The sequence below is a fragment of the Nestor notabilis genome, unplaced genomic scaffold (assembly GCF_000696875.1).
Source record: "Nestor notabilis isolate BGI_N333 unplaced genomic scaffold, ASM69687v1 scaffold786, whole genome shotgun sequence".
Taxonomy (NCBI): Eukaryota; Metazoa; Chordata; class Aves; order Psittaciformes; family Psittacidae; genus Nestor; species Nestor notabilis.
Window position 1 is genome coordinate 1 of NW_009934011.1, and position 142879 is coordinate 142879.

At 41.2% G+C, this 142879-nt stretch overlaps 2 protein-coding genes across 2 annotated transcripts; one reads left to right on the forward strand and one right to left on the reverse strand.

Moving 5' to 3' along the window:
• The first annotated feature begins 5738 nt into the window (after positions 1–5738).
• Positions 5739–55840, forward strand: NRAP (nebulin-related anchoring protein). Its single transcript, XM_010017118.1, has 42 exons — positions 5739–5810; positions 6080–6174; positions 6887–6974; positions 10087–10188; positions 10735–10839; positions 11484–11591; positions 12415–12519; positions 13067–13174; positions 14666–14770; positions 17355–17459; positions 19227–19343; positions 21090–21194; positions 22087–22194; positions 22898–23002; positions 23903–24001; positions 24508–24612; positions 26158–26265; positions 27095–27196; positions 27655–27852; positions 28072–28176; positions 30459–30557; positions 32571–32675; positions 33147–33254; positions 33885–34196; positions 35243–35347; positions 37483–37581; positions 39247–39351; positions 39724–39831; positions 40622–40735; positions 42166–42363; positions 44179–44283; positions 45132–45230; positions 46010–46114; positions 46478–46585; positions 48237–48548; positions 50059–50163; positions 50850–50948; positions 51065–51169; positions 52667–52774; positions 53420–53731; positions 53974–54126; positions 55406–55840. Exons 1-42 carry the CDS (start codon positions 5739–5741, stop codon positions 55505–55507), a joined length of 5211 nt encoding a protein of 1736 aa, XP_010015420.1. The 3' UTR covers positions 55508–55840.
• Positions 55841–56995: 1155 nt separating this feature from the next.
• On the reverse strand, positions 56996–73896 carry HABP2 (hyaluronan binding protein 2). Its single transcript, XM_010017119.1, has 14 exons — positions 73822–73896; positions 71418–71454; positions 70366–70422; positions 66096–66224; positions 64834–64944; positions 64166–64282; positions 63678–63797; positions 62581–62752; positions 61601–61695; positions 61234–61471; positions 60212–60354; positions 59736–59870; positions 58065–58210; positions 56996–57172 (listed from the first exon to the last, which is right to left on the reverse strand). The coding sequence occupies exons 1-14, from the start codon at positions 73894–73896 to the stop codon at positions 56996–56998; spliced, it is 1752 nt and encodes a 583-aa protein (XP_010015421.1).
• Between the last annotated feature and the right edge of the window lie 68983 nt (positions 73897–142879).

Consider the following 142879-nt stretch of genomic DNA (forward strand, 5'->3'; position numbering starts at 1 on the left):
CCCCGGCCCTCCTCGCTCTGCTGGTAATGACGGCTTCATCACAGCAGAAAAGAAATTACCCCTCTGTAACGGCTGTGCTCTGTCACACCTCCGTGAAAGAAGAGCCTTAAGTTCCATGGTGACACGAGATTGTCTAAATCTAAGGAAATTTTTTCCTTTCTATAAACTTCTGTGGCATTTCGTTATCTTTCCAATTATTCAGTGTGTTGCATCTCTGCTAATTATGATCTCCTACTGCGTAGCCGTTGCATCAGGCCCAGCAGTCCAGTCCATGGACTGAAGATTGGCACAGTCTTGCTAATTACTTCTGGATGTGGGCTCCAATCCTGCAAAATCATACACCTACCCAGCAGTGTGTGGTGTTTAACATTCACTACCTGAAGAGATTTACATCAAAGCGACATTTTCCAGTGTAACTGCCTCATAATTGGCACAAAACACAGGCATGGTAACAAACAGCCTTTTGCTTCACGACAGGTCACGGCTCCGATGCGATGGAGGAGCTTCTGAGCGGCGCGGTGGCTCTTACTGTGTGTCTGCATGCTGGGGATGGTCTCTGCTTCATGGGGTTATGCCTGTAGCTCCTGGTTGGAGATGCAGCCAAAGTTTTTGTCTGAAAATCAAACTGACAAAAAAATCCCATGGTTCCTCTCATGCCGTCTGTTAGCTGCTGCTTTTCAAGAAGACGAATTCCAAATCCATAATGGATCATTATGGGCGACAGAGACACTAGAAATATATAGATCTTCAAGTAAATGCATGGAGAGGAGAGGAGAGGAGGGAGACTGCCATCATGAACTCCAGAACATCCAAATGTGCTTTCCTGATGACGTGTATGGGGGGTTACCTAAGAAATCCAGAAGCTATTTGCCAGCTGTGACCTTCTATGTCTGGATGAAAATGTTTATCCATTGCCATCTGGCCCCCACAGCTGAATTATCTGGCCTAGAAATGGCTTTTTTCTAGAAGTCATTGTATTCCTATTGAAAAAGTGGTATTGTATCTGCTAATGCTAGCCAATTTTTGAGAGTTTACTAGTCGAATTGTGCATGGGGGATTTCTTACTCAAACAGTTGATGAGCCCCTGTTTCTGTTTGCTTTTCACGTTGGTTGCTGGCATTCAGAAAGAAAGGTTGATACCTCAGTGTGCTGCAAAAGCTTCTTACCTACATGCTACATTAAACAACTTTAATGCAGTATAAGGTGCTAGATCTTTCAGAAAACCTTGCTTGTTTTCAGTGATGAGAAAGGCAGAAATTAAAAGGATAGTAGGAGGAAGTATCTTGCTTCAGGGCTTAGAGTGATTGCTACCTAGGGAAGGGTCAGGAAGGAAAAAATTTCTCATGTATAATACTGAACAGCTGGCTGTATGCATTACTGGGCAGGGGGAAGAACCAGCAATGTGATACCTGTAGCATCAGCATTCCTTTTCTTACCCCTGGAGACTCGCTCTACTCCCTAAAAACATTAATAATGAAGCCTTTGACTGGATATTTGCATTGTAGAAAATAAGTGTTTAACTACCACCTAAGCAGCTGCAGGATGACAATGGAGCATGCCTTTGGGAAACTGGAAGGTAGAAGGCAGGTACAAACTAGAAGGCTTGAGGCAACTAAATAGTACCTGTCTGGAATAATAACTGTGTGCTGTGTTCTGCACAACGTCTGTGAAAACAAGGATGGGGCTTTGCTGAGACCTGGAAGTCAAGTGTGGGGATACTTTCAGGATGGAGGACTCCTAAATGGCAGTTTTTGGAATCTGTATATTTTGCAAGAAAGAATGAATGGTTTTGGTATGCTGTGGGAATATGGAGGCTGTGGGGTGTGATTTGGCACACCACAACTGTATGAAATTCAGTAGAATAGTGCATCTCAGCTTGGTGTATGTGTTTGGGCAGGATCTCTCTCTAGTCAGGCTTAGATGATCTGTTGCGCGTGCTGTGTTTTATGAGTTTTAAGCCCAGGCCTTTTTCAGCTTGTGATACATGATAAATGGGCATATTTGGACACCGGAGGTCTCACAGTATGCACGTGGACTCTGCTGTGCATGCTTTGCACACATTTCTTCAAGCTTTCAGCTGAAATTGTAGCACATCCTCCCTAGTTCTTTCTCTGCTCAGTAACAGTGATGCCTTCTTGGCCTGTTGTTTCTTTTTTCCATTTCTCTCTATTCGCTCTCGCACTTTCTCTTGCTCTATTAGAAGCATTTGCAAACCCCACACTCTCAAGTTTTCCTGACCCTGGCGACCAAGGGGAAGTGTAAGCACAAATCCTTTTATTCGTGAAATGTAAACAGTTGTTGGTTTGTTTCCAAAAGAGCAAAAATGTGAAAAGCTGCGGTACAAGATTGGAAGGCAGTCCCTTAGAGGTTTTTCTTTAAGCCTTGGGAGATCCTGGTGTTGATAAATCTTTTCCTGCTTGCTTTCTGTATTTTTGCAGGCTGGATTTGCTGCTTTGCTGATTTGATTAGCATGGAGAAGCTGAGAGAGACAAAAGGCCTTAGTCCAGATAAGTAATTAACCAAGTGGTTCAGAGAAGGTTGTGATGAGGCTGGTCTAGTGTTTGAACTCTCGCAGGCAGCTTTTAACAGTGGGTAACACCCCCAGTTTGTGTAGTGAAGCAGCACCTTTTTGTCTGCAAACAGAGGGAAGATAGGGTTGCCGTAATTTGTGATGTCTGGTTCCCGCTATTCAGGGCCTGGAAGGGCACCGCCGCTATTCAGGAATGACAGAGAAGGTGGCCCTGACTTGAATGTCTCTTAAGAGGTTACTTTGTGTAACTAATGTGTGCTTTTTATATTCAGATTCAGGATGCAGACATGCTTCTATGCAGTTAATTCAATGAATATGAGGAGGTTGGAGAGGTAACAATGTTTCTTTCTACTAATTTGCACTTTCAAGGTGCTGTCTCCTTGTACTTTGCCCGTAACTGCAGTACTTTTAAACCACATTGATTAAGGTTCTACTGTTAAGTAAAGCCTTTTAAGATTTTCACTGATATCAAAAAGCCTTTATGGGGCCTTACTAAAGGAGGAAAAAAGACACAGTGAGCTTTTAACTGAAGAGAAAATGTCTTGCTAAGATTTGTCAAGATAACAAACTTGTGCTGGTTTTGTGATTTAATTCCTTGCATGATCAAAATGCAGTGCATATTTTGTAATGAGACCATACAATGCTTGTTTTTCAATAAACTCTCTTTTCTGTTAGCAACTCAGTTTCAATCCAGGGCAGTGAAGAGCAGATCATACAACAGGACAGTTTTGAGGAGCTCAGAAATGGGGAAATCTTCAATAGACTCCAGCAGAACCAGTGCACAATGGATGTGAGGGAAGTAGCATGGTTGGGAAAGGCAGTAACTGTACAGGCCATTGTGGCTTACTGAGCTTCTCTTCTTGAACGTGGTTTAACTTAGGAGAAGCAGGAGAACTTGGAAAATGTGTTTGCTGACTTCCAGCCAAGCTGGTAATATGTGTTGCTGTGAAAAGAAACAAACAGGCTTTGTATATCTTGAAAAGAAGCAAGTTTTTTCTGTGAAATAAAGGGCTTTTAGCTGTCTGACAGGCCTCTTCTCACGGACCTCTAGTATGCTCTGTGCTGCACAGTGCATATGGGCTGTATATACTGATGCTCTGGGCTGGAGTCCTGTCCAGATAATTGGTGACTTCTGAATGAATGTTTTGTTCTCTAGTTGCAAAGTCTTTGGTTTTTTGTGTGATTCGGGGATGTCCTGCATTCAGCACATCTCAGAACTCATTTCAGGAGGGACTCAAGCAATGTAATGTCTGTGCTGGAACAGGAGCAAGTCGTGCATCCTTTTTTTTTTTGCCAAAGTTTGAGACAAGGGCTCAGCTAGACATGGATTCAGATAGTATGAAGATGACTAGGACTCTCTAGCAAATAAACAATATGTTGACTCTTGGAGTAGATGAACGCAAGGAAGCAGGAGCTGGTAGTGTGCCCACTGCTAAATAAGGAGGAGATAGCCTGGCCACTGTGACCTTAATATAGGTCACTTGCAGAAACAGAATGGCAATCTGGGACAACATGGAAAGCTGTGTGAGAAAGGAACTAGAAGACTTCCAAACTATTTTGGTTCACATGTATGAGCAGGGTAAATATTGTTGTGATGTAACTTGGTCAACATAAAATTGTTCCTGATCTCAAAAGGAATAACATGAGGCAACTCAGCAGTTAATACAAGAAATTGTGACCTGTTGACATTTTTTATTTAATGAAAATACTTCTGTTTACATACTGATATTAATTACTTACTTTGAAAGGACTCCAGTGTTTTCAGGACTTTGTGCCATACCCATTGCTCTTCAGATTAGAGACTCTATTTTCAGCACACCAGTTGCTGACAGTGCGTTGTGCCAGTACATTGTCAGCATTCACTAAAAGTAGTAATAATAAGTTAAACGGCATATCTCTGTGGAGAGATGAATAGGAGGCTCTCTAAGCATACCCAGAAGGTTTAGACAAATTAATTTCATAGAATTGTTTGTAATTTATAGGAAAGGTAAGTGCTTAGCAATATCCCAGGACTGCTGCAGGCACAGGAAATTATTCAGATGCTTGGATGACTAAGAAGACTTTAGCTTGGATTGAGATCACTCTTAGCTGTGTCCCAGGGTTATGGAGCCCTGCAGGTGTTGTGATGAGGTAAAATAGAAATCTCAAATCCTGACCAAATAGCTGGTAGAATTAACAGCTTTTTTTTTGTTGTTCAGAGCAGACTTCGCAAACCTAAAAACTTGCTTGAATCCTACTATCAGGCATAACAATTCCTTATCATTATTTGGCTAAGGAAGTTTTATATTCCTATCTATGCCAGCCTACTCTTTGTGAACAATGTTAAACAGCTGCTTTGTTCATTCTATTCAAAAGTAAATGGTTCTTTTCTGAAGTTTTTCCTGTAGGAGATAGGCGTTTGGATTTGTACCCATCATGTTTAGAACTCTCTGTGGTAAGAGGCCCTGCCCAGTTCACTGTGCATCCTCTTACACCTGGAGATGAAGTGACAGGTTGATGAGACAGAAAGACATGAGAAATGAGTGTATTCTGTTCTGCTGCCCAAAACATACAAGGTGAAACTGAGCTGGCACCAAGGGAAAGAAAATAATGAGTTGGCTGGGACAATATCTGTGTACTACTTCTAGATCCAGCAAAGGGCCAGGAAGTTCCAAACCCATCTCTGGCCTGTGTCTCTGGTGTTACCTCCTCCTAATATGTGGCTGTTCCTAAACTCAGGTAGTCCTCCGTGAGGTCACTCATTGTGTATCAGGGTGAGGAGAGGCTATCATAAATTGCTGCTACTGCTGTATATACCTTTCTCTTCATCCGGGGCTTATGACAATGGGCTTTACAGCAAAACTGAAATACTAAATGATCAGACTCTAACGTTCACATGGACGTGATTCGTTTCTGTGAGTTCATTCTTCTATTTAGAGAAAGATCCTGCTACCCTCCCTTACGCACTGACACAGTTGCCAAAATAACCGCTCTTACTCGCTTTTACTAACGGGCAGCTTTAAAAGCCAGCCTGCAGCTGACTTTGAAACAGAAGGTCAGCAAACGGAGCAACAGACTTCAATTCAGAGCTTTAATGGGAGCCATTGACCACAGCAAAAGGCCCTGACTGGAGTGTCTAGAGTGTGCTTTGCACAGGCCAAAAAGTCACTTTCATACTCTTTGAACCTTTTGTATAAACCTATATATTTTTCACTCTGTGGATTTCAAGATGAATGTGCAGCCGTGTGCTAGATGTGGCTATGGGGTTTACCCTGCTGAGAAGATTAACTGTATAGATCAGGTCAGTTCTCTTTCTTTATTATTTTGGACTATAATAAATGCACAGATTGGCACTTTTAACACAGTGCAAATCTCTTGGTTTTAAAAGTTCTTTACTCATAACTGGGTTCAGAACTGAGTTAATAATAGGCATGTATTTGAAGAAGAGTTCTTCAAATTCATTAAATGAATGTTAAGGATCAATACTGAGATTTAAAACTCATAATAATAATAATAATAATGAAATACAAATCATGTCTGTTTGACGTTTCTGTTTTGTGGTATTTCCAGACATGGCACAAAGCCTGTTTTCACTGCGAAATATGCAAGATGATGTTAACAGTAAACAACTTTGTTAGCCATGAGAAAAAGCCTTACTGTCAAGCGTAAGTGTGTTTTCTTTTCCCTTTTTTTAAAGCAAAGGTTTTAAATGCCAACCTTCTATTACATTTTAATGTAATAGAAGATTGCCATTTGGACTCAGCTTGGTCCCATGTGTGATGTGAAATTATGTCTTCTTAGTGCCTTTGTGCATATCTTTGGATTTATGTGAATCACAAATGATGGGAAGCTCTTGTTACTGGATAGAAAGCTTTTTTGTTTGTCCAGTGTGTTAAAAGATACTAAATTAAATTCCATGTCAGTATTGTGGGAAGAAAATATACCCAACCATAACATTCAGTGCTTTCCAAAGCAGCGGTTAAGAGTTAACAGGGTTGAGCTCTCATCAGGAAAATGTATAAAAAAATGCAGATTTTGGAGTTGGTTTGTTCTAGGAAGTTTTTATTTTATAATGATCAATTCCTGTCAAATTTGTCAGCAGAAAAAAGGAGAGGTGACAGTTGTTTTTTATTCTATTATTCTCTTTTGTTATTAGAATCACAGCATTGGTATGACGATCATTAAAATTAATTTTGCTCTAGGCACCTACTCCATACAGTAATAACTTGGCTGTAATCTGAGATGTATGTGTGAGTGAGGGGAAAGTTATGTATAGAGGGGTGGAGGCTGGTATTGTGTTCTTGAGTGCTCAAAGAGAACCTTTCCGGTGGGCTGTCTGGTACATTCCTGAGCTCTTTTTCCACTTTCCTTCTTTAGGCACAATCCAAAAAACAATGCGTTCACGAGTGTATTTGAATCACCAATAAATATGAATGCCAAGAAACTGTCGGAAGTGGTAAGAGAGGTAAGAAGCTTGAGGGCCAAGTGTATTTAGCTTTGTTTTACATTTTGGTATCACATTTCTGTCTTGTTTCAGACATAGAAACATGTATTCTTTACTTACCCTCCTGTGTTCTTTTAGAGCAGTAAGATCTCAACCCGGGTTTGAATCATGTTTATACATGCATTCACTCATAAGAAAGAAAGGTTAGGTCTGAATTTGCTTCTACTTTCAGAAAGGAAAATGGATAGCAGTTTCTCACCTGCCATATCTGATAATCTGCACGGAAGCATTGTTCACATAAACTGCCCAGAGCTATGTAAACCAATTAACTAAATGTAAACTCAGTAACTAAATCAGGGGGGTTTACACTGCCATTGGAAACAAGAATGACCCACTTGCTTTAGGATCTCTTCTGAAACTGATTATCAGGGCATGAAACAAAAAATAAATCCTCTCTCAGTGGGACGTAAGCAGAAGTTCTCCTAAATAGTTTGTCAAGTGTTTCTGGCAAACTTGAGACAAGAAAACACACAAGTCCAGGGAGCTTTGCATGGTTCTACTGAAAATGTTTTGTTAAGGAGTTCAGGATGGAGCAGCTTTCCCAGTACTTTCAACCGCATGTGTCCTCTCAAAGGCTGCTGTGGCCCGGCAGACCTCTAGGGGTGCTCAAAGTCTTCTTTCTGTTCAGATGCCATTCTTTTCTGCCTTGCATGGTTTTCCTCCGGTTAAATTTGTTTCAAACTTGCATTTCTAAGAATCCCATGGAATGAGAAATACAGAAACAGCCAATAATCGATCGCTATCTCATTTCTATATGTAATATTAGTTTCTTGAATGTCAGTCTTTTTATACTTTAATAGTACTATTAATTGCATCACTATATTTAGTAAGCAAACCAATGTGTTTTGATATGATTAGCCATCATTAAAACAAAAGAGGAAAGTTACATTTCTTAGATTACAGCATACTGAATTCATTCTGATGTTCTCTATTAGCTGCACAAACTTGAGGTACACTAATAGCCTTTATCAGACTCCACCTTCTTTTGTTCTTGTATTCTTATGCATCATATTTTGCAATATCATGGGCAGCAACTATTTCAGCAGTGACTATCACACTTACTTTAAACCATGTGTGACAGATCTGGTCAGGAATGAGTCTGAGATTACTTCAGGTTCTATTTCTGGTTTTAGGCGGTGATATGAGACTCTGATACTTCCAGTGCATGTGAATATACACGCCAGACAAATTATAGCTCAAAGATCACTTTCCCTTGTTTTTTACACCTAAAGCACCTTCTGTCCTTTTCAATCACATAATGAGGTTCTGCTCCAGAGATAGAATTGCTAAGGGTAGTAAAGAAGCTGATTCTGCAGTACTTACTTAAAGGAATTATTTCTGTAGAAATTCTGAGTGCAGGAAAACTTTTTCATTGGCAAATGTGTAAAATTATCCTAACTTGGGAAAAGGTTTCAATTGCTACTGTAGTTTTGGTGGGTTTTGTTTTGGTTGTATTATTCCTTATGCAGAAAATGTAACATGTTTCTTCAATCCTAACATGATGTTCTCACCTAAGCCTTATGTGGAGTCACTGACTTGAATGCAGAGATAAAAATTCAGCTCACTCCCTCTACACAGAATTTCTATGTGAGCAGACAAATGTGAGCAGATTCATCTCTCTGTACCTCTGTACTTCATTTAAAAATGGGAATAATGTTACACATGCTCAATGATTTTTCTGTCCAGTCAGTTTAGATTTTGCACTCTTCAAGACAGGGACTGCTATTATTTGCATCTGTAGAGTGAGTTGTATAACAGAGATGTAATTTCAGTTGGATTTCTGTATGCTGTCATGATAAAAGTAGCAGTAGGAAAACGATGACCCAGGACTAAATATAGTAGTCATTTACATTTACACAGTCATGATACTTTGTGGACACTGTGCAGGGAAATAAGAGAGTAGAATATTGCCCACTGGGTAATAGTTCTTTCATGTAATGCTGCATTGATATATTCTGCTTAAAATTTCTTAGGGATTTCAATCCTCATAGATAATTTCCCCCAGAAGTATTATCTAAAGACCGAAGTATTCTTTCAGAATTTCATGCCAGATTTCAAGTGTAATATACTGCTCTTTTACAGATGTGCAGCTCCAATAATGGTAGGAATCGTAGTTAGAAGCTGGGTGTGGATTAGAGTTTTGACTTTAGGGCTAAATGCCGTCTTCTCTTCTGTGAAAACTCATTTCCCAAGAATGGGTGGCATGGAGGAAGTGCTTATGTAGTCTTTGTATGACACAGAGCTACAGGCTATGTGGCCTTTTTGTATATAAGCAGGATGTAAGTGGTGTTGATCTAAAGAGGGAGAAGCTGGAAAAGATGGAGAATTTTTCACGCTCTCAGAAGATGGTTCGTATTTTCTTGTGGGCTGTGGAAGTTTGGTTGATCAGGTGTGCTTGTCATAGTCCCTTGGTTTCTGCATTAATGTTGTATATTAATGTGTCTTCAGGGTGAAATTAGTAGTTGGCACAGAGGCTGCTCTGCAGCAGCTGGAGATTGAACACACAGACATAGGTAAACATTGTGACTGGAGTAAATGATCTTAAACTGAGCTGGTGTTGATACTGCCACCCAGCAAATTAGTTCTGTGCAGTCACATTGTTCCTTTGCTTCTCTTCTGCTGGTGTTGGAGGTTCTTGCAGTGAGGCAAATGAAGGAACTGACATTGCTGAAAGGTAACACAGCAAAAGCCTATTTACTAATTCCCTGAGCTGATTTGCCCCACAGCTGCCTGTTTGATGGTGTCAGTGTGTGATAGACAAGAAGGGTTATGGAGTAGGGTCTGAGGTGTTTTGGAAGTAACCTTCCTTTAGACTGTTTAAAGGTGCAGTAAAAACTAGGAGGTAGTGAAGTAAATTTGTTATGGTGGGAATTGCACTGGTTTTGTTGTTTTGTCTTGCGTTCATTTCCTTTTGTTGCTGCATTTCATGCAGACTCCATATCACTGTGGACTAAGAGACTGTTAACCTTGTTTGTCTCCCTTCTTCTTGTTCTCCTAGGAGGGGTGTATGGTAGTCACTACTAACAAACTACTAATACCAAGTCTTTTTTTTTTTTTTTTTTTTTCTTTTTAGACAAAATATCGAGAAGGGGAAGAATTCAAATCAGTCTTTCAATGGGATGTAAGATCCAGAGAAATTGAAGCTGTCTATAAAGCCCAACAACTGGCCACCCAGGTAAGAAATATCCCTCAAGTCTCCAAGCCACTAGCCTGCAGGAGACCAAGGATCAGCCCTGGCAGTCTTGATTTTTGAGTTTCACTCATAGGATTTCAATGCTAAAAAAGCCAGTGCTTCTGATTTGTCTAAACTTTTCAAGGCAGTATAGCTCAGTTATAGCTTAGGGTGAAAGAATCAGAAGATGAGGAAGGAATAGTGTATCTATATAGTTAGCAATTTGGACTACTGCATGTACAGCCATACTCGGTGTGTCTTTCTACTGCCACTGAGACTTCCCTAACAAGCAATAAGATTCCCAGGGGGAGCTGTTTGAGTCTTAACTCCAGGATCCTAGATCCTGATATCTTGATGGCAGTTCTTGTTATACAATTTCTACCCTGGCATTTTGAAGGTATGTGGAGTGTAGGTCTTGCACTGTATGTCTGCACAGAGTAAATGTCACTTCCACAGCACTGTGTGTGGTTTGTTTTATTCTGTCAGATTAGCTGTTTGTGTATGAAAACAAAGGTAAAGATTGAGAGTTATTTAATTTTTGTTTTGTAGAATGCTTACTATGCTGCCTATGAGGAAGGAAAATCATGGTACTCGGGAACCATCCCAGATCCTGACATGGTCCAAATAACACAGACACAGAAGAATCTGAGTGATGTAAGCGGGGTGATGTTTGGAAAAGCTTTGTTTTCATGGTCTGTCGTATTCTGAAGACCTACCAGTGCACCAAAGCCAATCTTTTGTAAGATGTTACCAAAGGAGAGGCTGACATTTTCACTTTTGTCAATATTTAGCCATGTAAGTGATTAAAGTCACATAATGGCACTATTGCCCATCCTGGAAATCATTCATTTAAATATTTGTGTAAGTGAGAAGCAGTTCAACTACTAACAATAATATCTGAGGTGACCTGATCTAGCAGGCAGTGCTGTTCCATCAGTAGAGCAGAACTCATGATGGAAACATATTATTTTCCATAGAGTAGACCTTTCATTGACTGTATTTCTATGAATGATGAAAATAACTTCTGAATTATGACTGATCGTCTATGCCCATACAGTGGGTTAGTAATTCAGTCAACAGAGCCAATTAGCAGTAGATAATTGTTATGACTGGGGAATGTTTTCTGTTGTATGTAGGAAATATTTCTACCTAACAAACTTACAAGGCAGAAGTTCTCTAATTTGTTTACTTTTAAATAAAGTGATACCTATTTTTAGAAAGCAGGCGTTAAAAGAGGAATCATACTGAACTACAGTGGGTTTTCTGTAACAGCTAAACAAAAAATGTTCATTTTCTAGTTTCAATATACAGAGGAATATGAGCCACGGAGAGGCAAAGGCAGCTTTCCCGCTATGATCACTCCAGGTTATCAGGTTGCTAAGAGAGCCACCCAACTAAGCAGTAATGTAAGTCACAGGTGTTTTAATCCTATTTTAGACTTCCAAATTTGGAGAATCCTCGGTTTAGGCCATTAACTTCAGACAGTAGATTCTATGATGAGTATTTGTTGCACTGTTAATTCTACAAAGTGAGAAAACTTTAACATTGATGCAAGAAACAGGGTTAACAAGCTACTTGGCTTTGGGCAGACAATCATGTAACACCAATGACATATATTATACGTACTTCCCGAAAGATGTAGCAACTTTTGCTGTGCTTGTGATTGTGAATCACTCTAAAATGTTTATTTAATTCATTACCTCCTTTATTTTCACTTTATGGCTTTATTAATCTCGTTATTTTCCTCTGACTTTTTTCACTTTAATATTTGAAGTTCAGTACCTGTAATACTGAATTGAATTCATGCACAAGCTACTTCAAATATATGCGCAGAAAATTGCTTATTTAGAAAAGTAACAATTCAACTGAAAAAGATCAAGTAAAAATAAATCCCGTAGAAGTGATTTTAAAGTATTGCATTGTTTTCTTCAAACACTGTCTGCATTGTCATTGCAGTATCATCTTAGATGGTGCATTAATGACTATTCTCATGATATTTTAATCAAATGTATGGCTCACATAAATCTAGTATCACTTGAAAATTTTATTATCTGGTTCCATTTTTGTCTGCTTCTGGCATTCACTTCAAGAAAATAGAGCCTTAAATATAGCGATAGCTTGACTGTACAGTGTGAAGTGTCAGATTGTTGTTGCTCGTTTTCTCTTGAAGCCTTCTGATAGAAAATACTTATTGTTTGTAATATGTATTCTATATGTTTGCTCCCTCAGGTAGAATATAAGCGGGGACATGAAGAGAGAGTTTCGAAGTTCACCTCTGTTGTAGACACTCCAGATATACTACATGCCAAGGTTGCAGGACAGCTTTCAAGTGATGTAAGTGAAACAAAATAGATTGACCTGGGTTTGACTCTCAAGTGTCTCTTGGGACGTTTATAAATCACTTAAAAATATACCCCTAAAGAAAAGTAAAATATAAATATTTTAAAGGCAAACTCATTTTACCTTTAAGTATTTAATACTTCCAATTTAAAAGCTGTTATTCAATTCTAGGGACTCGCTGGCTGTCAGAACTGAAGGCAGAGAACTAGCCTGTTCTATACCCAGCAACTGGGTGCTATGCAAAGTAATGGAAGCTGCCTGACTCTAATATAAATAAAGCAGGCATCTTGCAGGCAGCTTCAGATTTTCTTTAAACAGCTGTGATCCATCCTATAGTCTGAATGAGACACAGAGATCCTGCAGAAGATACACAGTCATATCGTTAAAGACTACATTGTAAAGATTCAGACTTCATGGTTCATCTTCCTTTTGGCAGATGACAGCCATCAAATGCTTGACTTTGCAACTTTAAGAATTGATTATGTGTGCAATCAAGATACATTTGATCTAACAGCTCCTGAACTGTCTTGAATTTTTACAGTTGAAATACACAGAAGACTTTGAAGAACGTAAAGGAAAAGGCAGCTTTCCTGCTATGATCACTCCAGCTTATCAAATAGCCAAGAGAGCAAATGAATTAGCCAGTGATGTAAGTGTCCAAAGCAAAGTCTCTTTCGGGGAAGAAAAGAATAAATTGTCACACAAATTTTGTATTAAAATACTTATCAGCAGAAAGAAATTCCATGAGCATTGTGGAGTTATGCTAACAGGGAACTTCATGCATAGATTTTCAAGTGATTATCTTTTCAGGGACAAATTTGAGTTTTGAGCACAAAGAAGCATTTTATTTGTGAATCAACACTGGATTTTTGTGGGTAAAAGTGTCCCCTTTACCCTGCCTCCTATTGCATACAACTGAGAAGAAAGGCAGTGTTAGATGGAGGTCTTTGATTTCATTCTGCCCAACTCAGTATGAGTTAGAGGGGCTAAAGTGCAGCTCTGATTTACACAGCCACAATATTTCTGGGCTATCTTGTATCAGGGGAGAGTTGTGTTTGCAGAGCTCTGCTTTGCCATGACTTTCCATGCTCCCAGTGGATCCTTGCGGTTCATTCTTCTATTCCTTCTTTTGTGCTGTTGCTGGATTAGGCTTTTATGAATGCAAGAAACTAGCTTTTTGAATATATATATACACACACACATGCATACATGTGACATAGGTATAGATTTATAAAACATAGCTTTCTATTCCACTCATTTTCTCTCCTTACTGCTTGTGGGGATTTTTAACTCCTTGCTGTTCTGATCTTTATTGGCTTTCTGTTCCTCTCCAAACATAGCAAAACTACAACATCCCTATATGCTTTAAAAAGCATTGTAAAAGGTCGTCAAATGTACAGTTAATTGTATTTTGTCATTGGAGACTGAAAGGAAAGCTCTTTTTACTGTAGAAGATAACATATTGTGCTAACTCAATAGAGGTGAATTTAAAACATTATGAAGAGTCATTGAGGAAAATAAGAGGAGATCTGTAATTTTGAAGGCAAATGCAACTGACTCTAAAATACTTAAATGTTTTTGTTTGCCTTTGATCTGTGGAAAACCCCTCATTTGTGTCAGCAAACACACATGGTGATTAAAGGGCAGCATCAGGTTACAGGCATTATTTTGACTTCAGCAGAGGTAGTACAAATCTTGGTCTAAATTTGAAGGTTGATTGCCTAAAATTCTCATGATCACGGGGGAGATCAGAATCTTTCAAAAACAAGCCCAGTTATTAATGGCATTCAGATGACCCTTCGGTAAAAAAAAGTGCTCTGTGGTAACTGTGATTTACATTACAATCAGTTCTATTTTATTTCAACCTGCTGGAGCATCAGGGATTAGCTACAAGCAGGTGATACTGAACACACTGAGCTAATGGTTTGGGTTGAAATGGCAAGTCCCATGTTCCTAGTCTATTACTGAAAAGTACACCACTATTTTTGGTTTTATGTCTTCAAGTGGCATATTTGACTTCTGAAGATTGGTGGCAATGGGAATTTTGATGATCCTTTACTGCACATGTGGTTGATTATTATTTATTATGCAGCATTTGTGTACGAGAGTAAACTCATTTCCTTTTCTTTTTTCCTTTTAGGTAAAGTATCATCAAAGATATGAAAAAGAGATCAAAGGAAAAGCCACCCATACAGCTGGAACAGATGCTACTGTTGCAAGAGAACACGTAGATCAATATGGTCAGGTATGCAACATCTGAGAGATACCCATGCTGATGTTGATCATTACTATGGCCAATTGCTGAAGACTTGAGAAACTACAGTGAGACCTATTTTCACTTTGCTTTTCTGTATAAGAATGTACGGTCTCAAAGGAAAACATGGTGTGCAACAGTACCATTCTGTGAATGTGTAATGTATTTGACATTGGGTTTTACAAGATGAGACTGCAGGGTGCATACACTGTCACTGCATGATCCTTATGGCAGGGTCATTCCAAAAGGTAAGCCTTACCCATTCCATGACAAAGAAAATGTAAATGCAGTTAGGAATAAAAATGAAAGGTCTATGAAATGGTAGCAAGTTAGTAGATAGATGAGCATCTTTTCCCTGCAAGGGTTTTAGAAATCTTAGAAACTTTGCAGCAATAAATATATGAGAGTAGCACTGAAGGTCATGGACATCCTCTTAGTTTTCAGATCATCTACACAAATAGTCTTGTATGCTTGACAAGTTGTAGTTCTGTATATGTGGAACCAATTAGGCTTTAGTTCTGTTTTGGTCTGTGGCATTTGTTTTGCTTTTGTTTCATTTTTAAGGGAATTACATTATTTTTGTGGTCTCCCAAAATGCATTCAATTAAATTAGGGAAATAGCACAGCTAAATAGAACTGAATACAGCTGAAGGGATTTTGAAAGGAATTGAATAGTGGTTTTGTAGAAACAAAACTGTATGGTTAGTCTTAAGTTTTCCATCATAGCTCCTCATGAGACCCACGTACTTCGGAGAAATGAAGGAAAAGGGACTATATTTTCCTAAGACATTTGGCATTTTACATTTCTCCACTTCTGTCCAAACCTATATCTTCTAATCTGTGAAAATCAAACCGTCATTGAGGAATGTGAGTTTGGAATATGTAGCAATGAAGTCTTCAATTAGTCTCTGTCTTTTGAACTACTATAAGTTGTAGTAAGAATAAACAAATAAAAAGAATTTGAAAAAGCACTAATTGCATTTTCCAGCGTTAGAATGCTTCTATCTTTAGAATTAATTTAAGGGTTCTTTTTCTTTGAAAGTATCTTTGAAACTTCAGTCGCAGACTTCAAATTTAATTTGAGTTTTAATCTGCATAGATTGAATTTCGGTATTTTTATTCAAATAAAATAGAGCCACTGAAATTAATGGATCTTTCTGAGTGAAGCATGACTTAACATGGGTAAAGGGATTAGACTTCTAACTGTCAAGATCATGGGGGTACATCATATCGATATACGTATAACATGAGACAATTTAAGGAACTGTACCATAAAATTCCTGTGTGCTGAGCACCTGTTTTGTTCATGTTTTAAAATCTTAGAAGTGGCTAAAATTAATTATTTAGAACTTTGAAAATACTGTTTTGTGATATGAGCAATATTAGAAATGGTGTATGAAAATGTATCTGAGAAAGAAGAAAAATGCAAGCTGCTCTGAAGAATTCAGACTCATGAATGGCATTTTAGGAAACTAACTCAGCTGATTAGTGACAGCTATTCTTTTATTTTCTCTGCCTGTTTATGGAATAATTTAGATGTGATAACTGTAGTTACATTATATTGTTCACAATACATGACTTGTCTTACTGTGTAACATTAATGGTACGTAAAATGACCTACAGTGGGTTTTCTTGCATTTAAAAAGTCATGAGAGAGATAGCCCAAATATCTATAGTCCTTCCTATCTTTAGTGCTCTCCATTACATTCTTGGTATGCCACACATTCTTTTTTTCATTTAAACTGGCTCTTTACTAGAAAGGATTTACAAAATACTTCAGAGAAGACACATTACACTCTAACTTAATTCTTTGTATACTTGCCATATTCTCCCCAGATCTTGCCATAGAAAGCTTTGGGGTGGTCATTGGGTATTACCATTTTTAAAAAAGCTCCAATATTTTGTTATTAAATTATCTAAAGGCTTTTCAAATTGTCAATCTTAAAATTATCTATAGATGGATTTAAGAATATTAATTCTGCAACAATTGGTTTTTTTTTAATTAAGCAAATGGAATTTTGTGATTTTGTTCCCTAAGGTGTTTTGCTCCCACTTTAATATCTAGATATTTCTGCTTCATTAATGAATCCTTCTTCAAAATATATCACCACACTAGAGGAATAGTGGTTTTGATCAGTTATGATGTGAGATATGGCAATGGAGAGATCAAGAGACTTCTGTCACATCACAACGAAAGGCTGACCCTATGCTAAACTTGGAAAGTTTAAGCAAATTTCCTGGCTGTTCAAACCCCCAGATACATTTATAGTTTTATAAGAAAACATGTATTGATAAAGAGAAGGGCTAGCAGATATCATCTCTGTAAGAACTGAGGTGAGATTAGAAGGATGTGTATTACTGTATACGTGAATGCTATCTTAACCACAGCTAATTGCTACAAGTAATTTTGCAGGCCCAGTTAATCTAATGGGTGATCTATTTTTCTTTTTAATAAAAAAGAATAAGAAAAATGAAGCAATGAACTTTCCTGCTAACAATGACTATGGGGTTTGTGATATCACCCATGATCCCACCTGCTCATGAATGATCAGTAAACACTCTGAATTTTCTTCAGGATTATATGGATGAGTTTGAAGAGCGCAGAGGGAAAGGCAGCTTTCCTGCTATGATCACTCCAGCTTATCAAAATGCCAAGAAAGCAAATGAATTGGCAAGTGATGTAAGTATGAAACCTGAATCAATACAATTCATAAACAATTAAAACCAGCAGTTTGTCAGAGCAGTGCCTGGAAGGAGAATGCTAAAATTACACTTGAGAAGTAAACAACAATGACATTTCACTGCATTGCTGGGAGCAGGGTGGCTCAAGGGATTAATAATATCCATTAATACAAGAGGACACAGCTCCAACTTGCATGAGGCAGGAGATGGATGTAGCAACTAATGGGGATTCCTACTGTTAGGTTAACCCTCCTGGCAAATCTGCACCTGTATTATTAATGAAACCTTCAACTGCCTTAATCATCCTGTGGACTACTGTGGTATTCCCAGTAGTGAATAAATGGAGGATGAATGAGCTGAACTGGTTTTGATATTTTGATGTATCATGCCTCTAGCACAAAACAAGTCATATGGAGGAAAAGAAACCATAGAATATGTCACTGTCACTTCACAAGACTGAGCCTATTTCTGGGCTGGGGATTTTCAGGTTTAGGTGGTAAGCTAAAGAATTGGCAAGGAAGGTGGTGGTGTGTGATTCTTGCATGCAGGCCATTGATTAAAGATCCTCAGTCCTATTTGGAGAGGCTGTTTCCTGTGGCTGCTGTGAAGGGTTCCTGCTAGTTACAACCTTTATAGTGTGGACACCAATCCCCCATGGGGCTATCTGAGCTGATGGGCTCAGGCTGTTTTCTGTTGAGTCTTTCAGCTTCTACTAGCTTGGACTAGGCACTAGCAGTAAATAGAGTGAAAGGATCAGTCATATTCTTGTTACATGAGCTTATGACTGAGAATGTGAAAAACCTGAAACCTTCTGTGAGCGATCCTGATAACAAACTCAGTGATCCCCTGTTTAAACATGAAATATTTAACCTCTCCACATTCAGGTGGAAGTTTCATAGGTTTTCAAAATGCTAATGGTCAGTACTTCCCTTATTAATTTGCAGTAACATTTGCACACTAGAGTAATTATCAAGCTTCTTCCTATCTTTAAAGCCTGTGAAACTGTGTGCAGACTTGTGAAATAAAAAACCCAAACACTTTGCACTTCAGCACATTTAAAATGACTTGTTTTGTACATTGTGAATCTGTTTTTTGAAGCTGTAACATAAGATGAAAAACATAAGCATCTCATTGTACGCAGGAAATACTGAAATATATTCCCAATGGGGGTTTAGCTGGACAAAGTTTGGCAAAAGTCTGATATTAGTATCACCTCTCTTCACCCATCTGAGCCCAATTTAAGTCAATAATCTGATGTCTATATGAAATTAACAGATCCCTTATTTCAATCTTGGTTTGGCAGAGAACTATCATTCCCTTAAAAATACTATACAAGCAAAAAGATACAGCTTTTAAAAAAGTTAATTAACTTGATGACTGTCTGGAATTCTCTGACTAGAAGCCTAAAAATAAAGTGCTGAGAATGAACTGCAGTAATAGAAGAGCACACAAACTCCAGACAGTCACTGGCGAAGAATCTGCTAGTTATCTGTTCAAGCTATGAACACTAGAGCTGTTCAATCTATGTAAAAAGTGGATTTTAAGAATTGCTGTCTAGTGAAGTGTCTTGACAGGAATTGTTGGGGCTGGGACTTTGTATGTGATTTATTTCAGGAACAGCTTGCAGTGTTTCAACTTAGCAATTTCAATTTGCTTATCAAAGTAAGAATAGGAGAGATCTTATCCTGCCTCATGAAGCCAGTCTAAATAGCAGTGGTGAAAAGGTAGACATCTATTTTATAATTTTTCCTACTTTTTTTTTTAGATAAAATACAAGAAAGATCTTTCCAAGATGAAAGGTGCAGCTCACTTTCACTCCCTAACAGCTGAAGATAACTTGGCCCTTAAGCAAGCCCAGAGTGTTAACAAGCTTGTCAGTGAGGTAAGGGGTTCGATCAATCTGTTAACAAGTTAATGCAGCTCATACAAACATTTGTGTCTGATGGGTAAGGACTACAGATATTGTTCTTATTGCCCTGCATGTAACATACATGATCTGTAGGTATCTCAGTAATGGGAAAGAAAGGTGCAAGAGCAGATGTTCACATGCTGTTCTCTGACACTTCCAATGATCTGTATGGAAGTATGGGAAACTAACCCCAGAAGAGTAACCCTAATTCTGGCCACATTAAGAACATAAATCTAAAAAAACCCCAACCTGAATTGTGCTCTTAATGTCATGTGAAGCTATAATCATAAATGCTTTAGGATAACTTGGGTCTGTTAGGATACTTTAGAGCATTTCAAAGAAGGTTCTACTGATAATTAGGAAGTAATGCCAACTCAGCCAAAATTTGTACCATTCTGTTAACGCAGGTTTCTGTTTTCTTCCATCATGTGAAAGACTGTGAGTTACTGCTAATGAATTCTTCTTCTGCTTGGCAAGAGAAGATTGCTAGGGAATTCTCAGTAGATTCTGAATTATTAATTTATTTATAGTGTCATATCAGCTATAAAGATATTAATAAATGTGAGTTTCTAGAAATTTCCCCATGGCAGTTTAAAAACTTATACTCTTGAGATGTCAAAGTATAAAACCTTCAATAATGAAAAACCCCTGGAAGTAGGACTGGAAGGGGCCTCCTGGGCCAATGATTCCTGGCTCCTGCTGTTTCGACACAGTATCGTATAATCCTCTTCTTCTAATTTCTAGCCTGCATTTATTCCTGTCCACTTTATTACTACTGTGCTTTGTGCCAACATTGCCCTTTAGTTTAAAAGTTCTTCTCCCCGCATGGTTGCTTTTCTGAGATGTTTACAAAAGGATATAATTTTCTTCTCTCTGCCTTTTGTTTTCCTAGACTAAGCAAGCCAAATTATTCTCATCTCTCACAGTCTTGCATTGCAGCCACTACAGGCTGAGTGCACGTTCCTTAAACAGGAATGACTGTAAGAGTACATAATTTCTTGCTGGATTCTGGTACATGGCACACGCACTTCCCAGTGCCTGCTCAAAAATCTCTTCTTGCTCCAGCCTTGGTCTACATTTACCTTTTTGATGGCTGTGTTACTCTGTCATCTTACCCTCTTTCTGTGGTCAGCCTACATATGAACAGTTTTCTCTTTCTTAGCCTTTCCAGGTGATGAGCTCTTATAGCTGATTTTTTTATGATTCCTCCCTACATATATTAACTTCTACATCGCTGAATTTAGTCCCATTTCCATTACCACTCCTTTTAATATCACCCTCAACATTCCTACTTCAGAGTAAGGTACTTAATGAAAATATTAAACCAGTTCTGTATTTAAACTTACTCTGAAGAATTCTGCTGGTAAGCTTCTCCCTGGTCAATCCTTCATGGTGGAAAACACCCATTGCTTTTTTTGCTTTCATTTGCTCCACACTCACCATAAAATTCCTTCATAGATCCTTGTTTTTGTTAATGATTTTCCTCATGGCACTGTCTCATACACTTTGCTGAGGTCCAAATGGATGAAATTGGTTGTATTCCTTTTGCCTATGAAGCAAGAACTGAGTATATGAAAATCATATTGATTTTCGTCATATGTCATCTGATTAAAGCCGTGTCTGAACAGTGGGTCTGGCTAATAAAAAGTATGTGTAGGAACTTGACAGAGCATGTTAAGGTTTTACTGTATCTATCTCTTGTACATTTTTGTCACTAAGGTGGAGTATAAGAAGGATCTTGAAAACAACAGAGGCTACAGCATGAACTACTGTGATACTCCACAATTCAAGAATGTGAGCAAGATCTCAAAATTCACTAGTGATGTAAGTTTCCAGTACTTCACATGTGGCTTTCTTAACCTGGTAGCTGCTGGAATTTCAAGTCATCTGTGTGTTTGCTTCAGATGTGCTGGGCATTTGGTTATAACTGATTTTAACCCATATCTGTACAGCACCTATCCTAGTGTATCCTGATAGATAACTGGGGCTCATTTTATACAGGTTTATGAAATATGGAAGAGAAGTTGCTTACAATGGACTGCTAATCTAGACAAGTAGCTGTCAATTGTTACTGTTATCTGTTGTAATTATTACTTATTTAATTTTGCATATCCATTTCCTGACTGGAAAGGAAAGCAGAAAATACTTTACCAGAGTTCATGTCAGAGAGGAACATGTTTACTGTGTGAAAGTAATCAATAGTAATAATTATCACACATGATGAAGTATAATTTTGTTTTACACTGCTTGCTACCATTCTCTGATATCCAGTAGGAGTAAATCTTTTGCCACATGCATGAGAATGGTTTATCTAGTCAAATACCCTACTCTGGGCTTTGTGAAAGCTGCACCAGAACAGTCTAGTTTTGGTAGATGATTATAATTTAATTTGTTAATGTACAAATAATGCTTCCCTGCAACTTCATTCTAATATCTGTTTCTGATTAAAAAAATATGCAGCAACAGAATGTGCAGGTATCACCTTTATGTGGCATCCAGGTGATATGAAGAACATGTAAGTGACATCTTGTAAAACAGGAAACTCACAGAGTTATTAAAGTGCTGAGGTTGTTCTGGACTCATGAGTTTCTGTAGTGGTGCAACACTACTGGGCCACAGCTGTAATAGTTTGTCTCACTGCTGCAACATATGGAAACTGGAAACATATTGAAAAAATTAAATATATTAGAGGGCTTTTTGCCTTTTTTGTGCACAGCTTAAATACAAAGAAACCTACCAGAACCAGATGAAAGGTCATTATGTGGGTATCGGGATGGACAAGCGAATGCTACATGCCATGAAGGTTGGCAGCTTGGCAAGCAATGTAAGTCTTTTTTAATCACACTTGTATGGCTGTTGCTTTCTTATCTTAAAGTTTTTTCCAGAATTAAGTTGATAAAAAACTTTAGATCATATTGTATTGGGTATCTAAAAGATAGATATGTTGAGAAAAGGAGAAATTGTGGAAACCTTTTTGTACTGATTTATAGCTCACTGTGTGTAAGAAGTTAAAATAAGCAAATTCAGTTATCTGGCAACATACTGAGCTCTTTCAGTTTTCTTTGACATCAGTAGAACACTGAAGGTTACTTGCCACCACCCCCAGGGTCAGACCTCTGCTGAAAAAACGATCTCTAATGAAGATTTCTGGATTCCAATTTAATTTACTGGGTTAGTCAAGAAGCTATTTCATTACATACCATTCCTTCAAGTACATTATTTACAAATCTGTAAGAAGCTTGAGAACTAAGCAGAAAGATAAAAGAAATGTGTCATAGGTGGAAGTTAAGTTAATGCTCCCACTGTTGGCATTGGATTAATTGAGGAGCTGAAAAAGAATCAATTAGTGGCTAAACTATGCAAATAATTTCATTTTCTTTGTCACTCATGACATTGAACTTACTTTGTTTTCTGCATTTAATATTAATATTATTGTTTCTCCTTTCCTCTTGACTGATAATTATTCAAACAAATGACAGCTTAAAAAAAAAAAAAGTTTTTTTTTTTTTGTTCTCCCTGTGTTTCAGATAGCCTATAAATCTGATTACAAACATGACGGTGTTGACTACAATTACCCAGCTACTCTCACTCCTTCGTATCAGACAACAAGGAAGTTGGTCCCTTTGAAAGATGTAAATAGTATTTTTTTTCCCTATGACTTGCATGGCTTATCCTGTCCCTGTAGGAGAGCTTGTGATAGGCTGCATGTGTCAAATGGTGATTTGATCATGGGAGCAGACAGCTAGAGATAACAAAGTTAAAGCAAAAAAGGTGCAGGGAGTCAAGAGGGCTCAGAGGAATAGAAAGTGCTGCCACCTCCTGTCATTGGCTTCAGTTCAGCACAGGTTGTACAGTGATGTGAAATAAGTGAGCTCTGCCCTATCCCTAGTTTGTGCTGCAGAACATCTCACCATCCTGGAGCAGCTTCAACCACAGCATCAAGCACTGAAAGGATGTGGAGACTTAAATAGGCTTCTCATCCTTTGTGAATTCCCTGAAAACAGGTGTTTCCCTTTGAAGGGGAACTAATTGATCACAAACAAAGCGGAACTAATTGGTCACATAACCTTCCTTATACCTGTGATCTGTGTGAGAGAGGTGCCCTCTGTGCTTGGGGTTGAGTTACTGATGGAACAACATGAAGAAATTTGTGTAGTGCTGTGGTTAAATGAGCTCTACAGCCTGATAGAGATAAAAATAGTCTAAGTGATGGTTAAGAATATCAGTTTTATAGGAATGCTTTTGAGGACTAGCTGAAACTGCAACTTTTTAAGAATTTGTGGGTTTGAACAAGAGGGCTTATAAGTGAAGTTCATTTTCATACAAACTGTAATCTCAGACTGGGAAATTTTTAGAGCATTAACTCACACATCATCCAAGAGATCCTGGCATTTTCCTCACCTCAATTTATTATGATTTGAGTCATAATTTATCCAGAATATTAGCTAATAAAACTTTGTCTACTCATTCTCTCATTTTCTAGTCTGGACACTTCTTCCCTTATTAAATCTTTTTGTTTAATCTTAAATTAGGTAAACTACAGGCAAAGCATAGAAAAGCTGAAGTACAGCTCTGTTGCCAGCACTCCACAAATTGCTCAAGCCAAGATAAATGCACAGCAGCTCAGTGATGTAAGTTCTGTCATCATTAACCACCATTATTTGTTACAATTATAAGATAATTTTATTTCATAGCACTTGTAGCACTTAAGTGTTTTTATTCTTGGTAGTTCATCTGCAGATTTACAATCAAAACAAGGATAAAAACTGAGTTAAATCCTTTCCAAAAATGTGGCAAGCATACCAGTAGATGTAATGTTTTCCTCCATTTTTAATGTTCCTATTCATATGCTTTGTCAGGGATTTTTCTTCTGTGTATTTATAATGCATGTTTTCTGATAATATATTTTCTACTTATCAATAATAAGTAACTATTCTATTTATAGAATAACTGTTCTACTTCCCAGTACCTAGGTAAAAGTTATAATTGCCTTATTGCCCTCATATATTGTCAGCCATACCTATCTATAACATATGGCACTAATAGCCTGAAATTCAATAGCAGTTAATCAATTTAACAGTCATATTGTGAGTGAGTTAAAAATAACTTTGTTGTTGACTTTTTCAATATGTGGCAGCTGAACTACCGAGCCGAGTATGAGAAGACAAAAACAAACTACACTCTGCCTCAGGATGTGCCTCAGTTAGTCAAAGCAAAAGCAAATGCTGAGTTATACAGTGAGGTAAGCCACATGGTGTGGAAGTGTTGGTACTCATGATGCTGTTAATAGACAGAAATGAATATAGAGATGATGACAGTATTTCTGGAAGCATTTCACATTTATCATTGGTCTTTACTAAACAGCACGAAATATGGTATAGGTATTCTGATACGGATATTCTGATATAGGTTAGGGATGCCATCTCAAGTACAGTGAAACTACTAGACCTTTTCAGATGATTTGACTTGGTTTGGTAAATCAGGTGGTATTTGTATGAAGAAGCAACATTTGCATAGTTGTGATAACTTAAAGCTTATTGAAGTCAATGGAAAGAAACACGGTGACTTCAGTGAACTTGGATCAAGCCCACTGTTGCTGCCATTCAGAATTCCTGACAATATGTATTGATTTACTTAAGCACCTGGGTATTAAAATCAAGAACTTCCAGGAAAAGTTTAAATTCTATTTAATTTTTAAAGTATTTTTTTTCAGGCCTCCACTGTTGTAGATAGTTTTGGAGGGAAAAAAGCTCAACAAGACAAATAAGTGCAAAACCTCCAGACTTATTATTGATGTGACTGTTATTTTTGAACCAGTTTCGTAATTTTTCATGGTTGTGAGTTGGCATTACTGTAGGTTTTTCCTGGAGTATTCATACCTTGTGTTTTTCCCCTAAGTTTTAATTGAGTTGCATTAGTAGTCTTGTGGAGCAACACTTTTTGTGGCTATAACGTGCTGGGATGCATGCTCATTGTTAGATACTAGTAAAATTTGAAAAGCCAAATCCAGACTTCCCGGATACTTCATTAAATGCATGTATAGTATGCATGAGGGCATACTTGGTCCTGCTCTAATGGAATTTCAAGTGGAACCTTGAAAAAGAGCTTAAATAACTAGTACTAATATTAACTTTCAGAAGTTAAGCATGTGATTCTCATGTATTTCATCTACATTTGTGATATAGTGTGGCTCATGAGCACGCTTTTGAAGCAAGTTTGCTGATCGTAAGGTTACACTGAGCTTTACTTCACATTGTGTGGTTTTCTCACAGCACATGAGCTGGCTTCCTTCTGAATGCAGCCAAACTGAAAGATTGCACCTTACATAAAGCACCTTACATAAAGAACTGCAGCTACAAATAGGCATTCCGTGCATGGGACCTGACTAGTTCTAGTCTGTTGGTGGGGGAAGAAAAATCCTGCAATGAGTAGTGTGATGTCTGATTCTGAGACAACAGCCCTATTTATCACCTCCTGTTGATCTACACTATTTGTACATGTAGACATAACCACAGGCACTTTTGGAAAACCTTCTCTCACCTATGCCTGTTTAAAATTGAGAGCTATTGGTGCATGTTCTGGGGTTTAAAGTAAACTCCAAGTATAAAGTTCTTCACTCAATCCTCAACAATTAATTAGCTCAAAATGGTAATGAACTGTGATTTAAGAAGGTTCCAGTTTCAGAACTGAGCATAGTTACGCTTCTGTTTTGCTCCTAGTAATTTTCATGTTTGAAGATCATGTGTGTTTATGTCTTAGTGACATGTTGCTGTCTTTCCTTTCTCAGATTAAATACAAAGAAGGCTGGGAGAAGAGTAAGGGCCAGGGCTTTGAAATGAAACTTGATTCTCTGCCTCTACTTGCTGCCAAAGCTTCAAGGGATCTTGCCAGTGATGTATGTTGTATTTAATTACCTAGGAATTATTCTTTATGTAAGTTGCTATAGAACAGGCAACTAGAGTTTAGCTCACTTCATCTGGATTTTTATGTCATGTCCTGCATTTGGCTGTCCATCTTTCTCAATGGCTGGTGAACAGTTGGAAACTTTCTCAGACTCTGCTTCACTCTGAAAATTACTTTTTCTAAATACAAATGTACAGAAGGAAGCAAAAAAACCCCATTATTAAACTCAGTGTTTTGAATTGTTTATAGCCTCAAAAATATTGTTATCATCCACTTTGTATTACAATAAAATATTGTAATCATCCATATTGTTATCATGCAAAGGGAATGAATATTTCTTTAGTTTGCTTCCTTGACATAAACACATGTATCTAGAACAATTTCCAAACAAACTCTTTTCAACAACTTACCTCATGATTCTTAGCCTGCGGAGAGGCAAAAAAAGGAAGAAACTTTTCTTGCAAGTAGGAAGTGTTCAGCGATGACAGTGATTCCAAAATCCCACCTCATTAAGAAAATAAAATCTTTAACACCTTGCTGTTTTTTAACATGATTAATTCCTTCTCTTTTGATTAAGAGCCAGATAATTTAGCTAATCAGTTTATAAGCATATGTACCTCATAGGAGTGACACTTAAAGAATGAGGTTAAAGACAACATAAATGATTACCAACCTTGCACCATTGGGATACCTGAAGTGACAACATGAGAATCAGACTAAGCCCTTCTAAATTTTGACCATCCAAGCTGCAAGTGAAAAACCTCTTGATTATCTCTTGGGTAACTGAAAATGTTCTTTAACTTAAACTAGTTTTTTCACAGATTAAATATAAAGAAGAATATGAAAAAACAAAAGGAAAAGCAATTGGAGCCAAAGATTCAAGACTTTTACACTCTCTAAAGGTTGCCAAGATGAGTAGTGAGGTAAATTATTTATTTCTCTTAGTCAGAAGGTGTTATTCCTAATTATGAATCTTTCAGCAACAATATGCAATCTACCACTGTTACTGCTTCCACTATAAGAAATTCTTGGAAGCATTTAACAAAACAAAGGTTGGTTTCCTTCCTCTGTCTGTGGATCTGTAATGATTGCACAGTATTTTTGTTCTCATAAGGAATTTTTGGGCTGATGGTGTCCTTATTTTGGGGCAGGAAAATAACATTCTATTAAACCCCCAGTATAAACACTTCTACCTGAAACTTTCAAGCAGATTAAAGTATGTTTAAAAGTCATATATGCTGTAATAGAGAAGATGTCTCCAGACTCCGCCATCTGTTTTGTGGATTCCTTATAGAACCCGAACAAGAGCAGACATTTAAGATAGCTTTGACTTTGCAATGCACTGGTACAGACAACTTGTTTTCATTTCTTCTATTTCTAGGTTGCCTACAAAAAAGATTTTGAGGAGAGTAAGACACATTTCCATCTGCCTATGGATATGATAAACCTGAGGCATGCTAAGAAGGCCCAGGAACTTGCTAGTGACTTAGATTATAGAAAGAGGCTGCATGAATACACAGTGGTTCCAGAAGACATAAAGACAAAATGGGCAAAGAAGGCCTATGGTCTCCAGAGTGATGTAAGATGATGTATACTCAGCTTAACTGTTACAAGCAGCATGAGTTTACAGACTTTTTAAGTTTGATGTTAATTCTCATTTCATACGATGCTGTTTGATTACACTATGACTTATTTTATATGTCTTTTCAATGCCTTTGAAACTGGAAAGAGTTCAAATGTTCACATGCAAAAATTTACTTGTGTTCCACATGCCAATAAGTGTCATTTTCCTCTACAGCTTCGATATAGGGCAGATCTGATGTGGATGAAAGGAGCTGGGTGTATCACAGAAGGAAGTCTTAATATACAACAAGCCAAAAAAGCAGGAGATTTGGTCAGTGAGGTAAGAAAAGTACTCAGGCTTCTGTCTGTTGTTTATTCCAAGGTTTATATGCACTCATTCCACTAAATTATGTGGAATAGGTAAGTAATTCCTAATACTGAAAACCTGACAAATGGAAGAACTGATGGGTGTTGTTTAGTTATTTGACAGTTTAGGAGATCCTGGATTAGAGGTTAAAAATATGTTTTCCCATTATATGATTATTGTGTTGAGTTTGTGAGGCAGAAGAGCCCATAATTATGCTTCCACCTCTTTTCATTCACCTGCCCATTTTGCAGAGCAGTGTTGGAAGGAGTTAGAATTTCTATGGCACATGCTACATGAAGTGCATAAAGTTTTAAGGAACAGTGTTGAAAAATTAGATGTTTGTTAGCCACGTTTGGAATTTCCTTGCTCTTTGGCAAATAAGGGATGTGACTTTACTGGCAGCTTCAGCTTGTGCTGCTTCTCATTGCTTTCACTTGATTAATTCATGGTTTTACACTGCCATTAACCTTATGGAAGTACACTTCCTCAGCTGCTTAGCTATGGTTCAGTCATCTCACTAGTGCTAGGAAAACTAGAGGACAGATAGAAGAATACATTAGGGGAAGTTTGACAAGAAGGATAAAATTCCACTTAGTGCTGGGGGAAGGAACAGAAGCCAGTTAGTTACTGGAGATCACACTCTCTAATACATTGGGTCTCTGACATCCTCTCACTACTTCTGCGAGGGGGAAAAAATACATCTGAGAAACAGAAGAAGAGCAGCTACTTTCAGATCTACTGTCTTGCTAGGGATAGACTGACATCTGCTGCTGTCGTGTGCTGTGGTAATAATCACTTCCACAAATATTTAATCCATAATGATCTGCCTTTTCATTCCAGTGCTGCATAAGGCCAAGATGTGGCTGACAGTCACCTGAACTGGAGGCTGGTGGATAGTATTTTAAAGATCTCTATTGCCATACAGAGCCTGGCATTTTGTCATTTCTTTGCAGAATGTCACTACATTGTGTTCCATGCAATGTGACAAAACATGCTGGTTTTAATCTGCCTCCCTTCCTTCCAGGTTCCTAAAATAAAGCGATGAGCACCTCTTTGAAGTGCTGCATGCTTTTTTAACTTCTATTTTGTGTTCCCCTAGCAGAGACACAGCATAAACTGATCTGTTCACCCATCAGTTCAAACAGAAGAATTTCTCTACTGAAATGCCAGATAATGAAAAAATGCATTTACACCCTTCCTAGGTGGAATGCCCCACTTCATGGTTGATCTGTTAGAGTAAGAATTTGACTAAAGTATACAAGCAGTATGCTTGGTCTCCCCTATCATACTGTGGTCTTGAAATAAGCTGCTGAATTTCCTTGGACCGTCTCAAAGATAGAGAGGGATGCTTAGCATGCTCCCTAATGAGTGATGCAAAAGACTGAGGCAGAGGCATTGATACAAAACAGGTCTAATCCAAAGTTTGATGAAGTCTGTGAAAGTTTTCTGTTCACTTTGGTGTGTTTCAGATATAAAACAAAAAGTAAGGACAGTCTTATTTACCAAACTAGAAACAGTCTCTATGAAAATTTGTCCATTCAAATAAATTTTATATAAGTACTGGTACCAGAAGATGAATGAAGCACCATGTTTTTTCCCCACAACCAAGACTTGAGCCTGGTGGAGTCCTCTCACAGCTGTTGCTCCCGGGAAGGCTTGACTTTAGTGTCTACACTGAGCTCTTCTTCGGAAAGAGCTGGGAGGTGGTGGGCAAGACTCTGAATTTGAGTTACCTTCAGGACACTGAAATTGCCCATTCTAATTTAGAATTTAGAAATATGTTAGTAACTTAAAAGTATCTCAGTAACATGTTCAGTGATTTGAATAACATGTGCTACACTTGAGAGGTCTCACTTAAGAAAATAAGATAGTAATATTGATTGTGTAGCTTAAGAGCTGTCTTGGCCCCTGGCTTAAGTCACATTCAGTTTCTGAAAGACACTCACTGGTTGGTGTGCAACTAGATCTTGTAAGATATGTAGCTAGTACCTCTGGCACCAAAGAGTATCCATGCTTGCAGTGTTTAGCAACAATACATTTGGCATACTCTTGCACTACCCTCCTCACCTTGGAAATACTAGCAGTGTATTTGTAGTATTTGGAAGCTTATGTTGTTGATACCTTGCTAAAACTGCCTTGGGAATTTACAGGGGACTTTTGGCTCTATCAGTCATGTATTTTTTGAAAGCACTACATTTTTGGGGGAAGATAAATATTGTAGAAACTTTGGTGTAACCTCCTGTAATTTGATGCAGAAAAAGTACAGACAGAAGGCTGATGCTCTGAAGTTCACCAGTGTGGCTGACAGTTCTCAGATCAAGCATGCCAAGAAAAGCCAGGAACTGCAAAGTGATGTGAGTCCTTGACTGAATTTGTCTCTTTGCAAGTAACTTCCTCATAATGTGGTCATTCCTGAGATACAAACACTGGGGGGGTGGTGGTGGTGGAAGAGAACCCAGTCATGAAACCTTTCTGAATATGAAATTTCTTGAGATTTATTTCCAAGGGTTTTTTATTTGTTTACTTGATGAATTCTCTCATTGAATTCTCTGAACTAGAAAAACAACAACAAAAATCAAACCCCAGTGGGAATGAAAATAGACAAGTGAGGCTTCTCAGAAATGATGTCAAAGGCTGGGGATGCCTCTACAAGGCAATCTTGATGATGGGCTAGATTCAAGTATGGCTGAAATGCATTCATGGGAGGATACCTGAGTATTCCTGAGGCATTAATGTCATCTGCATGAGAACTGGTTGTCCATGAGGTAGTAAAAGTGAGGAAGGAAGCTGGAGGAGAATCACAGTATTCCTAGCTGATCCTCAGGCAGTGCTTCAAAGCAAGGTGGACATTAGCAAAGGGACTGACACACATTCATCCCAGGCTCTGTGTTTCTCTCCACTGAGGGCCCTGTCAGAGTGCCTGAAGTTATATCAGCCTTGTTAGACAACACATTCTGCAGCTGTGGCTGTTAAAGTACTTTACTTATTTTACTAAGTACTTTACTTTTTGATGTTATAATTCTATGATTTAGTAAAATGCTAAAATAGCCATATTTCCTACAGGTGGGTGCCTTCAGAATACTCCATATTCTTCTTTGGGGTGGGTGACACTGGCAGGTGGAATAGAATAGGATAGGATAGGATATTTCGGTATGAAGGGACCTACAGTCTTCATCTAGTCCAACTGCCTGACCATTTCAGGGCTGAGATAGTACTTCAGAACTCCTTGGCAGGATTTAAGATGACAGGAACTCACTTGTAAGTTTACAAAAGGAGAGGAACCTGTTGTTAAAATTGCTGACCAACTAATTTTGGAAGAGTAGTGACTTGTCAAGCCTTTTTTAAATTACTATTAATATGTTGTGCCTTGAAATGAAGATCCTGCCAGGTTCTCAGTTGCTATGTGGATGAAGCATTACTGCTTCTTGAGTTGTCTTTTTCAGGCAGCTACCATGTTTCCTTTTTTTGCTCCTCTACATCAATAAAAACACAGCACTTGCTTGAATGAGTGTTGTGTCTCAAAGATGACACCAGATTGAATCAGAGGAGAAACACTGGTCTCCTGGCTCCTGTTATCTCCCGTGTACTGGGCAATGCTGCTTTTCTGTATGTGTGTTGAATTCAGAATAGTAACAGTGGATTTAGAGCTTTATAGTAGGGACATTTCTTTTCCCCGCTTTCTGTAAGAAAAGATGTAAGAAATACAACTTTGTGAAATGGGCATCTTTTTCTCAGCTTTTCAACATCTCCTCTAACAGCTTCATGGGCTTCTGAAACAGGGCAGTTCATTTCTCTATTGATGTTGCTCTGGGATGTAAAATGGAGATGTTTGCTAGTTGGATCATAAAAGGTCCTTGATATTTTCATTCAAAGTTGGAATGTTTGTTAGTCCTCACTGGAGTACTGTGTCAGCAATTACATTTAGGTCACAAACTTTCTTTGCAGATTCAATTGCAGAGAACAGTGTTCTTCATTTCATGCCTAAAATCAACTATTTCTGTGCTCTATTAAAGACTTTCATTCTGCCCAAAAAGTAGCTGCAGTTTAATATTGAATGAAATATATTCTTGGATACATTTTATACAGACTATGAATTGCTGACAGCTTTATAGCCTGTTAAGTAGCTAAGTTTAGGAAAGAGGATTAAGGTCTCCTGATATGTATGTTGTTTCACTGCTTCCATGAGTAATTTGGTCAACCTGACTCTGTGGGTCAGCTTTTAAATTCATATTTGCAAAAGAAGTCATGATGCTAAAGACTAACTCACCAAATAAATTAACCTTAACAAATCCCATAATATGGGGTCATTTAATCACTATTAAACATGGACTACTGCTTGTTAACCATGCTTTTCTTTCTGTGGACAGGTTGCCTACAGGTCAGGAAAAGAGCAGTTTCTTCATCAATACACCATTAGCAAAGATGATCCTGTCTTCCTGCTGGCCAAAGCAAATGCTGCCAATATCAGTGAGGTACTGTGTAAGACAGAGGTTTGGTTTCACTCCTGTGCATAGTTACAGCTGCTGTTGCAATGCTTATTCTGTAGGTAAAAATTAGGTTCTTTCTTTGTAAAGATACAAATGTTTTAGATGTAAAAACTCTGTATCTAAATTTAATCACTGTCTTTTAATTAAATACTAGTCGCATCTGCTGTTCTGAGGACTTGTCACTTCTAGAGTTTGAAGCTGTATTTTCCACATGCTTCCAGATGAGTGGCATACTGACAATTTCACTGGAACCAGTGAGATAATGGGGTTACAGTACCCACAGTGTCCACAGTTACAATATGTATGTGAAGACACCAGATGTCTTCTTTAAACATATGGTTGCTGGGCACGGAGTGTATGCTGGCCTGATGTTATTTGAGAGCCTTCACTGTTACTGTAGAACAAACAGAATATATTGATAGCAATAAAGAGTCTGTGTTATTGTCATCTCTTTAGAAACTCTACAAGAGTAGTTGGGAGAAGCAGAAGGAAAAAGGATTTGTGCTTCGTCTGGATGCTTTGTCATTCTTGACAGCTAAGGCAAAGAGGGATCTGGCAAGTGATGTGAGTATGGACTCCATCAGCCTTCTTTATTTATAGGACAGCTGACAATCCAGGTTGCTACCAGAGTGTTGGGGATGTGTCACATATGTCTCTGTGCCTTGAGCCACCCTCAATCGATTCATGCTAAGGAGCAATGGAGGAGTTGACTGGGTGATTGGCATTCTGTAATTAGTCAGAAGATTTGCTCTGAGCAATTCAGAGTTTTTCCCCACATGCTGACTGTGGTTTTCTATTCTCATTTTGACCCGAGGGTGAATTTTAGAACTCAAAATGAAGTGGAAATCTGCTGTGAAACATCATAACTTAGTACATCTATGCCTGGCCAGAAAATTCCCGAAAGAACCTTCTGACCTCAGTGCTTAGAGAATGTTGGCTTTCCTAGAAAGAACCAAAAAGAAGAGGTTTCTTGAAGATTTTTGTGAACATATTATTATTGAGAAAGCATTTATTCTTTATAAACACTTATTAATTTCTGAAGTATTCCGGTTCTTTTTTGCAAGTGGACTTCTTAGTTGCTTGTGTTGAGGACTGAGCATGTCACAGCACGGATAGACCATTGCTTTACTACTAGCAGAGCTGTCAGTTCAGCAGCTTAGATCAATAACTTGTGATCTATTTTTTTCTTCACAGATTAAATATAAGGAAGGTTATGAAAAGATGAAGGGTAAGCTGATTGGAGTAAAGGCTGTGGAGGAAGATTCACAGATGGCGCATTCCCTTCAAATGTCAAAGTTGCAGAGTGATCTGGAGTACAGGAAGGGATTTGAGGATACAAAGAATCAGTTCCATGTCTCCATGGATATGGTTAACCTTGTCCATGCCAAAAAGGCTCAGAATTTGGCCACAGATAAAGGATACAAGACAGCTCTCCACCACTACACAGCCCTGCCTACTGACATGAAAGTGGCATGGGCCAAGTGGGCCTATGGATTGCAGAGTGATGTAAGTCCTGACTTAATATATTTCAATGCTCCTTCATTTAACCCATTCAGACACTTAGGGCTGAGTTTATTCAGATGTTTATGCGTTTAATGCCATGATATTGCACTTAATATTTCAACTATTAAGCAGTTAATATTAAACTAGTAAATATTAACCACATATTTGCTCAAAAGATATGTGCAGTGCAAAAAGGGTACAGTTTTGAGGAGAATTATAATCCTGTTTATGAGCATGGCTTCTTCAGAGCCTACTTCAAATGTTAATAAAACACTAGGATTTGTATATGATGTATATTTATTTTTTTTACCTAATGTGCAGGGAGGTTTAATAATGTATAGTGATAAAATTCCTTACAGGTTACATGCTCAGCTGTAACCATCAGGTAAACTGTCTGATACTGTAAATGGTTACTGTAAATTAGGCATTCCATTCTGAGGTTTTAAGTCAGAACTGTTCAAGGAGGCTAAGATAGGCATCTGTACAGGCCTTCTTGAGGTATAACCACTGAAACCCTCCTGGCTTCTTTGAGAAGGGCATCTGTAGTGCTTGTATATGCTTTTGGAATTCTGTTGGTAGGAGAGATTTCATGAGGAAAATGAGAAACAGTCCTGTACACTTCCTCCTTAAAAACATATGGAAAATGAAAACCTAAATGCTTTCCCTCCAGTATAACAAAAGGATAGGGGTTGGAAAATACTAAATATCATTTTCTTATCATTGCAAATCATGAATGATCTTTTAAACAGTGTACTATGTACAATAAAACTGAAGTTTTTGCCACATTAGGTAAAAATTACAAATGACAGTAAGGTGTAGACCACTTCTAAAAATTACCTTTCACAGCATATTGCACAAGTGCTGGTGAGTCCTGATACTTCTACATCATTCTCTAATTTTTTTTGCTTCCCTTGCAACTGTACAATAGTGAATAAAACAAAAGCAGGCACTAATTTGACTTGGTTGTTGTTCCTGAGATGTCTGACTCCTTTAATGGCATTTTAAGTGTATGAACACCAACAATAGGGTTTTTTCTTTCTCTTTGTCAGAACCGATACAGAGCAGATTTGAACTGGATGAAAGGAGCTGGATGGATAGCCACTGGGTCATTAAATGTGGAGCAGGCTAAGAAGGCAGGAGAACTCATTAGTGAGGTGAGATTTCATGACAGCATGTAACAGAATTTGCTGCATAATGCGTGCAAAATGTCTGTATAAAATTAAAATAATTTCCACTCAAAGGGGAAAGAAAAAGGCATAGCACATGAAAGCCCTCAAAACCAGGGATAGGACTGGTAATTAGAGGGAAACCAGATACCAAACACACACCAGTAGGAGTCCATATAGCCTTTGCAAAAACAAAGTAGGTGACAAATGATATTATGAATAATAATGGCAATCAAACAGTGCTCAATTGCTACCCACTAGCCTACCTTTTTAATGAAGCAGAACAGTAGAGATGATGAAAAGATCCAGTCATTGGACCCAGAACCTGCTTTTGTAACAGATGCACGTTCCTTCTTGCTCCTTTTTCTTATATATTCATGCTAGCTATTGATATTCATATAGATATCTCTGTCTGTAGCTGTCTATCGGCCCAAGTAGTTTTCATCCTTATTTCTCCCTATAACCAGTATCATTTACAGGAAAAGGCAAACTCTAGAATCCTTTGTGCCAGTCTCATGAGGTCTTCTCAGGCCTGGTGGAAATGGTTAAAAGGTTCGTAGCATTCAGTTACTGTTATTTTATAGGGAGTCCTACTGGCCAAATCTGCTGCAGTAGGAGACTGAATCCTGTGATTCTCTTAGATAGCCCTGGGTGATGCAGGAATCATCTGTCCATTCACTCAGTGAGAATTAACAGTATAACCACTAGTGTAGTGTCTCAGAAAATGTGGTCATCCTTTCATATCTGCTGATTGCGAACACAGGTTTTTCTCCCATGTAATCATCTACAGTGAAGAAGGATGGGTATTTTAGGCAGCATAAATTAGATTCTCAGCTAGTGTCAAGTAAGGTAGCTTCATAAAAGCTATTACAGCAATGCTGGCTGGAATAGTAACCCTAAACCTGTAGAGGTATACCATTTTGATGTTATAGTAGTGTAAACTGCTAAGTAGAAATTTGATCTCCTAGGTTGTCCATATCAACCTTTTTGTGAGTACTAAATAATTTTAGATGGCTATGAGCCTCCTCCTTTCTTACATGCACACAGTGACTAGCCCTTGTAATACTGCTAAAAAGCAATTGCCAGAATATTTCTAGGAGTTTTATGTAGACATGTTCTGGTCAACACTTATTTGTCTCTACAGGACGAAGCATAAACCACTTTTGTCCCCAGTTAAACTTAGAAAGATTGCTTATTTTTAAGGGATTGCTTTCCGAAATGAAACATTGCTCATAAGCTTGTGATACCTTAGAAGGGTTAATGTGGTTTACATGGGTATTTTGAGTCCCGAAAGAATCAAGATGTTGCCTCAGATAAGCTTCTGTGGATCACAGCTCAATTTAAAGGAGGATGACAGGCCTTTAGACTCAAGCACTGAGATAGGAACATTATTATTGATTTGGGAGTTCATCACAGGCATTGGGAAAATTTAGTATGCACTATTTGGAGAAGAGATAAGAGTATTGATGGGTTTAGGACAACTAATGTGGGAAGGGAAGCATTCAGAGACCTGGCCATGTAGAAAAAGTGACATTTTGCCATCAAACAGCCTTCATCTTAATTATGTATGTATAACAAGGTCTCTCAGAAGCTACTATGGGTCCTTTCAAGCAAGCAGAATTAATATAATTATCTAGAAGATATACCATAAAAATTAGGCATAGTGTTAATGGCTGCACAGATTTGCTGTAAGTGTAAGGAGGAAACCTAAACCCTGGAACAGTAAGTTAAATGGTTGCCATTATTAACACACTACAAATGTGTATCATCTCTTGCTTGAAGAAACTATGAATAAAAAATATAATCAGTCATGCTGTATTTGAAATAATCTGAAAAAGATTTTAAAGTCCTGAGTTCTGGAGTACTTAGGTAGGCAAAATCCAGTTTTGAGATGTTTTCCTTATATTTAGGGAGAAATACTTTAATATTAATCGGCAAAAGGTTATTGTTAAATTGAAACAAATATTAATCTGAAGGTACCTAGGACATAAAGATGAGGAAAGAGGAATAATAATTATGTTCACAAATTCACTCTAATCTCCAGCAACCTATGATTTTTCTCTTTCAAATAGCATGAAAGAGCAGCACAAAATTCACAGCTTTGATCTTTTTCTGCTCAACAGAAGAAGTACCGTCAGCATCCATATGCTTTGAAGTTTACCAGTATTAAAGACACTCCTGAGATGATCCAGGCTAGAATTAGTTATAACCAGGCTGTGGATGTAAGTTATAATGTATATACATTATGATTATAAGAGTGGTATCCTCTTTGAACGACCTGATTGAAGCACTGGCTTTCTCTCTCTTTCTTTCTCTGAGATTATCCTTGGGAACCATGAAACTTCTGTGTTCTGGTGTGGTGCATCTCACAAAGAGCATGTTTCTAACTTGGAATGGGAAGTCATTGAGATGCCAGTAAAATGAATGGGAGTTTCATGTAAAAAGGGCTTTCTGTCCAATTGACTTTTTTTCCAGAAGTAACATTTAAGAGTAAGACTGACCTTTGACCTTCAGAGTCTTTTGGCTTCTTGAAATTCCTTGAGGAAGAACATATTTGGGGTCCTTTCTCCTTTTCAAGCAGATCTTTCAAATTTCAGTTTCTGCATATGCTTTCAAAACAAAATGTAAGGCAGCATGACAAGGAAGAAAAAAATAAATTATTTCAAGCTGTCATCCTGCTGAGAGAGAAATCCAGGAGGGGAAACCTGAAAGGGAAGAATTGAGGCTGTTTGGTGTTTAAACATGTTTATTTTTAATAGAAGAGCGATTTAAAAATATTGTAGACTTAACTGGGATAATACAGAAGTGAGTAGTAAGCAAAAGTCACTCAAAAAAGACAAGTTTCAAACATGAGAGGATGTTTATTTTGAAAATAGATATTTTTAAAGTGAAGAAGAAGATGAAAGACTTTGTGTAAAACACATGCTATTGTAATACTTAGAGTGTTTATGCCTTTGGTTTAATTAATAAGATCCAAAAGGCTTACATCTCAGGCAGGATAAATATAAGTCATTTTGTTCTGCTGTGCCACCATCAAAATCAGTCTGCTGCTCTACTTCACACATGGAGTTCTCATTAATTTTCCTCTTATTGAGTTCCAGTACAAATGGGTGTACTTACTAAAGAAAGTGGCAGCAGGGTGAAATGGAGAGTTTCATCCTAATTTCAAACCATCACACAGAATTAACAGCCTGGGAAAGGCAAGCCAGGAGGTCCAAAACATGGATCATATCTAAGGCCAAATCAAAAGGTGGTGATCTGTGCTCATCTGAAATGATGGTGTCAATGTAAGAAGAAACTAAACTAGGAAAGATAAGGTGAAAGAGGTGAACTGTGCATAGCCACCATAGGGGAAGTTCCAGTTAACTGCATAGAACTCCTCTTACCTGTCTGCAGACATCTATAAGTTAGCTAGTCCTGGGCCAACCCTATATTCTGACTCCAAGAACTTATGTGAGTAGCTCATATAGACACCCATTTTATGATGGGATCACTCACCTTCTGAGTATTTTTATTCTGCCATTGACTGTTGAGCACCCCCTTGCAACTAGCTCTGGAACTAAATTTGGAGTAATTGCACAGCTAATTACCATTATATTGATCTGCTAAAAATTAACAACTTTGGAGAGATGTGCTTGGGGAACTTCAATTTCCCATATTTCTGTGGAAGTTTTGGTGGGTGACTGCACATATGCTGGAAGTCTTATCAACTTAATATTCAAAAGTTTTTTGAATACTTTTTGACTAATACATTTGCCTGTATCTGTTAATGCTACTGTCACTTTTCTGTAGCCTCTGCTTTCCACAGACCTATTTGTCAATGTTTTTGTCTGAACAATGTGTATGTGTAGTGAGTACTTGCTACTGAAATTCATCTCTATTTGCAGAGGCTGTACAAGGAGCATGGAGAGAGTGTAAAGCATCAGTATACACCAACAACAGATCTTCCTGAAATCCTTCAGGCCAAATTAAATGCTATGAATATCAGTGAGGTATAAATCTGACCTTTAATATTTTAAAGGAAAGTGAAAAAGTTGAGAGTGCTTTGCTGTTAGTCTTTCACAGGAAAGCATACTAAATTTCTTTCTTTTCCCTAGTATATGATCATTCTATGGTCTAAATGTTCCTGAAGTAATATGAGACGTCATCTTCTCCTAACTTAGATTAGGAATGAACTAATACATGTTTATAATGGACATTTTCAATTAGATTATTCCTGTTGTGTATTGCTAGTTTAATTTATGTTAGCCCTCTGTGTTGGAGTAGAATGAGATTAATGTGGTAATGCTGCTAGGATAGCAATAATGTTGCAGTGTCAACCCTCTGACAGCAACTCTTCTTTATTCCTGTTCTGTATTTCCTAGTCTCGCTATAAGGAGTCCTGGGGAAAGATGAAAGACGGTGGCTATCAGCTGAAGCTTGATGCCATTCCCTTCCAGGCAGCAAAGGCTTCGGGTGAAATCATAAGTGATGTACGTGAACTTACTGCTGATACTGTCTGGTAGGATATGTCAGTCGTTCCAGACTGTTTCTGCTCTGCTCAGTGGCTCTTGGGAACAGCATGTCCAGATAACTCTACATCCGGGGGGCATCTGGCCTTGGTCTAGTTAATTGTCCTTTTGGAGGTGCGGCCACAATGAAATGTTACTGGAAACTAAGCAAAGGAAGGTTTGCAAAAGCAAACATCCCGTAGCAAAGTTGACCAACTTACCTGCTGTAAGTGACTAGACAATCACAGGGAGTGTTCAGTAGCTGTCCGCCACTGTTAGCTAGGCAGCTTTGGAAGAGATTGCTTATTCAGGAAGTTCTACCCTTCAGGGTTTCTCCTGAGTGTTCTTTGAAGGCTGTAGAGATATACAGATAAATTTCAAGCATAGGAGACTAGTTAGTTGTTCTGACTTTACTAGAGAGCTTATGGAGAGAGGCTCCTCAGAGGCTGATTCTGAGAATCTGTATCAGGTTCTTGTCTTCTGCCACCTGTGTAATAGCAGGTAACTAACTCAAGCTGTTTGTAAGTGTTCATTGTATTTGTTTCGGGATAGGACAGGATGTTAAATAGGATAAAATATTAAAATGTTTGCACAGGTGAGGTCTTCCAAGTATCCACTAAAGGTCCATTCAGATTTATTATCATATTGAGTATAGCTAGAATTTATTGTCCGTACCTCTCTTTCTATAACATAAAACCCCTTTTATTCAGGTTTTAACAATCTGACTAATGCTTCACTTCTATTCACATTTCTATTCTTATTTCCTTTGTAGCACAAGTATAAGGAGGCATTTCAAAAAATGAAAGGACAGATGCTTGGCTCACGTGGCCTGGATGGTGATATTCATATTGCTCATTCAGTCCATGCAGCATCGTTGCAGAGTGATGTAAGTATAAGAAAGAAGAAGTGGGCATTTTGGAACTAGTTTCCTAACAGTAAGTAGTTCCTGATGGAAGATGCGCTTAGCTGTGAGCTAGCTGTGGAATAGCTTACTATTTAAAACTTAGGGCTTTCTCTCCCACTTTCCAGATATAATCATGATATTCTTGACATTGGTTTACGTTATTTACAATTCCATTAATTTGCAAATAAAAGAGACTGTGCATTCTTGCATGATCTCCTGCTGCATACCACTGATGCCTAGCATAGAATATTTTACTCTATAAAAGTATCACTCAGAGGCAGGTCTAACTGAGAGTTAGTAGTGGTCTTTGTACAGAAGTAAATGAGACTTGGTAGAGATAGAAAGTTACTGAGTAATTTCTTTCAATTTACTGTTTTCCTGAAAGACAGAAGGATGAATGAGTTTATGGAATTTCAAGTTGGGCTTTTTTGGTTGGGAAATGGTTCCCACTTGGTCTTGGTGTATGCTGAGAATCACATTATTTGTCCATTGTCTGTAAGAATTTTAACTGTTTAGTGCATTTTGAACACTGTGGCTTGATTAGAAAGCTGTGAAATATTTGTCTGACTTTAAACACATAAATAATCTAAGAACTATTTATTTTCTTGCCATAACTGTCCGTAGTAAGCCTGGTTGTGGACACAGATAGGAGAGTTCATGGATTTCAATGAGTGCTGAGTTTGTGCTGGGCTTCTTTCTTGTGTGATGGTATGTTTAGACATGTAGGTAACAATAAGTGTCTGAAGAATTCATCCTTCTCTCAGGTTATTCTAAGTCAGTTTGATGATCATCAGTCACTCTGGATGTTCATTATCTGGATGATAATGCCTGAACATCTCAAATTTGCATAATCTGATAGGGAAATGTCATGTGAAAAAGTTCTTTGAAGATTTTTACACCTTTCTTTTCCTGGACAGAGACAAAAAGTGAAAAAAAACAACCACTAAAAATGACATTTAAAACTGTGAAATGAAACTTGCTGAATTGATGGAGACCAACAAATAATTGATTGAAGATTTTTACTAATTCTAATATAAATATGGCTGTTTGCATTTTATTCTTAGGCAGTGGTTTCACCTGTGCTTTCTATAAATGCAGTGAATTAAGATTTCATTTATCAGCTTGGTAATTCTGTTGGTTCAATGTATCCAGTTTTAACAAAAAAATATAAATGGTATCTCAGCTTAATTGACTATAATGTAGATGGCTACTATTTTGATAAAGGATAGGCTGCCACGTATTCTAATACTAAATATTGATCATTCACAGTATAGTTAAACAAGTTGGGAACTTACCTTTAAAAAGAATAATTTATACTGGAAAATGGAAGAAATATGGAGAATGTGTCTTCTGATCAAAACCTGAATTCTAATTACCATGCTGTGCTATGTGATCTGTTTTTAATTTGATAGGTGAAATATAAGCAAGGTTTTGAGGATACAAAGACTCACTTCCACCTGCCACTGGATATGATAAACTTGGTACACGCCAAGAAAGCCCAGGCTTTGGTCAGTGAACAAGAATACAGACAGCTGCTACACCAGTACACTTCTTTGACTGATGATGTGAGGTTGAGGTGTGCCAAGAATGCATACAAACTACAGAGTGAGGTAATTTCCAAGTATCCCAGCAATATTTCCCTGTTGGTTTTGATGCAGGAAAGTTCTGTTCCAAATCATGACAGCTGACAGTATGTATTTGAGTAGCAGCTGAGGGATAAACAGTGGCTGTTCCCCCTTGATTACATTCAGGAGTGAGACATTTATCTTATTGGGCAGTTGTACAATGTGTGAGATCACGCTACACCAAGAAGTAAAGCACAGTAATCTTTGATTATCTGGCAGAGAAGTGTTTGCAAGTAAAGATGATTGAGCTGTTTGTAACATACTCTTTTTAAGATCTTGCTAAGCATGTAGACTGGTTGCCAGCTAGTATTTGAGTTGGTTTGCATCTGGGTGAAGTTCACGTGTACTTCCACAAGAAAGATGCGTATTGTTAAAAATCTTATTTTTAAGAGATTTATAAGCTCTGGCCCAAAACATAACCACTGAAATTCTAAGAAGGAAGAGTTTAGCTCCCTACGTAATCTCAAGTAAATTAACTGGATAATGCCTTGCAAATTCAAGGGTAGGCTGTGTCTGTAGGCACAGCCTTGAGCAAAGGGCTTTTAATGGATTACATTGCCTCTGGAGACCTCAGGAGGGGTTGTACCTGGCTCCAAAATGCTACTGTATCTCAGTTTAACACTTTCAGCCAAGGGTCTTAAAGATGTCAGACTGTATTCAAACAAGTATAAACATCAGTTGCCAGTTGTGCTGCCCTAACTTGGATGAAAACACATGTAATCAGAGATTCTGGGGCAGGTTTCCATCCATGCTTTCCTTTGAGTAGGGAGTGAAATGCCAATTGGCAGCAACACATCTCAGAGTACAGAATTTGCTCTGTCTGGTGCTAATAGCTGACAAAAGACCACCTTCTAGTGTTGTTTTCTCTTACCTTCCAACTCATGAAGGGTATTTCCTGTATGCAGCACCATGATGCCTTTGAGTCTAGAGATTAGACCTGGATGGAAGAGGAGCTGGTTCTCAATAAAATGAAGGCATAGTCCTTTTCCATTATCAGTGGGTAGCTGAACCAAGACACTTCATTATCTAAAGCTAGTTCTTCCCACAGTAAGCAGTAGCAGTTTCCACATATCCATCAAGTAGGCAAATCTGTGCTTTGCTATTTGTTTGGTCTGTATAGCTCTTTCTAAACAGAAAATCCTCCTCCACACATTTATCACCATCAATTGAAATAATATTTGTCCTAATGTATCTACCAGTAACGTATTGGTAACTTTTGAGAAAGCATTTCCAATGAGTCCCTGCTGGGTTTGGTGGTCTGGAAAATATTTTAACAAAGTCCATATAGTGACTTAGTGGTATTTTTCCTTAGTGTTCCCTAATTATACTTGACTATTCAGAACTATTAAAACTTAAGGCTATTTTGGCTGCAATTCCACCTATTAAAAAATTTCCAGCTTTTATTTGAAAATCTTTTCATACATTTTCTAAACTGGTCATATATATACTTATAAATAAATAATATCTAGCTGTGATTTACATTTTATATATGAAGAAAATTCATGTATCTAGAAAAAGGTTTTTCAGGGTTACAAATGGAAGTTAGGAGTCCAAGTATCATTCAGTGTTCATGAGACTTAGTAGTCCTAGAATCCTGCCTGTGTACGGTGGATCTGTCAGGGCTGAACACATGCAGACACATAAAGACAGACAAGAACGTAAGATAATTCGTATGAACTCTGTGGTAGATACTAATTTTAAATGGATTTATTTGAATACTGTTATTGTGTTGGTTTGGATGAATAAATATAGGGCATCTCAAATGCAAACTTGTAATTACTTCTGCTTGGTTTTCCTTAGAATTTATACCGGTCTGACATGAACTTTATGAGAGGAGTTGGATGTATTACTCCAGGGGCTCTAGAGATTGAAGGAAAGAAGAAAGCTTCTGAACTCATCAGCGAGGTAACAAAAGAGGGGTTTGATTTCTCCACTACAAACAAGAGTTTGCCAGATGTCTTTCTATTAAACTGGGCTGGCAAAGTGACTCACTGGATAATGCTAGGCTCCCTCCCCTTGTGTTTGATCATTCCATTCGTGTCCTGACTGCAGATGGGTGAAGCTGAAGGAGTTCAAGGTTTTGCAGACTTTGCTGATTGTTTTCACAAACCTTTTCTCCTGTGTTTCAGAGCCAGGAGGTTGTTATTTTGTGTTATTTATTTTAGTATTTATTTTATTTTTTCAACTAAAAATCAGTCTGTGCCTATGTAAGTACCTTGTACTATTTCTCTAAAATTAGGCTGACCTGTGGAGGGCCCAGTATATTACACTGTCCTCAGCTCTGCTCCTGCTTTACAGTCTTAGTCTGGTTTTCACTTGCTGCTTTTGTGTGCTATTGTTTTTGCAGTGATCTTGCAGTTATTTTGTTCACAGTTCTGACATAGGACCACAGGCCAGGTGGAACCTTGTGCAGCACCTTCTCTCTGGGTGGGTTTGCTCTACTGCAAATCCACTAGCCAGAGTTAATGACACCAAGGAGTGAAATAACCTCATTGCTGTATTCAGCATAACGGCACTTAGTTTTTTTTACACCTTACTCCTTATGTACTTCTCATTTCCTCTGTGAGACTTGAATGCACCAAATTGAGAGTAGCAAAAGGTAAATTACTTTAATGGTCAATAGACACATACCCTGTGCAAAGTAGAGTTTTAAGCACAAGGAGCAGTACCAGACCACTGGTATTGGAAAAAAATCCCTTAACTGACAAGACACTTTAGTTATTCTGTTCCTTTTTCTTTGTGTGTGAACTCAGAGTAAATATCGTCAGCAGCCACATTCCTTCAAGTACACATCGGTGACAGACTCTCCTGGCCTCCTTCATGCAAAATTCAGCAATATGATTGCTAATGAGGTAGGCTCTCCTAACGTGAGTGAGAAAATATGCCTTTCAAAATGCAGAAAGCTAAGGATGGAGGAGTGGGAAAGAGACAACCCTGTTCTGAAAGCAAAATGCATCAAAAAGAAAGCAAGCATCACTGATTTGTGTTTTTTCCGCAGTTAATCGTATTTTATTATTTTCAAACACTTAATACCATTTTCAGTGCAATCACTTTTAAAAAGCCTAAATAGTACCCATACAATAGAGTTCCATTGTCAGGTTTTGTACATGAAACAGAGCCTTAAAAGATCAGGCCTTCGGGGTGTTCTTGAGGGAGCTCATTTGCATAGTATGGTCCACTTTAAGGGGCTCCTAAAACAAAAAATCAATTTTCTAATTTGGGAAAAATGCAGGATAAAACCCATAGGCAAATTATCAAAGTAATCTCTAATAACATGAAGAAAAATCCAAGCTAGGGAATATGGCCAGTCTAACAGAAATGCCTACCCTTTTATTTAACACACATTCATGATGTGCTTAATGTTCATAGGTCTACTTTTGGCCTGCTGGGAACATAACAGTGCAAGGCTAACAATGTAGTGAGTTGGCATCATGATTAATGTATAAAAATTAATATCAAAGTTTTTTATGCCCAGAAGAAAACCCTGTTGCAATTACAGTGGCATACTCTTAGCTTGTTTTTGTGCTAGTTGACTATAGTTGTCATCATTGTAACCAACTTAAGTCCTGCTGTTACTCAGTGAAACAATATAGAAAATGAATTGCAATTGCCTTTTTGATCTCTTTCCTAGCGCCTGTATAAAGCGGCAGGAGAGGACAGTCAACATCACTATACACCAACACTGGGTCTGCCTGAGTTTACACGGGCAAGAATAAATGCAGCCAACCTCAGTGATGTAAGAATTTGATCTGTATTTCTTATATTTCTCTGGGATGGAGGATCAGTTGTACAGTGGCAAGAAAGATGGATAAGTAGAGGACTTTTTAGGTCTATTCTATTTATTCTTTCCTTGATTTGATTATAATGGTATCTATCTCCATTAGCATATATAAGGTTGTGAGTAAATTAAATCTACATAAAGAACGAGACATGTTTTGTCTGAGTTAGTAGGATTTCCCAAAGATAACTTAAAAAAATCCTTTGATTATGAAGAATGCGACTGTAACCCAGAATAACAAATGAAAGAGGGTTCCTTTGTTTGTTCCTTTGTGCATTTAAAAGTGAAACAGCAATCTACATTGTGGCTTTCCTACTTCAGGCAAAATACAGAGAATCTTGGCATAATCTACGTGCTCAAGGCTACAAGCTGACAACGGAAGCACTCCCGTTCCAGACTGCCAGGGCCTCCAGAGAAATTGCCAGTGATGTGAGTTGAATGATTCAACCTTCCTTCTTGCCTAATTCCTGTTAACTTCATGTAAAACAATGTCTAAAGCAGATTTTACTGAATTAAAGCAACTCCATAACCATGTGAGACAAGTGTGAGACAGAATATATTACTTATGAATGAGATTCTTTGTGTGAATTACAAAAAATAAAGAGGAGGAAGAATTGCTGCTAATCGGGAACCAAGCTCAGTTAAACATCTTCCAGTGGGAAATAGCTAGTGAAGTATTTGCAGACAGACAAATCCAAGGGATTCTGCTCTTTTCCAGGCTTTCAGCTCCTTATATTGTAAAGTACCCACTAGTTCTGCCCACCCTGCTTTGAGCTGACTTTTAGAAGCGCTTAGTGCTCCTGAATTGAAATGAAGTTAGAAGAAGCTGAGCGTTCTTTGAATGTCTGAAAATCAGGAGCTGCCTGTCTGGTTAGGAAGCGAAAATCAGGGAATGCTCCTGTAAATATTTATTCCCTTAATTGAGGAAATAGATGAAACAAATCTTACCCTTAAAAAGATCCTCTCATTTGGATTGTTGTTTGCAAAATCCTTAGACACGGCAGTATCCGTTTCTCAGAAAACCTGAGTTTATCCCTTCCTCAGAAGAAATTTAATAAATTCTAGGAAAAACTGACAACTGAGCTAAATTTGGTAAAGAAGTCTTCATTATGTATAGCATTTAGTTGCATATTTAATCTCTAATGTGATAAAATATATGAATATATTTAATGTATATTTATTTTATGAAGCAACTGTTTCTAGCTGTCATTTATAGTATATACTTAACCATATTTTGCAGAGTGCTTTTGGTTACAGCTTCAGATCTGCTCTAAAGGGTACAAGTCCATAATAGAATTACATCCACTTACAACAGATCTGAATTTGTCCCTTCATCTTGGAAGCACTTTATAAACATTAGCTACTGTAATTTAATCCCCACAACTCTCTTGTGTGGTAGATAAGTGTTATTATCCCATTTCAACTACATTATGAACTCTTCAGGGCCCAGGCCTTCCCTTTAAAGTTCCAAGCACCCTGTTGATGCTGTATAAATAATCATTATCATCATCATCACTATTTCACAGAGAGGATAAATGCAAGATCATAGGGAGAGTCATAGTCCCAGCTAAGATGAGAATGAGGGGTTGCTGGTGCTTATTCTTGTGCTCAGATCACCATCTTAGGCTTCTCAACATAGTTATTGATCCAGGAAAACTGAATTTACTCTTTAAAACAGCTGGGTAGCATTTGCAAATGTGAAGGCTACAGAGTGCATGATGATTCTCTTTGGTATAGATTTTTTTTTTCTTCTACCTTGTGTTTGTTTCTCTTATGTTCTCATTCCTAGCGATAGGAATAAAATTCTGTGAGAGATAATAAAACTACATGAGCTGAGGTTAAACATGATCAATGCTTTGGGCATATTCAGAGAATGTATTGAGATGTGTTTAATGTTGCAACTACTGTGGTATTTAAATTTGAGAGCAATGAGAGAGTCAGATAATTACTTTCTAGTGCTGCATACCTTGGCTGTTTTTACAGACAGCACGGATGTTTCAGTGACTTATCCTAAGTTAGTTAGTTTCAGCAGCCAGTCTGAGTTTGGCACTATTTCACTTTTACCCTTGCTTGTTTTTAGTACCAATATAAACACAACTTTGTGATGGAGAGGGGAAAGCACATTGGTGCCAGAAGTGTTCTGGATGACATCAGGTTGCTGCATTGCCTGCATGCTGCCAAATTACAGAGTGAACAGGAGTATAAGAAGATGTCCCAAGAAGTGTGGTCTCAGTACCATCTGCCCATGGACATGGTGAACCTTGTCCATGCCAGGAAAGCCCAGGCCTTAGCAAGTGATCAAGATTACAGGAAGAGACTCCATGAATTTACAGCAGTCCCAGAAGACATGAAGATGAAGTGGGCCAAAAGAGCCCACATGCTACAGAGCGAGGTAAAAACTTCCCTTCTGCTAACAGCAAATTGAATTTAGCAATAACAAAGCTTTGAGTGACTGACACAGATGATTTTGTACTGACATTGGACAGTGTTTTTAGAAAGACTGTTTGCAAACTTATGTATGTGTAGCAGCAAGATATCTGATTGCTCCTCACATATGGAATATATACGAATTAGAGGTTCCTGTGTTAGGAACATGACAGAAAATCATTGTGGTCCATGTTACTTATTCGAAAGCTGAGGGATATACACAATCATCTCTCAGCTGTATGGATCACTGCCAGTCAGTGGTTTGACAGCCAATGCTCTACATGCAGAATTCTTCAAGCAGAAGGTTAAATGCTCAGAGGCTGATTTGGGATATGTTAGAAAGTCATTTTGCAAAAAGAAATGGTCATATCAAATAACCAGTTCCCCAGATGTGTTTGCAGAAATTGCTCATGAAATGTAAATTTGAGGCCCTCAGTGATGTAGTTTAGTGGTGGTCTTGGCAGTCCTGGGGTAATGGTTGGACTTGATGATCTGAAAGGTCAGCCTAGTTGATTCTGTGATATGTTCAGACAAACTTTGATGACAGAAATTATGGAATCCTAGCATGGGCCACATCCATGCTCATTTTGCCTTAGACCCTTTGTTCAGGGACAAGCCATTTGCTATATGTGCTTTTAAACAGATGTAGATGTTGAGTGCATGCATAATGCTACATGGATACAGGTAGCTGTCTTGTGACAATTTAGGGTCCAGTGTCATGAGCTGCTCTGTAGCAGGAAGCTCTGCCTACAGAGGGACAAGGTAAGAGGTAAGAACCTCTGCACTTGGCTCTTTGCCTTTAGGCTCCACAGGTTAGGAATCCAGAGAAATGAAGGTGGTGGTGTCTGATACCCTGAGTATCTAGTAATGTACAAAATGCTTGAGCTAGCTGGCGTTATGTCCTTTTGCATATAGGGGGAAAAAAATCCCTGAAAAAACAGGTGACTGGATTGAAGTCACACAGTTAGACACTGTCACTCTGAAGGAGAAGTCAGAATTGTTGGGATTGTGGGGGCTTTACTGGCTTTCATTTTTTATTAGGTCTGCCTTGCTTTCTTTACTGGATTAGGAGGTAGAGTAAGCCTTTAATGCGAGTAAAGAAAGCGTAATTTGTCCTCCTAGAAATGGGGTTAATGAGGAAATGTACACCAGATAAAATAATTAGTATTCCTGACTTGAACTCACCTCAGAAAATTATTTCAAAAGGGGTTCTTTTACGCCCAGTACAAACAGGTTATTACTTACTGCTTTGAGTCATACTAATTCACTCGTGAGGCCTTCTCTTGAAACTTGCATATGATACATTATTTAATTCCTGGTGGAATGAACAAATGCAAACAGTTTGGCTTTCCTACGTGATATGTGCATGGCAAATGAAAACCCACAAAATGTTAATAGGAATCAGGGAGTCTTTTTAAGAAACCTTAATAGCTGTGGATACAAAGCTGATAGCTAACGATTTTCATTTTTAACAGCATCGCTATAAATCAGACCTGAACTTCATGAAAGGAGTTGGTTGGATGGCTCTGAGATCTCCACATATAGAAAGTGTAAAGAAGGCTGGAGAGCTCATCAGCGAGGTAACTGATAAATCTTTCATGGGATAGCACGTCTGTAGGAATTGTTTACCATCAAGGCTCCTCGTTACATGACACTTACGAATGTAGCTTATCATTGCCTTTTGATGTGGGAGCCTGTTTATACAAGGTGTAAGTTACCAAGAAGCAGTACGGGAGATGCAAGTCCACTGTGTGACACCTGCTGAATATTTTCCATTCCGAATGAAACACAGGAGTATAAACAAAGTATGTGGCAATAAATAAATGCAGTAAACTCCATTATGAAATTCTAAGCAGGTGGTTATGGAAGTGATATAGAAAGATACAGCACTGACAGCCACACTGAAGGGGCATTTGCCGGCTCGATATCATGCATTAATGGAGAAAAATTATTAGCTGTCAATAGTGTAGTGTTCAAAAGCTTTTTGCATGTGAATTTTCAGTGGGAAGTCCTTCTTGCACACACACACAAAGAAGTTTAGTGCCTGGGCACCACAGCAAGGCTACGGTGATATGCCCGTTCCCTAGCTGAAAAGAGCAACTGAGACCATAGCAGAACAGTATGTTTTTAATACTGTGGCTTGAGGAAGGTGGCTTTTATGTGTTACTCCAGTTATCACACGCTTGGAATTGTGATATATCATTAACAGAAACGTCCTGTGGTTTTTTTTCCTTTGTTTGTTCTTGTTGCCTCCTCCCCCTCTCAGATAAAGTACCGTCAGAAGCCAGAAAGTTTGAAGTTCACTGCTGTGGTTGACTCTCCAGATTTGATCCATGCTAAAACCAGCTACCTCCAGTGCAGTGACGTAGGTTTCATTTTACTATGAGTGATCTTAACTTTTGTTGCACTACAGTGCATAAAAGAATTGATCTCAACATTACCTCCAGTATCAGCTGCATTCAATGACTTTTGACTCCACAGAGACTGTACAAGGCTGGAGACTCGGAAGCCAGGCACAGGTACACCCTGCCTCCTGATCATCCAGATTTTATCCGAGCCCGCCAGAATGCACTTCACCTCAGTGATGTAAGTAAGCCTTTTACTTCATGGAATTGACTTGGTAAGCTTGCTTGGGAATCAAATTTTTCATGTGTATGTAAAGCCAGACAAAAACTAGAAAAGCCAGAGATTGTGGACAGCCAATATGTTGCTAGGTTTGGGCTGGAGGGAGCAGGAAAAGTCTGCTGATGTTTATTTTGAGCACTAGTTCTGCTTTTCAGGGCAGGAAGCTATTATTCAGGATTTCAGTCCTTCAGTATAGGTCTGGTTAGTTACCAATTTAAATCTTTTTACTTATGTTTGGATGGGGGAAAAGGGAGAATCCTCTTTCCTTGACTGTATAATCTCCCTGTGTTGAACTGATCCATTAGGCACACTTGTCATCAACCTGGATGCAGCTGGATCAGTGAGTGAAATTGGCTGAAAGGGATTTTGTTTCCATGTTATTCCAGACAGAGGCACTGTTCCCTGATTAAATAGCTGTTGTCTTTAACTGCAGGGTCAGAGTGACCTTGGCTTATAAGAAGCTTTGAGTTCCTGGTTTGGTGATAGGTGCTATGTAGGTGAAAGAAACAAGTGGGATTTACATTCTTTGACATGATGGAGGAGAATGTAAAAAGGCAAAGGGGTGATTGCACACTGATGAAAGGTCAGCTCTAGACCAGTTAGCAGGGTGTGCAGTAATGCTTGAGTTGCTTCTGCCCAGGCTGACTTGCAGGATTTCTGGCATCTCAGTTTACCTTCAAATTTAGCATCACCTAGCACTAAATTTATGGGTGAAGCAGAAGAATATCTTCTAAAATGTGAAGTGGATTTTGTGCTTGTCTTCATGTGGTCACAAATCTCAGAAAGGATGACTTAAAGACTTACTGAAAGCAAATGAGTAAAATCAGAAAGTGACAGCTGAAAATGTCAGCTGAGGTACCATGGCTGTGTAGCAGGACCTGCAGACTGGAAGCTATTTTAAGCTACTAATTGAAGAAGAACCAAATCTAGAGCAATTTCTCTTCAGGATGTAAATGTATTTCACATTCTCAAAGTCACATTAAATATGTTAGAACTGGCTGTTACTCCATATGAGTTAATGAAGCCACATGTGGCTGGGGATAGAGACAGGGATCATTTGAAAAGCTTGAAATAACTGGTATTGAAATTATGATGCCATGAAACCCAAGACACTGCAAATGGATGCATCAAAAGAGAGAATAAGGGCAATATCAATGCAATATTGATGTGACTGATGCATCACAGTTTCTAATAGAAATTAAATCACATCAAAACCAACCACATTCAAGTACAAAAGGAAACCCTGGTGGCACTTTTCAGATGAGACATTTTATCATTATGGTGAATAGAAAAGAAGTTGAAGTGCTATAGAACTGGATCAAAACCTTGGAGATAGTACTGATGACTCTTGATACAAATAAGCCCAGTAGGATAAAACATTTATTATTGCAGTTATGGGACTGCATTTAAGAAACTGCAGGGGGAAATGACTCTTTCATTTTTTTCTTTTCAACACAGAAATTGTATAGAACATCTTGGGAACAGACAAGGGCATCTGGCTATGATTTTAGGATTGACGCCATCCCATTCCAGACAGCAAAGGCTTCAAGAGAGATTGCTAGTGATGTAAGCATCGTTCTGTTTCAAACACTTCCCAACCTCCTTCCCATGCCACCCCTACCCTCTAAAAATAGGTGAATTCTGATGTATTCAGACCTTGTTCTGGTTTGGAAAATTGATGGTACAGTGAATCCAAATGCCAGTTATGTGCAAAGATTTCCAACTAAAGGCTTCCATTAATAATGTCAAATACCAGGCTGTTCTGTTTCACTGCAGAAAGTTATTCTTGAGAAGGAGGCATATTATGATGTAGTTAAATAAAATAGGTACTAGGCTATGAATAAAGCATGGTCTAGAATAAGTGGGTCACCTTTGAACACAGAAGACCACAGTTGGCAAGAAAGCTGAAGATGAAGGAGCTTTGTTGCTTGAGCTGTGTATTGGTTGTGCCCGAGAGTGCAATGGTAAGAGGACCTCTGGTTGCTTTTGAGATGAGTATTTTGGTGTCCCTAAGTCTTTTTGTACTCCTTTAAAGATTATTACAAAGGGCATTCTTCCAAAGTGTCTTGTTAGATTGGGAGATGTAATTTATTAGCAAACCAACCTTGATCTTTGGGCACTACAGGATCCAGGGGAAGGTAAGTTATTTCATTACAGAATTTGAAGGTATTCTGAATGTGAAAATGAGATTTTTCTCTGCACTGTCTGCAGTACAAATACAGAGAAGCCTTCCTGAGAGACAGAGGCCAGCAGATAGGATTCCTCAGTGCAAATGATGATCCCAAAATCAGGCACGTCCTCAGAGTGGGGAAACTCCAAAGTGACAACCAATACAGGAGTGGATACGCCCAAAACATGGCACAGTTCCAGAGTCACCTCAACCAGCCAGGATTCCTCCATGCTATGAGAAGCCAGCAGCTTGCAAGCAATGTTAACTACAAGCAGCCTTTTCACCAGTACACTTGTGATCCTGAGCAGCTGAATGTGAAGCATGCAAAGCAGGCCTACACGCTGCAGAGTGATGTAAGTACAGCTGAATGACACTGTCTTTCCAAGTGCTAAGAGCTGTCTGTGGCAATGTGCTTTGCAGACCTTACCTATCAACAAAATCACATTCTTGAAAGAACTACAGTCCCGCTGAAAATGAATCATCTGTTTATGACGGACTCTATTGCTCCTTATATGCTCTCTCTTGAATACGCAGTGTGTGGTTTGATTAGAGCCAAAGAAAATAATACATACTAGTGTGTGTTTCATTCTCTCAGGTAAAATACAAGTCTGACTTGAACTGGCTCAGAGGCATTGGCTGGACTCCCCCAGGTTCTCACAAAGTCGAAATGGCAAGAAGAGCTGCTGAGTTGGCATACCTTCGGGAAATGGCATTGCAGGGTGCTTCTGCCCAGTATGGACGTGGAGTTGTAAGTAGACTAAACTGTTCTTCTCCCAAATCTCAACAGCTCTGCTCTGTAGAAGGCAGACAGGCACAGAGCCTGTTTAATGCTTTTGAATGCTTCCTGGAGTCTACAGTTCTCCCCTTTATTTCAACAGAATATCTATACTTCCCACACAAAGCTTTGTGTAGACCTTAATTTGAAAGAACCTCTCAAGGGAATTCAGTACTTTCATGGCTGAGGAATTCCTGTAGGGACTAGGAAGAGCCAAGGGAGAGGATTTACTTATACTATGGGATGTGTTTCCCCTAACTTGTACATGTCAGATCTCTAAGTGTCCTGTTACCTCCACAGAAAGCAGAAGTGGAAGGGACTCCCTGTAAAACTCCCCTTCTCTTTTCCTAATGTCAGCAAGACACCATGTGTTGCTGTATAATTACATTTTGACATGTAATCTCCACTGGCAACTGTATTGACAGGCTCAGTGCAGACTCCTAAGAGTATAATGTGTGCTGTATGACTGTAGATCTGGGAGGCTCCCCAATACTGTGGGAGGCTCTCTGCAAAGGGGGAGTGCTCCAGCCTCCTCCATGTCTGTTCAGCTCAAGATGCAAGAAATTACAAGCCAGGATCTTCCAGGTTTTCCTTCTCTCTACCTCCACAGGGATAACTCCCAATAAGCAGCATCCCAGCACAAGAGAGTAGAAGTCCATAGAGGGACCCTGTAGCCCCTGCAGTTAGGAAACATTAAGTAACAATAAAAGAGAATATCAGCACTGTAAATACTCATTTAGTTCAAGTTTTAACTTTGGCAACAAGTCAAACAGTAATCCAGGCCAAGAGAAACACAACATATCCACGATTTACATTCCCATCTGAAAAGTAACTCAGGAAATAAATTACTACTATGGTTGACTAATGCAAGCAGTGGGGACTGCAGGCAATATCTTCTTAAGCCCTAGGTATGATGATGATCTGATCATCCCAGAAAAATCTACAGGTGTGCAGTCCACCTGGAGCTCAGGTGTTTGCTGGTTTGCTCTTTATTTAGGGCTCAAATGAGAAATTAGGACTTGAGCACATTCAGTCCTTTGAGATGTATAGTATTTGACTTCCATGAACGCCTCTGTTTTGTGCACTTCTCCGCTGTAGAGGTTTGCTCAGTGCAGAGCAGTGATTTAGATTTTGCTCGTTTATTTGGCCAGTTGTGCTAATTTTAATATGCAAATATTTTAATGGAATAATAGCTAAAGCTTTCTGCTGTCCACTGGCTGTCCTCACAATTCACTTGGGTTTCATTTTACAGGACCAACTGGAGATAGAAGGATCTCAGCAGGCCACAGTCAACCCTGATGCTTCAGAAATTCTGCAATTCAAGAGAAGAAGGATGCAGCTGTATCAGAAGTAAACAGAAACATGACATAACACAAATAGATTCATACCTTGTCTTGCAAATCCTGTAGTTTTTCTGGTTTTCTGGGAAGCACAATAAATGGTGTCTAAAAACTTGTTTTAAAAAGCAAAAGCAACCAGAACATTGCAATTCCTAAGTGAGCATTTTATTTTTGTGTGGATACTTGGTGATTTATCACTGTATGTATTACAGAATCTGATATTTATTTAAAGTAAATGAAATTAATACTAGGTGACTGGCAGGCTCAGCTTTGTACTACAGATGAATTAACCCAATTGGTAGAATATAAAATAATTTGTAATGAATAAATCAGATGCACCTTATTCCATACTTGTAATACTCAAAGATTTTTATGTTCCTGGATTATTGGCACCATTGACCTAAGAGAATACAAAATCATGATTCAGGTAAACGAGACAAAGGCCAGTGGAAGTAAAGTGATCATTGACTAACCAAGGGCAGGCCTTTGTGGACATCAGGGAATATGTTCTTGATTAACAGGATGTATTCAGGTCACAATTAGTTTTTCAGTCTTTTTCAAATCTTCCAAAGCAAAACCTCAGAATGAGTTTGTTAGAAATTCTCACCCCCTGTGCAATGTGCAGGGACATCTTCAACTAGATCAGGTTAATAGACTTAATACTAATCCCCTGTTTTTCAAATTTCCATGCAGAATCGTTGGGCAAAAATGATACCATTTGACTTGGAAAACTTATGAAAGCCCACGAATTATCCAATAGCTTTACACCCATACCTTTAAATGGGATTTAATACCCCCTAGGTCTCACTGTGTTTGAAGTTAAGCACACGTACACTACTGTAGATCTGTAGCATATTAAGTAATGATCCTCTAATCAGGAATAGAGAGGATAATCCTAATATTGATTTTTTTATTTTTCTTTTCAATCTGAAATGAATCACTGATGGAATTTGTGGTTATTTGCCCTACAGAAAGGCTTTTACAAATAATTCTCCTACCTGATGCTCTCTCCTCAGATAATTCCAATAGCTGCAGTCTTGCAGACATGGGCACACGATGATTTTAAAGCGTGTGAAAAATAGTACTGGCTTTAGGAGCACACACCTATAGCTTTGAGGCGTTGGGGTCTGATGAGTGCAGAAAAAACACACCTTTGGCAGGAGGCACATGAGGGGAAAAGGGAATGTCTGGCAGCAGACTTTTCAAGGCTTAAAAAGCAGAACTGGAAACACTGGCAAGCACAGCTCTGATTGATTTGGGGAAGAACTGGAGCTGCTTTACTTTCTGCTCTGTGTTGCTATGAAATGTGGGCTTATTTCAAAGCCCCCAACAGAAAAACTGCCACTGACTTTCTAGCAAATGTTCTAAGGTTGTTTTCAAGATGCCCCATGTAGGCCATGAGAAAATATCAATAATATTTTGGTCAAAGAGGAGGCATTTGGGGAAACAGTGAAAATAAGTAAATGTCTTAAGCTTACCATTTGTCATTTCAAAGCTGTCTCCTAATGAAGTGAGCTGGACTCAGTCTGAATTGTAGATTTAATCCAACTGAGAAATGCTGTCACCTGGGTATAAACTCCTGGCTTGTTTTTTAACCTGCAGCCATCACCCCAGCTCACAAGGCCATATACATAGTAGAAGCCATCTTCTACACAAGTTAGTGGGCCTCCAGAGTCTCCCTGGTGAGAAAGAACATACATGTTCAGAACCTGAAGGAAAATGTTAACCAAAATAAGAATCTTATGGTAAGATTTTGAAGCTCTAATGATGCTTTTTCCCTATCGGATGTACCACCAGATGCTGCTCAGTGCCTGAGTAAGCTTGCAGTTCTGGAACCAGGGCAAATGATACCAGACTTTTTGGATGCAACTTCTTGTTTGTTCAAGTCTGTGACATACAGCTGACAAGGTCACATGAAATTTCCCAGGCATTCAAGAGCCTGAGCTCAGAAAGATAAAAATGTGATCCTTGGCCTAAATAAAAATACTTGGTCTCTCCCACACCCCTCAAAATAACTTTATTCTGAGCTGGTTGGTCTCATTGTTTTAAGTGGTGATTTCTATAGCAAAGTATGCTTACAGTGGTAGTTTGTACCTTAGGAAGTGCTGTTCAAACTCTTCCCTATCAACGGTTTCAACTGTATATGGTTTCAACTGTATGAATATGAACTTGCTTCACATTTAGACTAGTTGTAATGAGAAGAAATATCAATCCTGACTTTCCCTGCATGTCTTAACCATCATAGTGAAAATCAGACTAGAATTGGTGCTCGTGGCAGAGGCCATAATAAGATGGAGAGAAAAAAGGCAAGTTTTCAGGTTATTATGACAAACTGCCTTAGAAGCCAAACTTTCCAGGCTAGTCTCTAACTTCCATAGATCTGCCTGTGTCAGACAGTGACAACATTAGCTCTAGGGATTTACATCTCAAACTGTACTGAAGAAAGGCGATGGCTGTTGAAATACGCTGATGGGAGAAACAGATACATATGCAGCACCCTGCCAAAGCTGTTACTGTGCACAGCCTATTTGCACAAAAAATTAATGTTCAAATACAGAAAAAGCAACAGACCTGACAAGAATCAGCTCCGGGTCTCTGAAGGTTTCCTGCGCAAAACATGCTTTCATCCAGTCTCTGATCATATGCTCTGGGTGCATTGCATTTCCTCTGCGAAATCAGCTTGACGTTGGCATCTAACAGCTGACGGGATAAGTCATCTATGGGATGTGCACCAAAAAAAATGGAGTCACCTTCCTCCCAACCCTGTTACATGTTGTCTTTGTTCAAAATACGAGCTTGCTTGCCAGTGGGATGGGAAGGGGGAAGAGCAGGGAGGGGGGATGCATGTGCTAGTCTGGGAAGGAAAGAAGTGGCATCTGTCTGAAATGGTAAGAGTTAGAGTTGGAGCCTGGAAACTTTGCTAAGGACACCGAGTTGCTGCCTGAGGAAAAGCAAAGTCAGGCATTCAGAATTTGACTCCCATCAACTCTACCAATGTAATCCTGCTTTTCAGAGGTGCTGGTTTTCTGCAGCTCCCACGAGTCCCAGTGGGACTTCGGGCAGCTCAGCACTCCTCAGCCTGCTGCCATTAGATGTTTTAACACTCGGGCTAATGAAACAGATGAAAACTGAAAATCATGCAATATTTAAGGGCAATGATTAATTACAGTGAATCTAAAGACATAACTTGACATCTAAAGGCAATAGCCAGGGTTTCAAAGCACTACATCTGTAGATAATTAAGGGTGGTTTATAAGTTTGGTTCTGCTTGAACTTCGGGAAATATTCCATTTCTGCAGTGATTTCCTGCAATGCTAATAATAGCTCTGCTCAAAGAAGGAGCCATCTAGTTTGAACATGTACAGGGTACCTGAGACTCTTTGTTGGGGAAAGAAAAAAATAAAATTCCCTGTACCCTTTTCAAGAGAGACTTTTTATTTGGAACTTTTCAAAAATGTCCATTAAATTCTGTTGGTGCATTCTGATCAAATGAACACACTTGTCTCTTGTGGACTTCAATGAGAGCTACATCAGAAGGGAGAATTTGGTCCTATGTATCGTATCAGGCTGTATCAGTCACAAAGCACTAGGACACCTACTGCAGCCTCAGTGACACATTTTCCTTCTGCTGCTTTACAGCAACACATCAATCAGAACATGAGAAAATGCATTTTTCAGAAAATTGCCATTATCTTTTTTTTAAGCATAGTAATTTCTCCCCTTAGGATTTACCACGGGCAAGAAAGGTTTGGGATAGAGCTGGTTGAATTTGAAAAGCTTTGGATTTTTTCTTCTTTTTCCTTATTTTTCAGAACATCTGAAGATCCAGATGCTGAAAAGCTTTCACTGACCCAACGGGCTGGAAAACCATGTGAAAGTTCCCATCTTTCTTAGTCCTGTCTTGAAACACACAAATTCTATACACAATAGCCTCTCGCTTGATACCTTCTTGTTTCTATTGCTGGCTTCAGATGAAACCATGACATGGTGTGTCAGGTGGTAAGCAAAAAACACTGCGTGAGGGATTTTTGCAGAGCTCCGAAAGGTTTGGTTGGTCTTAGCAGTTGGAGATCTCTGCTAATGAGTGATTTCCATGGCAGGGTTTAGCTATCCTAAGATGAATAAATCCATCTAATTCATCATGTCCTAAGACATGAATTCCATGTCTTGGTTTCACATTTGGGTCTGGCGATTGCTACTGAAAGTACCAGCCCATCTTGCTGTGGAAGTGCCCATGGATACCTTTCTCTGTGGCGCCCCATCCTGAAATGAAGCAGTCAGCCCCATCGGGAAAGCGGATGTAAGGCAGACATGCTGTTTTCACATACGTTGTTTCCACTGCACAGTGACCATCAACTGGCTTCAGCTTAAGTAGTGCTGGAGAGAAGATAAACAACAACAGAAAGTATTTGTAGCTAACTTTATTCCCAAACTATCATTACTGGGCTGTGACACAACCCCAGACAAAGCTGCATATACCAGACATGCCATTTCCACTCCATACTGGACCTATCCCTGTTGTTTTGCTCCTCCCACTTCTGCCTGCCCGCCAAGATTCACATCCCAAAGATTCAAATGGCTCTAAGCCACAGTTTGGCCTAATTATTTCCAGGATATAGTCTCAATGGGAATTTCACATTGATATTAGTTGGGGAGAGGCACTTCAAACCACTAAGGTTGGAGGTGAGCCCTGTGAATACTCAATAAAAGGGATTTACCGATATCATTGTGTGGGACGTGATTCTTCTCCCTGTAGTTGTAATGTTTGATGACCTTCTCCACATCAAATATTTGCTCTTGAGGCTCTCTCTTCTTGAGGTCTTGCTTCCCAAGGGCTACTTGGAGATTTTTTGCTGATTGTCTGAAAAAAGAAAATAAATCTTATTCAGTCACAATCTATCAGTGGTGGTGATAACATGCACCTTTAGTGTCTGGAAGTCAAGATACTGCTTCCTGCTGTAGAGCATGGATAGAAGATTTCCTCAGGTTGTTATGGGAGGGCTTAGTCAGGGAAGTGGTGGTGTTGGACAATACGTGTGCTCTTAACATGCTGCAATCATGAAACCAAGTGATTTAAAGCTGCATGGACATGGTTTTCTTTGCATTTTAGGGCAGAGGAGCAGTGGGCACACAGTGTATGACTGCAGCTGTGATGATGGGTGGCTGCTCATGGAGCGAGGAGAGTACAATTGCATGTTTGCAGTCTGGACATACTTAAAATCACCTGGAATGATCTCCAGATTGTAATTTACAAGTTTCCAGTGTGGTGGTTTCCAGTATATTCAACAAAAACATTGAAGGAATGTCATATTCTAAGCAATCTGGCACATAAACAATTGAAAACAAAATGCATATTTAGGCTGTTCTGGAGATCTTAATTATGATGCAATATGTGATGTTGCTTATAGTATTTCAATATCCCCTGAAGTTTTCAAAGAGTCTTTCTTTTATACCTTGTGAAATTGGGTTACTTTCCTCCTTTTTATCTCTCACACAACTACTTTAGCTCATTCTAGTTGAGTGGGGGATAAGTTAAATTTGTTATTCTAGCAAGCACCATTTTCAAGTGGATATATATATTTTCAGCTATGTGTTCATTTTTTCACATATACATTTTCCTTTCAACTTGATTTCCATCAATCATTTACATCATTGCAAATAATTTGAACTCCAAACTGTCTTTAAAAAACATCCTAATATGTATACGTTTGTCTGCTGTAGGCATAGGACATGCACCTACACAACACAGTGCCCAGCAGTAAGAACCCAGCACGCTTTGATGAGCACTCCACCACAGAAATGTTCACCCCTAGGTGAAGACTTCGTCTGCAGAGATGCTATCCAGGGATGTTTGCCAGCTGTAGTCTTAGTCCCACCATAGATCCTCTGGACCATCCTTGGAATTTCTGGTTGTCCACATGTTTTGAACATTTCATTTGATTCTATTGGGCTGTCTCTTGACTGTGGGGTCTCTTCAGCTGCATTGGAAGAGACAGCAGATATATAATGCAGAGGTAATATTGACTGGAGGAGCTAAGTAACAGGGAGTCACCTGCTGCTCTGGACCATGTACACTGCAGCAAAACAGCTCACTTCTAATTCCATACCTGTTCCTGAGCAGGGTGAAACGTCACAGAAGTCCCATTCCACTTTGTGATTTTTTCTGATGTAGCACCAGGGTTTTTCATCCTCATCGGGATTCCTGAAGGGAACAGTTCAGACCATCAGCCATCAGGAATGGGGAAATCTCCATGAAACCAGGGAAGGAGCTGAAGATGCTTAGGGGAGCACCTCCTATTCCCATATGAGAGCCAGACTTCCAAAAATACTCTTTCATAAGATTTGACAAAGATGCCTGAGATAAGAGAGTGGGGCTTCTGCCATATTACTGTCCCTATCTTAACACTAAGAAAAATGGGGAACTCATTCAGGGAAATGAGAGCTGCTTCTGGAAGCCTCACATCAGTACAGTGACTTAGGGAATGCACCTCTGACATCCTGCTGTTTTGTAGACTGGCATTGTCTTGAAAGATGTGAGAGGTTAACACTATCAGTTTGCCAAGTGAGCAGTTTGTCCTCAGTGCCTGTGCTGGTTTTGGCTGGGGTAGAGTTCATTTTCTCCATAGTAGCTGGTATGGGGCTGTGCATTGGATTTGTGGTAAAACAGTGTGGATAGCACAGAGACATTTTCATCACTGCTGAGCAGCGCTTACACAGAGTCAAGGTGCTCAGCATGTAAACCTGGGGGAAGAAGGAAAAGAGACACTGGGAGTGATGGTGTTTGTCTTCTCAAGTAACTGTAATGTGTGATGGAGCCCTGCTTTCCTGGAGATGGCTGAACACCTGCCTGCGATGGGAAGTGGTGAATGAATTCCTTGTTTAGCTTTGCTTGTGTGCAAGGCTTTTGTTTTTCCTATTGAACTGTCTTTATCTCAGCCCATAAGTTTTCTCTTTTACTCTTCTCTCTCCCTTATCCTGCTGGGGGGGATGACTGAGTGGCTCAGTGGGGCTGTGTTGCCAGCTGGGATTAAACCATGACGGTCTCTCTTTGATAAGGACCTCTGCAGTTGCTTCTTCAAAATGTTACCTGCAGAAGTTATGTTCACCGATGCCATAAGAGTCAGCATCCTCCATAAAGGCATTAATAGGGTGGTCCAAGAGAAGGTGAGAATTCCAGTGCAGGCACGTCTTCCCATTCACTGCTTGGTTCACCCTTCCTCTGTAATTAAAGGAGTCCTCTTCATAACAGTCATCCAGTCCTGTAGGAAGAAAATGCTGATATTACAATTGCTTTTGTGTTGTTCCTTGCCCGAAGTAGTCCCTCTTTCTTCCCTTCCTTGTCCTGTTTATTTTATGGAGGATTGGAAGGACCTACTGGGTCATGTAATGATATCCCTTACCCTACACAGAACAGAAATAAGACTACTGTACAATATCTAACCATCTTGAAGCTTGATTGACTTCAAATACCTGACACCTCTTTGCATGGTAAAGACCTAGTAGATAAGAGGTGTCTAAATGCCAAAGCAGAATCTTTGTCTGGCAAGAAATGATATCAGCAGGGTTAGACAGAAGTGAGCACAGAGCTGCTACCATGCTAGGGCAGTGGATGTGCCAAAAGGAAAGTAGTGGGTTGTGAACCTGACCTGTAAGTGAGGCGCAGGAAAAAGTCATCTGCAATGTGGAGCATGTACATGGAGTTTGAAACACAATCAACTTTTAAAAGAGAAGAAACAAATCCACTTCCTTGGAAACACGTGTGGGCTGTGGTGTCATGGTACAGGGGCAAAGGCTCTTCATGCAGGCTTGGATGCCCTTGGCCACTCATCCATGTATTAGTGGCTGTTCTCTCAGCCTGGGGAGTCACAGACAACTGGGCATGAATCTTCACTACATCAGCTTTTGAGTATTTAAGGAAAGCCTGACGTTCCTTCCCCATGGGACATATGTGACCCCTGGGAAATGTGTGCTCACTCATCATATACCAGTGGGACCTTGCTGAAGCACACGTCAGTACGGGAACTGCTTTGGATTTGCTTTGCCAGTGGTGGCTGCAGAAGCCAGCTTCTTCCTCCAACACTCTCCCCAAGGAGGAGGGTGTCCCGGTGTAGTCAGCGATGGCAGCAGTTATTCTGGCTGTCTGGAGGCTTCACCCCTGCACTGTGCCCTGGTGCTATGACGTACCGATCTCGCAGAACCTCCCTCTGAAAGGTGCTGGGCACTCGCAGGTGAACTTCGATCTGATTCTGTGCCGAATGCAGACACCTCCGTTTTTGCAAGGGTTTGGCCTGCATGGTGAAGGTGCTGTCAATGGGGAAGACACAGAACAGCCATGTCACTCTGCTGAACGCCATAGAGCCACTCACATGCCTGACGGAAACTGGGGAGAGCTCTCACTTAGCCTGTTGGCTTTGAGTTCTTAGGAGCTCTTAGATGCTCCTTAAAACACTGGTTTACCAGTGGCTGAACCACTCCCCTGCGCGTCAAGCATCACTCATCACTGACCAGCCCCACGGATGGGACCTGTAGCAGGCTCAGGCTGGATGACGAGGGCAGGACCACACTCTGCGGTGGGTCGAGTGTGATTTCCCACCACAGACCAGCTGTGGTGGGGTGACATCCCTGTGCTGTCCCCCCACCACAATCCTCTCGGTGCCCTGCTGAGTGCCCACCTCGTTGGCAGTCAGGTTTCTTGTAGGGGTGATTGCAGCTGCACTGAAAATAAGGTGGAGTCAACGTAAGCAGGCAGTCTCCTCTGTGGCATCTCTTCTCCAGACACATGTCCTCCACTGTGGAAAACGGAGACGTGAGGTACTTCATCATCATTTGTGTGTGCACAAGAGCTGGGCCCGTGTGGACTTGAGATTTCCCTGCATGTTCTTAGTATCAGTGGGAAAGAATCTGGAGGCCCAAAGAAATGGTAAATGCTCCATCCCTGGCAGAGTTCAAGGCCAGGTTGGACAGAGTGACATGGTCTAGAGTGAGGTGTCCCTGCCCATGGCAGGGGGTTGGAACTAGATGATCTTAAGGTCCTTTCCAACCCAAACCATTCTATGGTTCTATGACTAGCAAGCAGCTCCTCACTGCCCCACCTGGCAGGAGACTGAGTAGACCTTTCTGAACACCTAAAATCTGTTTTCCTGGATACTGCTTTAGACAGACCATGGTCTGGACAGGAAGCTAAGTGTGAAACATAGGAACATGACTGGGGTGGGCTGTCAAAACCCTCAGCCCAGCAAACAGTGGGTTTATAGAGCCTTGTGTTCGCTCCCATTGGCAGAGCTGTACGATAGTGTTCAGTGCCAAAATCAGGAGTGTAAGTTACCAAAGGAGCACTTACCTCTCTCGCACGTGTTCCCCGTGTACGGCTTGGGACAGAGACAACTGAAGTTGCTTCCTCTGTTTTCACACCTACCGTTGTTCTTGCAGGGGTTGGAGGAGCATGGGTCTGCTGGGGGAAGGATGAAGATCTTTTACTTCCAACTGCTCCACCTCCATCACCTGCTTTCTCTTCTTGTGTTTTCTGACTGCAGAAGGCTGCCTCCTTAGGCACAGCAGATCATGTTAACACATACTATGCTTATGCAGCCACAGGAACAGCTATGACTTGTTGCAGAGGCTACTGCAAGTTGTAACAGCCCCTGGCTTTGGGCCTGGATCTCCCCAGCTCCCTTCTCTACGTCTGTGATGGAGCTGTAATGGGTCAAGTCCCTGCTTTGCCCAGGAGCAGAGTTGCCGCTATGGCAGCAGAAGAAACAGATGCCTGAAGAACCAGAGCTGGCCCTGGGGATCTGCTTTCATGCACTTGGTGTGGAGGTATCTGGGTTTGTCATTGCCCTAGCTGTAAGGCGGCACTAAATCTTCCCTGGAAAAGCCATTCACCACCACGATGCTCTATAATACCCCTGGGTGTCTGTTGCTTCAAGGGAACAGGCACCTGACGAGGGGCTTTTGAGTGCTGCTCCTTAGAACTGTGTTCAACCTCTCCATTCCAGGCTGTCAGGAGCAATTTATAATGGGGACAGCCACATACCAGCTCTGCTGTCTTTGTACGGGGGGATAACCCAGGGTATGTTACAGCCAACTTCCCTGTCTCTCCTTTTGTGTTCCCTGAGGCATATCAAGCATCCTCTCCTGCTCTCCTGAAGTTTGGCAAAACAGAAAAAGAAAATAAAAGAGAAAACCCTGCAACCGAGAAAAGAAAAAAAGAAGAAAAAAAAGAAACCTGCTCTACATTTGGTTCCCATCATAAATACAGAACATACATCCCATGAAAACAGCAATTACATCTTACAGTGTCTATAGACAAATAAGCCTGTGCTTTTTTTTGTAGTAGCAATCAGAAATGTTCTGCATGATCAGAATCCATCCTGTGAAACCCAGAGATAAAACACAGGCTCCTTACAAGAGAAATACAAAGGAGAACACAGCAAACGATCCTCCTAACTCATCCCTTTGATGCAGGCATTTCGAGAGCAGGCTGGCAGCCGAGGCCTGCCACCCTCCTGCTTCAAACACACGCGGGCAGCCGAGCCCTGCCACACTCCTGCTGCAAGCGCAGGGCTGGGATTGTACCGCTCCCTGCCCACCCCTCAGAGGTACCTTTTCTAGTATCGCTGTAGCCAAAATATGCCTCAAACCAGTCAGGGTCCTCTGAGTGCTGCTGCTGGTTGAAGAGGTCCTGCTCCGGTTCCAGGTACTCATCATCGTACTCATAGTCATCAGCCTCGTCTGCAGGATGGGGTGAGAAGAGGGTGGAAGAACAGAGGAATTAAGACTGATAGAAGAAAAGAAGGTATGAAAGAGGTTATTTCCTGGGTTGGACGGCCCTTTTCTCCTACAGCTCATTTGGGATGTTAGTGGGTCTAGAGCTCTCATCATCTTGAGAACCAAAGATGCCATTCAGCTCTTCCTCGGTGTGAGCAGAACTCACCCAGCACCAAGCATGGCCACCCCTGAGCACTCCTGGCCCCAGCTCTGCCCTCACGGCCAGGGAAGATGCTGATGGCTGCTACCAGCACAGTGAGAAAAGGAGATTTAGATTCCTACAAGAAGAAGGGTTTTCCTTTGTCCAGCTACTTTGATCACCAGCATCACCGCTGCTGGAGCACGAGGCAAGACCCTCACCGGTGTGCAGGTACCTGCTGCGTGTGGGGACACAGAAACCCATTTTGAGGGAAATCAGAGGGGAGCGAGGGCCCAAGGCACCTGCACACCTATGTAGCTCCCTACATGCAAAGCCCTTCTGAGGAGCGAGGACCCAGTGCAAGAGACCCATGCTGAAAAGCCCATCCTTGCCTCAGCCAAGCCGGCAGCCAGCATCCTCCTGGGAGCCTGGCACCGGTGGGACACGCTGCTTTGCCAGCCCATGTTTTGGGGGGGGGTTTGGATGATTAAAGTGGGCTGGCGGCTCCTTGCACAGGTATGGCTGCTGCCGGGGGAAGCCACGCCGGTGTTTCAAAGACAAACTATGGTAATGAGCAAAGCTAAGCTCCATACAGAGGCATTTTAAAAAGCTCTCCCCTAGGGCCGGACCGATGGCCCCATGGATAATGCTCTGCCTTGAACTGATTATCAACTGCATTATCTTAGTTTTCTCTCCTCATTCATTCCCTTGCAGCCTTTATCTTTATTCTTTCTTTGCTTCTGAAAAAAAAAAGAAAGAAATTCCACTTTTGTACAATGGATGTTTTATACTTCATATTAAAATAGAACTGTCTTCTCTTTTTTTATTCTTTTTTTCCTACATGCCAACTCTCACCAAAAAAAAATAAAAAGAAGGAAAGTTTCACCTCATTTATTGCTATGTTAAGTCAAGACTCCTTTTCCTCAGCTCATTATTTCCACAGGAGCTGAGTCTCGACAATGTGCAAGTGTTGCAGAAGTGTGTGCCTTGCTGAGGAACAGAAGGATCTCGCTGGAAGATAAGGACATTGTCTACCGTGAGCAAAATTAAATTTAATGTGATGTAGTTAAGAAAGGAAAACAAAAAGAGGGTTTTGCCTGAAATGCAGCCTGCAAGCTCACTGCGTAGGAGGGGAGACTTTGCAAGAGGACTTGAGTTTGAGGGGATTGTCTGAAGGAGACTGATTTTGTTTCCCCTGTTTGTTTTCAGAATCTCAGTGGGTAACATCGGCTTTCATTCCACAGATGTTTTAAAGAAGTATTCTGAGGGATGGGGGAGCCCTTTTAATGGGAAAACATACCTGCTAAAAGTTATGAAGGATGAACAGGGGAGTTACTACTGCCAAAAGCAGACTGCAAATACGCCCAGCATGATTTACAGAAGCTGGTGAGGACTCGCTTGAGTTGATAGAGGAAAAACAAGTGCTCCAAATGAGCTCAAATAGCTAAGCCATTGTAGAAGCATCTACCATGATTTTTAAACCACCTCCTCAGTGTAAATACGGTGTTAAGAGATGACAATACTGTCACTTCAGTTTGTTAAATTGGCATCATATCTTAGCAATATTTTAATGTTAATAATTAATCATTTATTAACAACACCTATCAAATTACTTGTTGGCCCATTATGGACTATTTTAAGTACACCTCTATGGTAAAGCCCAAGTTAGCCAAGATGCAATTCACATTTTATAGGACATGTGCTTCTGGCAGCTCTGCAAGATGGAGGAGGCAAAAAACCCCATTTGCACTGACAGGGACATGACATACAGGCAGCTCTGGGATGGGTCAATGCACACCTGAGGCCAGTTTGGTACCCATCAGCCTTTGAGGGCCAGTTTGCCCCATTAGGGCACTTTTGGGTGAGCAGGGTTCAGGTGGAGCGGGCAGCACCAAACAAACCCCTTCATGGGCTGGCAGTTACCATTACAAGAAATGTTATGACCAAGCTGTGCAGTTAAAGGTGCATGCAGAAAGGGCTTGGAAAACATCAGTAAACCCTCTTGGGTACCCTGTTTTCCCCATATGAATAATAGAAGTCAGGAAGCTGAGCTGCGTGGCCTGCAGACCAGCCAAGGTGGTGGGAGAGCGCAGCCGATCTGAGGAATCACCAGTGTCCCTACTTTCCCCATCCCTCCTTATGAAACAGGAATTGCTTCTAGGGGTCACATGAGTGATGTTTCCCATCTCTCAGCTACTCCGTGTCCTCCCCAGCTGCATGAAGCAGTGAAAAACAAAGAACAGAAAACCCTGACTTGGGTACATGCCATCAAGCTAAAAGATGTCATCTTATTTATCATTGCTTCGACACTAAATAACTATTTGGCTTCCACATCTCTTATTTAAGAAGTGCTCCCATTCCACTTTTTTTTTAATTATTCATAACAAGCTATAGGTTTAGTAAAGGAAAAACAACACTTTTTTGTATCTGAGCACATAATTAGTGCACAAAGTCTGATACACTGGTTGATTTAAACATATTACTAAATCAGAGTGTTCGCTCTTTGTAAGTGCTGGAAAACCTTAACATACTTAAAAAAAGCAGTGATCTGACATTTGTCACTGAAATGTGACTATTACATGAAATTAAATTAGACATCCTGCATGCAAATTTTCAAAGAATAACTTTCCTCTGTGTAGTACAAAAAAATTCCCCCATAATTGATAGACAGAGATTGACTTTTAAAGCTTCAAATCAGCTTTGAGGTCTGGGTGATCTTTTAAACTGCTCAAGCTTTCATCTGCAGTTTTTCACATTGCCAAGAGCTGTCGATCAAGCAATGGATTTCTGATCAATATCCCCTTGTTCATTAGCTTACATGGGCTCTCTGTTTCAGAGAGAACAGATATCCCAATGCTGGCAGTCACACTGTTTTCAAAACGTTCACTGGATCAAGTCATGACTAATGTTCCAAGTGGGAAAGTGATGCATTAGGATGCCATCGAGTGACCTGAATTGCGAGGTAACTTTGTTGGACTGCAGATGTCAAGATGAGTGATGTGCAAAGTTAAAGCCTATTGCCAACACACATCAAGAGTGCCAGAAAGTACCCAGCGTTTATTCAAGCTCTCTGAACCTCTGGGGATTGACTGAAATGTGGCCCAATTTAAGCAGGATGAGTTTTCCTACCACCTTTCTAAATACTTTTTGTCTCCAGCTCTGAGAATAATGTAATGTTATTTTTATGGGGCTAAAATCTTGACTGTTTTTTAAATAATGAGATGTCCCCCATTTACTTCTGCAGAGACAAGACCTCACGTATATCCTCCCTTCCACACAGGCTGTAGCTGGGAGTATCTGCAGCTTCAGAAGGAAGTTGTGAAAATAGTGAGACCAGCTAACAGCAAAACCTTTCATATAGTTTTGTAGCTGTTACTTAAAAGCAGTTTTGCAGCACCTTTTCCTTGGAGGGACAGGAACTGGGCAAAGGTGGATGATGATGGCTGAAGGAATGGGGGACTTGCAGAAGGATGGAGAATGGAAGAGGGCAGAGGCAGTGGAGAAACAGAGGCAAGGACCACAAAGCATAAGAGAGGGAATGAATTAAGAAACTGTGAAAGGGATACTCCATCATCAAAAGGCAAATCAACCAGTTTGCACAAGGCCTCTGAGTGAAGCCCAAAGCCAAGTGCACAACTCCGTGGCCAAACACTTGCAGAAGCCAAATGCTGAGCTCAGATGCACAAAGAACTTGGAAATGTGTGTTCCACACACATCGTGTTGGAAGAGCAACATTAATTTGGGGAAAGCAGCAGCGCTGTATGAACTACAAGACTGCTGAACTTGCAGGTCGGACCTGGAAGCCAAAATGCCACTGGAATGAACAGGACAGTAGAAAATTAGTATATTAATGTAATGTAATTTTGTTGAGAAAATGAGTATATTAATGTGCTACTTTATTAGCTATAAATTATAAACTCAGACCTAAAAGCCACTGAAATCAAGAAAAGGAGAAGCAGGACTTACCTGCAACAACACCAAACTTATCAATAAAACCATAATCTTCTATGTGGACCAAGTAGGCTGTGAAAGGATGTACAAATCCTTACACAATCTCCACATCCACACAGAACATTCATCAGAGCTTTACTCTTATCAACATCTTAATGCTACATAGCCCTTAATGATTTTTCACTTGCCTGAGCTTGTAAACACTTTTTGAACCTTCCTGCACTTTGGACAAAACATTGTGGAAATAAGTTCCACAGTTAGTTCTACGCTGCGAGGGAAAGTTAGCCTTCATCTATCTGACCTTCAGTTTTCAGGCACAGCTAGACTCTTTGCTTATGTGAGGTTTGCAGCCCAGCACCATGACCTACCATGGATCCCCAAAGCTGTTTTGAGCACATGCAACCACAGAATGAAGCCACAGGATTGTAGTGATAGTACAAAGGGTGACGGGTTCAAACTTAGACAGAGAAGTTTAGATTAGATATAAGGAAGAAGTTCTTCACAGTGAGGGTGGTGAGGCACTGGAACAGGTTGCCCAAATAAATGGTAAATGCTCCATCCCTGGCAGTGTTCAAGGCCAGGTTGGACAGAGTGACATGGTCTAGAGTGAGGTATCCCTGCCCATGGCAGGGGGCTGGAACTGGATGATCTTAAGCTCCTTTCCAACCCAAACCATTCTATGATTCTATGAATGGTGGAAAAGTCCAGGCATGGAACAGAGCTGTGAGTTGCAGGTGCAGTTTAGGAGTACCCCACAACCAGCTGCAAAGTAGTACTACTGCTGTACCTCTGGTTTGGGCTCCAGACATGCTTCTGCCTGGGACCTAGTGCAGTGTTGTCTCCTGGCCCAGCACAGAGCACATGCAGAAGTCTGAATATTACCATATTACTCATCCAAAGTCAAATATACTTTGTAGTTGATCATAGGTCTTATTTTGAGCTCAGCAAAGCTGAGCATGAAGTTAATAAGATTCAGCACTGGGCACTAGCAAAGGCTCTTTGAAGGACCAGGTCACCAGCCTCTTGGTTTGGTATGCACAAGTTAAAACGAAATCGAAACCACTTACCATCCAGCAGGTCAGCCAGGGAGAATAAACGGGCCACCTGCATGAGGCAGAAAAGGGCAAAGAGTCAGTTTCTGGAAAAACAAAAGCCAGCACAGTGCTGGGTTTACAGCACAAAGTTTCTGTTCGTCCCCAGTGCTGAGCATCCAGATCGGGTCATTACCCACTTCAGAGCCAATTGGGCTGGGTTTTCAAAGGATTAGCAAAACGTCTTCAAATGCCCGCTGCGTCCAACAACCCGCATGGGAGCTCTGGCTTTTCTGAGCATCCTGCCCAAGCTGCTGGGCTGGTGTGCTTTGGGAAAACCCTGCCCACAATGAGTTCAATTGCCTCTTTGCTCATGAAGTGACCACGCACTGACTATTTGTCTAATGTGTCTGTGATACCAACAGAGGCCATGCTCCATTCGGCTGCCAAAGCTCAGACAGGGGAGAGCGGAGGTCAGGCAGTGCCAGCACAGCCCTGGGAAACTGCACGTGGAGCAGCCAGTGGGATCTGGATCTCTGAACTGGAAGGCTGTCAACAACATATGAATGGAGGAGAACAGTTCTGCCTCTTCCCATAAGGAAATGCCATGTGTCCGACTTCCAGTGTGGGGCTCCAGCCTTTCCTTTTGGGCTCATGATCAAGGGCGAGCAACAAAAGGGAACAGAAGAAGGAAAACAGCTCTCAGGCTTTGAAGAGTGCGAGTGAGGTTTGTCTGAAAGGAGACATGCTGACTCCACATCAGGATGCATCCCCTGCATGACGATTGCAGCTCGATTGCAGCTCGCTTTCCCTCTTGCTCTAAACCTCAGCTGTGGGCAGAATTACCTGCCAGTGATGAGAATACACGTGCTAACAGCAGGTGTAAAGAAGGAGAATTGGAACTGCTATTCTTCATCCCTCACATGATTTGTCAGAAAAGAATGTACTTCCAAACAATTGAACACATATAATAAAGACAACATACATGCACACACACTCACACACAGTTGTTACGTGCACCTACATATTGCCACAGATGCAATTAACTGTAAATCTAACCTGTTTAATTGTGCATTATATATAGAAATGGTACATAGAAGAAAGACATTCTCAGCTAACACTGAGAACGAATGACTCAGAAGCAATGAGGTAAGAAGCAGGACCTAAAAAGCTCAGAATTTACATTTGTGAATATTACCTGGAATATATAAATGAGATTTTGCTTCAGGCACGTTTGTTTCTCTCTTGTGTTTGAGCCAGGGAGAACAGACACTCCAGCTCTCCCCTTCCCACTGACTTTAATGAGCGATGTCCCCTGCACCACTCAGCAGAACCCCTTTCCAGGAGCACTTGAGTGAGCCACACACACCCATAACTAAATCCTTTGCAGCTGGAAGGACACACACACTCACACAATTGGCCTTCCTGAGTGAGTGCAGAGATGATGGTAAACGAGAAGGCTGTAAAAGCTCTGCCCTTGGTGTATATGTTTCTTAAGTGCAGGTAACAGGATTTGTCAGCTCCTTTGCCAGACATTGTATGAAGGAAAGGTTTAATTGCTCCATTTACAATTAGTGGTAGTGTTCATCCATATACACAGACCAAACCAGACCTCCGACAGAAAGGTGCTCCTTTCTGTTGGAGAAATAGACAAACCAAAGAGCAAGGAAGCAGTAATGCAGCAGGATGAAGCAAGAAACATTTCATCTCCCTCACCAGCTCTCTGCAGTGCCCTGTTGTGCTGATGGGGTTGGAAAGGGGTTCTGGGGACAGAAGGGTTTGATTTCAGTGAGGTTGCCCCTACACTCAGGGCAGCCCTTGATACCTCACGGGGATGCTAGAGGGTTTCAGCACAGGCTGAGTGAGGAGAAGGATGTGATCTTGCTCATCTGTGCCTCAGTTTCCCACAGCTGTAGAACAGAGATGACACTGTCACCTTCCCAAGGCTTTGCTCATACACCAAGGAAAGGAGAAAGATCAGAAACCTAGCACTTTGCTATACTATTTTCTTTTCCAGGTTACCCACCTACCCCTCCCATAGTGCCCAAGCACTCCTCCATGGGCAGAGCTGACTGTGAAAGGGCAGATACCCTAACCTCTTGCAATAAACTGCTGCCTGGAAAATGTGCAGGTTTCCAGTAACACCCCTCAGAGCAGACACTGGCTTGTAGTTGAGGGTGGCTGAGCCTCAGATTTTGATTCCTCCTTTTGGATGAAAGCCTCTATCTACTGCTACAGTACAAATGTTACTGGGAGCAAAAGATCTTGGAGTGGAGAATCCAGAAGTTAATCTTCATCATAAGGCTCTTGTGTCCTTAGAGCTTTACCCCTCATAAGCCTGTCAGATGCTTCAGCAGCAGAGACACAAAACCCCAGGCAGAGCTGACCTCTTGGTGTGAAGACTTTTCTCCTCCCTTCGGAGCTCTACGGGACTACTCACCAGACTATACTGGTTTTGAAGCACTGAATCCCTGCGAGCCAGCACACAGCCAGAGCCTTTTGGCTCCCTTTCCATGGTGGATTGCAGTAAAGGAGAGACAAGCGCTTGCCTCCTCCCCTCTTTCATGCTTGAGCTTAGCCTTTCCTCCCTGCCATAAGGGGATGTAGGATATTGGATGCAGAAAGCAGTTAGGAGAGGGACACAGGTTGGGGGCTGCAAGAGGGGTGCAGGCAGGGGCAGTGAAGGCAGGGCATCCTGCCTGCCGTGCCGTATTTACTCATGGCCAGCAGAGGAGGATCTTGTCCTTCCGACGAGGTGCAGCACTGAGCCCAACGAGGAGCAGGATTCAAACAAAAAGGGTTGGGAGAAGGAATTAAGAGTGTGGGGCCGGTTTCACCAAACGGTCTCCTTGCTGCAGCTCGACACCGATACTCTGTGTGCTCTCTCCAGAGGGAATAAAATCTCTAGATCCTGTATGTAGCAGGTCCGCAGGGATGGGGGATGAAGCTGGAAGAATTTGTGGAGAGTGAGTTTAAACTTTATTTAGGCTCGTAAAAAAGAAACTGTGCAGAGAGAGAAAAAACCTGGGGGAGACATTCGATATGGGCACTAGTGCATTGCTGAGCATTGAACTGGTTACATTTATAGGGCTCTTAGAAAAACATGGTGGAAGAAATGGCTGAAATTCAAAACATCCTAATTTCACCCGACCTTTGTTGTCTGTCGCCATCATCATAATGATTAGCACTTCACTAAAACTTCATTTCTCTGAAGAACCATCGAAACTTTGCTAATTAAGCTTTGTACCAAGGTTAAACACTGCAGATACACGATACTCTCCATTTTTCCATTTCAATTCGATAAGAAAGAGACACTAATGAAATGTAATAGATTTCAAACAGTAATGTGAGCACCGTGAGCTTTCTTGGTCTCAGGATAGAATCCTGTGGCTCTTTCTCAGATAAAAATGTCCAGTTAATCTTTGGTGATTCTTTCTGAATAAAGCCAGGAAGAGTTGACCCCAAATTCAAGGGAAATCATTTACAGCTGCCAAGGGCATTCTGCAGTTGAACTGTTTATTGAGTCTCGGGTACATTTGCTACCCCTTATTACAATCAAAATGAATAATTAAACCACAAAAGGAGGTGGAGAAACAGGCAGCACAAAGGCAACAACCCAGGGTTAGACTGTGAATTTACATGTGTGCAAACCAGAAGTAATTCAGAGTAAACCATGTAGCTACTCAAGCTGTCATGACAGACCAGCAACAAGGATGAAAACTACATCTACACATACCCAAAGTTTGCTACAAAGCACTATAGGAGTTCAAATATTAAACTGCACTGGTAGGAATTGGCCTATTTATTTAATTACACTAAGCTGTGCAAATTCTCCTGCAACTTGCCACCAAGTGGCCTCTATGGCAGACAAACAAGTATTGCCCCTTTCATGTGTTCTTCTGTGCAGCCACAGCTTTGCAGCCGAGAAGGAGGTGGGATGGGGATGAACTGGAGGACAAGGATGGATATTTGATCAACTTCCATCCGCAACTGACATAAGGCATGAAGGAGCCATGAGGGCAGACACAACTACTGCCTTTTCGTAGTGAACCCCTTGATCCTGCTGACAGCTCTCAGTGGGAACCTTTGTCTGGGCTTCTCGCCAAAGGAGGAGGGAATCGACAGTTCTGATGCTCTTACAATTGGCCAGATTTTTGCCTGCAACCATCTTGGGTAGTGACAGTCTTTGAACTTCAAGGGAAAGTGGCTTTTCCAGCAATGACATTGTATTTCTCAGCCAAGGCCATGGTTGCAGTATAATGAAAGCAGGGCATATTTTCATCTGGAACACACATGCAACACATGTATTTTTAGCCTGGGAAACCATTCTCTGAAAGGATTCCACCAAAACCTCTGAGCTCTTCACCTCTCTGCTAGCAAGACATCTCCTGCCTCCACACTGAACTGCAACATGTGCCTCAGAGCGAGTGACACATTCATTATCAATTGGTCCCAGGGCATCCAGAGAAGTTTACATTTAGAGTCTTTATTTTGCTGATTATTTAGTTGTGAACCTTTCCCATGGTAGCACCTGGTGCAAAAACCACAGGGATCCAGGAAGAAAGCAAGAGCCCTCGGATGTGCTGCTGAAACCAGCTTTTTTCCCTGTGCAGGAGTTACCTGTTCCTGTTTCCCAAGAGATCAAAGTTTCCAAACTAATCTTTGCACTGTGAGAGATGGCCTGGTAGCAGCTGGCTGTTTCTAAAGCTGCTCGCTGGTAGATGAGGTGTGCTTGTGCTCCCAGGTGGAAAATGGGGTCAGCCTCGGATGCCACAGCAAGGGGAAGATACCAGCTCTGTTTCACAGGGGCTGCAGGAGCCAGCTTGTCATACTAACAAGTGAGCTGCGCTATCAAACGCTTTTGCAGCCAGTGCTGGGGATGCAGGTTATACTGCTAGACTCAAAGCTTATGCAAAGTCATTAAGTCCTTTTAGTTACAGGAGATACCAACCTGCACGCTTCAGGGCATAAGCTGGTTGCCTTCGGGGGTCAGCGAGGAACGTTTCCCTCTCTGAGTGCATGGTGCAAAATTAGCTGGGGGCACTCCCAAGGCTTTGTTGCTTTCCTGCTGCATCAGGCAAATTTAGGTGAGCGCTGTAGAAAGGGATCACACCTGATGGGCCACAAGCTGAGACAGGCTTGACAATGATCACACACAGCACAGCATAAAGCCCTCACGTGAGTGGTGCAGCACTGGAGAGAGGGGAGCAGGAGTGGGAGCTTTCCATGGGAAAGATCCGTTGGTGGGTGGAAAAAGATGTCACTGACTTTGGGGCGCCGTAAAATGTTAGTCTCCATGCACCTGAGGAAAGGAAAAGACCTGTACTGCTAACAGTTTCTATCTGCTGTGGGCCAGTTAGGAGGTAGACACTGATAGTAAGTTTTCTTTGCAATTGTTTGACTTTAATGTGACACATTAATCCTTCCCTTTCCACTCCTAAGTGCACTTGGTTGTTGAACTGGCCATGGCTAGTGACTTCAAAACACTCTCCATCACATCTTAGCAGATATCAATATTCTTAAGTTCCAAAATACTCAGTGAAGAGCCACTTTGCTACTCTGTCCCCTCCGTGTCTTCCTCTCTGCTGCTAGGAGTGTTGAGTTTGCAGGGAATTCTGACACGAGGAGAAAGCCTGAGCTGATTTTTTATTCCCTGCAAGTATGTTCTGAAGCACTTTAGAGTGTAGTTAAATGGAAGCTGCAGCTGGGTGCATGAACAGCTCCATCACCAGTGTTGTGGGATTCAACTCAGCCTTGTCCTTTTGCAGAGTTCTCTAGCCCAAAACTGCACAAAGTTTAAGCCATTTAAATCTGTGTGTATTTCAGAAAAGTTGCTTCAATACAAGTCTGAATAAGGGACGATACAAAGCTGAATTGCACAATCTGCTGCAGCAGAGCTCTTCGGATTTCTTCTTGGCTAAATAAGGAACACTTAAGAATACAATACCTTGTGGCAGGCACACTTCTACGACAGTATCTTACTGAGCAAAATCGCAATTAAAAGCAGAAAAGAACTCAACCCAACCTGAGAGGACCTGTCATGTCTGAAGACAATCTTTGGTTCGGTTGCATTATATATGACAAAATATAGGACCAAAATTTGTTCTCATTAGCACCCATCATGCAGCTTTATGCCTTTTATGGAGATAGTCTGGATTCATGCAGGTGAAATCAGTTTTTCTTCAGGTAATATGAAAGAATCAAACAGAAATATTTGCCTTAGGGTCCTGCTCCAGACCTGCCAGATCCATGAATGTCCAAGTGCTTTCCTGTTTTATTTTGTCTGACTTGATAGGAGCTATCACCTAAATCTGTGTTCAACTTCTGCTATATTTCGACAATAACATTTGCTAATACGAGTGTTACTTATACAAACTCCCCAAACCAGATTCAGATAAAAATGACGATGAAGATACATAGTTCTGGGAAATAATGGAAATAAGGTTTTATGGATGTTTTCCATGGTTTCAGCAAAACACAAACCTGTTCTTTTTTCACTCAAACTATTTCAGGGTAAGTTTTTCTTTGGAACAAACTGTTAAGGCAAAAATGTCCTCTCATAGCATGTTTGTCATGCAATGGTCACGTCACGGCGACTCATTCCACTCTTTTTTTTTCTGGGATCCATGCCAAGTGCTAAGCCAGAAAACCTTGTTATATTAATTATGAAGAAAAAACATGTTTTATTAAAAACCAGCCTGCTGAATATTCTGTCACGCTGCTTTTCAGTGACAGCAGAATCGTTTTTGCATTTTAGCAATGTTAATGAATTTTCAGGAGCAGGAGGGAGATACACGCTACGTTTTCCACAGCAATATTTAGAGCAAAGTCAGATTAGGATTGTCAAAGCTAATGAATCAATCTAACACTTAGGTCTAGTTAGGAAAAATCTGTGCAAGGTTTTGTGTTGTCTAAGACTGCACCTACATCTTCCTCACTGAGAGTGAACCAATACAAACAGCTCATTATGAGCTTATTTATATTAGATTGGGTTCCCACATTGTAAAACTGGCATTGAACTACCTAAAGCTGGTCCCCCCAGTACGTGGCCACATGTACTGGTGGATCAAGTGTGCCATACCCACTTCTGTCAGCAGATAGAACTGATGATTAATTAATAATTATTAATAAGCACCCTATCGTGTTTTGAAAATCACTGATCACAAATTCACCAAGCTCTTCAAAAGATTTATAACACATTAAACTCCCTCACTATATATTTTTCCCACAGGACTCAACTTGAACATGCCAACATCTGAAATTTTGCACTGCATTTCAGTAAACTGAAACCTGCATGCATAGAAACCATCATTAAGAACACAGAGGTTTGAAAGAACTTCAAATTCTTTCATGGGAAGATCTACTTGATTTCAGTACTTAGAAAAGCAAAAGAAATCTTTTTTAAACTGAGTTTTAACTTCACTTTGGTTGCAAGTCATTCTTTCAGTCTTCTTTAAAGAGGAGACGAATAGATTTGGGAAAGTATGTAAAGGGCTCTGGCCATCTCTGGCTGTGTTGAGTATTTTGCCATTAACCTTTTTTCCATATCAGTAGCAATGAAAATTCAACCATCCAAAACTTATGGCTGTGGTAAATTTAATCTTGGACAAAATAGCTTGCAAAACTTCCAGCACATACCCCGACCTGTTTAATCTGATATCAAGTCCCTTCAGCATGAAGATGAGCAGCCCAGTGGTTTGGAGCATCTCTCAGTGCCCAAGGCTGGCGAAGCAACCCCTGGGAGTGGGATGGCCTGAACAGGATATTCCTTACCACTGTAGATATCTGCTCCTAAAACCCATGGGGCTTCTCTCTTATGCAGCCTTCACTTGGGCAGCTCAGTGTCCCGAAATGCAGATACTCAGCTAAATGCTCCAGCTTCTTGGGAAGGGCTCAGCAAGGAGCAGAGCTGGCACACAGCAAGAAAAGTAATGCAGAAACATACTCACGCACAAATGTGTGTTCCCTAGGAGAACGACCAGTGGAAGAACATGAAGGGTCAGAGCACTGTTAACCATCCTTATGCTCATTTCTTTCTTGAAATTAGCCTTTTCTTCTTGCCTAAGTCTTTGTCTTTTTCAGACAAGCCACAATCATTCAAGGGTGAGCTAATTCAGTGCAAATAATTAACCATGCTTCAAATATTGTTTAATGTTCAACAGATTACCCTGATCAAATAAGTGCATCCTGACCAGATAATCACTGCATTAACCGCTGGTAAATGTTTCAAATCAGTAAGTATCAAAGACGTAAATAGTATAAATGGACAATAAACCAAAGTATTTTCCTTGTAATGGGGTTATTTCTTGACTATTATTGTCAATTGAAAAAAAGTATGAATCAGATTAACTTTTTACCTGAAAAACCCCAGCGAGATCTAGTTATAAAATACAACGCTTTTAAAAAGCATGGGTTTTATTGTTTTCTATATTTCAGACCCTGAGGTTCATGTTCCCAAACATCTGTTCTCAAATGTGAGAACCTGGAATCTCTATTCAATAAAAACTGAAATTCTTGAGTAACTCTCAGTCTCCAGAAGCTGAAGCACTTGTAACAACAGTAGCAACTGAGAAGATCACAATATTATTGCAAGAATAAACAACTGTCTGTAGCAGAAATGCTGACAAACTTTCACTGATCAGATCTTGTGCTATATGTTATGAAAACAAGTGATAAGACATATTCTTTCTCCCATATAGTTTAGAGCCTGAGGAGGAAGAAGGAGGGTGATAGAAATAGTGTTCTCACATCACAGCCCAAATTCACATGGAACTCCCTAGCAATATGTTTTCTCTGTGATTAAAAAACAGTTAAATAGAATAGTGTTAAGCATATTAACATATTAAACAACATATTAAACATATTAATTATTAAACATATTAAACAACATATTAAACAACACTAGGAGAAAAATGAATATGGTTGCCTGCTCAGGAGTACCTGAATAGCCTACAGTAAATAAAAAGGATAGATGGGGTGTCCATATGTTGAAATATGAGGAAGAAAACAGTTAAATGAGAAGGGCTTCGTCATTTCCTACCCCAAATGTAATTTTTGTGTGAAAAAGATAAGCTGTGAGGACTTGATTACAGACTCTGTGACAAGTGCTGAAACTTGGATGTCAGGGAACCTTACTTCTGATGATTCCTCACACTTTGGAGCCTGAACATCCTAAAGGAGATTTCATACATCACAAAATACACAAAGAATTTAGGTATGCTAATTATGCCACACGTGCATAATTTAAGCAGGTGCCTACAAGCAAAACGTGTTTGAGATTTAGTATGTTGGTGGCCACACATACAAGTTTAAGAGATTCCAGATTCTTTAACGAGTTAGAAAGACAGCAAGATAAAAGGAGTTAGATAACGCACAACTTTATGTAATGTGTCCTTGAGTAAGCTGATTTGCACTGAATTTTAATAGAGCCCTGATTCATCAAATCTCAAACAGAATTAAGGTATGGACTGGATCCTAATAACATCATGCTTTATATCCATGAAAGATAAATTAAAGGATGCAAAACTGCTATTGACAAACATTGATTATATGTACTTTGAAGGACTTTGAAGTTGTGCCAGATGCGTCTTGTCAGCCTCCAAAGTTTTCTTTTAAATCTCATTGCATAAGGCTTTTACTTTTTAATTATTTTTTTCCCTCAGTCTCTTTGATCAAGAAAAAAAATGTAGATCATATTTGCATGATGCTATTTCCTATGCATTTTATTTAGATATGCCCTTGTGCACAGCTCACGATATGTAAAAAGTGTTCCATGACACATAGTCATCTTGCCCTCTATCCTGGGTGCTGTTTAACAATTTACCTTCTCAAGCTGCTGGGTGAAATCTCGCCACATGCAGAGGGGTAGCACGAAGCACATATCTTTTTGTCACATAAATCTGCATAAGCAGACACAAGCAGTAAGGTTCCTGGTTTCTTTTTTTACCCAGAGGAATTTTGGCCAGTAAGAATGTTCTGTGGACCCATTTCATTCTGCCCCTGTGTATGCAGCAAAGAGGTCTTCATGTCAGACCCTGTGGAAAGACAAACCTGCTTGCACCTTCTGCTGATTTTAGAAGATGGACTAAAGCTTAAATAAGTAAAAGTCCTTCTTCCTCTTTCATATATATGGAAATATCTTTCCAGTAGGGAGCTTCAAGAAACTGAAAAGAAGCTTTGGAGTATTTTGATTCTTATCAGTTATGAGCCAATATAGACCATCTTGCTTTCCTTGTGCATCAGAATACAGCCAAGACTTTCAGGGATATGAGTACAACAGAGATGCAATACACAACATAAAGTGTACTGCTGTGCATAGCAAAGGTGGTGCAGAATTTGAGTGCAGATGTTCTTTTTTGGGAATGGACCCAATCCCTACATGTCCAAGCCCATCCTAGTGATGATAGCTTGCTCATCAGATATGAAGCACTTCTCCGTGACAGTATAGGTGCCTTCAAGCAATAAATACGTAGAAAAAAATAGATAAGAACCATTAAATCTTTTTAAATTGAGAATGAATAGATGAAAACCAATGGATCAGAACTGCAGTGGACAGGGGTGGGTTCTGCAGGGTCATCTATGCTGCCTTGAACAAATCATTTACTCTCAATATTCCTTCATTCCCACCTGAAGAGTGTGGGTAGTAACTTCCCATCTTTCACTATGTGTTGCCTGTTTAGATAATAAGCTCTTCTCACTCAGTATTTTTAACTATTTTAATGAGCAGCTCCAGGCACAAGAGGTGCCCTGTCTTCGCTGTGATGTCTTGTATAAAAGAAAGAAAAGAATAATCTAAACCACTATAATCTCAATTATTTATTGGGAATTACTACCAAGTATTGTACTCTGTAACGTTTGAGTAGTTTTGGTTGCCAAAACAGTGGAAACATTCCTTTGTCCTTTTTTTTCACCTAAATGGGAATTTTTACAGAAAAAATATTTCCCTTGGACATTTTCCTGCCCCTGTGCACAACATTGGGAAGCATTTCAAGCCCATCCTGGCTGATGACTCTTCTCCATCCTCCAACATTAATGAATAGTCTGTGCTGGGTCTTACCTGCACGTGTCTGGTGTATGTAGATTATTACAGTGTCAGATAAATTAACCGCAGATCTAGTTATTAACACCAGAAGAAACAAATCACCACAGCTGTGAGCGAAGAGAGAAAATTCCTTAGGAAAAAGAAAAACATCTATTACGCAAATTTACTACAACCAGTGGTTCTAGAAATACTTGCTAGCATCAACCAACAGCAGTGTACCCACAAGAGCATGAGCCAGTCTCTTCAAGGGTCAGGACATCTTTCAGGTCAGGACTCAACAGCAATGCCAAAGAATACACCAAGATTGATGCTTTGAATTTGGCCTTTTCTACTGCTACCATTTTGTGGCTTTCTTTAATTAACCTTATAACTCAAAATCCCTATTCATATTCGTACTTCCTTTTTAGTGTTCCCTCCACTTCCATTAAACATGAGCCTTTTACAAATGGCAAATGAAACAAGAAAGCAGAAGCCCCATTATTCCTCTTTATACAGAAGGACCAGAGTTGAGTGAGAGTATAGGGAATTGACTTTTAATATAAATTCGGGGGGGGGGGAGAAGGTTATTCTCTTTGTGAAATTCATCTTGGTGCAGAAAGCCAGCATGAGGTCTAGACACCACTTAAAACAACATTTAAAGTGTTGCGGCTGCATTTTGTTTCATACTTCTCTCTAGCAGCACATTCCCAGTGATGGTTTCAATTCTTGGGCTCAGATCAAAAGCACAGTAAAAATTTAAAGACAAGCAAACAAACAAAAACCAGAGTAAGTGCAGCAGCAGAAAGTTCTGTTGGACGTGCAAAAGGGCTTTTCCCTCACCCCCATCACTATAACCCAGAAGTAACTCTTCAAAGGCTTTATGCAAGCTCAAAGCTGGTGCAAGAAGAGGCTCAGCTAGTTAGGGAGAGAGGCAATCCCACTCCAGCAGTACACACCAGGGCCAGCAACCTCTCTCTGACGCTGATTTGATACCAGACTCTTCCTCTGAAGGTGTATAAACACCACTGAGCCCTTGAAGAACAACCTGCCCTGGTGCAGCTTTGTTCCTGTCCTCAGTCAAAGACTGATGTATGCCCTGGCCAAAAGGTTTCTGTCCCCTCCTGGCCTCTTGGGTGTTCTTTTAAATCTTCCCTTTAACAGCTCCAGATATTCTTGTTAGCTGTGCAGCTTCCCGAGCCCAGTTTTGTGTCTTGGAGCTGCCTGCTAAAAGCATTAAAATTGTAAAGTGCTGGACAAAGGAAGACAGTTTTGCTTTCAAGCTGAAAAACATGCATCAAAGCCCCTGTATTGAATTTACAGAGTATTAAAAACAAACAAAATCTGACTGTAGGGTAACATCTTTTTAGGAAGAATGCAATGGCCTACCTCAGCCTGCATTTAATGTGCACGGCTCTCACTTAACCTGCCTAGGCTATAAATCCCAAGGGCTGAATTCTGTCCAATCATCCTAAACCAGATATTTTTACACTGCAAAGGTAGAGCTAATATAGTCTCTCTGTTCCAGTTACCAAACGCCTCCTCCACAGGCTCTGTTTGTCCTTCCTCAGACAAAGTGCAGAGCAGGGAATATTATTCCGAGGGAAAACATACAAGCCATAACCCCATAAGGTACTCTTTGATGGAGGAGTTAGCTAGAGGTGGAAGCAGATTCAGAGGAGAACTGGCAGGAGCTGACAGTGCCATCCTGCTGCTTTGGGGGAAAAGATGGGGTTTATGGAAGGTGCAGCATTTGGCATTTAAACTGATGGCAGCAATAAGAGAATAGGAAGGAAAGGAGAAGCTGTAAAAGCAAAGACTAAGTGGTGCTGTTGAACCTGAAAGACCCTGATGCTAAGGCCTGGCACTGCACCCGTAAGGATTTTCTTCACCAGGGCATAAGGAGCAGCAGCACAGTGGGGTGGCCAGGCTCAGCAAGCAGCAGCTTGCACAGAGGTGCATGGACCTATCCTGCATTGGTGAGCCAGGCACTTCCAAAATATGTCACATAGCAGCTGGCAAGCAAGCTGATGTTAGAAACTCTGTCACCTTCCCAAAATGTGGTCCTTGAGTACAGTGGAACAGACCAGCTGCTGTAGGCTGTGTTCAATGGACCAATCTGATGTGGTCCTTGGCTGAGAGACTCACATGCTGCATGGGAGTGAGAGAAGACAAAAAGGGATTGCACAGAGGTGCATGGACTTCTAGGGAGTACCCATCTCCTTTCTGTACACTGAAAAAGGCCACTGAGCACCCAGGGCTGCAAAGCTGCAGTGGCTGCAGATCTGCAGCTCCCACAGGAGGCACTTTTGCAGCCCTGGGCACTGCTCAACTGCAAGAGTTGCCACACAACCTGGTGCCACTTCAGCCAACATCCAAGTCTTTTTTTCCTCTTACGCTGTGGTGTGACCTCACCCTCATTACTAATTTATCCTTGCAAGCCCCAACCAAGCTGAATATAATGAACATCATGGTAACTACATTTTTCCTGTTGAAGAAGCAAAACCACACAGTACCCATACAGAACCATTAATACTATTCTCTATGCATTTAGAGGCAAGCACAAACTAGGAAATACGGATTTAAAGAAAGCCCTTACCTCCAAAATATGCCATTAAAAAAAATTAATGTGACTTTGTAATGATTTTTTTTTCTCTATTCATTGTGATGTTTTTATTTTGAAGAGGACTCACACATTGTTCAGTGGGACAGTGAGATATCATCTGTTTCCAGGAGGGAAATCAAACAGGAGATCATAGAGTAATACCTATACTAAATATCTGGTGATTCTTTGGCAGAATAATTTAGTATGCTGTTCAATGAATTGTCTAAATGACTAAAATAAGAGACAAATAACTTCAAGTGTAGTGATTCACAAGTACAGCTCTGCAGTTCTGATAGAACAAAAAACTCCTACTTGAATAAGAACTATATAACTAGTTTACTCTCTTTAGATCCTTACTTTTCTTTGTGCAGGCTGTGAAAAAGAATATATAAAAGACTTTCGATTTTCATTTATTTACTAATGTTCATTACTACACACAGAGTCAGCCATCTAAGTGGCCAGCTGAAAGGATGCTCAACCACAGCAGCACACAGCCTTGCCTCCTTGGTCCTTATACCTGGAGGTGATGAAATGTGTAATGGCTCTAGTACTTATGTCATGTTTATCTTGGCTTTGTGTTTCACTTGACTGGCCTAACGTGAGGAGCAGGGCCAATCTGGTTGAGCATAAAGACCTTGATTTCATCTCAAGCACAGCTTCCCCAAGTTACAATTCCTGGTTTTGATCCACCATCTCACATCTATACTTTGACCATGGATTTTCTTTCTGTAAAGCAATTTTGCTGTGGACACTGACCCAGTATCCAAGCTCATTTTTTACATAGTTGAAGTCAAACAAGTATTTTTTTAGTTTAAGCCTCTGAAATTTGTAACAGAAGCAGCACAGAACCGTTTGCTCTTTTCTCCATGTAGCAGTGGCAACCACAAGTAAAACTGGTTATGGTTTTTATAAGACTGAGATAGGAAAGCTGTCTCTTGAGCAGCAATGGTAAATGCGAGCACCACATTGATAACCTTAGGACTAACAGCTTGTAAATTAGTCACTGGAATTATGAGCAGATCCTAAGGGATTTTGTGTCCTGCTCCCACTGAATTCTCTCTTACCTTCCTTTGAAGACCCCAGTCACTATTCCTTCCCCCTTAGTTCACTTCATTCAGCACTATTTGCCTGCTTTCCTCCAGTCCTCTTTAACCAGCCCCTTTTTGATGAGGTTGCTCCCAAATCTCTTGTGTTCCCTTTTCCACTCTCCACTTGGTTCTTCTCATTGCGGTCAAACCAGTCATCTTGCAGGCTTTATAGTTACACCAACAGTAAGTACCCAGAGCTAGACACAGGGAAAGCGATGGGAGTAAGATGCTCATAGCCCAGGGGGTCTCTGCACCCACACCACCAGCACAGCCTCCAAAGAACCAGACAGAGAATGGACAGACCTGGCACTGTGAAAAATCATCATCTGGGGTTCATAAAGGGAAATGCAGACCCTGTCCAGGGAGGTTTTCCTCACAAGCAGCCAACAACTGCATCAGCTCACTGGAAAGCCTGCATGGTTTTGCTGCTTCAGAGTCCTAAACCAAAAAATTAATGTTTTTAAGTTTGGAAAACTTTGGTATGAGCTTTGGTACCATCACAGTGTTTCACAGCAGTAGCAGTCAAATCCCCTAACCCTTGGTAGTAACACAAACCTCCTGGCTGGCAACCTTCCTGTGATGCATCCACCACAAAATGCAAAGAAGAGGTAGGAATCACCATGGTTCTATGAAATGCTTCAGAAAAAGGATATTGGTGAATCCTTTTGGCTGTTGTTGAAAATAACTTTCTGAGAAGAAGGTGACATTTTGTGTGGAAAGCAGCACTTTTCATACAGCATCTTTAGACAGGCACCTAACATTTACCTCCAAATTTTGAGTGTTGAGGTGTTGGTGTGGGGGGCAGCATATTTCAGTGTTTACATTCGAAGCAATTATAGTGATGTTATAATCATCCCTAAGCCAGGTATTGCAAAACTGAATTATTTATTGTAAAACTTAATTGAAATGTGCTCCAAAGTGGAACTGATTCCTGAACAGCCTGAGCCTGGCTCTGTAATGGCATCCTGAAGCCAGCAAAGTAATGTTTACATTCCTTTAAAGCCTGTGGTCTGTGCTTAAAGTACACCATTTTAACAATATATATTTATTTTCTCTTTTCCCTTTACCATGGTGCTTCCCATAAGCACAAAAATTTCTCCACTCCGACCCATTCCCAGACATCCTCTTCACATTCCCTAACACCCTCCATGTGCAGCCCTCACCATGCAGCGCACAGCTCTGCTACAGCACCAGCACCTCTCCTCACGCATTGACCTGAAGCTGCCTGGCCTGCTGGGATGGCTTGAGGAATGGTGAAGTGGGGGCAATGGCTCCAGTTCACTTCTCCAGCTCCCAGAGGAAGTGTTATGTGTTGTCCTTGCCAATGTCAGTGCTCACTTGTGCACCTTAATTAAGTGGGAACCAAGAAGTCCAAGCAAATGACCCCATGATGGAATGAGCTGTCACACCATGTACAGGATGCTTTGGGAAAGGAGGTTCCCAGGAGGAGGACAAGCTGGAAAACCCAGCTACCCTGGCCCCTGAAGCTGCTCCTGAAGCTGAGGTTCCCAGGGGAGAACTGCCCAACTCCTGGTGTCACACCCAGCAAGGGGTCTGACATAGATACTGCACATAAACCCCCTCCGCTCTGCATGTCTTTGGGACTATCCTTTCAGCAACCCACCCCGTACACTTGGCACCAAAAGAAATTCCCAGGGAAGGAAGCAGCATGTGCAAAGTTACGCCTTCCCTTTCCTTCTCTACGCTTCCCCCCACAAGCAGAGGTGCCCACTCTATGGCCCACATCTGCAAACTTTTTGCTTCTTTGAGTGATTTTCATACACCGAAACAGGATCATTGAATTTTGCTTAGTTAAGGCAAGACGGCTCATGTCAGAAAATGTTTGCTAGATTGGGTCTCATTTTGTAACATTTCCCCTCAAAGGATCATTCAATGATGCATCTTAGAATCAGATTCCAGAGAGGGAACTATAAGAAACATCAATAAAAAAAGAAACTGTGAGGAAACTAAATATAGAACAGGCCAATATGAATTAAACAACATCCTAGAAATCTTCACACAATAATTGATTTGCTCATTTGTACTTCTTTCTATTCTTTAATCTTTCAACAGGGCTTCAATCCTCCCCCCATTGCTTTTTTAATATTCTCTGTTCATCTGTTGTCTACAATATTGTTTCTGATCTCTCTCATGCCATCAATCATCTATGAAAAGAGACTAGTCCACACACTCTGGTCTCCAATCCTAATGACTGTAAAGAACTAATCACCTAAACTGAGTGATGTTCATTGTTGTGTCTCTTTGATTTATTAAACATCTCCGTATAAATTCCTGCATGTTTTGCAAGTTGTTTCCTAGAACCTGTATGAAGGCACTTTGAAATCCTAAAACTGTCTGCTTATGGGGTTTTTGGTTTGCCTAATAAATGGATTGTTGTCATGAAAAATGAGGTTTTACGACACTGAAAGGACCACTCAATTCCAAATTCAGGTCAGATGCTCAAGTTCAAACTTTCCCTGAATACACATCAAACTTACAAAGGCCACTCATACACGCTTTTTATTAATATGAAAATACTATGTGCATCACTTCAACATGTCTGCTTGTTAATGGAGAGCTATAGACATTATGGAAATTCTCCTAATGATGGCATTTTCCCTAGCTGTCACTTTCACATGCTGCTGCAAGCTCCTCAGTTGAGCATGGAGACTTCCAATCTGATTAAACAAAGTTTAACAACTGACTGTGTTCATATTCTGTCCTAGTCAAAACAATGTACTCTGCACCACGCCATCAGTGTGCAACTACTCCTCACAGTGCTGAGGTTTCATTTGAGTGCTAAAGTCAGCCTCTTTGGCCACATATCAATGGTGAAACCACCAAATCCCCACCAAAGGATCTGGGTGCCACCAAATTTGGGGATTCTCAAGAGGTTGCTAGATCCGGGTTCTGCCAGTCATGTCAAGGACCCCATCTATCCTGGTCTCTCTTGAAAGAAAAAGAGATACTAAAAACAGAGCAGAATTCAACATGCACAAGGCATGTCTGAAGATGGTACGAGGCTTTTGAAAGAGCACAAGAGCACAAGATATTCTCAATGAGCTAATTGTGACAATAGGAGCTAGACAAAATATTGCATGGACACAATTGGTGGTAGAACCACACTCAGGACAACACTCAAAATAGAAGACTAGTTTGACCAACAACTCCTTTCTGGGTCTGCCTTAACACACATGCTACTCATGTTTTGTCAATGGCACCTTAGGTTGCAGGACTAGAAAGAAAAGGTGTAAAAGATACGAATGAGGCCACTCTAGGAAGAATTTTTTTGCCAATGAGAAGTTTATAAATTCCTTTCCCATTTCCCATGCTGGATTGCACAGAATAGAGTGCCTGCTAAAAATAAATGCATATTTCTTAATGTTCACCACAGTCTTTACAGCAGCCCCTGCTAACAAACCAGCTACTGTTACAGGCGGGTGAGTTTCATGCATTGTTTGCCTTAGTGCCTCATACTAAGTAAAAAAGATGTTAATCATCTTATTATTACAGAAACATCATGGAAACTCATAAATATAGATTCAAAAGTTAACATCACAAATCTGTGAAAACCCTCTTTTCAGCACAGTATGGGCATAGTTATGCTGGCAGGCAAAAGAAATGGGGGAAAATGATGTGTAATTTACTCTATAGATTTGCCCACTTTTCCTGTTTACAAAATGTGCATTAATATCTTACAGCTTTTGTGTTCTGTAACCATTTACAAAACAGTCTCCTACAGCCCTCTTGTAAGGATGGATTAAGCTGTGTTGGTAAACCTTGGTTTGGTGTACAGCGCTCATGGCTTTCCTTTTCACTGCCTGATTAGCACATTGTTGACTCTTATAATGAGATTTTGTTTCTTTTACATTCACTTTAGCATCCAAAATTTGCTTTCTGTGCATAGCTTTGGATCTTACGCAAACATCAATGTTTTTGTGATTATAGTTGTCAACTAGAGTAGCCACAGAAAGTGATTGGCACAAGTGCCGCAACATAGAAATACAGCAGAAGAGGGGTCTTCTCCCACACACTTTTTTTTGAAGGAAAATGTGGCGGTAATGTTTGGAAAAAATTAGAGTTTGCCCCCACAGAATAGCTGAAAAACAAATATAGAAAAAGAAGATTTAGATTTCTGTTCAAGCAAATATTCATGGAACTGATCAGTGAAGTTTAAAAAGTCCCCATCATCTGTACTCATATATCTAATATTGCTATAAAAAGGTATTCCTATTAATATCAGGTAAGAGAACTCCATTACCCAGTTATAAGAACACATAGCCATAAGTAATAAATAAACAAATAATAGTCATCTGCAACACTGCTGTCAACATTTTTATCATAGATGCTGATTTGAGCTAGGTGATTTCCAAGTTCTCGGTAAGACTCATTCCCATTCCAAGAGGCTCCTACTCAGAGGACCACCACACAAATGGGCAGGGATTAGCAACAACCAACAGTCTCTACATATGGGAACTGCACTACAAAAAGGGTTGCAGGGAGAAATGTTGAAGAGCTCAGGAAGTAAAGCACAGGATAAAGGATAGAGGCTTTATATTGTGAGCAAAAAAGCACTAACGGGACAGTTGAAAACACACAAAGAATTTAACCCCCAAGCAAGCCCAACCAAAACATTTGTTTAGAGTTATATCACGCCACTCTACAGTTGGATCACCTGTATTAATACCATATAGTTAAAATATCTGCTGACCATAGAATCAGTCTACAAATTTGGTATCAGTGGATTCACTGAGAAAGGATCTGTGATTTTCCTCTGTGCAACAACACTGAAAATAAAAGTCTATTATCTCACAACCTATCTCAACCTTAAAACTGAGCTTTTTTCTCTCTTCTCAAACGATTCCTAAATCTCTGTTGGATAAATATAGTGATGATTTAAACTGCTTTACAATCTATTGAGCTTTAAACATGTCAGCTCATCTAAGAATAGATATTACAAATTCTACAGGTCTGGTTTGGGAGAAAATCCTACATCTTGAAGAAAAGAAACAAAGACTTTCCTTTCCTGATTGGTGAGGAGTTTCTTTGGTTTTGTTTTTCCCAGAAAGATGGTTGCTGCTCGAAAGGCACTGAGCAGTAAAGGCGGCTGGAAGTTGTTAGTCTTGGTGGAGGTGAACTGTATGGTTAGAGGGCAGAAAAAGAGGTCAGAAGTATATAAGATCAATACAATATTGTACAGGAATTGCCACAGCGGACACCTCATTCCTACTTTGTGTGTGCACTTATAAATACCCATCCATATCACCAATCCCTGGCTCAGCTGAAAAAGGTTCTGTATCTTTGACGCGAGGCAAGAAGATCTCCATCCCCGCAGTTCTACTGAGATTACTCAGCTGTGAACAGATAACTCGATACAAAGAAGAGGAAGAAAAAGCAAGGAAAAAAGTAGAAGCAGACAATTTCATAGAGCCCAAACCAGACAAGACTCTCTCTGATGACCAAGGGAAAAGCTTTGATAAACGGTAGGGCAGCTCCTCAAATCCAGGTCTCTGAAAGTGGGGGTGGAACACTGCAGGAAATAATATGAGAGTCCCTGCTGTGGGAGTCAAGGGAGACAGGGAAAATAGTTCAGGTAATAAAAAAAAATGTTAATATTACAAGAGTGGAATGCATCTGAGTATAATTCCAGACTTTTAAGTTCAGTTTTCAAATCTTGGAGAAAGAAAAAGGCGGCCCGCTGCCATCTCACTAGTTTGTCACATTAGGTTTAAGGTGTGGAATAAATCAAAACTTTTTTTTTTTCCAGAACGTGGTACAAAGGAGCACATTAATAATACATGAAAAATGTTCATCACGGTGCGCATCAGTGGAAACACTATTTTAAAGAAGCTATGAGCAATGCATGAAAAGACTTGACCTAGGTTTTACTTCTGATGTGTCGGGGTGGGGGCAAGGCAAGCATTTCTCTTACCCGCTGATGTGCTGTGCCTCTGACTTCCCGCTTGGGTAGAGAAGTTGTGTTCCCAAAGCAAGGATGATTCTTTTCCCCCTACAAGCAAGCGAGGAAGCTTGAATCCTCTGAGCCATCCCCTCTAAGTGCATTCAAGAGGAACAGAGAGAGAAATAAAACAAACCTCCCAGCTAACTGGTAGCTGCCATGCCTTTTCTTCCTCTGCATGCTGAATGTTTAAACATCTAAAGACTCTGATGTTTGCCAAGAACAGCAGTCATTTTCATGCTCAGCTCTGCACACTGTAGTGCAGAGGACTGGGACACATGCACATGCCCACATCCTGTGCTTTTCTAAATGGTTTTGCTCTCCTTCCCCTTAGCTTCTAAATACAATAGTAAGAGTTGTTCTGATTAAAAGTACACGATTGCTATTTATGGAAGAGCATAGCTGCAATAAATATTTGTTTCTAAGCTAGCTGAATCTATCAGCAATCATAGTGTGGGAAAGATCAAAGGGAGGAGAATATAAGCATAAAAATGACATTTGTGATTTGGATTCTGGTAGTGCCCAAATGTTCCACACAAAAATGAGGGCTCCTGCAGTTGGTACTGTACAGGCAAATAGTGGGATTTTATGGTCTTCCGAAGAACCAACAGTCTGAACAGGCAAAGTGGACCTCAGGGGTATGAAATCAGATGGCTTCTGCTAGTGACCAAAATGAGGGCATGCTCATTTTGCCAGGAAATGCTCATCTCTGCTCCTGGGGCTAATTGGGTTTGGAGGAGCTGTGGCCACCCTTTCCACATATGATGATGGGGTGACAAGAAACATTTGGGTCCCAACACCTCTGTGGGGCTGTTCATTCATGAGGGAGCCCTTTGGAGACCTTGTGCTTCAGGAACACAAGAGCTCTGGTTCCACCAGCTCTTCTGTGAGCTCCCTGTCCCCTCACAGCTGGTCAAGCATAGTCAAACTATTGCTTGGTAGACAGAGAGAGAAGGGGGGAAATGGATGGTCACTTGGCTATGCCAACCCACACAGCAGTCTGTCACTCCCTGCTCTCCCACATGTTGGAGGTCAATTCAGCTGTGCCTGGGCAAGCACAGAGGGAAGGCATGTGCTCTGCATTGTGCACTGTGGGGTGGAAGAACTACAGCTGATGGGCCCTCACATAGTACTTTGCATGTGTTTCATTCCTCTCTTCCCATGTGCTGCTGCTCCATTCCCTTCCACTGCCTCTGAGGAGTCCAGGGGTAAGCATGGTTGTTGCCAAACCATGTCACAAGGCAGATATGGGGATGTGGCCATGGGACCTCTTTGCAGCTACCTTCTGGCGGCCACCACCTCTCCATGGACCCAGCAGAGCAATCCTCAGCAAACCCATAATCCTAAGCAAGGGGTGGCTCAGCACCCAAAATTGCCCTGTCTTTCCCTGCTGGACTCTGAAGTTCAGGTGGAGGGGGTGAGAAAAAGGGAATTCACCACTCCAGCAGTCATTGCATTCCTTATATATGCCTCAAGCCTGTTGTCACCATCCTCATTTGTAGTTTTGTGAACTACTTTTAACTTATTTAATAGACTTTCACAATAGGAGAAAGAGACCCTAAGGAAAGAGAATAAAAATTGTTACTTTTCTAAGACCTTGCCTGGCAAATTTCAGCTCAGAAACCCCAGAGAATGCAGAAGAGATTAATGAAAATGCTGAGAATCACCATAATAATTCCAACTACCCGCACCAGTGTCAGCAGGCTCAGCAGGGCCTGTCATTAGAAAGCCCCCTTTTAAAATGAGTGTCCTTCTTATTAGTTAAATTATCTAGACTGTGGTGAAGAATATTCCAAGGTGACAGAAATGGGGACAGTGCAGACTGCTAAAAATGAAAATCAGATAATTGCTCATAAATTACTTCTAGGGTCTTTCAAGATCTTTCAGTCTTGCTGACTGAAAGGCAAGTCATTTGGAATGCAATAATTAAAATAAAAGCTGCAACATACAGGAAATGTAGTTGGAAGGAAGATATTAAGAGATATATTGTACCTGCATAAATTATCAGCTGGTTTTCAATAGCATCCTGAATTCAGTCTTAGAAAAGCAAGTATGGATGAGAGCCTTAGCATGGAGACCAGCCCTGGCTTTGGTCCCTGGTCTCCTCCCTGGACTTCACACATATTTCTGCCAGGGGGTAAAAAAGACACAGATATTATTGCCCTTCTTCATGCTTTCTCCCCACTTCTGTGTCTGGTTAATGCTCAGTGACCACCCACCCTTGACACAGGGGTGCAGTGGATCTTCAAGGGTGGCACAGCAGCTCTCAGCGCCCTTCATGGCCTCAGCCCCTCCAGAGGAGGGAGAATGCCCACTCACATGGGTTGAAGGGATAAACCAAAAGTTCCTCCCTTGAGATGGTATCTCAAGGTCTCAACAGGAAATATTTTAAACAGGAGGCCTTTTCTCCTAATTTGCCACATCTGAGGGTAAAATTAATGTCACTTGGTGTTGTGCAGAGCCACCTCCATATTAGTTTTTTCAGTAGTTTTAGATGAAAGCTGCTTAGAGACAGAAGGGGTGCTCTGGTGAGCTGAGGGTCAAGACATAGTCACCTCTTCAACTATATTCTCTTTTCTTTTTCTGATCATCCTACACAGCTACCAACTGTTGGGAGCTCCAGAAAACATCTGTTAAAAGTCCCTTTGACATTCATTTACTGCTGACCACATTTGGTCTAAAAACATTAAGAAACTATTTCACCCCTCTTGGCTTTTATTGGACTACATGGAGGTGGTTTTTTTCAGACTTTTTTCTTTTTTAAGCCAGACTATACTTTGTTAGTTGCCCAGAGGATTTCATGCATGGGTTACTCTATAAATAAGACTTATTATTCCCTAGTGGCAAATGTGGTTTCTTTCTGAGCAGTTGCATAATAGCTCAAGTGGGATAAACAGGAATTTTCTGATGGTGTTAAGTTTCACAATTAACCACAATTAAATAGTTCTACCTATAAGAGGGACAGCTAACTAGTTTTTAAATGACCTTTTTATTTCATACTGAAGCCAGCAAGTCCTCTGCCCCTGAGATACAGCTTGGCAGTGAGAAGGGGAGGATATGAGCCACCCACTTGTGATGCTCTGTGGTTCCCCAGAGATAAATGTGGTTCTCCCAACCAAATTTATAGCTAGGAGGAGGTAAGAAAAGCTGTAAAGTCTACCACTGGGCTGGCAATATACTGATCTAGCAAGGCCAAGGACCATCAGCTGGAATAACCCATGCTGTTCAAGGCAAGGCAGGAGTCAAGCCTTTGGGACAGTGATTCTGCAGCACAAATGACACCATCTTTTTGGGAAGGAAAATGGAGGACTTCTGTCTTCAAGGCTGCTTCTCTGTACTTTTTGCCAAAACCAAATTAACCCCATGAACATAGGACAAACGTACATATATTACAGGGTTTCTTTCATGAATAAAGAATGCCAGGTCACCTAACCTCCATCCAAATGAGCAGTGCAGGAAGGAGAGAGAGAAGTGAAGGTAATTTGAATTCAGAAATCAGCAAATATCACACAAACCACATGGTTTTCACCAGCCCGTCCCCTGCCCTAGCACTGTCAGCATCTCCTCTGGCCATGTCTCACAGACCTTGCATGGTGGAGATGCTCCAGATATGATGCTTTTCCCCAATCTCATCACCTAAAGCTCTCTTAACACCTGGTGGTTCAGTACATGTTCAAAATTTCCGTTAGAATTAGTCTTTACCATTCTTCCTGCTCTTTAAGCTTAGGAAATTCTTTGCCTAAGATTCAGAGCATGCAGGTGAGAGTGTTCCTGCAGGCTGACCTTTCTATAATCTGTAACTCTCAGTGGTCATGGTTTCATCTTCATCTGGAAACTTATAGGAAAAAATGTCTTCTGGAACAATGAGAAAAAGTTGGATAAAATAACTGTGCATCAGTTTCTGGGATGTCTGAGAAGGAGGAGGATGGTTATCCCTCAGTGAATGCCTGAAATAAGCACTCAAACCCAAATAAAGAGCTCATACTCCTGTTTTAGGACTAGATCTCAGTGTTACATTGAAATGAAGTAGACTATACTGAGTGGTACCCAGGCCCTTCACACTTCAGCCACAAAAGGCACCATGGGGCTGATGCTCAGAGGCACCACTGAGGTCTGTCTCCAACACATGCACCCACCATAGGCACGTTCAGGGGGACAGGGTTCCTAGCTAAATGCAGTGAGATGGACTGTCTGTTGTTATTATATATGAAGTATATGCATGCAGCCCAGCAGATATAGGATTTATTTGTACACAGGGAAACTTTGAAGTCTTTCAGTGCAGAAACCCACCAAAGAGCAGAAGGATATCAGGCTGCAGAGTTGGTATTTTATGATAGGTCTCAGTTCCAGCACTGCCAGTCTCACATGCTCCTCTTAAATTTCCCTATTCCTTTACACAGTTTGTATATAATCACTACTGGAAAAAAGTTACATGAAAACTGTTCAAAAGTGAAAGAGGTTAGAAAAACTGCCAACTGGGCTAAAAATATTAAGCAAATCTTTTCCATGAAGTAATAGATTTCTAGTGCTGCTTACTTAGGACTTTGAACAGCTTGCTCTACTCACAAGAGGGTGCTTTCTTAGCTTATTATATACATCAGCTTCATGTAGAATAGTTGTTTGCTTCTATAAGTGAAGAACACATTTTCTGATGGAGATTACCTACCTCAAGGACAAACTAAATGCAGATCTTTAGGTTGGAGAACATTAACTTTTTATGCAATTTAGCTAGCAAATGTAAAAATATGTACTCTTGAGGACTTTCTTCAAGCTGGAGCAGATACTGAGAAAAGACTATGAAAATGGAATGACATTGAGTCTGAACTCAAAGCTGAGTACTTCAACATGCATTAGCCCAGGTCTGAGCTCCATTCTGATGCTTCTTTTTTTTTTGAGAGGTAGACATTTACATTCATCTCTCTACTCAGACACAGCTTTATTTTCCTCCACCAATAGCAGGAAGTCTTCCTTTCTATATAAGCATCCAGCCACCTAAATCTCTGTATCTAAGACAGACATACAGTAAAACAAGATAGTCCTGTTTACCATCTGCACTGCCTCTGCCCAGGACTCATCCCTACACTCAGATGAACTGGCCCACATTTTTGGTGAAGAAACAGTGAAGACAGAAGAGGGAGGGAGTGAGGCTGCCAAACACAGTTGCAGAGCATGACATTGGGACAGACAGCAGAGAGGGGACAAGTACTTGTGGGATGGAGCAAATTATGCTGTTTGTTTACTCTGCAGTGATGAAACAGAAAGGTCAGTTTCTATACACCCTAGCTTATAGGCTGGCATATATGATTCATATATATGTATTTTAAGTCTTCTATATCTCTGCAGCTCAGGCTGCCGCTCGCTTCTAGTCTTCTAACAAGCAGGCTTTTGAATAGCATTCACGCTCACTTTTTAAGTTCTGAAAGAAGCATCTCTTGCTGTAGAGGCTGCTGCTAATGAGAGATGAGGCACAGTGAGGAGACAGCTCTGCTCTACGTCATCTCTGTGCTGTGCCATCCTGTACTGTGTGAGCAGATGATAGCAATGCTCTCCACCGCTCTGGCTGCACCGTGTGGGTCAGAGTCTGTGTTAGCACACGAGTAACCATTAACCTGGCCTTTGCTGCTGGCTTCCAAAAACATCTCTAAGCATTCACCTCTCGTTCTGTAAATAACAGTTGCATTCAAGGAAATGTCAGTGAGAAACAAGGTAGGGCTCACTAGAATAGGAGTCACAGAAAAGCAAGGTCGTGGCAACACACTTCAGTCTGGGCAAACAAAGCAGCTCTGTCTCACTGGCTTGATCTGTGTGAAGGGGGCTGCACAGGGACTGCCAAAGCAATGGTACATCTGCACTTCAACTCACAGCCACAGGACCTGGCTGTGGCCACAAAGTCCCTCTGCACCCACTTGACATTTGAGTGGCATGACCTGCATGTTTGTCTGGTCTGCACCAGGAAGACCCATCAAAATGGGTGCTCAGCATCTCTTAGCCCTTGGTCCTTTGGGATTTTATTTGCAAAGCAGGAGAGTAACTCCTCTCTCCAGCCACATCCACATCACACTCAATACTAGACATATGTGAAATATTGAGGTCTGAAAAGAGGGTATGTATGTACACAAATGGGTATCTTCCTGTTTTATGATTAACAAAATACAGGATTGAGAACTGTGTGTGTGCAATATTACTGTTAATGGTTGCAGCAGAGCTGTCTGGCCAGGCTTGTTGGCCAGCAGAAGCAGCAGCTACCTGCAAATTACTTCTGCTATCAGGGAAGCATGTAAGAATGCCTTCAACCCTGCCTCAGTTCCACTGACACTTCATGACCAGTAGGAGCCAGCACAGGCATAGAGAGTCCCAGTACCCCTCCTCCTCCTCTTTGCAAGAGCTCCTTTCTAAGTAATCTCCCCACACCAGGGACATCAGTTTATCAGAAGGTAAAACCAGTGATACAACAACATCTTATGGGGAAATTCTCACACCTTTGGAGGACAACAGTAACAGAGGAAAGACTCTACCCAGACCTGGTCTGGCTTTGATTTGCTGTGTACCTCAAAATGAAAAGCAATGTGTACACAGTCTCATAGACCTGAAAAACAGAGGAAGGAAAGATGATTCTTGCTCAGTTAAATGTTTCTAAAAAACAACTGGTGTTCTGTACCTGCTGTCTCTTTCTCAGCAGAAGGCTTCAGGGGCTGGGCAATTCACTGCTTGGTGAAATGGTTATATGAAATACTAAGCAAAAGTCCTTCTCATTTACAGCTCTCCCTACCTTCAGCAGCATTATAGCAGGGATCAGTTTCATCTGCAGTACAGGGCTGTGCAGTTTATACACCCTCCTCTGTCTTATAATTCCCAAGCTGCACTGTACAAACAAGGAAGCAATAAAAGACACAGTGCACAGACAAGACTTACAGCCTGCACTCAGTCCTGATGCTGTAAAAAAAATCCCTAGCTGAAACAAAGATCTAAGTTTCACATCATTTATTTAACTTTCAAACATCATATCCTAGGTTTTACAGTGATGGGCACTATAGAAAACACAATGAGAAATAGATGGGTAATTATGGTGATGGTTTTGACTTTTACCATCATCTAAAACCATAGTAAAGTCAGAAGACACATGTTTATGCTTCTTGAGATAGGTGTTTAAATCTAGTTTGTGTCATAAGTGATCTGAATGGAATGGTCACAGCTTGATTCCTAACCAGGCTTAGATAAGTCATTTTGATTTAGAATTAGATAGGGTTTTATGTATCAGAGCACATTCGGTACAGATGAGTGGCTGCAGCACAACGTGCAGACCAGTGTGACTGCTTCGGGGAATAAGAGAGACCAAGAAACTTAATTTCAGAAAGTTGTAGGCAATGATGTGCATGGAAGGCTCCCTTGGCAGCTGCCTGTAACCTGCCTGTGCCTCAGCCTGTAGCCCCTTGCACCAGCTTTGAGCTCTGCAGTTTGTGAAGCACAGATTGATTTGGGAGGAAAGGAAGGGGCAGACAGAAACAGCTGGTGAAATAAAATGTTAGAAGAACAAAACGTGTAGGAGAGATGTTTTAAGTAGCGTGTACATGCAGATCACAGGGGAACTCTGAAATGCATGATTAAGTGTCGAAGTGGCCATCTCACACTCCATAACCCATGACTGCTACAGAAACCCATGCAGGCAGGTACCCCTCGAGCTGCAGCATCCCTTGGTGTCCAGATGCATGACAAGAGTGTGAATCATCTCATGGCAAGAGACTGGACAGGCCAGACCTGATCCAGAAACAGGGTCAATGGCAAGAATCAAGCATATATCCCCTGCTGACCTCAATGGCAGTCTATGCTTCCTCCCAGGGTAGAGGTGACAGTGAGACTTTTCCCCTCCAGCATAGGTGGCCCTGGCTCCACAAGGCACAGGGACCTGCGTGGGGTGATGGCTCACCCCCACCAGCCTGTGTGGTCCACGGGACATCTCTGCTCCCAGGCAGCAATGCCCACATGGGGTTGTGTATGGGGCTGACACTGCCAAAAGCATGGGAGGGACACGTAGAGTGGGATGAGTTCTCCCGGGGGACACACACACACATGACTGCAAGGCAGCACCCCCGGGTGCCATGTCCCCGCATGGGTCTGGCTGTCCCCCATGTCCCCGCAGTGTGCGAGCCACGAGAGGGCACTGAAACACAACCCAAGCGCTGCAATGCACCGAGCAGGGGGCTCCCGCCTGCCCCCCATCCCCGATCAGAGCTTCGGATAAAATGCCAGAACAAAGGACCGATACAAGGATATACTCATTGCTGCGTGTTTCAACTGCCCATTATGAGCTCTGAAACAAAACCAGGGTTCATAAATACCCTACAATGAAATGCTTCATGCATCGGGAGCTCGCACGACAAAATACGACTTTCTGTTGTAGTTGTTTGTCAGGCTAAGACAATAATTGTATTGAAATTCATTTTTAATTAAACTGTTTGCTGGGCTCTGGGAATCTGCATTGGCATTTGTGTAGTGTCCATCACTGCAGTATCGGTGTGCTTTATCTGCACAATCAGTTAAGCTTAGTATATTTTAATTGAAAGTCTTTCAGCTGTTACTTCCCCCTTTCAGATTACCATTCATATTATAGCTGCATTTCATGCTTATCCTATCCTGAGTGATTACAAGAATTATTCTGCCATTATTTTTCATTCTCTCCTGCTTCCCCCTCACTTTCACAATCCCTTTTTACCATAAACTCTCACTGTTATGAGGGAATTTGGTGCAAATCAGTTCACAGGGTTTTTTTCCTTTACACTCTAAACCAGATGTAAGAAACCCCAACATGAAAAACGTGCAGCACTGAAAGACTGCGAGTCTCGAGAACTGAAAATATGCCACTAAGATAATATAAAATATTTTAAAATGCAACTGGAATGTGCAAGATGCAAGTACTGAAATAATTTTAATAAAATATACTCTTAAAATTTACAACAGACAATCTCATCAAAAAAGGAGTGAAAAGGAGCTGTTACTGTCTTTTTAAACACAACATGTTTTCTTTTACTTCATGTAAATTAAGTTTCTTTCAGAATTCATGTTAAGCATTCTTAGTTCACCTTACTATAAATACGGGAGAAAGAAACCAGGACATTCGCAGATTTTTTGCATGAAAAAAAATGTTAAAATCTAAATTATTATAAGAGCGATTTTGACTTGCATTTGTTCAGCAATACCAGTATATTCATGTAGTAAAAAAACAAGTTCTGCAGATAGTTAACAATAATAATACTCTCCTACGAGGGCATTTTCACCAAAATCCCTGCAGATACATTTTTTAAGTCTCTGTTTGATATTCATTGTCTCTCATCTCACCGGTATGGCACCATCCACAGTTTAAGAATTAGTGCCGAAATCCCTGATGCCAAAGAGCCTGCATCTGTTAGAAAGGAGACAGCACACAGAGGGAAGCTCGGAGGAAGGAACAGCAGCGGAGTTTGGTTTTAGTTCAGTGGGAAGCATTGCATAAGTAAGAACAATTTGCAAATAAGGTTTTGAAGGACAACATCTGACACTGGCAATAGCCTAATAGGTTATTTCCACATCTTGCTACCGCGAGCCTAAGTAACATCCACAACATTCAGCCTGAACAAGGCATTTATATTTCAACTTCTGAGAGCTAAATTGTTCCTGACTGTAAGAGCATCGTTCTAGCACTCAGCATGGACCCACAGCTTCCCTTAGCATCTGCAAGAGCCCTGTGAGTGAAGCTTGTACTGAATAACCCACGGACACTCTCTCAGTGGGATTACAGGGAATTTTGCCATTTATTTGTCAAACCTTTAGACCTCAGAATTTTTTAAACATCTAAGTCCAGATCACTTATGTGAGTGTGTGCATGCCAGTATGGTAGGGAAAAAAAACCCTTCTCTAAGAATCTGTATTGCCTGGTGATGCTTTTCCATGGAAAAAAGTAGGTTCTGTCCTGCTGTATTTCAGAAAGCTCATACCAAGGCAAAAACACATCAGGGACACATCTTTGTGGCTTCAGTGTAAGATGTGGAGATCTTTTTCTTGTGCTTCCACAGAGCTGATTTTCATTCACAGTGTATCTCAAAATATATAAACATATAGGGAAAATACTTGCATGTATCAGAGCAGTGTATTCTATATGATTCTACTGTATATCTGTATATGTATGCATACATGGAAATTCTGCCTGCTGCAGAGGGGGAACAAGACACTGAAAACACATCCCAATTTAATCTGGTGAACTCCTGGTTACATTAAGGAGAGCAGAGATTTGTCTGCCCCCTGGGCAGGCAGATGACCAGCCTGTGGCACACTCGATATTTTCCAGCTTTAAATCTCCCACTGCCCATGAAAACCTTTTGCAAGCATTTCGTATTGTTAACTGTGGTATCTCACAGTACAGGTAGAGCTCATCTCTCTCAAATGATTTCCTCCCACTGCACGACCCAGCGAAGCAGACCTGACATCAGCACACCATCTATACACACTTCTTTTGCACCACTGGGAAACACACGGAGCAATATTCTGCCTGCAGGGAGCAAACACTAGCCCAGCAGTGCTCGAGATGTACGCTCTCCTCCAGGAAGAGGGGGGAGAAAAATACATGTTCAAATTCTCTGGGAAGATTACACTTCCTACCCCCCTTCTTTTTTCCTCCCTCTTTTAAATGTCAGACTCCTACACAGCGCCTTTGAAAGTTTGAACAGTTAGTTAGATCAGTCTGGAAGCAAAACAAACCGCAGCGCATTTCACCTTTCGCAGAACTTTCTGGGAGACAACGTGCATTTCAGAGCAGTGACTGTTCAGCGTTTAGCTCTCTAGGGCTGGGGTGTAGACCTGAAATTCAAAACATCTCTTTGTCGTACATCTGTGTTGAATCAGGGCTTATTTCTGATTAAGGTGGCTGAATCTTTAATATTAAATTCTTTTTTGAATTGATCACTGCTGCATGCAGGGACATCAGATGGAAATGGATAGTCCTGCTCTAGCGTTGTTCCCTCTGCTTAGGATCCAAGTTAACTAGGTTGGAAGGTTTCAGATTTTTCCTTCAGCTGTGTTTTGCCTGAGGTACAGCCTGTGACAACAGACCCAGACTCTTTGACCTACTCGTGGCATTTTCTTGCACTGTACGTGTTGGGAGATGCTCCGGAAATATCTTGGTGCTCAATCAGAAGTTCATCTCCTCCACCTCTCCCTGCTCAGGGAAAATTGGGTGCTGGAGCATCCCAGGATGATGTTACATGGGGCACAGCTAAGATAGGGCTTCCCAGGCAATAAAGTGCTATGGGAGATACTGGGCTGGTTTTGAACCCTGAGCTTTAAAGGGAAGTTGCTTCTGATCCAGCTTGCTGCAAGATCTGAGCCAGAGCAGCCATCTCACCACTTAAGCACCGGGAAGAGTGAGGGATGCAATGCAATTACCCCACCCCTTGTTGACAGAGGGGTCTGTAAGCAGCCAAACTCACCCAAACACAGGTCATAAAGAAGAGGGGGACAGAGGAGAAAAACATGTTTGAGTCCTTAAATGCACCTGGTAACAAGAGGAGCTTTTGTTTCCCTGTCCTCCATTCCCAAGAGCAGCATCAACCTGGGGCTGTACTAGCAGCTAGCAGTCCGCTAAAGTTGTCTGTGGTGAGCAGTGGTTTTGCATGTGTCATCACCCCAGCAGCATCAACCCTGACACTTCTGGGGTGCACAAGTGGACATTGCTGTGGTAAAGAAAGCTACCCTAATGAGCAGTGGTGGATCTGAAGGGCCCAGATAATGATGCGTGGCTGTGGCAGGCAATGCTGCCAGCTCTCGCATCATACACACAGGCTGTGGGAAGTGCCCAGCATGATCCCCGAGTGCTGTTTGCTAACTGCTAAATGTGGGTTAGTGTGTTTGTGGCATATCCAGGAACCAGCAGGACACTCTCGGGGCAGCAGGTTCACAAGGTCCACACTGAGAAAAGAGAGAGGGCAGCAACACTGCATGTCCAGTGTGGCCAGGGGAGTATGTAGGGCAGGAAAAGGCCCTGCCTCCCAAGCTAAGTGAAAGCACTCCATTTATGAGTAATTGAAGAGGGCTTGACAGTGGTTTGGATTCTCCAAGACCTGTCACTGAACAACTGCACATCCTATTCCCCAGACCAGAGCTGGCACAGCAGCTGCCCGCCAAAGCCACAGTGAGGGAACAGGGACACCTTTTCCCCTTCTTTCTGACCTTCATGGCCAAGGTTGGTTGTTTTTACAGTTTATGGCACAAATTTGGATGTGCTGAAAGGTAAGAGGTTGCCAAGCCAACATTAATTGTGCTCACATCATTTCAACAGCTGAGCTTACGGTTAGGGTGGTGAGGGGGCATAGGTAGAGGCTGGCAGCAGATATGCTGGGGAGGAAAGCTGCCTTCTGGCAGAACCATTTGGAGTGCCTGACATGTTGGGATGGTGGGAAGTGAGTAACAGGGGCATAAATCACATCTGCACAACACTAGCGATCACAATATACTGCAAGTCACCTCTGGCAGCACTGCTTGCCTGGAGGTGGTGGGTGAGTCCACGTCCCCACTGTTTTCAGACTGTTCTATGGTGTTTGTAAGTGCTGAGATAATGAAGAAGTACAATATTTATTTTTTTAAAGGAATGCATCTTAAGCCTTATCAACCTAGAAAATATTGTGATTTATCTATCTGCAGTCAGTGGATTTGCCCACCCCATGTCAAACTTTGTTATTCCCCGTCATTATCCATCATGCTAGAGGAATGAACAAGGACACCCTCTTCTTAGCCCCCAAGCCCAATTCTGTGGCAGCTTAATATTTCTCCTTAACTCTTAGCTCTCCAGAAAGCATCCCCTCTGCTCTGAATTAAAGACATGACAACAGCACTAAAAAGAAGGGTCCTTCTGTAACAACTGTGACTTCAGAGTAAGTGGTCTCCTCTTCTCAGTATTAGCAACACAGGAAGACTCTTGCTACCAAGCTCAACCCTGTGTACAGTCTGTGTATAACCTTTTAAACAGCTTTTGCTGTAAAACACAAGTCTCTGTTTGCTGTAACAGAAGCATTTCTTTCCTCACAGTAGAATAAAAGAGTTTGCTGAAAGAGAAAGGGCACTGCAAGTCCCTGCTTTGTGCTCTGAATTCTTTTCCAGCATCTTCCTTTTAATACATCACAAAAGGGGGGAAAAGAAGAAAAAAAAATAACACATTAAAAAAAAAGTGTTTTAGAGTGTTTTCCCAAGAAATATCACACACTGAATTGAAACACCTTATCTACAAGGAGGTCCTGGTGGCAAGTGCAGAAGCAACAGAGGAAAAAAATCAATACAGCCTGCGGAGATTAAAAACATACTGGAAAAACATAAGAAAAATGCAACAATTAATGCCAGTTGTACATATAATACGTGAAAACAAAGCAGAGAGGCATTAGTGTCTACACACAGATCTATTGGATAGGTAAAGCTTTTATCTCAACTTGAAAATGGAAGCTTTATTAGACTGCTTCCCATCAGGAGGCATCATACCAAGAACAGTGTAAAGCTCTAACTAGCGAAAAGCCTTCTTTCCCCCACACCTTCCGTCCCAATCATTTTGCATACGGGTGAAATTCAAATGGCTCAACCTCAGGCTGAAGCGGTGTCAAACAAGGGTTCAGATTTACCACACTGGATGAAACCACACACTCCCCCCTCCAGTGGAAGCCGTGAACCAGCCCACCAAGACACCTTGTGATAGGTGGGATTACTTGGTCTGTGGTTTAAAAAGCCCCTCCGTGAAGTGGCACCTAGAGATCATCTTATTGTTACACTGTGTTATGCTGTATCATCTATTATTGTAGACCCGACTTGAATAAAATGTCTTTCACAGGTTTTAGCTGTGGAGGGCTTCATGGTAAAGAAAGATGCTTACACAGAAAAATTAAGCAAATATTGAAGGTGTGGCTCAGTGGACTGATTCCTCCAAATTCCCTCCAGCAGCTTTGTATCCATACAATAATCAGACAAAATTTTACCAATGTACTCTGTATCTTGAGTGTAAAGCTCAGGAAAAAGCACCATATCCAACAGCTAGCTCTTATTCCACTGCCTAATATTAAAGCACATTATGAAAACTAAGTAGAATATTTACATCCTTAGTTTTCTGGGTCAGGAACAATAAATAGGCATACTCCCTTCTCATAAACAGACAATCAACACAAATTTCTATAAAACTACACAGGACTCACAGCAGGGCTATAGATGAGGATAAGCAGCTTGGCAATACTCAAGAGTAGCACTTTTAGCCTGCCTTCCGCTACCATCCCATCAAATTTGATCAAGGCTAAAACCTTTCCTTTTAAACCCCAGAAGCATGACTTATGGTTTACTCATCCCCTTCCTGACACCAGTGAATACAGAGGCAGGTAGAAGCACACAAGTGCCAGTGGCTTGGATACTTGGTCCTACTTCAAGGCAGTAAAGGAGCTGACTAAACCACCTTGAAAGTCCTCCCAGTGCAGTGATGTTAAGGACTAGGAGCAGAGAACATTCAGGCCTCTAACTTGCATTAGGTACAATTTATGTCCAAATACAACCACCATACTCTCAGAATTGCACAGAGGCCAGCAAATTAACAGCATCTTTAATGGAATGCTGTGCGGGACAGACACAGTCAGGGACAATACACACAGAGCTCTGGTTATACACCGCTGTGAAGGGAGGGATTTCATGGAGTTAGCTGTTTCACATGGATTTCATGAGCAGCTCTCAGAGCTAAACTCCTATTTTGTCCTTGCTTTTTGTGGCAGGGGCACCTCGTGCTTTGGCCAGGCTCCCATTTTAGCATCGCATAAATCCAAATGGATAAAGAACATATTTGGGCACTGGTGTTCCCACTACAGACAGGCTGCTTGCCAGCATGGATAAACAAAAGTACTTTTCATTTATCAGTTACTAGATTTCATTCAAACTCCCAGAGTGCCAATTCTTTTACTTTGGACCATATCCCACGCTTCCACTGTAGCCAGTTGTAGGAATCTCCTGACCACGTTGAGAGCAGATTCATTTGAAAAACATTTTAAAGGCTCAGCTCTGCTGTTCTTACACAAGAAGGTGTAAAGTGACTTCAGTGGGTAATTCCTGAGGATGACTTCGTATAAGCCAAATTTGCAAGTTTTTAATGAGTCTTAAGTAAGACCAACAGTTTTCTTCAGTAATGCTGTCCACTCTCAGCAATAAGTAATAAACATTCACAAAACCCCATGAGGCAAGAAGTCATAGCTGGCCTTACTTTAAGACACATAAGCTGCAGAAAAGCTATTAAGGCTTCATTGCGAGCCAATGCTGGAGCCAGCATTCCAAACGCAAGCAGTCCTGGCTCTTAATACACATATGAACCTGTTAGTGCTAAGGTTCAACTTTGTCCTGTCAGATGTCTTGAGTGTTTAGTAAATCCAGATGGCCTGAGGAAATAAAGGAGATTAAAAAGAGTCTGTTTCACTCTTACACTTCCCAAAGCCCTCTGCAAAGTACTGAGTTGCTACAGATAATGTATCTGTATGAGGGCAATGGTGCAACCATTATGAACATGCTGCGGACTTCATTTAACTTGTCTTCAGCAAAGCTTAGAAGCTTTTAACGGTTCCATGCCCATAAAGAAGAGGAACATGACATTCTGCCTTCTCTGTTCAGTTTTACAAACGCTGCCAAATCTCTGGGTTTTCAGCTCTACAGCAACTGGGAAACATTTTCACTGACATCTCCAAGAGTTCTTGGTGACCCTTCCCAAAAAAGGGAAGGATGGTGGGGGATCCTACCCTCTTTGCAGGGCACAGAAAAGGCACCGGCTCTGCAGTGAGGGAGAGGTGGTAAGTGGAAGCACTTGAGCTCAGAGACTTCTCACCCACACTGTGGATACACCACTGTACAGATGGGCTGGAACTTGCCAGCCATGCCTAGAGGCAATAAACATTGGTTTGCTTAGTCTAGCACAAAAGGAAAGGCAGAAAGGGCAAAATCCTATGCATATGAATAGCTGTTATGAAAGAAGGATGAGTAATGAACCTCTGTGTTCACTAGGGAGGCAAAGACACATTGAGTTTGATCCATCAGCCCCCTGGAGCAGCAGTAAGCTGTAGGATGCCATTGATGGAACTGTGAGGGAAAAGATCAGAAATAGGTCAGGAAGGACCTAGAAGTGCTCAATCCAATCTCACTGAGGGAGAAGGACTAAACCGTCTCCTAAGGCTGCCCTGCAGAGTAGGTGCAGGGATGAAATTAGCCCAACTGCTTCTATTTGGGGTGCAGGAGGAGAGATGGGGAGCTTTGTAGCCAGTTTGTCAAAAAGCACCTGGCCATGCTCTGCACTGGCCTTCAGGAACATGACATTCAGATGTGTTCTTCAGCAGAGAGCGGTATCACACAGGACCGACTGCTGCTGTACTTGTGGGCACAGCAGTATGGGGTGCATAAACACCAGGAAGGCATCCAGAGTGCTGGAAGAGTGAGGAAGATAACACAGTCAACTCATCTGTCTCCTGCATGGTGCACAGGCCAGACAAGGAGGTCATCTTTGTAGTAATGATGGGCAAGATCTTGATTTCTTGCTTTCAATAGCTACCCTTTACTTGCAAGCCCCTCTCAGATTTCCTTCCTTATTAGTCTTTTCCTTCTTCATTTCAATCTAACATTGCTCTTTTTGTAAGGAGATCACATCAAGTTGAGAGCTTCACTCAGAATGAGAGGAGGGAAACATGCTCAGGATAAGGGGTTACAGCTTGAGGAAGCCCAGATCACTTCTGTTACAGACTTAGATGGGTCTCCTGCACATTCCTCCCTTCAACTCACTTCCTGAAAGTCAAAGACAACTGACTTCTTTTCTTCCAGCCATTTGTCTGGGAAGATTTGGGGTTACTGCACATCCAGCAAGAGGTGGCTCAGGCCACAGCAGAGATGCCAGTGCTTTACCATTGTACAAACAATAGCACCTCTGAGAAGCAAGCCTTTGCTTTGTATATTTACTTCAATTCTTCAAGCTTTGTAAGGGAACTGAGGCACTTAGGCTGGTTGCTAAAATAAGGAACTGCTATAAGAAGAGATCAGCTCTTGCAAGCAAATCCAAGCTGCAGAAACACGAACAAAGATCCATTGAGAGGCAGTGTTAAATAAATACAAATTAATTTCACATAGTTCGAGTCCTTTGGTCAATACACGCCTGTTCTCATTATTATTCAATAACATTTAGCTAATATATTTGGATTTGCAAGGCCAACATTTTCAAACATTTTTCTAAATTAGCACAAATCTTCTGCTTCGTCTTTTCTTCATCTACTGTCAGCAGAGCAAATAACCAGAGAACAAATAGATACGTACTCCTCTTGTAAATTCTTCTTGCCAAAGACTCAACCTCTAGAGACTTGACTTCACATTTGCTTTCCTGTAGAATTTAACAAAATTAGTCAAGTGCGATTTGTTGCGTGTTTATTTCTTTTCAAATGACTGCAAAGCTCAGAAATGCCTAGCTCCAGTGATGAAAGGAAGAAGGGAGATTGTCTTAATAAAGCCTAAGTGGAAGGATATTAGAATGCCAGAAATACTTATTAACATCTTCCACCTGTAAGTAAAAAGCTCATAAAATTTCATCTTTTTCAAGGCTGAAGTCATATCTCACTTACACAAAGTCAAAAAACAAGGAGACAAATCCTAACCTTGGATACCCCTTCATCTTCCTGGCTGAGCTTTGGGTACAGTAGGCCAAATATTAAATTTCATTATGGAATAACATGCAAAGCACCTGCTTGATGTGGTCCTACCCTGAGGCACAGTCAGCCTCAGATGATTATGTATCATCAAAAGCATGTCCTTTCCCCTCTTTCTTGTTAAAGCCAGAGGAATGGACTCTGGCTGAACCATTTGCTGCTTTGGGTGCAAGAAAGAGGCATCTGCATTTCAATAGATACTTGTCAAGGTTGACAGCATCTGGAGTGCTACTTGTTATAATGCTGTGTACTACAGTTACCACAGCCCTACTGTATGTGTCTCTATTGCAAGCACACTCGTCATTTGGAGGTCTTTAAAACATGTGGCAGCGGGGACCCAAATGCCACAAAGGGAGGAAAAGCAGAGGACGCGGCCAGCTCCTTGAACATGGTTGTACCTTCATTTTTATGAATCAGCCTTTCTGGTCGTGAATGATAATAAATGGAGGTTTTGGACATCAAAGGTAATTTGATTTTTGAAAGAAAACTAACTGTGATAAACTTCCTACCTGAATACATTTCAAGTCAGCAACATCAGGGAAGTTATTCAGTTACTGCACTGATGCTTCCCCTGTAAAGATAAAAGAAGTCAGAAACTAACAGTCCTGCTCTGTTCACTTAGGAGGGACTAAACCATCAACACTGGCCAAAGTCAGCAGAGCAAAGGAGAGAACGTTTGGGAAGCGTCCCTTCTGTCTGCATTTGGCAAGAAATGGTAAGCACTCACCAAGTGATAAATTATTTGATTTAATGGAAGATTTATATATAGAAAATAATGTCTGTTACAGATCTGCCCTTCTACACTCATAATGCTAGCAAGAACTGTACAAAATACGTATTACTCCCCAACCCAAAGCTGCAACCATGCCAGCTCTAACATGACACATCTACGTCAAACAGGATTCAGACAGTACTTCAGTATTTCCAAGAGAGAAGGATGCCCTGGGAATAGTTAGTGTCTCTTTTTCTGGCCTCTGACCTGGTACTAAAAACTTCAGCACAGTATGATGACACCACAGATGAATGAACCCTCTGAATTTCACTTCAACCAGAGCCACTACAGTGGACACTACCACCACTCACTGTCAGGTTAGAGCCCAGTGGGATCACTTTCCACTTTTCTCTATGAAAATTGGAAGTGCTTTGTTCAAACCAGCATTAAAGTTTGTGTTGGGTGAAACCAGTATCTGAAAACAGTGTCCCAGCCAGTAGCTGCAGTCAGTTGCACTCTGCATAATTACAGCAGAACAGTTAAGTCTCTTCTGGAAACACATCCTAGTACCAATCATGCCTGACTATCCTCTTCATCTCCATCTTTCTCCAACTTCCATCTTTCCACCCACTCACCTCTAACCCTCTTATGCTCTACCTTTCATCCTACTCCTTGTTTTTGTGTTACTTTTCCATCACCACCTTTCAACATTCGATTTATTCTCTTCCAATTCCACTCAGGGAAAAATGGAAGTTCATGAACAACATGCCTATAGGTTGCTTCAAATATGGCTTATTTCAAGTGGTCCATTCACCCTGGGCCATTAAATAATACCTTCATAAACACAGCAATTTAAATCCCTGAAAGATATCTGAGGTAAGATTAGAGATACTGCCTACTCAGTGCATGTCCATATCCACAGACAGTAAAGCTTAATAGGGAAGGTTGCCCTGTGGGTAAGCTCATGAGGGCAGGACAAGCATGGCAATCTGCTTTCCTTTTTGCGCTTTTTACCTTCTTATGTCTGACTAAAGGGAAGTCCTTGGACTGCAGGGCTTTCCAGCAGTGGAAAAGCCTAATTCATGTTATTAGTTTCAAGAACTTCACCCTGTGTTTCAGGTAAATTCGGAAGATATTTGATCCAGTCATAATCAACACAAATCTTTGAAACCAGGCCTATTTCCACTGGCCCCACCAAGACTTGAATCAGATTGACATTTACATTTGAAGTAACATCTTTAAGATCCTGTACTAAGTGAGCCTGTTCTGAATATTACCCCAGTCATGTGTCTATATAGAATTACTGGGCTGCTGTTACTTCACTGAGCATCCATTTATGACCAAAAGAGCCACTTCTTTATGATTCAAGTTGTCCAACTCCTCACAGTAGATAGAGGTACCTCTAAACCTAAAAGACAGCTGCAGATGACTCAGGGTAGATAGAGCTATTTTAAATGTTTCTCCTTCAAGAATGAAAATCACTTGTTCTTACTCTTTTAAGTGCAAGATTTTTATTTTGGGATTATTTTTTAATGGCATTATTGGTCTTCATTCTTATGGGAAAAAAATATCTTAGAAACAAAACCAAGTTGAAATAACCTGCTGTAAGCTTCAAGTACAAAAACCACCAGAGGCTCAGTCAGCTGCTCACAAGGAGTTAAGCTTGCTTGGGAGAAATTGCTAAGCATCTTCCAAAATAAATAAAAATATTGTAAAAACAAATAAACAAATTAAAAGTTTGTCTGTCTTAATCTTCTGTGTTATCACTATGTTTGCTCAGAAAGCTTCTGTAATATAAATAATGTGAAAAATAATTTCTTTGTCCTTATGGACAAAGAGCCTTTTTTCAGCTCATTGTACACTGGAAAAATCTCGCCTATAAGTTGCTTTGTAATTTAGTTCTGATATACACCTTGGCTCACAGGTGTAATTAAAAACCCATTATAATCATGCAATGAGCAAATCAGAGCAGTCCCGAGAGGAGCCGAGCCGTGAGAGCCTCTATTTATAAAATCATATTTAATGTAGTCTTATCTCCACCCTGAAAAAAACATCTGTTTCACATACTGTAAACAAAAATATTAAGGTTCCTTGGCCTTTCTGTCAGAATGACTTATGACATGATCTGCAACATATGCAATTAAAGTATAGCAGAACTGCCTAATTTCTATGGAAACAACTACAAAAACATTATATGTTTGCTCCTGGTTGATACTTTCAGCTCAGGAGTGAGAAAACAAAGACTGGTATGGGGGGGAACAGGAGGGATTTAAGGGGGGCTTGGTCAACAATTTGCAGCCTCTTATTTTTTTTGTCTCATCCCAGACAAAATAGATTTGGCAATATTTTTTTTACTATGATTTTGTCTTGAGACCACAGGGAAAAACATGTTGCCTGAAGTGTTAATGAGCTCAAATTAAAAAAAAAGCATAAACCAACCACTACCAGTACCATAACAGAGTAATAAGCACATTTGCATAATCCACTCTCTCCCATGCATTTATAGATAACCATGTCTTATATCCAGAAGATGAGATGCAGTTTGTGCTACCATGAGGATAAAAACAGGAATATAAGCACTTTATAATTTAAGAAGTTAGACTAAAATAACACAACGAGACCAATAAATTGGCCATCAGCTGTTGCCAGTTTCATTCTAGGAAAGTAAAGCATGAAGATAAAGTCTTTTTGTTTGCCCCTGTGAAATCACATCCCCCACCAATAGAGTGAATTTAAAATTGGTGGATAGACAAAGCTGAGTGCTGGGATCAGGATGGATATTGATGAGTGGTGCCATGTTCAAATGCTGCTCTCCCTGGGAGCAGGACATACCCAGGCAACACCACAATGCAAGTTCTTCCACCTGCCAGTGGGAAACACCTGCATAGGCAATGATGCTGCACAGTTTGGTTTCCTGGGGATCTTCATATATCAGAGTGAGAAATCACACCTGAATTCATGTGTGCATCAAAAAACAGAATGAGGGCCCATGCTGGAACTGGCAATGCTCTGAATAGATAGGCTTTGGAGATGCTGCTACTGCAGGAACCCAGCACTACCTGTGCCAATGCATCCTCAGCCTGAAGCACTTGGCGCTGTCACAGGCAGGGATGGCTGGAGCTGTATCAGGAGCCTGCACCCACTGGCTTTTTGCTAGCCTGGACCAGCTGCCATGCAAAACCTGGTATGTGGGCTTTTCTTCCAGCCCATGTGTAGTGATTATCATCATCTTGCTTCAATTTTGTCCCTTTGTCAGTTCAAAGAATGAATTAGCTTCTCTTTAGGGGTAGAGCTCTATTTCCCTAGCTTATTGTGATCAGGCATTTATAAGGCTGGACATTAAATACTGCAATAATTGTATTTTTGAGCAAATAGATAGTTGCTTATGATTACATGTTGATAAAGCACAAGATGCAGATGAGCAGCATCCCAAGAACTCGAGGAAAATAGATCAGAAAAGACTTCACAGCAAGGACATTGCTAAAGTCAGAGAAAGGAACTGAGACATCTGACACTGCCTGGTGTTTTTACTTCTATTTTCCACTTGGAGACTGCATCAGGTTGTCTGTAGGCTTTCCCCTTGCTGGACACACTCCTTTGGTATACTAAAGAGACAGCATACAAAAGGGAAACCTCTCCTATGCAAAATCTGGAAGCAAACAGTCGAGATGGCACTTCTGGTTCCTTCAGAAGGGCCTGATATGGTAAATGTGCAAAGTACACAGTTGCTTGCCTGGGCAAAAAGGGGTCCTTGAACTCCAGCTTTCAAGATCATGAAATGCTGTATTACATTACTAGAACAGGAAACCAAAACCAACACAGAGTGAGGCAGCAGCATATATGAGTTCATTGGGATCATGTCCAATTGTAACATTCCCAAAACCCAAAGGCAGTAGGCATGCTGTGCTATCAAAGCCCTTCATAAACAATCCTTTACTAAGTGCACTTAAAGCTATGGCTGAAACGGGGGCTGCTGAAGTCAATGAGAAACTTCTGACACATGTAATGGCAATAGATGGACCTGTCCTGTGCAAAGTACCTGTGTTAACAATCCTCTGCACGGGGACCTGCAGTTAGCTTTCAGCATCTGCTCTTGCTGTGTACTCATGCAATTGGTATCTAAATTCAGACAGAAGTGATTGATAATTACCGGCTCTGGAGGTCTCACAGCTGATCCATTCCAGCAGCACAATTCATGCTGCACGTTCATTTCCAAGTGGCTAAGTTGGTAAACAGACAGTATGTGGGTTGCTCGAGATTATATGATTACAGTTAACAGCAAAATATACCTGGTTAAGAAAAATTACAGGACAGTCCAGTTTACAAGTGCTATTTTTGCTTTGAAAACACTTCTGACTCTAGCTGCATAACTGAGTCATGTCCCTGCTCTTCTCAATAGCACAGCTGAGTGAAAAGGGAAGGATTTCCTCTGATGTTTACTTGAGCCAAAAAACCCAAAACAACCTCAAGAGCTGAATTTACCACCCTTTTGCAACCACCAAGTGTCAGAAGGGACTGTCTGAGATCACAACAGACACACAAAGAAATTAATTTGGTGTTGACACTTCACAGTGCTTTTGAGATTGTAAATCAGAGGCTGCTTGGCAGGTAACAAACACCACCTCCCTTAAACACAGGAACACAGCAGCCGAGGAGACCTTTCTGAGTCATCAAGCACAATCCCCCACTATCATAGATTGCAGCATCTAATATCCCTGCTTCCTTAATAGCCCTCATTATCACAGCAGCTAAGCATCTGGCAAAGTACACAACGCTGGCACTGCCCTCCCACAATGATCTGAGCCTGTGTGCGTGCTAAGAGGAAAGAGATATTCATTCGTACATTTTGATATATGCTGTGAACTTCTGAAAACAGACAATAGTCACTTATAGCCCAATGGAAACCTGGGCAGGAAAGATCTTTGAAATATTTCTCAGATGGCTCAGAAAGACAGAAATAAAGCAAATTATTCTATCCCACTCATACCCGGAAGGGTCAGAGTATACTTAGGCAACACATTCTTTCCATGCAAAATCTTAGTCCTGGACATTAAAGAGAACAAGTAAATCTTTCTAGCCTTAAAAAAAGTCTGTGTACTCAGCTTAGATAGGCACAAGGCAGTGTCAAGTGGAACATGTATTCCCTGTGATAATAAATCTCATAACAGAAATCAAAGCCAAGTTGAACTGCACATTAGGCATTAAATGTCCCAAACTGCTCATCTTGCTAAACCTTCATAATAAAATAACATTACAGTCTATAATTACATGGAGTAATGATGCCACAGGAGTAAAGCTCAGGAAAGACTTAATTTTCCAGGCTTTGCAACAAGTGTGAACTAGTGTGAGGCTTAAAAGGCTTTCACAGACAGGATCCAAACCTAGGTGCAAATAGGACCATCATACATGTCAGACCAGACAAACAGTGTGAGCTCATGCTATGGGTTGCCAAGCAAGCACTGGGAAGGGAAGCTCCCAAAAGCCACCCAGATTTATTGGCTGCCTGTTGCACCTATGGTGGAGTTTGACAGGTCTGAACAGGGACACCTGGAAAGGCTGGGAGACTTTTTGTACTGTTGCTTCTGACAAACTGTGAAACAGCAGCAGCTAAAACTGGGAGACGAAGAGAGATTTCATACATAACAGTTTTACTTGTAAGAATTGTTTCCATTCCCATGGAGAAAGGTAGCCGATGCTCAACTGCTTTGGATAAACCACCTCCTGGAAGTGACTCTTTCAGTCAGTGCCTGCAGAGGGACCCAAGAGGATCTGGGCAAGATTCTCAATTTTCAGATCACTAAACTTCAGTTAAATCAGTCCTTTTGCTCAGCTTTTCCTTCATCTTCTCTTGGAACTTCTAACAAATGGGATACTCCACTGTTGTGAAATCTATATAAGATGTTGAAATAACATCAAAAAGCTCATGGAACAAGTTGTTCGGGAACAAACAGTCAAATGTTTAATTTCAGTATCTGACTAACACAACATTTTGGTGATTATGGCAACATTAAGTTTTTCTTCTTTCACTGACCTGAAATATTTAATTTCAAATCAAGACATGCCAAAACCAGAATAAAATTAGATCAGCGTTGTACTAAGCTGAAATACCATTTTGCACTTAGGAGGAAATTTTTTCCCAATCATTGATTTTGTAATAGTATCATCTTCCCATTAAGATGATCTTCAGAACTCTTTATCAAGCCCTATGACTGTGAGATGCTAAAGTTTTAGACATTTTAGACACTGCAGATTTTTACTTTCATTATACCCATCGATCAAAATTTAACCCTGAAGTCCCACTTGAAATGAAGTACCTTTAAGTATTGCAGTAGCACACTTTAACCTGAGCTACTGGGAAGGGGGAGTTTAAAACAGACTTGGTCCAGAAAAATTCCTGTTATAAATATAGGCTCCACTGTGCAGAGCTAGATGATGATAAGAATAGATTCCAATTATCTGGCTTAAGAGTGCAGGAATTACACATAAACCAACAGGTCTCATTCACCATTTGGATGTTTTCTGCATATTCTGCAGAATTCTTATGTACCAAAACCTCTACTTGAGGAATGGGTGCAGAATAAGCAACAGATGCAAAGGATGGCAGAGATCTCTGTTGCAAAGGAGAAGGGATAATTTCATTCTGCACAGCTAAGGACGAAGGAAAGTCAACATATCAAAGAACAGAGCATCAGATCTAAAGGTTCTGGGGCTGAACCCAGGCTGCAGGGTTGGGGGAGCCATCCCCATCTTTCTCTCCAGCAAAACCAGGGCAGTATTACTAATCTGACTCCTTCAATCTGTTCAAGAGTTGTGTCAGCAAGAAGGAACAAATTACATTTTGTGTGTTTAGTCTATCTACAAAGTAAAAGCTGATAATTTCTGTTTGGAAAAAATTCAGGCAGATGTAGTTTCATTAATTGTTTAACCAGGGTACATTGGAAGCTGTATCTCTTATGTATTGACAGAGGTACATTATACAGCGTATTTGTGAGGCTTTGAAAGGTTTACATGCTAATCACTCAAATGCTTAAGTTGTTACTTATGATTTGGTTTTGGATGCAGACAAGGAATGCATAAATATCTACGTATATACATATAATACATATGTGGATGGTTTTTATACTGATTAGATTCACCATTCCTCAGTTACTCTACACTGGTTGTTATTTTTCCTCATATTGCATAAAAGGTACAAGCTGGTGGATGTCTTAGCTGGATTGGGGTCATAGCACTCACCTTGGTTCTTTGCTCTGCCCAGTAATGACTGAAGGAACAGGCAGACGAAATTCTGACCTTAAGAAATCCATTATTAAAAAAATCATCCATTGACTTCAAAAGAACCAGGATTTCAACTCTTTCCTGTGGCGCCCAGGTATTGCCACAAGCACCTTCAGACATATTCAGGGACCTAGGTCTCCTGATGGTAACTATTTTATTTACAGACATGTAAGAACTGTAAGGGTCACATAAATAGCAACAGGGGAGTGAAAAGGTCGTGGCTTTCCTACAAATACTCTATCCATTACTGGGCACATGGCGATAGGTCAATCACAGGGTCCCGAGCCATATGGGAACTGCATCTAGGTGTAGGCACAGCTTCCTCACGAACTCTAGCTGGGTTGGAAAAACTACCCATTGTAGCATCTCTATAAATGCTTTTGTATAATAGGATGACTATGTGAAGCAAGTCTCCCTACAGACTTCTCTGATACACTCTTCTCTGCCCTACTCTTCAGATGTTTTTGACAAACACTAGCGCAAACAGATTCTTGAGGTGTGGGGTTAATCGTTCTCCCTTTTCTGTTTATATAAGTATTCTGCAGACTGAGAATTGCTATCTCCAGAAATACACAAACCAAGTAAAAGTTTCATATGCCCACTCGTGGATAACTTCAGAGCCTGAATCATCTGGTTTGCAGCAATTAAAACAAAGGATGCTTGTTCTAACGCATTGTTTTCACACTAGAAAGCTCAGTCTGCCTTCAGCTGTCTTTACCAACTAGGAATTCAGAAGCTATTAAAGTTTCCTCTACCCAGTTTAAATGTGGCACAACACACATTCCCAGCCAACTTCTCAGACTAAACATCTTAGTAAATTCTTCCTGACAATAGTTAGTGACAAGCATGTCAAAACCAACAAACTCAGTCACATATAAGGCTTATCAATAATTTAGTCTTTTCCCCCCACGAGAGACTGTGTGTTTTGCAATAATGAAATATATGATTTTAAAAATAAATAATAGGCTGTTGTCAGGCCGATTGTAGCTAGAAGTTATGAATTTGATTGATTGAACATTTGACTTCATTTTCTCTAGCAAGATCAAAGCGAAACTCTTCCATTTGCCCAAGGCCACTTGCAATTTATTTAGAGATTGTGTTCATATCCCAGCAGGTAGCAATATTGGACTGAGGTACACAGAAAATCAGCTCTTTGAGGTTTTTTCTGAGTCCAAGGGATGCAACAAATGAGATTTTTTTTTTTTAGTTCATTAAATCATTAACCACTTAATCACTAAAACCCACAACATTAGTCGCATTTTCCCTTAGCTAGGTGTAACAAGGAAGCATTCATGGTGTTGAAAAACCTCCTTTTTAACATCATGCCTTTGTCAAATATGACAAGCCTGTATTTTTTATTTGTATGGCTATTTGCTCTCTCCCCCCTTTTTTGGTTTAATTAGCATGGCAGGGGGCAATGACACCCAAAAGTGACAGGCATATGGATTGGACGAGAAATCCTTCTAAAAGGAACATGTAAAGGACACATGCATAAAAGCACACAGAAGATGCTTCTGTAGCAAATATTGCAAATAACCTAGTTTAAAGAGCCCCAAACAAGTCAAGCCAGACTAATGTAAAACCTTCAAGTCACCATGAGACATAGCCAACATCAGCTGTTTTTTTCCCCTCTCTGGATAGCAGTCACATGCTGAGTACAGATGTTTGTGAGTCTTTCTCTCAGAAAAAGAATCATTCTTTAGCTGTCCTGTATTTGTCCTACGTAAGATTTGGGGATTAGCAGCTTTAAAAGAGAAAAAATCCAAACCCAACCAAGAAGGGTCAGTGCAGGCAGCCGAGCAGCAGCTTGTTGGCAGCAATGCACACGCATGCAAATCAGCAGCGGCTGCACGTGTGGGACCTCAGCGGGGGCTGCCAGCAACAGAGAGTCAGCAGCCCCAGAAAGACTTAACAGACATAAAAATAAGGATGAAGGAGGGGGGAAGGACTTCCAGGAGTCAGGTGAACCCACCCCAGAACAAGAGAGAGGGTCTGCAGGAACCATAGGAGATCCAGCTTGGGTGATCACTAGTTGAGGAGTGCAGCACTAAGCGTGCAGGATGCCTGGTTTAAGTCTGCAACAAATCATGGCACTCGAGGTCTTAATGCCTTTTGCCAGTGGACAAGACCTGTATCTCCCATTCCAGTGGCTGAAAGATGCCTCTTGGTCTGATGACAACTTGGATGAGGTCTAGATTCAAAGCTCTGGTTAAGTGCCACCTCAATGGAGTTGGTCTACTCTAATGCATGGATTACCCTGATGCGTGGTCTACACTAGAGCATGGCTTGGGAGCAGAGACATCTCCATCCACAGGTCAGTAGTGCTAAGGTCTTCTCCAGAGGGTTTGGCTTTACCCAGCTAAAGGGCAGGGGTTCCCCAAGGCAATGAGCATCTTGTACTGTCTCTGCAACAGTGCTCCTTGGATTCCTGAACCCCAGCTAACAAAAGCAAAAACAGAAATTAGGGATACAAGTACTAGCTTTTTTTTCTTTCTTAAATAAAAGATCTACTTGTAGAAGTGATCTCAGTGACAGCCGGGAACACAACCAAGCAGTCCCAATTCTGCTGTTCCAGTTGTCCTGCTCATTAGGAAGAACTAAGTTTCTCCAGCTGTGGAGAAATACAATTAGACCAAGTAACACTAGTTAAAGATGGGCTACTCCAGACTGGGGGAAGGTGTGACATCAGGGTTTATCAGGGAAGTGACAACTATTATCTGCTCCTGCTATCTGGAAAAAGAGGGGAGGAAAAGCTGGGCAAACACAGCAATGTCAGAGGGGTTCTCACAATAGTTTTAATACAAGTATGGAGCTAAAAGGAAAGAATAACGAGTAAATATTTTCCAAAACCCAAACTTCACTAGTTTCCCATAACAGACCAGTACCATAAGTGTCCAAGAGACCAGCTAAGTAACACTTCAAGACAGAGAAGCAAGATGTTTTCTGAAGAATACACAGGCTCTACACAAAATACAGCTCCTTACAGTGATCACCAGTCACTAGAGGGCATTTATGTCCATGAAGCTGTCAGACCCAATTTTTTCACTGAAGGTATGACTAGATAATGAGGCTTGACAGTTCCTAGAGTTCAGCTAAACAGCTGAGCATAATCATGTGGAAGCAAACACATAAGCACAATTAGCAGAGTTCTTCACAGACTTTCAGAAACATTGACAGTGAGTTACAAGAACAAGCCTGGTTAGTTTTCTTTGTGGTACAACCTGAAAGAGAAAAAGCAAAGGCTTCAGGGTCCCAAGGCAGAGTTAGTGAAGATTCAGCTCCCCCAGGATGAAGGGATTAAAAACAGAAATACAATCTGCCTGCAAAAATGACCTGAAGGGATGACCAGACCCTCATTCAGAAACAGAAGCCTAATGTGAGGAATGGGAATAGTCTTTTAGACTTCAAGGGGTATGAAATGGTCAATCTGGGCACCCTATCAGGTACGAAGTTCATCAGGAACTTACATACATGTTCCATGGTGTCATGGCTTAGATATAATGGCTTTTTGCATGAATCAGATTTTATTTAATAACAGACTAGAAGGACAAAGCTGTAGGCAAGCCCAATAAGCTGAAGAACTACTAAGAGCTGTCCTGAATAATATGAAAGAGGCATTTCAGGAACATGTTATCCTTTAAAGAGAGGTAAATTAACAACTTGGCCTAACAGAAAGCGATGGAGTGACTGCACACATCCTTATGGAAGATGCCAGCATTTTTGTCATTTGTGCCAGAATTAGGATTGCTTAGGTAAACAAAATCATTAAACAAAATGTCCTGAATACACAGACAGTCTTGAATTGATGATTTAAATTAGCTCTCACTTTTCTCAAACTTGCTCATCCATTATTTGTTCAGCCATGAATAAATACTGAGATGGAAGAAAAAAAAAATCAACCACTGAATCATGGAGGAAATCTGAGTAAAAACACATGTAGCCCTCAAAGTCACCTCCCAGCTCATGAACAGAATATTTAAGGACTTGCTAATGGCAAAGAATTAGCATTATTGTAGTTCTGATGAACTACAAGCAAGGTCTAAGAACACAAGCAAGACAGTAGCAGTAGCCTTATAATAAGCCAAATCATTTTACCTCTCCTTGTACGCCTTGCTTATATGCTTAGACAGTTGTAGCTACAGCATAGAAGGTAAAGTTCACAATGTGAAAGTGTGACAACCAAACATGAGGTAGATCAACAGCAATGTCTGCTTTCTAGCTGGTTTACAAAAGAAGCTTTAGTTACTCTCACAGTGCCTCATTGGTAACACAATGTCATCTCCCCCAGCTGGGTAGTTGTGCCCCCTTTCAATCCAGCTTTCTGCGCACATATCCCAGGGCCAAGGTAAAGGAAGGAGAGTTTGGGGTTCTGGATTCCCTGCCTGGCTCTGAAGCTATCAGAGCAGAGAGGAAAAGGTTTTGCCATCATTAACAGCTGAAACTACACAAAGGCTATTCAGCATACAGAGTCCAGGAAGGTGTGCGGAAGTGTAAAACAGAACTGAAATCAATCAGACAATTTCAATCCAGGAAAAAAATTATAGGCTTAAGGCCTGATGAAATTCCTGCATAAAAAGATCATTTAAAGTTTTGAAAATGAGAAAAAAGAAGTAGTCACACTGCACATCAGTGAGGTGGAAGAAAGTTCTGGTTATCTACATTGGCAGGGAAGTGGTAATTAATGAAAATCACTCACATTCTCTGCCTACTGCCAGCAATGCTTGACAAGCTAAAATTGGCACATAGTGATAGGCCAAAAAATGCTTCTTATATTGGCAGCTGTTACTTTTCCTCCTGGTATCCCTCAGCTGCTGAATTTATTTTTAGTTTTAGGAAATTTGGATTTCTCCACCAGTCTCCTGCTGTTACTTTGGTACTACAGCATGGTGGGGTCCTGGCTTAAGTTGCCAGGCATTTAAAAAATGAATAAATATAATTGGTTGTAGCTGTAGTGGGAAGGCTAATTCAGAGTAGCTATTTGTGTTTACCCTCTGAAAACAGCTGGACTTGCTTAAACACTCAGCTTAAGCATGGTGAGACAATGTGGAGCTAGGTTCATAAAGAAAAACCAAGCCTTGGAACCACAGCTTCTAAATTCTTAACTGTCTAACGAAGGTGGTAGTTCAGAGTTAAGCCTGCAGGGAACACTACCCACCTGAAATCATGAGCCACAAAAATCAGGACTATGACTGGGAAAAAATTCTTCATTATGAGAATGGTGAGGAGCTGGCACAGGGTGCCTGTAGAAGCTGTGGCTGCCCCATCCCTGGCAGTGTTCAAGGCCAGGCTGGATGGGGCTTGGAGCAATCTGCTCTACTGGAAGTTGTCCTGGCCCATGTCAGGGGTTGGAACTGGATGAGCTTTAAGGTTCCTTCCATATCAAAACTATTATATGGTTCTATGAAAGGTGTAGGAGCCCTATGTAAAACCAATAAGGTGCAGTAAGCACTTCAGAAGAACATTTCAACTATGTAACTACTGAAGCAGGAGCTTCTCATCAGGCTTGCTTACCCTTCCCGTGTGCAGACTCAGTATGTCACCTATTCTCACCCTACGAATCTGTATAGTTTGCTTTCCATGTCACTCAGCTGCTGGAGGCTGCTCCTCCCAAGAGGATTTGCTGATGTGATAGTATAAAACTTCATTAATTGGTGCAAATCAGAGCCACAAATAGAGCTCCCTTAAAGGAAGCTCTGTGTGTATAACAGAGCCAAATTTGCCCCTTAACACCCGTAAAATGCCCTGGAACATTCAGATAAAAGGCTTTACAGAAGTTGACAGAGTGATAATTAAAGCTGACTGCTCCTATTTCAGCCAAAGACATCCTGACCTTAAGTTCAGGCACAGAAAAGCTGGTAGTCAAAGCATACCTAGATAGATGCTGTGCTAACCACAAAGCTACAGCCACTTTCTACAACAGCAGAGCCCACAGTGGAATTCAAGGGTTTCTCCTTCCACTACACTGTGGAACATAAAGCATGTGGGGCTGGCAAACCAGTCACCATGCTTGTTGTGCTGTAGACCTGAAAGGTCAGCAACAAATCACCACATAGGATACAGCTCCCATCTCTCCAGTTTTGTTTTGTTTTCCAGAGCACACTGAAAAGAAATCAGTGAACCTACAAATGTGCTGATATGACCTCTCACATTGTTCCCCTGGGCTTAGACACCAGTGCTGCTATGGAGCAGCTCTGCTCTGGCATGGCATTATGGCATTGACATGCAAATGAGTAAAGCCAACGTAATATCTCCCAGTCCTTATGAATCCCTGAATTTTGTTATTTTTATATGTTGTATTTATTTCTTTATGCTTTCATAGTCCCCCAGAATAACTCAGACGTATCCCTACTTCTACTGCTACAGTATTTTTTTCCCCAGAAGACTTAAAGCCTCAGTGTGTGTGTTTGTTTATATATACATATAGATGTGTGTAAATTCAGCTTACTTTAGGAACAGGAATATTTTAAGCATTTCAACCACAAAAAGAAAGCATATGATGATTCTTTGAAATTCCTCAGTGTAAAACAACTGCAGCTGCCCCATCTTGTTTTAAAATAGTCAGAAAATCTGAGACTTAACACCCAGTAATGATTATTCAGCTCCCATGAACAGACAGTCTGTGCACCATTCAGGATAAAAAAACCCCAGCATTTTCCCCTTCCTCTTTTGGCTCATCAGGGATAAGCCAAGAACTCAACAAATAAAACCCTGACTGAAACTTTTACTGCAAAATTGTTCCAGAAATGCACTTTTTGCATAGTTTAATTGTCTGGGTTTAGATCCCCCAGAGTCAAACACAAGTCCCCTGACCCCTTCTAGCAGACAGCTAGAAGAAAAACACTGAAATCTTCAGCAGGCTTAACTTGCAATAAAGATACCGAGCAGGGTTTACCCAATCTTCCAAGTACTTAAATCCAGAGCTCTGGCTGATGTTGGAGAAGATGCTGTATCTTGGAGCTGTACAGTGGACAACTGCATCTTTTGCATATAGGCTACAGGATAACCAGGAACACCCTAACCTAACATGTTTGAGTCAAAAAACTTCAGTTTCCCTTCCTTCACATTAGACATCAGGAGACATTAGTAATAAGGAAAGCAACACCAAGGCTCTTCTACTGAAACACCTCACTCCTTTGACATGCCATAGATGTAGATTGCTTTAAGATATGCTGAATACTGTTGAGTGGTGTTTCAAAGAGAAATGACATTCATACCCTCCCAGGTGCTTGCTAAGTGCCATTTCTGCTTTCTTCCACCTATTCCTCCCCAAATAGTAACTTCTTTTTACACTTGTCTTGATTATCAGAAGTGAAACCTGACAAACGTTGTAAGGAACTCTGGGTCTGATTTCTCACATGATATATCAGTCTGCACAAAGCTAAGGAAGCCGCCTTAGAATCTGGCCAGCAAAAGGCCCTCATGACTAAGACATGTATTTTAAGGCTTTTCTTTTCTGTGTGTGTTTTTTTAAGAGTGTATAGCAATAGATATTAAAGCACTCAGAATAGCTGAAAATGCAACCATTGCTTAATAATAGCATTTATTCTAACATTCTTGGCTATATATAGGATCTTGAGGTTCACGTCTAGAGGGAGGGTTTGTTTTGTTTGAACCACAGACTGTGGTGCAGTGGTCCAGACAGTCCTAATTTTATTCAGCTAAGAAAAAAACAGGAGACAAAGTGTTTTCATCTCCAAACATCTTCAAAAAACCCATGGTTTATTGTTAATACCAGACCTCTGTGAATCTCATCCCCAGGCCCAGTATTGGTTTTCAACAAGCTGGCGGCCCATGATTCCCCCAGAGGATGAGAACAGACAAAAATGAGGTGGGTGGGGTAAAGAGGAAGGGGATGTTTCAATTCAGAGGATGCTCTACCAGGCACAAATTGGCTTGAAAGAACAGGAACGTAAATAACACACCACCCTTGGCAATGAGCAAGTTAGCAAACAAAAATACCTCAGGACTTTTTGTAACAGTGCCTGATAAACATCATAACAACCCTAGATTTCATTTAAATGCTAGAAATGAATTTGGATCTGAAAACAAAGGATAAACATATTTCTTCTGACATTTAATGTTGTCTGATGACATGCAATTTCATTGCATTTTCTTTATGATGTAATTTTTGTAAGTGATACCAGTTGTCATCAAACGTCATAGAAGCCAGATTTGCCTCCAGTCATCAATATTTATTGTTCTCTTATAACTGAGCCTGTTTTGAGTTTGGTGCGCATGGCTTTAATTGTTTAATGGAAGACTTAAGCCCAACCTTTCCTAGTATAAAACACCAGGCTGAGATGGATCTGCTGACATGATGTAATTGAGATATTCTGGCAGCTGGTGCAACAAATGCCCTTTAAGGAGAAAAAGAAGGAAGAGAGTGGGATCTGGCTGGATGATGGGATTAGTAACAAGATACTGAGCCTTTGGGTTGGTCATTCAAATCCTCCCCGGGTAAGGAGCACCCATCATCCCACTGCCACTGCAGGATCACTGGGCCCCCATGGGCTGGATTGGGCCCCCAGCACTACATGTGGTATTAACTCACATCATGGTTCATGGGTGAAGCCAGGGGAAACAAACCTGCCCTGGAGGAATGAGCATGTTGAGAGGTGAGAGCAGCAGGAGCAACTGCTTTGCTTATGATGCTCAGGGAGACACATCAGCCAGCTCCCAGAAAGAGCAGATTCTCCAAGCAGACCCCTGCTCCTTCAGTCTCTACTTGGGATCTTAAATCCTATATGTGATGGGGTCATTGTGAACAAAACAAACAAGATCCCCTCAAACAAAACCCACACTCTCTCTTCACTAGTTCTTCTGCCATTCCACTTAGTCCACACATATTATAGGAAATCGTGCTCCATCCCTCAGAGGCTTTGCTGACATGGAGGGAACATCTCATCCCATGGACACCCATAGCACCAGCCTCCTACAGACCCATCCTGTCCATTTATTCTCTCCTTTCAGGAGATTTCTAAGTCTCTGTGCCACTCTCTTTTTGTCAAAGGGAAGCAGTTTAACTTCACAGCTGTTTCAGGCTTGACTGGAAGAAAAACTTTTGGCTACATGCAGTCACTAAAACACAAAAATGAACAGCAAAAGCCCACTTAAGAGAGATAGGAAGTAGAGCAGTGGAAGTTTGACAAGGAAAGGGACATAACAGAGAAAGCAAAGATGACAGTTTTGGAAGGAGCTCTCAGAGCTTGAGTGTCTCTGGAGAGTTGTATAAAATTCACTAGAGCAGCTGAAAGCAAGGAATAAAATTCACCTGACTTGTCAGAATATTGCTCACAAAGCCCTGCTAATTTGGCTCTTAAAGCACACAGACACACACATGCACAGGCTCAGACAGAGGTACTTCTGTTCACTTCCTACATTTAGTTTAGCTGAGTGCGTAGAATCACAGAATAGTTTGGGTTGGAAAGGACCTCACGATCATCTAGTTTCAACCCTCTGCCACCTTCCACTAGAGCAGGTTGCTCAAAGCCCCATCCAGCCTGGCTTTTGTTTAATTTAACTTTTTTTGCCCACACAGCTGGTAGAGGGAGCCTGCAGCAGCTTCAGCTCACATTTGTCTTTGTGAATATTTTATATTACCACCCGGGATACCAGTACTAGATCACCAAAGCACAGAGCAGCACAGGTGATATATGACTCGGATATGCCTCAGACTACATGTCTGAAAAATAACTCATACTAAAAAAGAAGAAAAATTGAAATTTCAAGACTTGGCTTATAGTTTTAATTGGGTCTCCAAGTGTCCTTACACATGGCACGAGGCAGACTAGATTTTGCTTGCAGGCCTAGAACACAGGGAGGTTTGGTGAGGATCTATTAAAGCCTCTTTTCATCACATGCTCAGTTTCCTTCAGGAGCACTCTAGGGCTGTACAGTTTTATTTGTTATTTTACATCTACCCACCCTGGGTGCTCCACGCACACTCATTGAGGAGATCTCACAGCTTGTCTGTGAGGTGTGTTGCTGCTTCTGCTCATTGCATTTCATATACAGTTAAATCAAACTGAGCAACAGCTTTGGGTGCTTGACATGATTTCTGGCAGCCATGCAGAGCGCCTCCAAGGGATACACAGGACATGGTGAGGAGACCAGCCCTCTAGAGAAGGCTTTTGGGAGAACATAGAGGCTGTGATGGTCACCCAGCTACCACTTTCCTGCTGTGCTGGTGGGAATTAAATAAGCCACTGTGTTGCTTTTTGTTGGCTCTCCACCCATTTCTGTAGCTGCAAACCACATTAGGAGTGAGATAGAGCAAATTTGTGTTGAGCTGAAATGGGGATCACAGAGGGGGACCCCTGCCAAGAACAATTGTGCTGATGTCAGCATGCTAATAGAGTCCAGGATAGACCACACTCAATTCAGACATAGCCTGATGACTTCAGTTGGTTCAGACACATGCAGACCAGTTGCTTTCACCTAGACAGGGCTGCTCTGCGAGGGAGGGAAGTTCAATGAACAATTGGCAATGGGGTTGCCAAGCTAAATCAGAGCATCAGAGACAATTCTGGGTGTCTACACTTGTATTGATACTTACTGGGATTTTGGTAGGCAGCAATAATCTGCTACAGTCTTGCAAAGGCTACCACCTTAAGGCAGAAAGCACACCACACTCTCTACTGTAAAGCTCATAGCAAGGCTTTTCTACATAGTAGGAACAACAGAACAACCAAGTCAAAAATAAGAAAGAAAAAACATATTCTTCATTAGACCATACCAGAATACAACCTAGAATAATTTCAGCAAAGTCTGCAGCAGAAATTCCTAACCACACACACACCTCCAAGTCCAAAACTCCTTACCTTTCTGAAGATAACACATCTCCAACAGCAATGCCTTTCTCCAACAGCAGCAACTCACTCTTCTGTCAGGTTCTCCTATATGCCTTCTCTGAAGCTGTGCCTAATCCTAGATGAGTAGCACCTGCCTGAGGGTGGAATCTACCCCAGGTGAGGTCTGTGTCAGTCCAGTGGCTGATGGTGCATGAGATGACTCAGGTGACTTGGCTGCAGTTGCACCTTTCCTTCTTCTGCTCATCAGGGTGATCTTTGATTGTTTCCATTTGTTTGATGCTATGTGTATTATACTGCTAGGGAAAAATCTCTGTCCCAACTCTATGATAAGGGCTTGCATCTAAGAAATTATCAGGCAGATGAGATCTGAGTGCAAATGTGGTGGCACTAGAGCTTTTAGGACACCAACCTAACATAAAGCTTTTGCACAGCTTAGAACCTGGGTGCAGTAAGCTTGCATCTGCTTTCAAAACCCATATGGCAACTCTTCCATCTACTCTCCTTTTCAGGTTTTGATCAAGAAACCATTGTTTTTCTCACTAAGTCCTGTTGCAGAAAGTAAGGCAAAACATATATTTGTGTTCCTGATACTTCAGATGTGCATGTTTTTAATAGAAATAGAAAGGACTGAGTAAAGAGCATGGTCTTTGCTAGATCACCTAGTCCAGAAGGTAGTGTAGCAATACCATTTTTTGAAATATTGAAAACCTTAAATATAGTTCCCAAGAGAAATCACACTTTTGTTACAAATTATTTTAAATTTTGGCTGAAACCTTTTCGTTTTCCATTTCATTGCCAAACAGAAGTTCTGCTAGCCTAGTGGAGAGAAAAGTGGCCCCTTCACGGGCATAGGGTTTTTCATCTAATTTTCAGGTTCCAGGCTTCTCTCTGTTGTCTATGCACCTCTGTCACCTTGGAGAATGCTCTTTCCATAACCACTGGTGGAGAAACAACTTAGTAAATAACACAGAAGAGACCAGATGAGGAATTGGAAACATGTGGGATGGCCTAATTTGTAGAAAAGCTTGATTAGAGGATGACGTGAATACTGCCTGCTCTTTAATGTAGTGTATTGGTCTGTCCTAATGCCACCATTAAGTCTGGTTCCAATTCAGTGTTTTTAATGATGGAAGGTCATGCAGATTCCTGGTAGCTACCAAAGCATCATCCGGTAGAGGCAACATCTGGTGATCTCTCATTTGTTATAAAGATATGGGTGTCATCTACACAGAATAACATGTTAAGTTTTGGGTGGTTGTTATATGACGCAAGGACTCCTAGATCTGTGAAGATTTATAATGTAGGGACTGGGATATTACAGAGCATAAAGAGAAGAAAACTACACTGGCTGCTTTTACTTTCCAATGGAAATCGATGTTTTTCATCCTGTAAAGAAGTAGCTACTGTGGAGGCAATGTAAGGAGACGTTGTGCATATACCCTGTGCCCCTATAGGTGCGCTCTGTCATTTGGAGTGAGGGTCTATGGCAAATCTTCTCTTTGTAAAAAGAGAAGAAGAGAACTCATACTTACACAAACAGATTAAAAAAGCACCCTCTGGCAGGTGGATAAAGAAATCTGTTTTCAGATAGGTTTTTCATGTCTTTAAGCAGCATTAGCCATCACCTGCATGTGAGGAGGCAGATTGCAGAATCCATGGGGAGCTGATGCAACCTCTTGGGAAGATAATTGGCCTTTACAAGAGCCTTTGCTTAAAAAAATTTATTTACCCAATGTTGGTTTAATATTTCTTGCTTAATAGACCCTGCGTATGACCAAAGACAGTGGTGTTTAATCAGGCTAAGGAGTTGTTCAAACATACTTCTGACTGGAGTACAGTACAATGTGGCCAGCCAGCATGGAGAAGGCAGGGTTGTGCAGTGTGTTCAGAAGCAAACAGCCCCTTCTGCTCCATGCCTGCAGTCTAGGGCTGAGCTAGGGCTCATTTAGCTCCTGATCCAGCAGGGCTTTTGAAGCTGGGTCCTGTGGGCTAATTCCCAGCTGAACACTGGAAAGTTTAGTTTGTATTGGCAGATGCTGGCTCTGAAAGGTAAACTGTGTGCCGTGCCTGCTTTAATGAAGCAGACCTGTCTGTATGCACGTAACCCTCCCAGCTTCTTCAGATCCTTTCAGTTCCTTGGATGACACTGGCTGAAAGCCAGACCTCCACTGGCCAATGAACCTGTGGCTAAACCCACAGGAGTGGTTGGAGCACCTCATAGTGTTGATAAAGCCAGTTCTGCTGAAACATCCAGAATTTGATCTTTATCCAAAACATCACTAAGCTGGGCCAAAAATACCATTAGCTATTTCCATCCTTATTCCTAATACTCACACAATGAAAAGAAGTGAAACATGATGTTAAGAAAAGATAGAATTTTCACCCATAAGAAAGGAATTATTCTGAACAAGGCTCATTCTTGTGTCATACTCATCTTCTGTTTTGAGGATTTGATCCTACACAGCCCCACAGTGGGGCTTGTCACCACCATTAGTTGTCAAGTTTTAATTATCTAACAACATAAAAACTCCCAAGCCCCCCAGTTTTTCCTTAATCTTAAAGCCATCTCTAACATGCAGTTTGTCATTCCCTTTGGAAAGATAGAGCACTAGATATGAACCTCGGAGCCTCCAGCTGTGGCCAGGATGCCCAGTGGACCATAACCATTGTTTTCAGTCTCTCCGCTTTTGCACCCTGCTAGGGAAGGGGAGAACATGGCACCATCACCAGCAGCATTTCCCAGGCAGCAACAAAGGGTGGTCAGAGCTTTTGCAGTCTGGTATTAGTGACTGCCACTGCAAGTGGTGCACCCATCTATTCAGGGGCACAAATGTAGATTTCTAGGTGCATGGCAGAGATGAGTCCATGTGTGCTCCTTAATAGTCAATGCAAACATGATTCCACTGAGATAAAAAGGAGGAGGAAAAGGATAGCAGTGCACACAGCTGAAAATGAGAAGGACAAATCAAGAAAAGTCAGTGACTTCAGTGTTTAACAGAGTAATGTTTCCATGCATTTTAAGTCAGTTGGTGTGTGTAGAAGTGAATGTTACATCCCATTAGAGAGGATGCACGGCAGAGTTTGTAATGTGAATCCCAGAAGCACACAGCTTAGCACTACTCATTATTAATCTCCTTTGGTTTTCCACACAAAGATATGGGGAACGCCAGCTAAATACACTTTATGGCAATACTCACCTTGGGTAAACGACATGCAGTGTAGTGTTCCTGCAAACTCCTTGGTGAAATAGTCACTGCAGCTTCTTGTCAGTAGGCCAAAGAGAGGGGAAAAAAAGGCTTCCATGAAGAGAAGTAGGAGACACTGACCTTCATGCAAATACTTCTTCTGCTTCATTTTCCCCCTCCATTTTCCAACAATAGGACTGGTTTAGAAAGAGGTTGTTTGGGAATGGAGGTGCTTCATTTTGTTGTGGGTGGTTTTTTTTGAGTAATGTCTATGTAATTCCACAATTAGCCTACAGCAAAAATTAGCCCTTCATGTAGATTCACACACAAAAAAATAGACTGTTTTTGCTGGGGCTGTAGTAAACATTTCTAAAACAGACGTAGCCTGAGGTGAAGCTATTCTTGTATTTGTGTTTAGAAAGGAAGGGATAAAAAATTACTAAATGAATCATTCCTGAGTGGATTAGAACTGTAAATGCTTGTTAAAAGCACAATGTCTGATCATGTGGGCAGATGGTGCATCCTACTCTATAATGTTGCTACCTGGCGAAATGAAGTCAAATTTAATTGACAGGCTTTTTCAAAACCACAGTATTATACCCTACAAAGAATGAGGTGGAGCCTGATGGCATAGCCCTTATTCTTGGGAGTAATATTTACTCACCGGAGTAGTCTACTGGTTTCACCTTTTACAGGCTTTAAACTGGGGGGAAAATAAAGAATACCCATGGATAAGTTTTATCTTTGTTAAGATGACACATTCTCTTCAACCATTCAAGAAATATCATCCTCTCTTATCACCCTCTCAAGGTCTTCAAGTACCTACATGGGGAAGAGATTTCTGATGGAAGAAGGGTCTTTAATCTAGCAGAAAAAGGCATAATGAGATCCAGTGATTGAAAGCCGAAGTTAGACAAATTCAAACTATCTTATCTAGGAGCTTGGTAGATTCCCCATCACTTTTGAAGTCTTTAAGAAGATATCCAGTCTTGATGTAAAAGATATGCTCCAGATCAAACAGAAGTTATGGGTTTGATGCGAAAATTATTGGGTGAGGTTCTGCAGTCTGTGTTATGCAGGAGGTCAGGCAAGGGAATCATAATAGTCCCTTCTGGCTTTAAAATCTGTGAAGCCCAAACACGACTTCAATAAGGAAAAAGCAAGCCACCCTGACGACCTCTTCTGCCCACAGAACTTTAATTTTGGAAACAGAAGCTGGTTAAAGCAGTTCATCAGCCTTACCTGGACTCTGCTTAGCAGAGTATTCATAACACCTCGGGTTCTTTCAAAGAAAGAAATTTGAAAACAGTCTGGTTTCTCTTTAATAAAAGCACTCGGAATGTGCTGACTGGTTTCTTAACCAGCACACAGCTATTTCTTTTCAAAATATAACAATTTTTTTATTTTAGGTTTTCACAGCAAGTCTTTTACATTGTTTCTCATCATTTTCAGCATCTCTTTATTTGATGCTCCTTATGACATATTCCTGCAAACGAAGAGGAATAGAACTAATTAGGTAAGATTCCTATTTTTAATGACATTCATATAGCTGCTAAGTGGAGAATAATTAATGTCTTATAGAAATATTATTTTTCTTGCTTTTCTACTGTGTAGCTAAGCTAAGAAGCAGCTTTCAAATTCAATCCCCAAAATACCAGGTTTCACAGCTTTATCTTGGGTTTTGGATAATTTTCCTTAAATTGCCAATTCTGTGAGTCATATGAATAGATGAAAATCTCAGCATTTCTTTTCAAAATAATAACAATCACTCATGGTGGTTGCCAGTAAAATTTGAACATACAATACTCACTCTTCAGCACACCTAAGCAAATAGCTGAGTAAATAAACACCTCCATTTCCTTTTTCATCTTACAATTCTAAAGCAAATCCCCCGGTTCTGGAATTTAAACTTTTGGGGCTGGCAGTTCCCAGAAGTACTGAGACTGATCTTCTCCCATGTGAAAGGAAAAGCCAGATGGGGGAGAAAGGGCCACCTCGTTTTGTGCAACAGTGGCTTAAAAATCCTATTGTTTTCTAAATAAACACCCAGAATTCCATTGCCAACAAAAAGCAATGAACTCAAGATGAACACTTGGAGATGCTGACAGCAGGGACTTTGTGTGGCTTCTCCTGACAGCACCTTTCCCTCCTGTAGCAGTTTGGAGGGTGGCTGCTCCATCAGCCCTTTGAGCTGTGATGGGTGAGAATGCAGAACCCCCCACCACAGTGCTGCCCATTTCCCACAGCACTGGTGGTAAGTAGTCACTTCAGTGGCAGCCAGATGTTTCCTGCACCAGTGGTGTTAAAGACTCTAAATCAGTTTTCTGCGTCACAAAGATGTTTTAGTTGCACAAGGCTACTGCTCTCCCCGTGCATTTGAAGAGTAACAGTATGGACAGGCAGCAAGATGGGCAGAAACTCAGGGCTTAAATGTGCTTAAATGGCCGTGTGGACCTGCTCACACTAGCAGCAGCAGGGTCCACAAAGGGCAGTGGGGCAGAAGGCATGTGAAAAACGGCTGTAAGATGTAAAAGCTTCTAGTCCTTAAAGCTCCAGTCCTTCAAGAGGCATGGACACCCTCTAGACTCTCCAGCTCTTTTTTGTTGTCATCTCACTCCGAACTGTCACAAGGTGTCAGTGTTTTCAGATACTCCTGCTATGGCTGAGCAAACAGCCTCTCCGCACTGTCTGCCTGACTTGCAATGGCATAGAAATAATCCACAAAGTTCAGCCACAAGGTTCACAGGAAAGTGGTGATACCATAAGGAACTCGGTGCAGGGACCATGTCTGAGTTTCAGCCTCTAGCAGCAGGATCAAGGCACAGCCTCTGATTCCCCTTGGGGTAATTCTAAAGCACCTGGCACTTGACCTGAGGTGGGTGATGCTTATTTGGAGCTTGATGTTGGCATGGAAGTCCCTCAGAGCATAAATGCAGCAGGGTGAACCGAGAGGAGGAAATGTGGCAAAGCAGCAGAGAACTTTGTCCTTCTGTGTGTGGTCTGACTTGTGTTACAGGATTGACCTTTTGGAGGATCCTAGAGACTCAGAGACAGACCACGCTCTTGTCACAGCCTCCCCATGCTGGCAGTGTGACAGACAGAGGGACACTTCTTTGGCACCTGACTGGCTCCTATCTGGTGTGATGCAATGAGCAGGTATGGTGCAGATGGGAAAGGAAGCAGCTGAAACTGCTAATATAGTATAATACTATCTAACAAGATGGTGCTTGGGCAGGTCTTGGGGCTAATGCATTAGGGTTAATGTGGCCCTGATTTTGAAGCAGACATTGCCTTTTTTTTTTCCCTTGAAAAATCCTTTTTCAGTGCTAGGAGATGAGAAGTTTCTTTTAGCTTGTAAATTCATTAATCCCAGGTTTCCCTGCACGTCATGCCAGCCACGATGACCTCTGGTGTGTAGTTCAATATCCTGCCTATTGGTATTTCCTAAGGTCCTTTTACATCCAAAGACGATAATCCAGACCCCTCTTCACCCATGTATACACAGAAGGATTTGTAGGGACCCAATGTCATCTGTTCTTCACAGCAAATAAAGAATATGTAATTTCCTATCCACTGCTGACCCTGCTGTTCTTGGGCATGGGGGTTATAGAAAATGGTGAAGCCTTGTGCTGAGGGCCCTGAACATTATTCTCCCAGTGACTCATCATTCCTACTAATAAGAAAGCCCACTTGTAAAATTTAAGAGTACCTTAACATGAAAGGATCTACATTTCCAGAGCTATCTTCAAGGTTGCTATAAAACCAATGTATGGCTTATAAAATCCATATGGGATCCTACTTTGGAAGCTTTAAATTACCCTTTTAGGGTGTCACTCATTGCCATCATCTAAATAAGATTAATAATATCCTACTAGGCAACTGATAGACTGGGTGGATGTAGTATTTATGTCCCCTTGTCCCACCAGACCTTCCTGGCAGTATTCAGTGATCCCTCCAATGGGGACAAACGCTGCTGTATAAGAATCTTTCCTTTTCTTCTTTATGGGAGATTTGTCTCTCTTAAGGCCCAAGTGGTGTTTTTTTTTTAACAGAGACCTTTGTGGAGTCTGCCTGTGAAGCCATGAAAATTAGCATCACTGCAGATGGAAATATGCTGCTGGGAAAAATACCTGGTCCTATTGCACAGAAAACTCCTAGGAAAAATAAATAGGTTACAGCAATGTTTATAACTTGGCCAAATCCATTTGAGCTCAGCCTTTAGTGTTAATTCCAAGGTATTTCAGAGAGATGCTCTGGGTTGGATGTTTCCATATGAGAGGACAGCCAATTTATGCCGTGATCATTTGCCACTGAGCTGTCCTGCTGCCTCATAAGCCACACCCTTTGCTGCCATCCCCAAGCTTTGGATTTGATTTCCCTCGAGAAAGAAGCTTGTGTTCGCATTCCCCATCCACCTGTGTTGCCTCAATACAGCATTGTATGTTTCCTGCTTTTTTTTCCCCCTCCCCCTTGTGTTGCCCCCCCCCCGAATTTGCTCTCATTGAGTGTCACGAAGGAGAAAAATGAGAGGAAAAAAAGCCCACCTCCTACTAAGAGGACTAAGACCTGGGGAGCCAGCGAAGAGGAGAGGCCGTTGCCTCTAAAGTTCAGAAATGAAAAAAATGACTCGTTCTTTTGAGCTTGCTGTTCCCTGATGTGACACTGTGATCAGTATCAAATGCTTGGTGGCAAGGATTTTTGTCAAGCTTTCCCAGCTAAAATAGATTTAACCTACCAGTTGCTCTTTGTGGGTTTAACAATGTATGTGACAATAAAGGGCCGCTGCAGCTGCATTGTTAATACATGAATAGTCCCGGTTCTCTGTATTTACTATTGTGCGCCGCAGATTTCCAGGAAGGAGTGTTTGGCTCTGGCTATTGATACAGGTCCTGTTTTGCAGAAGGAGCTGAATCAGCCCCTCAGTGATTAGTCAATGCGAAGGCGCAGTTAGGATTTAATTGAAATTAAGGAAAGCACCTGATTGCCTTTGAACTGCTCGCTAGGCTTTCTCCCCTGCTAAGAGATGGTGCGCCTGGGATTTGCACTTCGCCATCACTGCCTCTGGATGCAGAGAGTTCACCCTCCGGGCAGGAAACTCACAAATTGCCAAAATCAAGGCAAAAATCCATTCCTTGGCAGCTGTTCACGGTTTGCTGTTGGCCGTGGCTGGCAAATGGTGCGATGGACAACAATAAGAGGCAACAAGAAGGAAACTGATATGCTCTGGCCTCCTGGAGAAGTGTGGTCAGATGGGTCCAAATGAGAAGAGATCTGCTAATACCCCTGCAGAGGCTCCTGTTGATTCCTGTGCATGTTGTTTATTGCCATTTTATGTCACACAACACCATGAGCACCCAGCTGGGACAGGGCTTCCTGGTGTGGAGGCCAATGGTGAAGGCAGGGTGAAGCAGGGTGCTGGCAGCATCCTTATGGGTCCAGCATAGTAGGGACTGACTCCTGCATCATGTTGAAGGTGTGTCTCCATCACTGTACCTTGCTTCGCTCACCCAAAATACCCTCACTTCATCCATGGGGCAAGGGGGCTGCCCATGAGTTTTGGCCAGCCCCATGAATGCCCTCCCCAGGAGCAAACCACAGTGATGCCTTTGCTTCACCAAGCCTAAGGGATTCCTTCTGGGCAGTGCCATTGAAAGGAGCCAAATCTGTCTATGCTCTGGACAGCAAGAGCCCCTGTTGATATCGGGTGTCCTGGAGTCAGCCACCCAAGCAGGAAAGGAAAGTTGGTCTCAGGTGCTGGAAAAAAAGGTAAAACCCCCAAAGGGTCAAACACCCCTCCATCCTGGAAGTGCTCTTTGCCAGTGTTTCTCTTGGTTTCATTTCCGTAACAATCAGCCACTTATTATTAAATCAGAGCTGCTGGGGAAATGGAGTTAAATTAAGGGAGATCAGAGGCAGGAACGGAAGCGATGTCTATATAAATATCTGCCTATATTATATAGAGTACTGTAGTTAATCAATTCTGAGAACAAAGAGCTTAGCTTGAACTAAGAAAGAGCCCCAGCCAAGTGAAGGAGCCCTGCTGTGGTAAGCAAGCAAACAGTGTTATCGACAAGGAAAATGTTTCTAAAGGCCTCTCTCCTACTGAAGGAGTTGAAAAACAAGGGTTTTCAGCCCCTGGGGCAAGCACTGGTCCCCCAGCTCTTTGGGCGAGCGCTCCTCTGAAGGTTAGCTGGCGCGGGAGCCAGATGAGGGGACAGCAGCTTCTCTTAACTGAGGCAAAAAACTTATTGATTATACGTTCAATAAAAGGTCAAAACTCCCTTTGAGGGTCACCACAGTTGCAGTAAAGCTCTTCCCAGCCCCAGCCCCTCTCCCTGTCTGCTGAGTGTTTCGTGCCAGTCTCTCCAGGTGGACACCTGGGGTAAAAGTGAGCTGCAAATGAGCTAATCATCATTAATGTGTCGGTAGAACCTGCCAGCCTGACATCCCTCCTAATGGCTGACAAATGTCAGGGTGACTTGTATGCTTTTTTTGTTAATTGAATTGGTTAATTAGGTCCCAGAGGCCTGGCTGCTAATTGTGAGCTGCGGTGGAATACGGGTTTAAAAAGAGAAAAAACACCAAAATGACACAAAAAGAAACAAAACCCCCCAAACCCCCATAAAATCCAGTGCAAGGAAGTTAAAACAAAAGGGAGAGATGGGGGGAAAAATAGCACCCCCCCACTCACTCACTCACACACACACACAAAACCTCCTTTGTGTTCTTTACAATCTGTACAGTTACCTTCGCTTAATTTCTGACCTGCCACATGCTACTGCCTTCTTGATGTGTTTTTAAAAGGAGGGTTAGAGAAACTCCAAATCTGCCTTTTTTGACGGGAGCATCTGCTCAGTCAGAAACACAGTCATTAATTTTCTGCCAATTAGCAAAAAGAAAAAAAATAAAGAGGAAGGGGGGAGGGAGAGAGGAAGAGAGAGATGGGGAAAAAAAAACAGAAGAGGGGGGAAAAAACCCCTCCAGATTTGCATCTTAATTTGTTACTTTGTAAAGACGTTGGGTTTTTTTAAAAGTTAAATACTCCCTCCGGTTTGCCAGTCATAGAAAGTGAAGAGATGATAGCAACTTCCCACCAAGAAAAGGCAATTAATCATTATATTTTGCACTTCTGTAGCAGCTTTCATCCCCTGATCTCAAAGCGCTTTGTGAAATTATTGTATTAAGTCTCCTGCCAAGCCCCGGTGAGGGTGGCAGTGTACCAGCAAACTCCTTGGGGCCAAGGTGGTCTTAATCTGCGTCTGCTGAAATGTGCCAAAGACACTAATAAACTTTATAACAAATAATTACTAGTCTACCTGTTTTGGGGAGGGGTAGGCAGAGGCACAGGGAGCACTACTGTAGGGAGCAATGCAACCTGGGAGCTGGAGGGAACATCTTGAACCACCTTCCTCTAGTCTCAGCATTCTCACTCCTTCTTTAATAACAGCTTCAACTGGCAGCTACATGCAGAAAGATCTCTGGCATTGCAGCAATTAAATGTGTTAGATCTAGAGCTGTTCGAGAACCAGCTCTTCCACTGTGCAGAATACCCCACAGACTGTGAAAACTGCATCCACTCTGTCCTGAAACAAAAAGCTTGGGAATTCAAACTTTCCTTCCAGGCAGAAGTTGAAAAACAAACACCAATCACTTGAATCATCTTTTTCATAGACCATGGCACTTTGCACCGTGTCTCAGCACTGTAAACTTCTGCGTTCATTTTCCTAGAAGGAAAATCTATTCCTAGAAGAAAATCTATTTTGCTTCAAAAACCAAAGGTATTTGTTCTGAATGAAATTGGGGTATTTTTGTTGATGAGGTTTGGCTTTTTTATTTTTAATTAGATGCTTCCCTCTGGAACTGGTTTGTGCAATTTTAAAACAGCCTGTCAGAATCCATCCATTTCCAAAGGAAAGGAAAAAAGGTCCAATTAACATTGAATGGCCATCGCTCCTCTAATAGCCTCTTCCTGAACCAGCACTGACATGGAAGGCTTACCCACTTGCTTGCTTCCAAGTGTATTTTGGATTGTTGGGAATTTTTCTTCCTTCATGTAACAGAAGGATCCCATTGACACCCCAAAAAGTGGAAAGTCCAGGAGCTGATCCCTGGTGTTATTTCTGCTGTGAACTAGTTGCAGCAGCATGAGCCAGTTTGCCTCAGTTTCCCTTTTCTCCCCTGGGCAAGGGACACATGGTGTCCCCAGGGTGCCTCCCTTCCAGCCAGGCACATCCCCTTGCTCCCCCTTTCTCTCCTCACCTCAAACTCTTATGGGTACCTCAGGGCTGTCAGGAGGGGCAATTTGTGGATGCTGGCAATGGACTTGCAGCCCTCAGGTGAAGATAAAAAACGACGATTATCCTGCTTGCTTCCCCACCCCCCTTTCCCTTTGGATGGCAAAGTTGCCTTACGAGTTAAAATAAATTGCCTCGCGCTCCCCACTGAAAGCATTTCGACTTTGTCTTGAATCGTGTATTCCAGTAGTCATTATACTTCAGCTGCTTCTTCTTCTTAGCATATGACATATATAGCAGTTCAAAAGTTGCAGCGAGCTGCTGCCAGGTCACATTCAAAGGAAAGTATCTGGGAAGCTGGCAGCTAAAAGTATCTGATAAGTTGGCACTGTTACTGCTCAGCGGGAGGAGGGAGAAGTGGAGGAAGGAAGGGGAGGGGGGGCCAGGCTTGGGGGAGCAGAGAAGGGGAGAGATTCAAAGGGCTTTTGTTTCTGGATCAGATTCTTCCAGACTCTGAAACTTTTGCAGAGATGTATGTGCCAGGGATTTTTTTCCCCCTTCTCTTCCTCCTCTCCATAGTTTAATGCATTAAAATAACCTATTAAAAGGCCTATATTTGCTTTCAAGCAGACTCTGAAAGGCGCTCAAGATGTCACTATTAAAGAAGGTGCTGCGCTTTGCAGGCAAGGGTCTGTGGCTAGGAAGAATAAAGCAGAACTGATTAACTGCTCCCACTTTGCCAGTCTTACAAAGGCTGCGGTGTGCCACAAGTTGCTAAAGAACAGATCAGCAGCTTCTAGCCAGCCTGCCTGTATACAGGGGTGCGTCACTTTGAAATCCAGCTTGGTTTTGGAGAGCCTTATGCTGGTCTGGCATTCCCATGATGTCCCTAATTTTTTCCTCTCCTGATGTTTTATTTTCCCTCTTTTGTGAATCATTTGTGAAGAGTCAAAATTGAAACATCACCAAATTCACTCTGAACCCAGAGAAAAAAATACCCCCCTGTGAGGCTACGGAGGGTGTTCAATCCACAGAGGCCATGGGACCCCAAGGCAAACACTCTGGCTGTTGCCCCAAGAGGCTTGTTCCTGGCTACATGGTCAACAATGAGTGTTAGAACAAACAGATTGGAAAAAGTCAACAAATGCTGCCAATAACCAAAAATACAAAGCTAAGGCACAAAGGTAAAGAGAGGATTGGAGCCCTAATGCTCTGCATAGAAATGATCTACTCTGCATCTTTGAAATTAAGGAATGGAGTTAGTGCCATGCCGTGCATCAATCTGACAATCCACCCCTGAGTAGTCATTGTCATTATACCATGGGTCACATGTGTTACAACTCTATTAATGTGTATGAAGTTAGTCCCAGTCTATTACTGGTCTAAGAAAATCAGGCTTAATTAGATTCTCCTTGTAATTAAATGCAATTTATTCTTATGCTTTGTGTGATGCTTCTGGCTTGCCCATACTATTGTCTGCTGATTATTAGAAATGCATTTATGGAAGGTGTAACAACTGTGTAAGAGCCGTGTTTGTAGCAAACATACAATTAGCTATGCTTGTACCATTCCCAGCACAGCAGGGGCTTGGTCCCTGCATGCAGCTGATGATGGGAGCACTCCACAGATAAATAGTAGGCACAGGCAAGCCTGATCTCATTTGCCTTGGTAGGTCAAGGTTTTATCGTAAAAAATCAGGCTGAGGCTCTCTGTTCCACATTTATACCTATAATTCTTCCCAAGAGAAGCTCCCACTAGGCCTCACTAGTGACTGACTCACCTTCCGCTCTTTCAGAGATTTGCCGGTGATCAACTCAGTGTGTTAAAAACTGGGCCACTGACTTCAACAGAGACTACATCTAGAGCAATAAGATAAGCACGTGTCAGTCCCTGAAGGACTGAGACCCAGTGTAATTCATACCTGTGCAACTCAGGTGGAAAATACACTTTTCTCTCTTTACAGTTACGCCAACAGCTGCCCAGATACAAGCAGAAGAGTAGGTCCAAGGAGAAACAAGGCTGCAGAGCTCGTATTAAGTGCTACTCTCCATTCATCCCCTCACTAAAAACTGCCAGCAACTGGGTTTTCATACTTTGTTTTCAAGGAAGCATTTTCTGAATGATCCTTCCATCCCTACTGAAGTCAATAGAGTAAGTGGAACTATTCTATGATTCTATGATTCTGTGAAAACAACCTAATACCTTCAGTAATTGCAATTTAAATCAATGGTAAGCCAGGTGCAGAGAGCAAGCCAGGTATCCCTTGTTGCTACTTCAAATATTTCAATAGAGGGAAACACTTTTGCAGGTGAGCGGGCTGAGGGAAAGTCCAGAGCAGATTGTGGGAACAGGCATTCTCCTGACAAGCATGGGTGTTCTTGAATAACCTGATTACTCTCATTAGAGCTCCATTCAGGTGGCTGCAACTAAATTAAAGAAAGCAGGGGCGGGAGTGGGCTATATCCTCCACATATATGAATATGATGAGGAGTTTAAGCAGCTCCCTCCTACTCCTAAGTTTTAATCTTGGCTGCTCTATGAATATTGACTGGCTGCATATTGACATGCCACCTGCTGGGGCTGCTTCAGCTATTGATAACCAATGTCATCACATCTAAAGTTCAAAAACCGACAGGCGGCTTTCATGTTTGTAAACAGTATTGATCTGCATAAATAAGCTCGCCATTAGACTGCTGGATTAAACAAGGAAGAAGGTAGAACATTTGTGAGATTAAATCCGGAAACAGTTAATTAAAAGCTGAGCAATAAACCCAAGCAGTAAACAGCAGCCAATTAATTCAAGCGTCTGTAGATCTATGAACAGCCCTTCCCTGCATTCCTGGCCATGCCCAGCACTAGTCCCTGTCCCCCCACCTGCCTGTCCCCAGCTCCAGCATCCTGCTG

Coding starts and splice junctions, on each gene's coding strand:
- NRAP (XM_010017118.1), top strand. CDS start 5,739: ATGAATGTGCAGCCGTGTGCTAGATGTGGCTATGGGGTTTACCCTGCT. Junction 33,255..33,884: donor AGAGGGATCTGGCAAGTGAT/GTGAGTATGGAC, acceptor TTTTCTTCACAG/ATTAAATATAAGGAAGGTTA. Junction 54,127..55,405: donor CCCAGTATGGACGTGGAGTT/GTAAGTAGACTA, acceptor TTCATTTTACAG/GACCAACTGGAGATAGAAGG.
- HABP2 (XM_010017119.1), bottom strand. CDS start 73,896: ATGGAAAGGGAGCCAAAAGGCTCTGGCTGTGTGCTGGCTCGCAGGGAT. Junction 62,753..63,677: donor AGGGAGGTTCTGCGAGATCG/GTACGTCATAGC, acceptor TTCTTCCTACAG/GACTGGATGACTGTTATGAA. Junction 60,355..61,233: donor ACTGCTGGGCACTGTGTTGT/GTAGGTGCATGT, acceptor TTCTTTTTTCAG/ACAATCAGCAAAAAATCTCC.